This window comes from Triturus cristatus, chromosome 2_1 (genome assembly GCF_964204655.1).
Source record: "Triturus cristatus chromosome 2_1, aTriCri1.1, whole genome shotgun sequence".
In the NCBI taxonomy this organism is placed as follows: domain Eukaryota; kingdom Metazoa; phylum Chordata; class Amphibia; order Caudata; family Salamandridae; genus Triturus; species Triturus cristatus.
In genome coordinates this window covers 732,432,859-732,577,037 of record NC_140581.1, presented here as the reverse complement: position 1 = coordinate 732,577,037, position 144,179 = coordinate 732,432,859, and positions in this window count along the sequence as shown.

Genomic DNA, 144,179 nt, shown 5'->3' with positions numbered 1-144,179 from the left:
GGTTGAAACTACTTTCAGTTCCAGATTCTTCCCACACCACACCCATTCCCCTCATTTCTGCTTGTGATTCTCTAGGAGCAGGAGCTGGATTGACATTGGGATACAATGGCAGAACAGCAGGGCTCTTCTGAGAGTGAGGCCAGCAGCACCACCATGATCCAGAGAAGGAGGAAACAAAAGACTTCTTTTGTATGGGAGTATTTCACTTTTCCAGAGGGGGAGAAAAAGGTGAATGCTCAATTGGTCACTTGCATACTTTGTGATCGTGTTTTATCAAGAGGAAATCCAAGGAAGAAATATTCCTTTGGAAATCACTCTATGACGAGACACCTTCAGGACAAACACCCAAGGACCTTTGCTCGACATACTGGAGAAAACTCTTCAGTAAGTCACCAGAGCCCAGCCTCAGATGCTCAGCCGAGTACATCATCGGCAGCTCAGCTGAGCCCTTCCTCTGTTGTTGGAGCATCACCTTCTTCTTTTCCTTTGGACATCAACCCTCGATTTGCGAGTGTTGAAATGAGGTGTACAAAATGTGGTGGTCTTATTGTTTTTGGGGAGGTCAGTCTTCCCCTTATTAACAATAAGATAGACCAGCATGTTTGTAGACGCTTATAATACTCCCATTCTTTCTTTCCTCCATCCCTGTATGAACCCAACGGCTCTTATAAGAGCCAACCTTACCTCACAATTTTTTTTATTATTTTTTAAGCTTTCCTTTTTGCAAATTTTTTTTTGCCGTGCGCGCACGGTACGCGTAATTCCGCGAATTTCGCGGAATTCCGCAGGTCACCGTGCGCGTACGCTACGCGCATACGGCGATTTTTCGGAATTTTTTATTTTTTTATTTTTGCCCTTCAGGGTCCTTCTGGGACCCCCTGACCAAGGCTAGGGGGTCAGGAACTGTCGAGCCTGCCCCCTTTTCACATTATCCACCTTTTTTATTCACCCCCCTGACAGTTCGAGAGAGAAAATGGCGGCCGCCGCTTCCTGGTTTCGACCGATTCGAATGTTTACTATGATCTAACAGCCAATCAGAATCGCGCTCGCGCACGGCACCGTACGCGTACCGTAAGCTTACCGTAAGCGCACCGTAAGCGCACCGTAAGCTGCCACAGATATATATATTGATTTAAAGGCTATTTTCTCAGGATCTACTGAACAGATTTACACCAAACCTACAAAAGGCACTTCCTTGACCTGAGGACTACCTCTCTGCCAAATTTCTAGTAATTCTGTTCAGCCGTTCGGGCTGTAGCCCTGTCTAAAGGTCCTATGGAAAAATGCATGGAAAAAACGCGTTTTGGGACCCCCCTTTTATCTCAGCCCCCGCTTGACGTATCCCCCCGAGACTTTCAGGGTAGGAGCGGAGCGTAGCGTCCCACCTATTTTGAGAAATTCGCGAGGATTCGTCGACCGGCGCCAAAGTTATTCAAAATAGAATGTTGAGGTTTTCCTATGGAAAAGGGGTCCTAACTATAACTACCTACTGGCGACCGCCAGTAGGTAATATATATATATATATATATATATATATCCAATAAACAAGTTGCTGCAATGAGAAGCCCACACAGGTAATTTTCAGTAACCACTTCTTTAATGGAAAAAAGGCATCACAAGCCGCCAGAGTGCCTCAACATCATAATAGTCCTTCCCAGCGCGTTTCGTGAATAAACACTTCCTCAAGGGCTGTGGGCTTTAAGAAGGGTGTAGAACACAGCAGTTTGAATAGCACTCGTTTCAGGTGATAAGTCCCCGCCCTTGTGGGCGTGGCCACCCGTGCAGCCTGATTGATCTTGTAGTGCTGTCAGTCTTCCTACAGTGAGTCGTAGTGTAAAAACACCCCAATAATCTCTGTTAAATCACAAGTGGGTTGCGAGAAACAACTTCTGCCGCTTGAGGTGCAAACCTGTCCCTGGCACTGTCACGCCGCTTGGCGTAGCACCAGGACTGTACCAGGGTACAGCGGGGCTTCACTCGCGGCTCAGGCTGCACTGCTTACTCATCCAACAAACAAGTTGCCTGCAATGAGGAGCCCACACAGGTAAGTTGCAGTAACCGCTTCTTTAATGGAAAAAAGGCATCAGAAGCCGCCAGTGTGCCTCGAATTCATAATAGTCCTACCCAACACGTTTCATGAATAAAGACTTCCCCAAGGGCTGTGGGCTTTAAGAAGGGTGTAGAACACAGCAGTATGAACAGCAATCGTTTCAGGTGATAAGACCCCGCCCTTGTGGGTGTGGCCACCCGTGTGGTCTGATGGATCTTGTAGTGCTGTCAGTTTTCCTACAGTGAGTCGTCGTGTAAAATCACCCCAATAATCTCTGTTAAATCCTAAGTGGGTTGCGAGTAACAACTTCTGCCGCTTGAGGTGCTCCATAATTCATTCCATTCGGTAAACCTGTCCCTGGCGAGACACGTCGCTTGGCGTAGCAGCAGGACTGTACCAGGGTACAGCGGGGCTCCACCCGGGGCTCAGGCTGCGCCGCTTACTCATCCAACAAACAAGTTGCCTGCAATGAGGGGCCCACAGAGGTAAGTTGCAGTAACCGCTTGTTTCATGGAAAAAAGGCATCACAAGCCGCCAGAGTGCCTCAACATCATAATAGTCCTCCCCAACGCGTTTCGTGAATAAACACATCCTCAAGGGCTGTGAGCTTTAAGAAGGGTGTAGAACACAGCAGTATGAACAGCAATCATTTCAGGTGATAAGACCCCACCCTTGTGGGTGTGGCCACCCGTGTGGCCTGATGGATCTTGTAGTGCTGTCAGTCTTCATACAGTGAGTTGTCGTGTAAAAACACTCCAATAATCTCTGTTAAATCCCAAGTAGGTTGCGAGAAACAACTTCGGTCGCTTGAGGTGCTCCGTGATTCTTTCCATTCGGCAAACCTGTCCCTGGTGCTGTCACGTCGCTTGGCATAGCAGCAGGACTGTACCAGGATACAGCGGGGCTTCACTCACGGCTCAGGCTGCGCCGCTTACCGCTTACTCATCCAACAAACAAGTTGCCTGCAATGAGGAGCCCACACAGGTAAGTTGCAGTAACCGCTTCTTTAATGGAAAAAAGGCATCACAAGCCGGCAGAGTGCCTCGACATCATAATAGTCCTGCCCAACGCGTTTCATAAATAAACACTACCTCAAGGGCTGTGGACTTTAAGAAGGGGGTAGAACACAGCAGTTTGAACAGCACTCGTTTCAGGTGATAAGTCCCCGTCCTTATGGGCGTGGCCACCGTGTGGCCTGATGGATCTTGTAGTGCTGTCAGTCTTCCTACAGTGAGTCATCGTGTAAAAACACCCCAATAATCTCTGTTAAATCCTAAGTGGGTTGCGAGTAACAACTTCTGCCGCTTGAGGTGCTCCATAGCTCTTTCCATTTGGCAAACCTGTCCCTGGCGAGACACGCCGCTTGGCGTAGCAGCAGGACTGTACCAGGGTTCAGCGGGGCATCACCCGCGGCTCAGGCTGTGCCACTTACTCATCCAACAAACAAGTTGCCTGCAATGAGGGGCCCACAGAGGTAAGCTGCAGTAACCGCTTCTTTAATGGAAAAAAGGCATCACAAGCCGCCAGAGTGCCTCAACATCATAATAGTCCTGCCCAAGGCGTTTCGTGAATAAACACTTCCTCAAGGGCTGTGGACTTTGAGAAGGGTGTAGAACACAGCAGTTTGAACAGCACTCGTTTCAGGTGATAAGTCCCCGTCCTTATGGGCGTGGCCACCGTGTGGCCTGATGGATCTTGTAGTGCTGCCAGTCTTCCTACAGTGAGTCGTCGTGTAAAAACACCCCAATAATCTCTGTTAAATCCCAAGTGGGATGCGAGTAACAACTTCTGCCACTTGAGGTGCTCCATAATTCTTTCCATTCGTCAAACCTGTCCATGGCGACACACGTCGCTTGGTGTAGCAGCAGGACTGTAACAGGGTTTAGCGGGGCTTCACCCGCGGCTCAGGCTGCGCCGCTTTCTCATCCAACAAACAAGTTGCATGCAATGAGGGGCCCACAGAGGTAAGTGGCAGTAACCGCTTCTTTAATGGAAAAAAGGCATCACAAGCCGCCAGAGTGCCTCAACATCATAATAGTCCTGCCCAACGCGTTTCGTGAATAAACACTTCCTCAAGGGCTGTGGGCTTTAAGAAGGGTGTAGAGCACAGCAGTATGAACAGCAATCGTTTCAGGTGATATGTCCCCGCCCTTGTGGGTGTGGCGACCCGTGTGGCCTGATGGATCTTGTAGGGCTGTCAGTCTTCCTACAGTGAGTCGTCGTGTAAAAACACCCCAATAATCTCTGTTAAATCCCAAGTGGGTTTCGAGAAACAACTTCGGCCACTTCAGGTGCTCCGTGATTCTTTCCATTCAGCAAACCTGTCCCTGGCGCTGTCACGTCGCTTGGCGTAGCAGCAGGACTGTACCAGGGTACAGCGGGGCTACACTCGCCGGCTCAGACAGCGCTGCTTACTCATCCAACAAACAAGTTGCCTGCAATGAGGAGCCCACACCGGTAAGTTGCAGTAACCACTTCTTTAATGGAAAAAAGGCATCACAAGCGGCAGAGTGCCTCGACATCATAATAGTTCTGCCCAACGTGTTTCGTGAATAAACACTTCCTCAAGGGCTGTGGGCTTTAAGAAGGGTGTAGAACACAGCAGTTTGAACAGCACTCATTTCAGTTGATAAGTCCCCGCCCTTGTGGGCGTGGCCATTCGTGTACCCTGATGGATCTTGTAGTGCTGTCAGTCTTCCTTCAGTGAGTCGTCGTGTAAAAACACCCCAATAATCTCTGTTAAATTTGCAAGAAACAACTTCGGCCACTTGAGGTGCTCCGTGATTCTTTCCATTTGTCAAACCTGTCCCTGGCGCTGTCACGTCGCTTGGCGGAGCAGCAGGGCTTTACCAGGGTACAGCGGGGCTTCACTCGCGGCTCAGGCTGCGCCGCATACTCATCCAACAAACAAGTTGTCTGCAATGAGGAGCCCACACAGGTAAGTTGCAGTAACCACTTCTTTAATGGAAAAAAGGATTCACAAGTTGCCAGATTGCCTCAACATCAGAATAGTCCTACCCAACACGTTTTGTGAATAAACACTTCCTCAAGGGCTTTGGGCTTTAAGAAGGGTGTAGAACACAGCAGTTTGAACAGCACTCGTTTCAGGTGATATGTCCCCGACCTTGTGGGCGTGGCCACGCATGTGGCCTGATGAATCTTGTAGTGCTGTAGATCTGGGAGCCTGTCTGAGTCTCTACCTTATACACTGAGGCTTAAATACAGATGTTAACATCTAACAATTCCACCTGCGTCAGTGCACAGCAACCCGACATTGCCCTTTATGCACATCATAGGCCTTTAAAGGTACACATATTCTCCAGCTCTGTCTTGTCACCTTCGTGGTTAATTACTTTCTCCTACAACCCAAGTAAACTACTAATCAGGGCACATCATAGTCTTAAAACCCCATTAATGTTTCTTCAGACTCTAGCTTCATCATGGCAGTCTCCCACTTCACAAAATACAGTTACAGTAAAAGAAAGCACCCCAATATGAAGTCCTCACCAATATTGCAAAAATACCTTGAAAACATTATTAAAATCAATAATCTACGCCAAGGCACGCCTAAGTGATATACAATGACAAACAAAGGTACTTGTACTCAGGACAAGTGCTGGACTGAAATTGTTCAATAAGTGACCTCCAACAATATGAAACAATTCATTACAAGATGCAAATCCCTTTTCCTAATCAGACTTGACTCTTTTATGGTTTTTGTTGATAGAGAACAGCCTCCTCCACTGTGCTTCCTTCTTTTGTATTATTATACCAAAGTAATCGTTGATAGGATGGAGGGATAAATGTAGCTTTGATCTTCAGATCTTTGTCTATCTTACCTGCCTCTCTAAAGCCCTTCTGTTGCCATCACCTCTTTTCGGATGAACCTGAAATACAAAGATGATTTACCTTTCCACACATTTTACTTGCTTTTGGCATCTTGTCAGTGATAACACTTTCTGCAAATGCCCAAAAACGAATAATGATCTATTAAAATTGGGCGGTGCCTTTTTAGTTTGCACACTCTGCATGCATTTTGAAACATTATAGTACATCTGTGTCCAAGTCAATCAGGTCATCAATAAGGGAGTTCATAAAAGCAAGCAGGGACGTGCAACTATCTATACCCTTGCCACTCAAGGATGCCTTTGAAGTTTAAGTTATTGGCTTTTTGGTAAATCTTTACCAAGTTTAACTAAGTCATAAAGCGTGAAACTGTCCTTAAATCAATTTGCACAAGATATTTAGGTAAATAATAGATCTCACTGTATCCAGGGTCTTCAGGGCATCTAGTGTCCATTTTCTGACTCTCTGTTTTGTTCTGTTCTTCTGATGGGGCGGAAGAAACATTCTCTCTGCCTCTTTGCAGGAGACAGTTTCCTAAATTCAAAAGTGATAATTCCAGTTCTGAGCTTTGTTGGTAAAAAATAATTATTGATAGGCTGCTGTGATTGCAGGAAGTTCTGGAATAGATCAACTTCTATTACTCTTATGATCGAATTACTGTTTTTGCAAATAACGATATCACCTCTATAATACAGTAATCCAAGTTCAGGATTTCATAAATGAGCACCACCATGATTATGCACTGAATACGTGCAATAAGTGCCAGAGAATTGCAGGACAGCCAGTGCTACCTTATTAGGTATGGTGCACACTCGATGAGTAAACATGCACACACGTTTGGAAGGAGCTTCTGCAAGGATGATGCAGTCACATGCCACTCTTATGGGATATTCTTCAGAATTCTCCAGTCTTCCCTGAGAGTGGTATAACTACTAAGCAAGAGTCCCACAGCTCACAGAAACACCTGGTAGAATAGTGCCCTCATTCTAAGCATTCAAGCAGGGCAGGGCCTTGGACACTCTGGATGTCATTGCCATTGCACATTCTTGAACTAACTTGGACTAGTGGCAATCCTCCCCCCTTCTTGGTTAACCCAAAAGGGTCCATGAGACCCAACTTGCCCCTCCGATGTGCCATGATGGAATGCAGGGTGCTAAATGCAAATCTCCTCAAGAGTGCTTTGTACTTGTACTTGCACTCTCCAATTTTGGATGTGCTTCTGAAAATGTTTCACTGCTGCACTGGGTATGACAGTTGAGGCAACCGGGGTCTATTTTGATACCAAACTTCATGGACCACCTTAAAACATTCCTCTGGTAGATTTGTGGCACCCGTTTGGGCCGATAAAATTCTGTAATCTGATCTTTAATCTATGAGAGTCTCACAAATGTATATTTATTTTTAAAGGAACCATAAATAATTTGAAAACATCTTGCTTTTTCATGCGTCCTTGGTAACCTGAACATCTGGTTTGACCGCTCATCATCGCTTAACCTAAGAACAATTGTGACTAATTTAGAAGTTCATAACCAATCTCAGATTGTCAAAGGGATCACATGAAAATATCGGGGACCAGGTTAGTCCCACAAATAATTTTTTCTTACATCCTGGATACGGAGCATTCGGTTGCACTGTGTTGCAGTGCGTCGATTCTGATAAGGAGCTGTAAGGGCTGCAATGCAAGGTCCTGTGGCGTGTTGTGGCGCGTTGCATTGGTTCCAATGAGGAGCTGTGAGGGCTGCGATACAAGGGGCTGCATTGAGTTGTGTCACTCTGTGTCAGCTCCCAAGAGGAGCTGCGAGGACTGCAATGTGAGGTCCTGCATCATGCTGCATTGAATTGTGTTGAGATGTGTTGGTTCCGAGGGAATTCACAGTTGGGTTAGGAGGGGTACACTCTGATGCCAGCCAAGGGGCTAGGATTTGGGGAGTGCCTCTTGGGGATCAGGACTCACTCCAGCAGAGGCCAGCAGCAGGGCACATGCAGGTCTAGTTGAGTCTGGGCAGCTGGGTAGATGCAGGAGAGGTCTCTTAAACATGTTATATCCCTGTATCTCAGAATAGGAGGCCGTCAGCTAGCCCTTGGAGTCACTTTGGTGGTTCTGGGTTCCAGGAGCAAGTCCAGTCTTCCTTCGTCAGTCAGCAGAGAAGTGATTCTTGCAGCATGGCAGCAGGGCAGCAGAACAGTTCTTCTTCTGAGTCTTCCACAGATCCAGAAGTGATCTGAAGAGTGAGTCTGAGGGTCCTCCTTTTATACCTGTGCCCACTTTGAAGTGGAAGAAACATCTGGTGTCTTCCCCCTACAGAAGTGTCTGGAATTACCTGCCTGCCTGTTGTGGTCTTTTTCTGTCCACAGGCACAATAGGCAAGTATGAAATCCTTTGTGTATGAGTGGAGGCAGTGTCTTTGAAATACAAGTGTGTCAAGTGACAGCTTCCATTTGGCAACATAGTCATGTCACCCAGGAACAGACTGCAGGCACCATATGGTTAGTACAAGAAAATGCCAACTTTTTAAAAGTACTCACAAACAAATGTGCCACTAGTCAGCAGTTGTAAAGTGTGCAGAGCCCTAAGAGCTAACAACAATGGGATAAATAGTACAGGAGGGGTGATGGTAAAATGTTTGGGAGTGACCCGGGAAAAAAGAGAACCAGGTCCAGCCTAAAGCCAGGGTAGACTAATCAATACCTTGATGTGTTTACGTTTCTTAAGCTGCAAAATGTGGACAATGGTTGTCTACTGCAGAAGTCTTTGACATTTCTATACCCCTCTGAACTCAGTTGGATCTCTCTATCTACACTCTCCTGAACCACTGGACTGACCCAAGGGGAACCCTTCTCCTCATTTGTGGACCCCCATCAGGGCAGTTTGTAACCTTACTTTGCTCACAGATGCATGTAAGTAGGCAGACAGTACCAACATAAGAACAAAGTGATGTGACCCATTCCTCCCCTTGGATTGAACTTCTGTTTCCAACTCAAGGAAACCTCTACCCATAAGGACAGCAACTAACAGAGGCCACTGACAGTGGTCAGTGTCAAGAACCAGGCCCAGAGCCATCCAGGGTTCCTGACCTCTGAAGTGTCCCAGAGTGGGGGGAACAGACCCAGTGTTAGGCAACCTACTTTCACTCCCTTTCCCACCAGTGCAGGGGTGGTACCCTGAGACTAGTTCTCCAGCCTAGTGTCTGCACCTTAAGGCTGACCGGTAGTCAGGGGTGAGCCTTCCCTCACCCTACCCCTCCATCTGAGAACCTGTATTCTACTGGTGGGAGTAGTAGCCCTGGAAATCTGGGCCTTCAGGGCGCACTTGGCAGCCTCCCCTTCCAGCTTAGCTAACACTGGTGGTAAATCATCAAACAGAAGGCAGTCATTGAGCATCTGGGGACCACTTACCACAATGGAGGTACCACCAGTGGGTTGTTTCTTAGGACAGAAATCCCCTGCTGGTATCCTAAGTGGGAACACTCAAAGAAGCCAGGTTGGAAATGGGGTGCCCTGGGCGACTGCCCACCAGAACTCTACTTTTAGAAGGGGCAAGGAAACTATTTCCCCCACACTATTCTGGGACCTATCTGGGTTGCTGTGGACCTTCGCCTCACTTTGTAGGGGTGAACTTGAACCATCCCCATTGAGGTAAGCCCAATGTACCTTCTCAGACACTCTGGTACTAGTTCAGAGGTCTACCTCCTTTGCAAGCTCCTTGGGGTCAGTGAGCTTGCGGTCAATCTGGTGTTTTGTAGTATGTTTGGAAACCAATGGCTGAACATGTGCACTCTGGAAACAAAATTTTACAGCAGTATTTACCTCACTACCCTTCACCCAACCATCCAGTGCCTCATAAAAGAAGTTCACAAAACCCACCCGGGAAGGCTGACACTCAAGAGTGGATACCTCACCCTGTCTCCTTTCCCTACGGCTAACAATGCATCACTCCCTTCACTGGGAATGTGCTCCAGAGATTGTCTCTACTCAGGGACTCTGTGAGTCTCGAGGTCAACCTCATAGGCTTCAAACCATAAATCCATATCATCTCCACAACAAAGTTAAGCACAAGGTCCTGGGGTATGTAGACCCTCCTATCTCCATTGGACACGGTGTGATTACGGCCACCATTGTTGCTGGACTCGAAGACAGGTCTGCTTGGATTTAAAACATTCCGCTAAGGGAATTGGAGAGATTTGGTGACTCTGCATTACTCTTTTAATACAGAGTTCCAGCAAAATTCTGCAAATTGCTGTGTGGCAGAATTGTTTTCCCATTCCATCAACATGATGACAATGGGAACAACAATTGTCTCCAAAAAGCAAGCTGGCAAGCACATGTGAGATCTGGTATTCCCTAGCACGACTTCTGGTCGCTAGGGAGCCTTTTGGCGTGCTTTTCTAATGTGAGCGGTCACGGTCAAAACAATTTTCAACTTGAGGAGCAGCAAAATCAACCTGAGATAGTTTAATGAGTAGGTATTCTGCCCAAATGGACAGTTCAGGTATCCTTTCTGGTGCAAAACACATTTTTTTAATTGCACTTTTATTTTCAACAGAAAGGAAGTGCCACAGAGACTCTAACTTCCTCTTTCTGTCCAGAAGGCTACTGTCATTGCTTTTTCCATCCCTTGGACACTTTTCATTTGGATTTGTAGGGAAAAGTATCCCTCTCTTTGTTGAGTGATGTCCATAAACCATTAGATTTTAAGGATGTTTTGTGAGAAATCAAGCAAGTTACAAAACTTTTGGAAACGTTTGTTGTTTGATCGAGAGCATGCACTAGCATTTTTTTTTTACCATTACTTATATTTTTAACGTGTGTGTGGGATGCCTGGAGTTGCAGTAGAGGCCTATTTTGCATTCAAATGTTTTCATTTTTTTTAAAGGGAAAACTGCACATTTTTGCAAGGGCCTGGAGCCAGGTTTAAAGTACCTTTTCCATCTTTTCCTGGGTGTTGCTTGTACATTTTGCACTATTTTGCTCATTTTACTGTCCGGGGCCTAGTCTCTCCATGGACCATGTCCAGCCAGCACTAGGTATTGGGTGTAATTTAAAAACATTTTTCTGCACTATATGTTTTTTTAAAACATCTATGGGACAAGACGAGCAACGGCGGACCGGGATATCCGCACTTCCCTGCTGTATTCCCTGTGTGGTAGATCAAAAGGTATTTCGGGTTGGTGTGCACATGCACAGGCAACTCCAGCACCTGCCGTTCTTGGGTGCCAACTGCAAAGCAGAGAGAGAAGTACACCATAATTTGGAGTGGTGCACTACCCAGATGGTCTGTTCAATAAGTATGTTCACTTGTGAAGTTGTGTCAAAAATCAGTTCTTTATTTTCAAAGTCATCCGACAAAACTGTGCTCCAGCCAACGCGTTTCGTTCATTACACAATGAACTACTTCAGGCCGATCGTAGTTCGGTGGGATGGCGGGAGAGAAAAGTGCTTTCTACAGCCGTGTCCTGTGGTCGCTTGGTGCGATTCCGCTCCATTGAGCCCGTCTGGAATTGTTAAAACCAAGCATCAGTACCGCCTGTTATCGGTGGTCGTGGATGGGTTATGGCCTCCTTGTTAAGGGCCAAGGTCCATGGGATCTGTGAGGGCAGTACGCCTGGGTGTGTCCCTATCCGGTCTTTTTTTTTTTTAAAACATCTATTGAATTTTGGATGACCTTGGAATAAATGCAAAATGTGTTTTTTTGTATATTAAGTTTTTCAACAGTGTTAAAATGTATTTTGGTGGGGCAATTTTTGATGCCTTGGGATGTTTGTGGTTGGGGAATTTTTAGAGTTGACTTTATTTTTGTTTTTTGCATTGCTGAATTAATGGTTGTGTTTTCTTCTTTGTTTACCATGCCACCACTCTTTGCTGGCCAAAAGGCCCTTTTGTGTGGCCAGTGTGCACGTGTTTGCCATAGGCCACCATTTTGTCTTTTCTCTAGGCCTACTTTGTTCTCCATGCCATGTGGCAGGGTAGCCATTCAGTGTAGCTAGTATGCTTTTGCCATAGGCCTCCACATGTTCTTTCTTGGCCATGCCTTCTTACTTATTGTTGTGAACATGTGGTGGGCAGAAAGTTTGTGTAGTTACTGTGCTTCCGCCCTAGGCCTGCATGTGTCCTTTTGTTGTCCATGCCTTCACCCTTGGTGGCCATGTGGCAGAGTGGCCATTTTGTGTAGCCAGTGTGCTTTCCTTTTGCTATAGGCCTGTGTGAGTTATTTGTTGCCCATGCCTTCGTCCTTGGTGGCCATTTGGCATGGTGGCCATTTTGTGTAGCCATTGTGCTTTGCTTTTGCCATAGACCTGCATGTGTTCTTTGTTGTCCATGCCTTCGCCCTTCGTGGCCATGTGACAGGGCAGCCATTATGTGCAGCTAGTGTGCTCTTCTTTTGCCATAGGCCTGCATGTGTTCCTTCTTGTTAATGCCAACTTGCTTGTTTTTCTGAACATATGGCCGGTGGACATTTTGTGTAGCCAGTGTGTAGATTAATTTCTTCCACTATCAAAGGTATTTTCTAAGGATATTGATAGAAGAGACCAATGCCTTATTGTCCTTAGTTTATTTTTCAAAACAAATTCCTGACATGAATTTGATGTGCTTGAGGATTATTGTAGTACATTGTTTTTATGCATTTTTGCCATATTCCCCTGTGCCAGCATTTTTTTTCTTCAATTCTATGATTTTCCCCTGCATCTTCTGACTGCCATAAGCACACATCAGCAATAATTTTGTAAGAATCGTTCAATATTCTCCTGCATTCCCTGCCTACCATAAGTGTCTCATAAGCCAAAGGTGCACACAAGCAATACTTTGTTTAAAATGATTATTCCATTTTCCCCTGCACCCTCTGCCTGCCATAGGTGTCTCATAGGTGCACACCAGCAATATTTTCTTAAGGAATACTCTTTTTTCTCCTGCACCCCCTGCCTTCCACAAGTGTATCATAGGCGAAGGTGCACACCAGCAATATTTGTTTAAAGAATTACTCAATTTTCCCCTTCATGCTCTGAGTGCCACAGGCATCTCATAGGCCTTAGAGACACATAAAGTAACCTTTTCAATGGGTATGATATTGAAATATTATTTTTAAGCAATGTTTTGAATGGATACACTATTCATAATTATTTGTGATGACCTCCCTAAATTATATGCTCTGCAGAGTCAAACTGAAAATGGCACGTTTCACTGAGTTTTGTACTTATTTGTTTGCTTTTAGGTGCACAGCAAGAGACATCATGGATAGTACTGTCAGAAAGAGAAGACTGGAAGAGACTCCACCTGAGTACTCCTCTGCTTCAGCAGCTAAGTGTCAAATGCCAGAGCTAAGAAAGAACTTCAAGATGACCCCAAAGAAGGGTGTCCCTCCCAAGAAAGTGGCCAGTGAGGGGGAACAGAAGGAGATAGCCACCACTGGTGTGCCACTCTCCACCTTTTTCAGGAAATCTAGTGTACATGCCGCACCCTTCCCTGGCAACAAAAGTTTGGTAGTAGCACTCCCACATCAATGGCACCACCCCAACCTAAGGCTAAGCCTAAGCCCATGTCCCTCAGTGATGAAGCCTCTGCAGTCATGGTGATGAGCAGTGAGTCTAAATTGGGTTTGTCTTGGCCACAAAGTGACCAATTGTCATAGGAACACGGACAACAGAAATAACATCCAGCAACAGTTCTTCCTGAAGTAGAAGATTTCTAGCAAGAAAACAAAGGGTACTCCACCATCTTCTCCAAGCCCCTGTTCTGATGATCTGGACATTATTGGACCCCAGTCGTGTCTGATACCCACCCAGAGTGAAAAGGGAAAAGGAAAGTTCCTGAAAGCCTTAGAATTATGGAAAATTACAGTGATGACAATGAGCCAGTGATTAACAGGATGGAGGGTAGTTCAGAATACAGTGAGATTACCCCTACTATTCAACCTTCTCAGAGGAATATGGTTCCACCACCATTAACACTGCCAGCTTCCATACTTGAAAGACCCCAGCTGAGACCTGCATCCACCACTACCACAGTCGAAGTATGCCCTACAGAGAGGCAAACAACACAGCCACCTACTTCCAGTTTCTCAGACATTGGAAGTGACACGCTAAAAAAGTTATCCTCCCCAGTTTGGGACTGCTTTACAATTAGCAAGCAGGAGTATAAAATTGCAGTATGCTCGGTTTGCCACTCGAGTGTTCATTGAGTAAAGCCAGGTTTGCACTACGGTACTACAGGCCAATCATCCCATCTGAAAAAACATCACACAATCTGGTGGGAGGAGGTGGTGGTTGTGATGAGAGAGGGGAATCAGCTCAATTCACAATAATGGAAGGAGAAAGTGATCATGAGGAAGAAGAGAATGACAGCATTGTACAAAGCAGACCTGTGCCCTGAAGTGTGCCAGCATCACCCGAAACAGCAATCTTAAAATGGCACAAGATGCAGATACAGTCACTGCCACGTACAGTGATTCATGCAAGGCCCACATTGAGGCTACCACTTCCTGGTCCTCTCTGAAAGTTGCCTGTGTCAGTGGCACAACAAAAGAAAAAATTCGATCTACTGTTATTGGCATATTTAGGTAGGAGGGGCCCCATGAACCCAAGCACCGAGCGGCATGTTTGTACAAGGGGAAGCTGGCTAAAATGTTAACACTGGACCTCCTCCATTTTTCTTTGGAAGGAGTGGGATTTATACAGTATGTGGCAGCCATCCGCCTGAAATAGTTGGTTCTCGGCCTGACCTATTTTTCCAGAGTTGCAGTTCCAGCGCTCCTTCATGATATGCCGAAATTGGTTGCCAAGTTACACAGCAGAGTGCTGTTCAGACTATCCGACTGACAACAGACATGTGGACCAGCCGTCAAGCAACTGATTACATTTGTATTAATGCAGACTGGATCTCTTTGGTGGGGGTTAGGCAACAGCTATCTGGAGGTCTCAGCATTTAAGAAAGTTTTAAGGGCATTTGGCAGCATGCAACAGTAGTGATTTTCGCTATAGACAAATCCCTTACAGCTGTAAACATCTCAGAAGTGATATTTTGAACGGCTTTGACCCAGAGGTCTCTGAATTGGATATGTTGCCACAGACAATGCTGATAATATAGTCAAGGCCAAGGCAGTTAGTTAATATTCCAGGGTTCTGTGTTTGGGCCATTGCACCAACCTGATTGAGCAGGACTTTCTCAAAAAAGAAGACATAGTCAGCAACATACTTGCCACTTGCAGATGAATCTGCACTCATTTCAGACATTCTTTTAAAGCCCGGAAGCAGTGAGGATCATTCAGCGTGCTGATGGAGTACCAGTTAAAGCCCTCATACAGGAGGTGCCAACATGTTGGACTCTGAACTACTAAATGCGACAACATCTGTTTGAGCAGTATAGACTACTCACCAACTATGTCCTTCAAACTGGTGGGATGCAATTGGGAAAAGCATTGACAATTTAGGTGGACAAATAGTGGCAAGTCAAGTTACTGACACAAATGCTACTTCCTTTTGAGGTTTTCATATGGGAAGTCAGCATAGAGGACTATACGAAGAGCCAAGTAATCCAGTTGTTGCATCTGCTACCAAACCAGTTGAAAAAGGTGCCACAAAGGTTCACTGGTGTGAACAAAGAAGCATATGAGTTGGTTGAGAGCGTAGCTGTTAATCCAAGGCTGCAAAGAGAGATTGTGTCCTCCAAAGATACACATGTGCCACAATACTTGATCCACTGTACAAAAAAATACTTGCCGCTTTCATTCCTTTTTCAGAAGTGGATGGTGCGCTTCATAAGTCTTGGATTGTCCATCAAGCAAGAGATCAGGAAGAAGAATGTGTTACAATTTAAAGGCCCAGTCCGACGTTCTAACATGCAGCCTTCAATGTCCAGAGAGGGCAATGCTGTTGTCTTACAGCCAACATCATCATGGCCAGCAACACAAGCAACAGAAGAAGCCAACCTAACCTTCGCAATGGCTTGGCTTCAAGTGGCAGGGCTTAAGTGAAGTGCACGGGCACAGGCAACTGATGTCGAGCAAGTGGCAGCACCAATAACCATTCGTCCTCCACCACTCTGCAAACTTGCCTCCTGGCACACTACTAATTGAGCGATAAAGTCCCCTTGGCTTAAGAGGGACCTTGGGGGCCAAGAAGTCCTCCTGGTACTTCCTGTAAATCCTATGCAGCAGAATTCCCGAGAGCTGGTCGGAGACCATGTCATGAGTGATGTAATATGTGCGGTAATAAGCAGTGCATTGGAGGGGCATGAGTTATAGTTAACTTAGGTAACTATAACAGCTGAATTTCTCTGGTTTTGTATGAGTAAAATCTGACCCTAACTATAAAGTCCCTGTAACCTTTGTTTTTTTTAGTGAATATATATATGAACATTCATATATTTAGTGCCTGGCTCACACTGCCCCATTTAGTGACATGTATGGAGTGGAGCAGTGTGCACACAAGAAGCCTTCATTTGCTTAAAGGGCATGATGACAATGCCTCCCATCCCTATCATTCTTTTTTCATTCACAAGCTGGGCTGCCAGTAAAAATCATCATTAATTTTACAAAACTGCCTTTGCGTATCGCTCACTTTGGGCAAGAGATACAATGAATAAACAAATGTGCCACATGCTTGGAATAGGTAACTATTGCACCAATGAGTGATATATTGAGTGACTGATTATTCATGTGGTGGCAGGTACGGTGTTGTAACACATTTGAACCTAATTTTTAATGTTTGGGGCCCAGGGGGAGGTTTCTGCCTGAATGCTTGACTTGCTTTTCCATTTCACTATAGTTACGTACATGGTCCTTACTTATTCTTTTTTTTCCAGGTTTTTCCGAGACCAATCAGTTTAGTTACCAAAACTTAACAAAATGCTCAAATTAATTTGTTTTTCTTATTCATCAGCGTTACAGGCCCATCTCATTCGGGTTGGACTCGGGACGGGAGTCGAGATGGGACTACCACAACAGCCAGTAGAAGGAAGTTAGGAGCAATGCCTATCTATTTCAGTGGGAAACAACATGACTCAAAAACTAAGAGGCCTACTCCTTTGGACTGGAGAGAGGTGCTTTGATTAGGAAAATGCAGAGTAGTGGCTCCAGTGTCAAACTCAAAATAAGTGGTTGTGGTCTGGGGTAACTGTCACTGGACACAGGTCACATGATGGACGCACACATCTAAATGGTATTGGCATTTGTGGGCTTGATCAGCCAGGTACCCGTAGCTGATTTTCTGAGATTAGTGGTAAGCAATTGTTCTCACTTCTCGCACACGACTGCACTGGCCTTTGCTCTGCCCTCTTCATTCTCATCCACCATGAAGCTTACCTGTCCTTGACTCCATAATATTCACATTTACCTTTTTTAATTCAACAGGCCTTCTCTTCTTCTGCACGGAAGCTTCATAACACTCCTGCTTGGACAAGTTCAGCCCTGCACTCAAGATGAACATTCCGCGAAGCAGAATGCAGATGCATTATCCATTTTGGCATGTTCATATGCAATATCATTTTTCTTTTCTTAATAGTAACAATTTTTTAAACTGTGTAGTTCCTCCCTATTTTGCACTATTTTGCACTTTTCAACCAATAGGTAACATAATTAGATAGCTAGGTAATCTGGGGCTGAAGGACTGTGTGCATTTGGTAACAGAAGAACTGTCTTCTTCCTTCCACAACAGATCTGATGATGATGTGCTGCTCATCTACTTGAAGATTGTTGTGTTTGTTTTTGACTCACAGTTTCCCTACACTCCCTTTCCCATCCATTTATGAAAACCCCTAACCCTCTTCCCCAGATGTTGTGTGATCTATTGAGTTGTGACTTCATAATTTATAACATAAATGGATCACACACATTGCGGGCTGATGAATTTAAAGTGAGGCCAATTGTTACAGGATCGTCTTAACTAAACAATAGCCCATGCCAGCCTTACTACCCACCAGGCATGAAAGAGACATCACCATAGTGCAGAGACCTCTAAAAATGTCTGTCCAAGGATAGGTGGTAATAGTGTGCACTATTGGCTGATTCGTGAAGGTAAAGTAACCCTTTTGCGGTAAATTTACTCTTGCAGTGTAACTGTACTACTAGTAACATTACAAGTAGTAAGTAACTAACTTTACGAGTAGTAACTAACTAGCAGTAACTCAATATCTAAGAATGGTTATAAGGTGTGACACCACACTCAAAATAGTTCAAAAGAATGGGTTGTCTGCTCTTTGTTTTAACCGTTCAAGGAAGAACCAATAACATAATTTCAAAACACATTCATAGACAAGAATGAACCATAGTAATCAAAATTATCTTCCAAAATAAAATATAAGAATTCTTGTTTGCAGTCAAAGCATTATCTTTATTTTTCTCTTGTAGATATTACTGTGAGCACAGCCAAATTGTTTCATCCAGTGAACACTAGGACTTCTTCAGGGTTTCTATAAATATGTTTGCTTCTTTCAATCTGCCCAGTCTTCGCAACTGCAGGCAATCCAAGGAATATATCTTTTAGAGGAGCTAATCTTGTTCAGCGTCATCTAGTACTTCATCTCAAGCCAGTGGGTGTCAACCTCGAGTAAAGACTATTCAGTCTGTGTAAACTGGAACACAGTCACAAGCAGGTTAGAGTCAACCTCCAGTAAAGAACATTCAGTCTGTCTCTTTGGTTTGTATATAACATTTAGCAATGAATGGAAAGAAACACGACTATCCTTTGTTGAGAGTGTCACCACTTCTTCACCGTCATTGATGGCTGTCATCAACGAAGATGGCTGCCATCAACAAAGACGCTCTGTTTTGGTTGCGGTAATGGAAACATATTGGACACCATGTATGTGATGCCTCTGTTAGCATTACCACCAGCATTAAGAAGGCCCTTTGGGAAACCCTACAATAAGGTTTGTGAAGATCGAGAGAGGTAGAAGACATTGCTTAATTTACTCAGGTAAAAACTAGTTAATAACTTTGTATTGAAGTTGTTCTCATGAAGGAGAGATTGGGATTTGTTTTTATGTTGTTGGCACTTGGCAGACCCTATTAGTGGTCAATAGTTACAGAGGGGAGGACAGGGGGCAGTAATTAACTAGCATACAAGTACCACTGGTAGATGGGTGGGTGCTGCAAAACCTCATTAAGCAATAAAGCCAAACATATATTATAGTCAGTTTTCTGTTCCCAGTCTGATTGCAGGGTATACTGGACTGCAGGAAGAGGTAAGTATAACAGTGTCCACCTGACAAGGAGCTAGCCCAATGATAAAGCATGACACCCTTTTGGGTGTGTGAGGGTCTGTACTCCTATTAGAGCACATTCCAGTTCCTGGAACTGTAACCTTGTCTGTCATATCTTTAGGAACTGCACATCCTTATATCGGTAATGTATAAAAATAAGCCACGTTAGATCAAGGGGTGGACACACACTCACATGCCAGACATTAGACTATGCTTTTATGCAATTTTCATAACAAGTACAATCAAAAAAGACATCAACAGTCTTGTAGGCACATATATCTGAAGCATCTAGCTCAGCACATTACATTTATCACCAATGAGCAATGTTACAGTTGCGAACAATATTATTACAGCAGTAAAAGATATATTAGCAAAATGTTACAATGCATGAATAGATATCAGTCAACATTCATGGTGAGCAAATAAGATGTTAATGGGCCCCATATATCACGAGGTTTAGAAGCACTGGGTAATTCTTCAGCATAGCAGGTGAGCTGATCCCGGCAGTATACCATGTCCTGCAATCATTGCGTATGCTTCGGAGCTGGTCTACCTCCCCAGTGGAGAAAGACTCTGCGCTTGGCTATCAGTAGCGCCACAGCCACCAATTTCCTAGAGACTATTTGAACATCAGCCACATATTCCAACAAACAAATTTGCAGAGTGCATACTATCAGTATCCCCACCATTGCCGTCAGACTACGTGTGACTTGCTTCCAAAATTCACTAACCTTCAGACATCACCATGCCAAGTGCTAAAAATCTGCAGTTGGTGCTCGACATCGTACACAACTAGGAGATTAATATACTTGATGTAAATATTTAAAATGAATCAATCTAAGATTACCATTTGCAGTTAGCTGACCTGTCAATTTCCAACATTCCCTCCAGTCATCTTCAGACAATGGTTCAGGGAGAATCACATTCCATTTGTCCAGTGGCCCACCCCCCATGGCCATCCCATCCTTCTGTGAGGCATGATATAATCGTGTGATAAGCTGGGATCTTGTTTAAGTTGTTTAGATAAGCTGTAATGCCCCTAGGGTCTGTGGCCCCGCAGGGAATTGTGGGTATAGTGCACGTGAAGCCGCACGCAACCTGGTGTATATGAATATCCACATTGCTACATTCTTCCCATCCACTAGGAATGCTGATACTTCTACAAATTTCCCACCTGGAAACACATCTCCCATTGTTTACACTCCTGCCTCATTGAGGACTTGAAGGGCCCTGGTTTCACCGGATACGACACTGAGATTGCTGTATGGTGCAAGAGTGGCATATCTGGTGCGTATAGTGGCAATTTCTGTGCACGCTTCCCAAGCTCATGCCATGCATTAACTGTGCATTGCACCGTATCTCTCTCCCCCTTTTTGAAGATGGAGTGCGTGTTTACAAGCATAGCTTTAAGTGGTATTGGATGTACTGCACCCGCCTCCACTGCAACATGTGGATTGTAAGTAGGAGCTTGCTGCCCGCAGTAGGCATAATGCGCCTGCACATATAGATAGTACAGTTGTAAATCTGGAGGTGTGACTCCACCCATGTCATATGGGAGTGTTAACATTTCCCACTTCACTCTTGGTTTTTTCCCTCCCCATGCAAGCATGATCAGTAAGGAACGAACCGTATCAAAAAAGTTTTGCATTAGACGAATGGGGATAATCATAAATAAATATAAAAATGTAGGGAGCGCTATCATTTTTATCAATGCCCTCCTGTCAGCAAGTGATAGTGGTAGTTTTATCCCTCTAGCCACTTGTTCTTCAAGGCGCGTAATTGCTCTCCCATGATTAGTTTGGACAACCACCTGCGAGTCCCTGTGAATCCATATCCCCAGGTACTTAACCGGGCCTGTGCTCCATTCCAGCGGATAACCAAGTTCTATCAGATGCGTACAATTAGTCAGGGGTAGGACAATTGATTTGGCCCAGTTTATTCCTAGCCCAGAATGCAATTCAAATCGTATATATTCCCTGATAAGCTGCTCTAAATGTGTTTCAGGGTCACAAACGTAGCGCACCACGTTGTCTACATAACTGGATACTTTTAGAAGTCTTTGGTAAAATCGCAGCACTGCTTGTGCATACCATTGCCTTAAAATGCATGCTAATGGTTCTAACACCACTGGGAATAATAGGGTCGACAACGGGCACCTTGTCGCGTACCACGCTGTATCTTAAATGTATCAATGTCTGTCTGTTGACCCTCACACGAGCTGTGGGGTCCGTGTATAATAGTTTAATCCAGTTTGTATAAATAAAGGGCACTCCTATTCAATGCAAGACTGTAAAAATGTAGGTCTAGGATTTAGAGTTGAAAGCCTTAGCGGCGTCAAGTAGGATCACCACCACAGGCAAGGTCGGCTCCAACACATGTAGCACCGCAAACAGCGTACGCAAGTTATGCAATGTAGATCTGGTAGGTACAAATCCTGATTGATCAGGAAGAACCATTACAGGGAGTAGACACAGTCGATTAGCAAGTACTTTAGCCAAGATTTTAACATCTGTATTAATCAATGATAGGGGCCTGTATGATTCACAAGTGTCTGGTGCCTTTCCAGGCTTCAGCAGTGTTATTATCAATGCTTCCCATAAAGTGGTCGCAAGACATTGCTCCTCATATGCATCCATATATATCTCATGAAGACAGGGAGCCAGTAAGTCAATGTACTCCTTATAAAACTCTGCCGGCAGGCCACACGTGCCTGTGGTCTTCCCATTAGGCAGCGCAGTGATGGCATTCCGGATTCCATCTATCGTTACTTGACCCTTTTTGGCTAAAGTCCCTAAACTTTTTGCTTTCCCCCTAGGCCTTTTTCTGACATGGTGTTGCCAACTTAGATGCTTTGGACACTTTGCCACTGCTGATCAGTGTCAAAGTGCAAGTGCTCCCCGTGTAACGTGTATTGGTAATTGGTTGTCCATGATTGGTATGTTTGCCTCACTAATAAAGCCCCTAGTAAATTGCACTATGTGTGCCAGGGCTGGTAATGCATATGCTACTAGTGGGCCTGCAGCACTAAGTGTGCCACCCACATAAGAAGCCTTAAAAAGGGAACTCAGGCCTGCCATTGCAGTGCCTGCACGCAGTATGTTAAACTGCCATGTTGTTCTGACAAGTGCACTCACTTGCCAGACCTTACCCTTCCCTTTTTATGCACATTAGACATCCCTATGGTAGGCCCAAGGTACCCCCTGGGCAAGGTGCAATGCATGTGAAAGGTAGGACATGTACTAAGGTGTGTGCTGTGTCCTGACAGTGAAATAATATCCATTTAGTTTTTCACTGTGGAAAGGCCATCTTGCCCATAGGACAGAATGGGGAGGCTGTGTAATATGTTTTCCAGCCTATCTTCCCAAAGGCTTAAAATAGAAAAGTGAAGTTGCGTATGCCTGAACTTACAATGGAATAACACATCTTTTTATGAAGGTGGTATTTGCATTGTGTGTTTAGAAACTACTATTTTAGAAGTGGCTGAGTGTTTGTGCTCTAACATTTCTGTGTGTCTCTGCCTGGCTGTGGATTGACTGTCTGGATTTGAAAGCGATAGGATCTGTGGAATGTCTTGACCCAGGGGAGGAGGTGAGACAGCAACAAGCTGACCTGCATCTGGAGTGTAGAGGGAGGAGAAGCCCCTAGCGGTGAAGAGGCCTGGGTTGCTGCTATAAAACAATTGTCCCATCTCCTGCTGAGTTATTGAGAATCCAGACCCCCACTATTCAAAGGAAGAAGGTGTCACTGGCAGGGTGGCACCCAGAACTGGTTTGAATAGGGGTCAGTGCCCCCAGAACACAAAGACTTCAAAGCCATTGAGGGGTATAACTATGAGAGCTGACGCCCCTGAACTATGGAGCATGGCTTGATCAAGTGTGAACAAGACTGGAGCTACTTCGTGGCCAAGATGACCTTTGCCAAGAAAGAAACAACTGAAGAGCCTGAAAGATAGAACAGACCCTTGCTGTGTGTTCTAGGGCTGGCCTGCAGTTTGCTGCTTTAACCAAGGAAAGGCTAAAAGGACTTTGCTGTGTGCTGTGTCCCCCCGCTTGTAAGGACTTTGCTGTGTGCTGTGTCCTGAAGTAACTTATCCCCAAGGGCCCAAGGTGAGCTGGCTCCCTGTTGCGGAAACACAGGAGCACAAAAGTTTCCATGAGAGTCTCAGCTGCGCTGTGTGCGCGTGCTTTTGCAGCCTGAGACCCTCGTAAGGCATGCCCTGTGATCGTGGGCACCTGGAGTCCAAGCAAGGATCAGCGACATGGTGGGTGTCTGCTTTTTGCAACCTGAAACCCTTTGTGAGGATTGTCCAGTTATCGTGTGCAACGGAATCCGAGTGAGTCTCATCGACGCTGTGTGCGTTGTGCACCGTGAGACCTTCGGGATGATTTGCCTTGTTATCGTGTGCATCGGAATCCAAGTGAGTCTCATCAACGCTGTGTGCATGTGCATTGTGCACTGTGAGACCTTCGTGAGGATTTGCCATGTTATCGTGTGTACCGGAGTTAAAGTGAGTCTCAGCGACGCTGTGCTCGTGATCTTCGTGCAGCTTGAGACTTTCGTGTGGAATGCCCAGTGATCATGCACCTGAAGCTCAAGGAAGTCTCAGCGACGCTGTGTGTGTGTGCCCTGTGGCAGCCTGAGATCTTCGTAACTGTAGCGTCCCAGACCGGCAGTTCTGGAGGACCTCAGCTGCCGGTCCGAGCCCGCCGTTGCCAATTCAAAAAGATTGCATTGGAGGCCCAGCCACTGGACGAGGAGAGGAGAGTGAGTTTGCACCCCCAAGGTAGCGTGTGTCGACTCCTGGGGCGGGTTGCGGGCTCAGAGGGAGATGCTCTCGGCCTCTCTCTTGTTCCAGTAGCACGAGCCTCTGCTTCGGCTCATATCTCGGCCCGCATTGTCAAGGGAGTGGCAGTACAGGGGCCGTAGTGCGGAGCTGCACTTTTTGATTACACCGTACCCATGTTGGGGGCAACTGTTGAGAGGCTGACTGAAAGTCAGAAGGAGAGGCGGAGAGACCGCCTAAGGCACGGTGAGCGGTGTCTGAGTGTATTACGCATTATTCCATTTCTGCATAACGGAGTACCTGATTAGAGTATTACACAATGCATTATTCCTGCATAACGAACTACCTGATTAGTGTATGACGCATGGCATTATTTCTGCATAAGGAACTACCTGATTGTCGTATGACGCATTGCATTGTTTCTGCATAACGAACTACCTGATTAGCATATTGCGCATTGCATTATTCCTGCATAACAAATTACCTGATTAGTGTATTACGCATTGCCTTATTTCTGCATAACGACGTACCTGGTGGTTGTATTACGCATTGCATTATTTTTACCTTGCAAAGTGCCTGATTGTTGCGTTACGCATTACATTCTTTTTGCATTGCAAAGTGTCTGATTGCTGCGTTACGCCTAACAGTATTTTTATATTGCAAAAGTTCCTGATTCTAGCAATACGAACTGTATAACATGATATTGGGATTACAGGTGATGTTTAGAAGTGCTCATTAATACCGCCAGAACTTACAAGGGCTGACTGGCCTAACAACCTGCCAGGACAAATAGTACAAAAACTCATATATTTGATTTATATTGTGTGGTCTTATCGTATATCTTTTTATATAAAGTTTATACTTGTTTTTTATAAAACTCATGTGGAGTCTATTTGTGGTGTCATCATTGGATTGTTGTGAGCATGGTTGCAAATACTTTACACATTTGCCTTGAAGATAAGCCTGGCTGCTCGTGCCAAGCTAGTAAGGTGGTGAGCGGGGCTATCTCAGAAGGCGACGTTCCTTTCCCTGACGTTGAAACGCAGGTCCCTACTTGGCCTAAAGTACCTTCCTCAGCCAACCAGGGATCCAAGTGCAATACCATCCAGGTACCTCGTTATTTCTGTCTCTGCCGCTGAAATTCTATTGGCATACATTGTCTGGTAATACTGCACAAACGCGCTAAGGATTCCTGCAGTGTCATAGTGCACATTGTCATCCACTGCAATGGTCTTAACTACATGATTTTTGCACCAGGGCTCTGCAATTCTGTTGTCTAGTGCCCTCCCAGGTCTACCTCCTTTCCCATAGTATCTGGCTTTCCAACTGCGTGACATATGACCCACTTCCTGATCAGCCATTTCATTAGACTCTGTGACCTTTAGTCTAATAGTTGCTAGGGTAGTGGCTTCCGCTGTTCTTTCATATTCACGCTCCAGGCTCTCTAATTCCTGTTCCAGCTTTTTCATAGTATCACGCAGTGACTTGAGAACCCCTGCCTGTAGCCCTATGCATGTGCCCTGAATGGTTATTTTGAAGGCTTCCCAGATCGTCCCCATACTCTGCACTGACCCGGTATTGTGTAGAAAATAGTCAGTGATAGCTTCTCTCACCCCTTCTCGGAATACTTGTTCTAATAATGAGGACGATTGTAGACGCCATTGAAACTGCGTGGGTGCGTGTGTGGGTAAGGTCATGATGAGCAAAACTGGGGAGTGGTCCGACAATGTTTTTGGTAGATGCCAGACAGTAGTGGTCCATGCATGTACATCACTCGTAGCCAGCCAAAAATCTAGGCGCGACCACGACCGATGCACATAAAAATGACATGTACCCTCTCTCAAGCCGGGGTGTCACAACCTCCAAATGTCAAGCAATCCCAAGTCCCTCATACCATTAGTTACAGAGAGCATCGCTTTTTTAATCGCGATATCCCCTGAGGTCAGGCGATCTTCTTCAGGCACCAATACAACATTAAAGTACCCCCACAGATAATCGATGACGGTGACACTTTGTGTATTTTACCCCATAGTGTTTTGTAAAAAACAGGGTTTTCTGCGTTAGGACCATAGATGTTTACAATTATCACCCGCGTGCCACATAATATGCCCTGTACCAGTATGTATCGACCTATATCATCTTCCTCCACATTTATCACTTCAAAAGGGACGCCTTTCTGAATCAATATCATTACCCCTCTTGCATAGGAGGAGTAAGATGAAGCACAACGCACCCCCGCCCAGCTAGTGGCCACAGCTGTAGCAGCGTGCATAGTGAGATGAGTTTCTTTCAGCAGTGCCACTTGAATGTTATGGCAGTCTAATTATGCTATTACTTGCCATGTTTTTTGGGGGATTATTGAGGCCTCTAATGTTCCATGTTAACCATGATATTGTGTTATTCATAGCCTCTACTTGTCCGCTCATTGACTAATGCACGAGAGTGTCGCCTTGTGTTGTCCGATTGTATACGTGCCATTTGTAACCATAGTGGTGTGCAGGTCAGTTTCATATGCACGTAGTTCCCCAACTGCCCCTCCCACCCAATTATGCTACGGATCCCCTCTGTAACAACAAAATCATAGTCATGCAACAACATCTCTCTTATCTGCGAACAGCACCTCAAGTGGCGCTTAAACTTAATCTCATACAGATTTGGGGTATACCCTCATGGGGGGTCACCAGGAGCCGCCTGTGCCCCGTGAGTTATCAAGGGGGGGTCAAGGCATGTATAGAAACCACCCCCAATCAGCTAATACTGCATCTGTCAGCATAGAGCCCAACATGAGAACTCTGCATTCCGAAATACATCAGGGGAACAATAACATAAGTGCATCATCAGTATAACTCTTGGACCACAGTTGTGATACATTTAGTATAAAGCACAGGAGTGTATACTTAACAGTACATTAAGCATTCAATCTATAGCAATGCTAGACAGTTAGCCACCCATGTGTCACAGTTCATGCAATGGACAATATCACCAATCTCCTATCACAACACCGCTGACGTGCTTAGTCCTCATCGTCTGCATCCCCAATGGTTGTTCTGGCCGCTTCTTGCCACTCTATCTGACGCACATACTGCATGGCTTCTTTTGGCATGGTGAAAATCCTGGCCATGCCCTTATTTTGTATTCGCAGCCGTGCTGGATACAGCATTCCATATTGAAGCTTTAAAGCCTGCAACAACCTCTTCAGTGGATGGAATTCTCGTTGCGATTGTTGGACAGCCACCGTGAAATCAGGGAACAGCGCAATTTGCATGCCTTGATAAGTGGTAACTCCTTTCTCCCTGGCCAAATGAAGCGCCGTATCACGGTCGTGATAGTTGAGTAGCCTGGCAATGATAGGGCGCGGTGTAGCACCAGGTACAGGTTTTGGCGCTAAGGATCTATGTGCTCACTCCACAATCAGCATGGCTGAAAAGTGTTCCGCCCCTAGCATGTCTTTTAGCATGTTTTCCACGTACAGCTCCATTGTACCTGTATTAATGGACTCCGGCACTCATGTTATCCTCAAATTGTTACGACGTGATCTAGCTTCAAGATCTTTGTTCTTAGCCTTTATCACCTCAAAGAGTTTTTCCATACTAGAGCACGACGCTCTCCCAACCTCCATCTGGTCTTCGGTAGTCGAGATCCGTTGTTCCGCCTCAGATAGTCGTGAGCCATGCTTGTCAAGTTTTGCCGCCATGTTATTCATTCGCAGATTAAGAGTGTCTATCTTATCTATTGTTTCCAAGCTTTGTTTCATAGGGAGCATCATACGTTCTAGCCTGCTATTGGCGCTTGCCTCCAGTTCCACCTCAGTGACTGAGTCAGCTGATGCTTGAGATTTTGTGAGCCGCCGGGATTCAAAGATAAGCTTTCGTTGCTGCTTATCTGTTTTGCCCGTAGTGCCTGTGCCGATTCGCAGACTGACCCTCGTGTGCGTACATTAGATTAGCATTGTCTGGGCTGCAGAGTACTCCTGTTAGTGCAACACACAGTCAGGAAAGTTCGCCAGGCGATAAACACTATTACATAAGACTGTGTTGCAGCCGGGTAGACAGTTCTGACCACTGGGCAGTGGTCTTTCACCTTGGTCACGTGGTATAGCCCACCATTAACTGGTGTCCTAGCTACTGTACAATATCAAGCGTTGCATCCCAGGTATATTGGGCCCCCCTCATAATTGAATAAATAGTGGCAATTAGTTTCTCCTTCACAGCGGAGTGATAGTGGAACCCTACAGGTGGCTCTGGTCAATCCATATCATGTGCTCTCACCTTCTGTATCTTCATTTCATGTTAAATTGAATGTGTGCCACTGCTGAACACAACAAGCCACAATGTGAGTTCACACGGTATACTGCAGCTGGGGGCAATTGAGGAACAGCACTGTAGAAATCACCTTACTGCTCCCAGCAGGTATCAACTTGAGCTACCACCCAGAATCGCTCCAGAGGCAGTCAGCTGCACATAGCTGCCCAGTTCAGTAGGCGGAATCACAAAAACTGCCATCTGGCAGCCTCAATCACAATTGTGGCCAGTGAGTAATGTTAACATCATTCAGCAGTGTTAAAAATCACAGCAGGAAGTCCACTTCCAAGATCAATTCTGGGCACCTGAATCAGTATTGTGTGTGATTGTCAAAGCGGCCGCTCCCCTCGGCCCCCTTTTGCGTTGCAGGAAGGCATCATGCACTTGAATCAGGAGGCCTCAAGACCGCCACGCGCCGCGCCGGCACCCGCAGCAGCAGCAATTCACTTTCTCCTTTGTCTCTGCCTGATGTGACAGTAAATCCATAGCGGGACCACACAGCGCATACTTGCCAGTGGCCTCGATATATTCCCCAGCTGTTAGAGCTGCCGACGGCCGTTTCCCCCAGGCAACCCAGGGTGAATTTCTCCTCCTCAACGGTCACGTTGCTACCATTTTGTCGCTATGATGCCCACAATAGCAAGCAATTCGCTCTGTCGCTCTCACCAGTCCCTCTCTGCTATCTGAGAGGTGGCAGTATCGTCCAGTTAAGTCGAGCACTTCACAGCACAGTGCTCGTACCTGAAGGGTGTAAGCGGCCGTGTCTCTCCTATCTCCCCCCGCTGCCAGGCCGGGCTGCTTGTGTGCACGTAGCCTTACTGCATCTCTTTGGGTGGAGGGGAGTTCAGGTCCGTCACTGCTTTCCGCTATCGGATCGCCAGCCACATGCGCTCTCAAACCCTCAGCAGCACCTACAGCTCCGTGAGACGACCGGGCTAGAAAGACCTCGCAGGAGCCACCATGTTGCACACTATGTACTTGTGCCGGAACAGACCGCAAATCTCTCAGAGATTGATCCAACGCCCAGCAATATGTTCCTCTCATGCAGGGCAGTCAGTATATAGTCGATTTACCGCTGAATGGGGGTGATTATGCAGGATATTTGCCGGATTAATACCTTGACCAGCAGAGCAGCACTAAAGTGCGGCCATTTTGCTTCTGGCTCTCTAGCACCCCCCGACATTAGAATATGCTTAATCTAGGTGTAGCCATTCATAATCTATGGCAAGGGCTATATGTGAAACACAATATTTCAACCTATTCCTACATTTTTGTTATAAATTATAAAATATTGTTTTTAAATACAGCGACACACTACCATTCTGTATTTTACTAACTCCAGGCCCCCCGAACAACATTACCACTGTCTTTAACATGTGAGAAAGAGACTGAACTACATCTCCCACAATGCAACACATGATAAATCATATGACATGGAAATGGAAGCAAATGGTTAACTAATCCAACATTGAAATTGCAGTCATATTTGGTAAATTTCTAGACATTTTTATAACACAATATTTCTTTAGGTAAAGAACAGACCCAAATTTTACCATTTAAGATATTTTTAAAATAATAAAATAAAAAAGAGACAACAAACATCTTCCTCCTTTGGATATGTGCAAATATATGTACGAAAAATTATACAAAATGAAAGTCTGGGGGATGTGGTGGTAGGTGCAGTGGAAATAAAAAGTCTCCTTTCACAATCAGTATTTTGCCAAATGCTTCCAGATACAGGCAGAGCTTTCCAAACATGTGTAACTACCTCAACAAGGTGCTCTCCAGCCTCCTGGAGTTGATGTCATTCTGGGTGCCTAATTCTTGAGATGGATTGGGTTGTTTGGCATATTCTTAGGGGGGACATGGCTGGGTGGTTCTGAGAAGGGGAATGGCAAGGTTTGGGGGTAGGAGCGAAGGGGCAGTTGGAACAGTGGATGGAGGTGGAGGGTTGAGGTATGTAAGGATGAAGGGAAATTGGGTTGGGATGTTGAATGGAGCTAAGGATAGAAATGGTAGCAGGGGATGGAATGTGGTATGAGCTTTGTGGGAGGAAGGTCGACAGGAATGGTGAGGTTTGGGGATATGGGAAGTTTTAGGGAGTTTGGGCGTGGTTGGGACAGTTGAAATGGTGAGGCGTCTGAAGGAGAAATTGGGGTGGGATGTCGAATGGCTTTTAACACCACTCAGAAACTCAATAATGCAAAAGAAAGTCTGCTTCAGTGAGGTCCATGTGTGAACAAGGGTATGTGGGAGCAGACGTTTGCCTCCTGATGGATTGGGTCTGGTGTCTGGACAGGCCCTACTCTACTCTCCTCGAAAAGTCTGCAAGATAGTTATATTATTTTTATGTTCCACAACATTGCCCTTGGAGACACATTCCCTTCATCCCTGATGACTACCAGTGGGAAGCTCAGGGTTATGTTGGTGGAATGCTTTAGCAAGATGACACTGAGGAGAATGAAGGCAGTTCTCTGTTGTGAACTTATTGAACTTAGAATTGCCTGATGGTAAGTGATCTAAATAAAAATAAAAATGTATGAAAGTAAATATGAACATATTCTATTCTAGAATGTATGCTTTTAAACCAATAATTGCTTTTCAAGTTACATAAGGACATTATATGAAAAAGGTATTCTTTGGGGGAAAGTTTTAATGACAGTCAAAAACTATATATTCTTAATGTGACATATAAAAATGTGCATGCTGTGTGGGATTTTATTAGTTACAGCTCTTCATGTTTTTCATAGAAAAGAAAACTCATTTTATTTGAAAACGAATATGTCTGCTTAATCATCTCTAGGTCATGTCATCCTGTCATGTGTTGGAGCACTAGCAAGTAATTGATGGGTATTTTCTAATCTTCTATGGAAACTGATGATGGAGAGATCTGCAGTGGAAGTTACCTGAACATTGATATAATGTATTTGCAAATAATATCCATACATTTCCTCTCAGTCATGGAATGATGCCAGTAATAATGAATTTCATCTAAGGTAACTGACACATTGTGTGTGTCTCCAAGTTTAGAACAGGTTCTTTATTAGGTCATTTGCAGCATATCTGTCCAAGGTGGGTGTATTTTATCACTACATCTGAGCATAACATCTGTGTTTGAAACATGATGACAGGCCCAATATTTGGCTGCAGGCTCCCATTTATGTTGTTACAGTCTTTGAAGGAGTAATTCATAACGAAATGTAATACTGATATTTATATCTTCACAATATTTAGATTTCTTGCACACTTCCCACTGTCCAAGCCATTTGTAATTTTTCATTATGCCTCCCAATCATTTTTGTTGGAAATGACCAGATTTGCAGTTTCACTACCCGATTTTGTGCTGGCTTTATTACTTGAACTTTTAAAATGAATACCTCTAGTTCTACTGATTGGGTTTTTGTGACTTTGGTGTCATTTTATTTATTAAGTTATTCTCTATTTTATGGTTTGGACTTTTTGTGTGTTTTGTTTTCACATAATTAATATTTGTGTGTTGCATAAACACTTTACAAATTGTCTTTCTAAGCTAAGCCTGGCTACTTTGTGCCAAGCTATGAAAGGGTTGAGCACAGGTTTATTTAGTGACATTTGTGGTTCACACTGACAAGGATTGCAATTGTTATTTGAAGTGAGCACTATCGCCTTCAACCAATAATCCAGTTCTTACAACTAATAATCCAGTTTCTTACATTGGGGTTCAGCCATGGGATACGGTAGTTGTGTTTGTGGAGTGCCATTCAGTGAGCTGAGCACAACTAAAATGCCTTGTTTTCATCTAACATCAAAGTCAACTTTTGATTTTTAAATTCTATTAATTTTTAATTGACCATTTTTTTAGCGTTTCCAAATTCAGTTCCTACCTTATACTTTGCCCCAGTGATTTTCTGAAAGAATGGAAGGAGATCTCAGCAAAATTGAAGAGCTTACTGTTGCAGAGATTAAATAGTTGTGCACGGAGAGGGGGCTAAAGCTAGCAAAAGGTCCATGAAACCTGGTCTCAGAGCAAGGAACAGGATGATGATGATGATGCAGAAGTCGAGGATAAGATTGAGGAGTGAGAGAATATCCTGGACATGGCCCTAGAGCCAGAGGAAAAAGGTCCCCTGCCAGATCCTAAGCTGCGAGCAGTGTGCCCTCCCACAGTCTGACCCCCAAAAAAGTTGAAGGACAGGAGGGATGAGAGAGAACTGAAACTGCAGCTGGTCAAGCTGCTATTGGCTGCAGGAGAGAAAAAGGCTAAAGCAAAACAATCTTTGGGAGAAAAAAGGCTGCAGCAAAAAGAGCCTTGCAGAGAAAAAGGCTGAGGCTGAGAGGGCCTTAAAGTAGAAGAGGCAGGCTGCTGAGGAAAAGAAGACAGCAGCAGAATTGAACTTGGAAGAGAAAAGATTGGCTTTAGAGGACAAAAGGGCCTTGTTGGCTCATGATGTGAGTCAGAAAGAACTTGACTTAAAGGCAAGACAGGCCACAGAGTCCAGGGATGATGGTGCCAGCATCAATGGAGTGCCTAAGGAAGGAAAACGGGTTCACATTCTCAAAGACCTGATGCCCAGCTTTGTGGTGGGTCATGATATTGATAAATGGTTTGAAGCCTATGCGGTGACCTCAGAGATGCCCAGAGTCCTTAAAGAGGATTGCGGGTAGTCTGTGGAAACATATGCCAAATTCAGGGAGGGATACCCTATGGGCCCTGGGAAGCATGTCCTGATTAAAGAAGGCTTTGTCGTGAAATATGGGCTTACTCCAGAAAAGTACAGGTTAAGTTTTAGAGACAGTCAGAAGCTGTCTATCCAGCCTTGGGTGGATTTCAAGTGCAGCAGTGCCTTCCTACTGGAGTTGGCAGATGATATACCCATGGCAGCACATCTACAGTTAAAAACATCGACCAGCTAGTCAACCACTTTTATTAGACCCCAGATAAGGATGCAATCAGATGCATTCTGCAGATCCTGTGTAACTTGTCAGGCCAGTGGAAAGTAAGGGATAAAGCAAAAGGGACCCCTGATTTCATTCCCTCTTTAAAAAGGATGGGTATTGACATTGTTGGGCCTCAGGGCCCCTAGACTGCCCTAGGCAATAGGTTCATCCTGGTCTTGGTACCCAGGGGCCATACCCCTGAGGTCTTTGACTGCACCTACAGTAGCAAGGGCACTGAAGGGACATTTACCCCTGTGGGTTTCTCTAATCAGGTTGTGTCTGACAGGGGTACTAATATTGTGTCTGCTTATTTGAATTACATGTAGTATGAGTGTGGGGTAACCTACAAGTCCTGTACACCACACCACCCACAGACCAATGGGCTTGTTGAAAGGTTCAACAAGATTCTGAAAGGCATGGTGATGGGCCTATCAGAGCCCTTGAGGGATAAGTGGGACGTACTCTCGCCATGCCTTCTTTTTGCAAATAGGGATGTGTCTCAGAAGGGAGTGGGATTCAGTCCCCTTGAGTTCCCGTTTGGTCACCCTGTCCATGGACCTCTCAGTCTTATGAAGGAGGAATGGGAGTAAGGTCCCAATAAGCTCCCTCAAGACACAGAGAGCTATATATTGGCCCTCAGGTCTCAGGTGAAAAGCTTCTGGAAGGAGGCCCCAGAGAGTCTGAAGGCCAGCCAGAAAGTCATGCAGCACTGTTAGGCCAGAAGGCTACTCAGGCGGAGTATGTGGCTGGCCAAAAGGTTTGAGTGAATGAGCCTGTGGATCCCTGGGCCTTGAAGGACCAGTGAGCCAGCCCCTATTGGGTGAACGAGGGGAAAGGGGAGGTTACCCACCTGGTGGACCTCAAGGCATGTAGGTTCCCCGTAAGGATCTTCCCCATGAATTGCCACAAACACCATTTGAGAGATCTGTAGCTACCATGCTCTTGGTGACAGATGATGGTGAGTCGCTCCCAGACCTCATGTCCGTCAAGTAGCAAGATGTGTCAATTGAAGGAGTTGTCTTTGCCCCTACACTGACCGTATCTATCAACTGGATATTTGTAGTAAACCATGTCAATAATTATTTTATCAGATGTAAATTACATTTTATTGATCCATTGGTTTGAGTATTTTACCTGAGCACTGTTATATGTTTTAAACGTTTACTGTTATATTTTGCACTGTTTTAATACTTGATTTTGTCAGTCGATATTTGTATCTGATCAGGCTAGGAATAAATAAAGATTCAAAGACTCCTTGTGATAGGAATTTAAAATCCAACCTAATGGTCAGGTTGGATTTTAAATTACTATTTTGACAGTGCTACTTTTAGAAAGTTGCCCTTTTTTCTGCCTAAGCCAAATATACCTTTCTGCCAGTATCCATGGTCACCTGACTGATAATGGCTCTCCTGTGGTATGATGTGTATTGCTCTGAGGCAGTGGACGCAATACCTCAGTTTGGAGAGGTCGGGACCTTCCTGATAGGATGGCTGGGAAGAGCTGTGCCCCTTTCCTGATTGCACTTCAAAGGGTAGCATGGGGCTGTCCCCAGTTCAGCCTGACTTCATTAGAAACTCTCTCTGTCACTGGCAGATGCAACTCACACTCGGCCATGCCTTCCTTTTTTTTCTCTAGCCTACCTGGAGCCAAAATCAGAGGTTAGATATTAACTTATCAGAATCAGTTTTAGATTTAGACAAAGGGGTGTTCTTCACCCACATGCTGGCACTGGGCATAAAAGTGGCATTCCCAGAACCTAATATTGGAACACTTGGCCTAAGAAGATTCAGAAGAAAATGTGCCCAGCTGTCTGAAGAAATGTGAATGGACCTGCTCGCCTTGAACCAAGGAGCCCTGAAGTGACTCCAAGCGTCAGTTGGCTTACCTCCTATTTGAGCTAGGGACAGAACAAGCTTCCAGACGCCTTTCCTGCTTTCAAGCTGATTAGACACAACTCGACCCCTCTGCTGAGAGTGAGCCCTGATCCCCAAGTGCTGGATTCAAAGTATGTACCCTTGGATGGAGTCAGAGTGCACTTTTATCTGCTTAACTGAAGGTTTCACTGGATCTGATGCAGAGCAGTGGAGGGGCCCTCATCACAGAACGATGTGGCTCCTGATCAGCAGCTTCAGTTGATCTGACACTGAGCAATGCAGAGCCCTGCTTCATAGCACTGCACAGCTCCTGCTTCCTGGCTTCAACAGACCCGATCCAGAGTGATGCAGAGTTTTGGTGTGCAACTCTGCGCAGCCCCTGCACCAAAGACAGAGCTCCCAGCGAGCTGAACCTGGTCCTGTACCTGGCCCGCGCTCCATTGCAGTTGGCATGAATTTGAGACTTTGCATGATCTGGCACGATCAGATACCTGCAGTTGGGGCTTTCCACCTTTTGGCATTTGCTTTAACGTTAAACTTAAAACAATTATAACTCTGGTTCTATTGATTGGATGTTTGTAGATTTGCTGCCATTGTATTTATTAAAAAAATCTCTATTTTTCCAAATTCATTTGGGGATTTTCTTCAGTTGTGTTTTGCCTTTATTACTGTTTGTGGGCTGCATAAATACTTTGCAAATTGCCACTAAGTTAAGCCATAACTGTTTAATGCCACACTACAAGAGAATTTAACTTTTGTGGTTCACCCTCACAACGACTGCATTGTTATTGGAAGTGGGCTCTCAATGCCTTCAACCAATAATTACATTTCTTACAATTTACATTTTGACTGTTTCCTAATGTTGTGTGTTCTCTGCATGTTTTCTTTTTTGACAAGTGTTTGTAGACTTTGTTGATGCACAGTTCTCCCTTGTTAATCTACAAAACAGTATTACACAAATAATTGAATAATTTACTATAGCTGAACTTCTATACCAGTGGTTCTAAGCCTTTTGACTTCTGAGAACCCCCACTGGATCATTACTGGAATCAGGGGACCCCCATTGAGTCATTATTGGTAGCTGGGGAGACACCCAGCCCAAGCAATTTCTATGATTTGAACTGAAAACTAATACACAAATATAAAACGAGTATACACCAAACAGATGCTCAAATATTCAAATATTTTGTTTAATTCTCAATCAAATATGAAAAAAGTTTCCACATTTTCAATTTTGCTGCTGTATTTGCATATACTTTATTAATTTTAATGTATTACTTTCAATATTATTTAATTTGGGAACTCAGTTGTGGACCCCCCTGAGTAGGCCTCACAGCCCCCCTGGGTCCTCAGATGATTAGTTAGGAACCACTATTCTAAACAATGAAATGCTAGTCATATACCTTTAGGTTTTTGATGAAATGTGTGTTGTGGGTAGCCAATACAAATGTGTTTAATTTGTTTACTTTATTACATAGGGCTTTATTACGAGTATGGCAGGCCTCAGGACTGCCATACTCATGGTGGCAGTCCGACCACTGCCACACTGCAGGTCCACCTGCAATATTCTGAGTGTGGCAGTTGGACAGTCATGAGACCACCGGCTCTGCCAGGATCAAGGATCCTGCTGGGACGGCGGTCTGACACCAGTCTGAATATGCTGGTGGTGCAGCTGCTGGCCCTGCCAAGCATATTATGGGTTGCCTTTTCACTGCCCTATTCATGGTGGTGAGTCTGCCATGAAAAGGGTGTTGGAGAGGCAACTAAGGGCCCCCTGCCCGAAGTGGACCTGGGGGTGCATGTGGGGGAGGCGCATGTTAGGCCCCCTGTAATTGACTCCCTGTTCCTGCATGGTGTGGCATGCATGCCACACCGTGGAAGAATGTGCTGCAGGCGCTCCTATGAGTCTAACAACCCACCGCTGTGAGACCGCCTCAGCACCGCCCGCCCATCATGGATAATACTCATAATGTGGCACGCAGGCGCACTACTGGCTTGGAGGTCCTCCTGCCAGAGCGCTGACAGAAGGATCACCAAACTCGTAATAAGGCCCACAGTATGTATGGTTCAACAATATTCAATGTATCATTTGTTTTTATGTGAATAATGTCATAACACATTTTTTATTTTTTTATTATTATGACAAAAATATAATAAAATACAATTTTACATTCTTGGACAAGTTATGTTGGATGCAGAATTAAAGATGAGCCACAAAATGCTTAGAGCAGTGCTTCCCAAATGTTTTAGACCCACAACCAAATTTTCAGAACAACAAACGATTGCAATCCACCTAGCTTGATCGGACATGAGGATGCGGTGATTTTTTTTAAGTAATAGTAGACAGGCTCTCAAAATGCTGTGAATTTCCAAAATAGCATATTCTTTACAAATATTTGCATCCCTCTCTAACAGCAATTTTTTGTAAATGTTATGACCATGACCAAGCCCTTTCATATGTCTGTATCAGAATGTGGCAAAGGTATTGATTTGCCTATGAAAGTGGCAGATGGAAACTGCACACTGGAACACTTTCCAGAGTCGGGTGCTGGCCTGAGGCATCTCTTCACTGAAATCATAAGGCTTCTGAAAAATCTTAGTGTTGATACCAGTGAGTTTAGCAAATTTGAAAATTCTCTTCTACAGCAGAGTATGAGGTAAGGCCTGATGGCACAAGGATTTTTAAATCTCAGTCTTCGAGTGGGCACATGGACATTTGCTTCTCGACAAGGAGAATTGAAAAGGAGCAATCATTTCCATCAAATCTTCATAAACAACAAAGTTAATTTATGACTCTATAATAGTCAATAAAGAGTTTTTGAGTGAGTTAAAGAGTTTTATTATAAATCCAATCAGTTTTGATCAGTGAATATTAATCTTGCAGTCATCATTATTATAAATTCAAATAATCCATTAGACGGTATTTCAAAACAAGGTAAAATACCAAGTTAGTGAATATTACAAATACAATAGCGATAATACAGCAAGCATGTTCCATAAAGGAATTTCCCTAATAAAATTAAGCATAAGAAGGCCAATTTCTTAACTAAGCCAAGGGAAAGGTGTCAGTACAGAAACTCAATAAAGAGTTCTGATGAGAGAATAAAATGCATAAGCATGAAGCCTATTCACTAACTAACAGAAGGTTTCTGAAAAGTTACAGCATCTGCTTTGGAAGAGAAAAACAGCTCATGCAAAACAACTGTTCATTGTGAAAAACAGGCGTTTCAGTACAACTCAATGTTAATATGGAATCAGCAGGTAGGCTACCTTAATTCAGTACATTATTATTTATTTTGTGTGCGTATAATACCTAAGTACGGTTACCTACAACAAAAATTGCATTTTTATTATGTATGTTATTTTGCATCGACTGTTGCACTTTCTATTTAAATACGTTTGTGTTTAAAAAATGAGGAGATTCGCTCCATCAGGCCTCATATCCATTTTGTGTTAAAATGAGGTCCAGTGGTGCATTTTGGACTCTATATATGTGTATGTATATAGATTCATTTTATTTTAAGCTAAGGGAATTAGGTGATGTTCTCTGAGCAAACACCTGGTGTAGGAGAATAGGATCTGCACCTTATGTTGCCTCCACTTATTTTCTGATGTTTACAATGGTTTCTGGCTATAGTCTGGCTGGGACCCTGCTAATCAGGACCCCCGCCTCTCTGTTCTCTCTAAACAACTTGGAGTGCATATTAGGTACACTAGTGATTTGATACTGTGGTACCTTATGAGCCCCTAGTATATGGTACCTTAGGTACCAAGGGCATAGGTACTTCACAGGCCTACCGGGGCTGAAGCATGTATTATGCCACCCCTGGGAAGCAGACTAAATCTGACACCACAGGCCTGCTACTGCAGCCTGGGTGAGGTAGTGCTAGCACTCCTCACTGAGATATAGGTTCACTATATCTCTCCCTGCACATACATTTAAGCCTATCAGTCACCCCTAAGGCAGGCCCTATCAATCCTGAGGGCAGGGTACTTGGTTTCCATGTGAGGGGGTGCCTCTGCCTGAGCAGGGCCCCTCTGCAGCTCTCAGAGTCTATTCTCTGGGGCTGTTTGTGAATGCGGTCAAACCATATACTCTTAAGTGCATCAAAACATGTTGTGTTTGGTGTCAAACGCTTTGGAATCATACCCCTACACCAGTAACTGGTGTGAGAGTATGATCCCACCCTTCTAGAGGGATAGACATGTACCTACTGTGGAAACACGGTAGAATCCTGAAAGAGCCCTGGCATCACAAAATGGATGCCACCAGCACAGACACTGGGCTGCCCTCCTGCTGCTGACCAAAACTCGCAGTGGAGGAGGCCCAACAATAGACATCCTGTCACAGGGAGGTGTCACCACCTTCCAGACAGGATTTAGTGTATTGGGGCTGGGTGGGTACACTCCTAGAGTGCTTTGAAGTCCTGCACTGGGGGAGCTGTAGGCTCCTCTGTGCATATGCCAGCTCAAACCGGTTCAGGGGCTACCTGCCCCTGCTCTGGCATGAAACTGGACAAAGGGAAGTGGGTGTAACCACCCACTCCCCTGACCCTCCCATAGGAGTGGTCATAGAGCTAGACCCTCCCTTTCTTTTAGTATAAGATAGGGAGCCATTGCAAACTCGATATCCCTGGATGATGCTCTGAAGAGGAATCCTGGACCTTCGATGTTCTACTACCTTTGGAAGACTGAAGAATCTCACTTGGAATCAAGGAGTGACGCCCCTGCTTGGCGGGCACTAAAACTTTGCATCAACGGTTGCAAACTTTACCACTCCCGCTGGAGTCCGAAGTTCCTGCAGCCCCAGAAGTAGATTTCCTGACTTCTCAACAGCCATCGTGAGTCCCCAGCAAAGCTGAGGCAAGTGGACCCCACGAGTGACGAGGAACAGCAATACCCAGGTACCGTGCACTATTGTCAAGTACAACCCCTTCAAGATATTCTACGAACTTTTGCATTGGACCACATGTAGTCCGTGCCTCCAGCAGGATTTCCTCCAAAAATCAGAGGCCTACCTCATCCCGAGTGACCGTGGGCTCCTGTGAAGTGAATCCTCCTGAGGCGTCTTTTCGATCCCTTGCAGGCTGTCCCCTGAATACTTTTCTACAGAACCAAAGGGCTCCCCTAGTTGCTCCAGGCCTGCCTTGACTTACCCTTGCTGGGTGAGTCCCTCAGACCTTGCTGGTCTGCACAGCTGACTTTCTTCACTTTCCACGAGACTTGCTGTTGCCAAGGCTTGTTGGCTCCAATCCGGTTGCTGACACATGAGTAAGCTGCAGACTTTGTGGGACATGCCAAATCCAGCTCCTGGTTGTCGTTGATACCTCCTGGACCTCGTGGCTGAAGAGTCAAGACACCCGTGATCACCTGAAATCACCCGACGACTGTGGGCATCTATCTTCCTGGGCCCGGGTCACTGGCAAGTGACTTTGAACACTGTCTCCTCTGCTTTCAGGTCTTCCTTCTTCTGAATCCAGCCTTGGATTCCACCGGATACTTCTTCTGTCTTCACAAGCAGCAAGTCTTCTTTGGCTCCCATTGAAAACGACGCCGCAACCCGACACCAAAAGACACCTATGCACCCGGCTTCCCTGGGTGAGGCAACTCGTGCACTTCGGTGCTCCTGTGTGTGTTGGCTCTAGAACTACTTACCCTGTAAGTGACTTGCTTGTAGACTCTCCCGAAGTATCCTAAAACTTTAAAATTCCAACCGCGACTTGCTCCATTGAAGTCTATTGGGATCTATGGCTGTGTTCTCACACTGCATGTGTCTCCCGTGGGTCCTTTACTTACCTGCCTTGGGTGGATTAGTGAGGCCCCAGCGCTTCTGGAGGCTCTAGGCCTTCTCCCTTCGCAAGTCGATATTCCTATACCTCTTTTTTAGTATATGGTCTGGTACACCCCTAGGACCCCAGCCATATAAGTGCTTAATTTGTTGTGAAACTTTGATTTGTGCATATGTTCCTGACTTCTGATCTCATAAAGAGATTAGTAGAGTGTGTCTAGAAATAAATACATATATATTTTATATATATATACCTGTGTGGTGTCTTTTCATTTGGTAATTCAAGAGATTATAAGGTAAAACAAGCTGCTTTACATTTCTCTAAAGACTTAGCCTGAAGGCTACTCTCCACGGCTACCACTAGGATAGCTTTCTTTAAAAGGTTGTCTTAAACCTATCTACCATAAGAGTCGAATTGTACTGGTGCAAGGTGGCCACTTTAACTAGTGACCAGCATATACCAGGCCAACTTCTCACAGTATACTCCATGCCAACAGTGGGCACCCTCTACCTTTGAAATGGAGTGTCCCATATGGGGAGTTTTTGAGAGTCAGACGGTGCTGTTCGAAGGAGGAGGATTTTAAACATCAAGCAAGGGAAATGTACATGAGATTTTTGAACAGAGGATACCCAGATGTAGTTCTGAAAGATGCTCTGAGGAGAGCTAGTGCAAAGAAAAGAGAAATGGTAAGAACACCTAACACAGATTGGAATCAAACTAAAAGAAAAAGTGAACAAGAAGTCAGATTTATAACTAATTTTAACACATCAAGTACCAAAATTAGAGATATACTCAGGAACAACTGGAAGGTTCTACTCATGGACAAAGATCTAAAGAAAGTACTCTCAGAGAAACCAAACATTAGATACAGTAAATCACCCTCATTGGGGGAACTTCTGTCAAGCTCCTCTATGAGACCAGTGGACGCCCAGATCAATGTAGCAACATGGCTACCAGCCACTACACAAGGTTTTTTCAAGTGTACAAGATGCAAAGGCTGCAGGTATGGCAAGAATAAGATCGAACATAAAACCATTTATGGCTCGAACAGTAAAATACCGGAGAAAATTACCTGTAAAACACAATCGGTAGTGCATTTCTTGGTATGTCAATGTGGGATCCAATATGTGGGCAGTACCATCAACAATCTCAAGCTACGTATATTGCAACATCTAAGAGCAATTACAAATAAGGACTACCAATATGCCATAGCAAAGCATATATGGGTGGGAGAAACATGATGGAAAAACAGAAAACATGACATACTATGGTATCAAACATGTACAGAAAAAACCAAGGGGAGGCAACACAGAATTGGAACTAGGGCGTGAAGAGTCTAAGAAGATCCGCCTCCGGGGTACAGAGACCCCCATTGGGTTAAATGCCAATGCTGAATTATACATCCATATTTAAACTGATACTTAAGATTTTTGGGAATCTCAATGATTTGCAAGAAAAAGGACTTACTCCTTGGGTAGCTCCTCCCTGATACGATCTGGAGATAGAAGCATTCATGTTAAGAACACTACAATGATATAACAATGAACATTTAAAGTAATTTGCTTTTAAGATTTAAACCCATGAACTTGATTCTTGATGTGTTAATATGATGATTTTTAACATCGATTATATCGCACAAAATTACTGATGAATTAGTTTTAGAATTATATTAATTGACATGGGAGAGTGGATATACTCTTGGGATTTGAAGGATTATAACCCGGAAACAATACTACACCACCATTCTTAGCGAATACAAACAAGCTATTCTGGCAGCTAAGACAGAATACTTTTCGGAGCGTATTTTAGCTGCAGAAAGCCAGCCACGGGAGATCTTTGCCACCGTCCACGAGCTGGCATCTTCGGACAGAACTCTGCCCAAGATCCTCCCTTCTCAGGTGCTATGCGACTCGCTTAACGAATTTTTCATTGATAAAATAGCTTGTATCAAAGCAAATATTCCCTCCCCTTCGCTCACTTTTTCCCACTCCCTCCCTCCAGGCAATACCTTGTCCCTTACTTCCATCCCCGCACTCACTAGAGAATCCCTGCTTCCCTTGCTTAGATGTCAAGTCAGGTACTCCAGTTGACATCTGCCCGGCACGTATTCTTCGTCAGATCTTTGCCGAATGTCCTTCCCCTGTCCTTACCCTCCTCAACGACTGCTTCATGCATGGCCTCGTCCCTGCCCCTTTTAAGACTGCTATAAAAAAACCGGGGGCAGATCCTTCCTCCACGACAAACTACCGCCCGATATCCCTTCTCCCCTACTTGGGCAAGATAGCTGAGTCCCACGCCACCCAGACACTTAGCACCTTTATTGAGGACAGTAACTATCTTGCACCCTGCCAGGCGGGCTTCCGTCCCCGCCATTCCACCGAGAAGGTGGTTATTTCAGTCATGGATCAACTCAGGGAGGGTCTCGATACCAACACTCCTCAGGCCTTGGTCCTCCTGGATTTGTCCGCCGCTTTTGACACGGTGGACCATTCTATTCTCTTGTCCCGTGTCGAGGCGGCGGGCATAGAAGGACAAGCACTGGCCTGGATAGGCTCCTTCCTGGCTGACCGCACTCAGGCCGTCCATCTGGCCGAATTTTCCGCTCCACCCCGCAGGGTGCAATGCGGCGTCCCTCAGGGCTCCTCTCTCTCCCCCTTATTATTTAACCTTTATATCTTCCCCCTTATTTTCGCGCTGCAACAAATGGAGGTCACAGTCTACAATTATGCTGATGACCTCCAACTCATTTTTAATTTCTCCTCCCTCTCACTAGCTGTTACTGCCTTCCAGTCCGTCATGCTGTTTATGCGGGATTGGATGAATGCGAACCATCTCAAACTCAACCCGGACAAAACAGAGTTGATTCTGACGGGTGGCAGTGGCAACTCTTGGTCTTCTTCCTTTTGGCCCCCCTCCCTTGGCTTACCCCCCACACCCTCCTATTCAGTCAAGACCCTTGGTATCACACTTAATCATCATTTGACACTCCACTCCCACATTAGTTCGGTTGTTTCTTCCTGTTTCTTTACCCTGCATAGCATTAGGAAAGTATCCCGGTTTTTCTCTCCCTCTGCACTCAAATTGATTGTAATGGCCATGGTTTTCACCAAGATCAATTATGGGAACATTATTTATAATGGTGCCCCCGGTTACGCACTTCAACGTCTTCAGTTGGTGCAGAACCAGGCAGCTTGCCTGGTACATGGCCTATCTAAATTTCACCATTCGTCACCCCTTCTCATCGCCCTTCATTGGCTCCCCATTAAGCAACGGGCCCTGTTCAAACTTGGCTGTCTTACCTTCCAAGCCCGGATGGGCACGGCCCCTGCCTTTATAAATTCCGCTATTATCAACTATTGCCCTTCCAGAGTTCTTCGTTCATCCCCCAAATCCCAATTAGTCATTCCTCACTTCAAGAAGCAAAGATCAGGAGGCCAGAAATTTGCGTGCTTGCGCCCACTTTCTGGAACACCCTCCCTTTTTATATCAGACTTTCCCCCTCCTACATGGAGTTTCGCAAGGCCCTCAAGACTTTCCTGTTCAAGCAGGCCTTCAGCATATAGTCCTCCGCACTCTTCTTGCCCAGGAATCCCTCTAGTGCCATGAAACTGCATTGTGAACGTGCGCTTTATAAATTTTTCAAAATTCAAATATGGAATGATATTATGAAACATTATGAAAACAGAAACTCCTCTGCAGAGATTGTTGACTTGCATGAAATATTTTACTAATTGGGCTTATCCCTTTCATCAATTAGATTGTATATCACTGTTGCCATTGGTAATGCTTACAGCACTTTTACACTTTAGAAAAAAGATGCTATGTTTCCAAGGATTGAAATGCCATCGAGGGCTTATTATAAATATGACTCCTCTTATCCTTAACTATGGATGAGACCAGTTTTAAGCATAGGAATATGGTCCGGTTATTTGCTTACAGCACAATGGCACTTTAACTAACAAGGTACTGTTTATTAGAACAGCAGCAGTTTAAACATCAGTATACTGTTTATGAACATTGTAGCACTTTACATAATAAATACTAAATATCAAGGTACTGTTTGGTATATCCGGTTACATTTTATCTATTTACCTATTTGTTTATTAATTGCAAGTTATATTGAATAAATAGATAACAGGATATTGCCCTTTCTCATGTATTAACAAACCTTAATAGACAGCAACCCAGCAATGACGGAGGAGTTTCCGTTATTCAAATCTCTAATTTCTAATGTACTTTCTGTATCTATCATTATCTCCTTAGACATTCTCTCATATCTTATTACACTCTCATGCACTATATTGATCAGAAGTGTATTTTTACTCTTGCACCCCTACTCATCCCTTAACCCTGACTAAAATGAAGTATGGAGAATCTGTTTTTCATTTCATTAGGTACTAAATCTAAATCTTTATCTTCTCTCCTCTTGGAAATATTTCACCAATTGTTATTGGAGATATTTATTGAGTATTATTGACCCACATAGTGAGGTGATTGGTAAAATTGTGAACATACGGGTACTTTACCATGACTGGAAAACAATCACAATTTAAACAAAATAAATGACGTGATGAGTAAAATTGTGAACAAACGAGTACTTAACCATGAATGGAAAACTATAACAACATAAACAAAATAAATGACATGTAACAACTAAACACCACAAGAGTGAAGAGTTAGAATAACAATATGTGGGTCTATTAATAATTTACTGCTTATCTATTACATTGAATGAAAAGTGCAGCTAGTGTGAAAAAATGAAAAAAAAGTAAAGAATGTGAAAATATATTTTACAAAATGTGTATGTGTATCTTTAAACTGTGGAAGTCAATCAATCAATCAAACATTTGTAGAGCGTATTACTCACCCATGAGGGTCTCAAGGTGCTGCAGGGGGGGAGCAGATACTGATCGAACAGCCAGGTCTTGAGGAGTCTTCTGAAGGTCAGTAGGTCCTGGGTCTGTCGTAGGTGGATGGGGAGTGTGTTCCATGTCTTGGTGGCAAGGTGGGAGAAGCATCTGCCACCTGTGGTAGCTCGGTGGATGCGTGGATCGGTGGCGAGGGCAAGGTCAGCGGAGCAGAGCTGGCGGTTGGGGCTGTAGAAGGTGAGTTGCTTGTTGAGGTATGCTTTGTGAGAGTGGGTGAGGAGTTTGAAGGTGATCCTTTTGTTGACGGGGAGCCAGTGCAGGTTCTTCAGGTGGGCGATGATGTGGCTGTGGTGGGGGCTGTCGACGATGAGGCATGCTGAGGCATTTTGTATGTGTTGGAGTCTCTTCTGGAGTTTGGCTGTGGTTCCCACGTAGAGGGCGTTGCCGTAGTCCAGCCTGCTGGAGACGAGGGCCTGGGTGACTGTCCTTCTGGTTTCGGTGGGGATCCATCTGTAGATCTTGCGAAGCATACAGAGGGTGTTGAAGCAGGAGGAGGAGACGGCATTGACTTGTTGGGTCATTGACAGAGAAGAGTTCAGGATGAATCCCAGGTTGCGTGCGTGGTCGGTGGGTGTCGGTGCAGTTCCCAGCGAAGTAATTTTGAAGGAAATTTTCCCTTTAAAAGGCTTGTGTATACACACATACTCTATGACCCTGTCGAATGCTCAGGCCGCGTAGGTCTCTTTCTGCATTGTTGGTGGCTTGTATTCAATGAACTTCTAAGGATTTTTAAATGCTAATTTCTAACTATAACGTCCCTGAAACCTATGTATTTTTTTTGTGAAATTCAAAGGTTTTTTAAATGCTAATTTCTAATTATAATGTTCATTAAACCTATGGTTTTTTCAGTAATTTTGAAAAAACAACTGTGATATTTTGTAACTTTAATATCCTAAAAATAGTTTCTGTAATTATTTTTGTTTGTTATTACAAATATATATAATGTCTTCTTTTTTATTAAATACTAAAATATATATATTTTTTTAAAAAGCGGAGTGGCTCACCCATCATGTACCTATCTCGGTGGGTGCGTGGATTCAAACCGCCATATTGGTAAAGTCGTGAAGGATGCGTGTTTAAGCCAGCCCGCTATGCATATGCGTACAGGGAAGGAACGACAACACTACATGTCCCAGATCTGCCCTGTAGTGATTTGCTGATCACAGGTCTAGTTTTCAACATGCCACAGCCACTCCCTCATGGCTGGTTTACACCCACACCACACCCATACAGCACAGGCATCACAGGACATGTCACCCTTCCAATAAAAAGGGCCGGGCGCATGTGCTGGAGGCCATTTCCATTCTCTCCCATGACTTGAGTTCCACTGAGTTAGTGCCACCAGAGCTGAGCGGGTGTGCAGCCTGCGATGATGCGTAGGCCTCGATACACCATCCTTGCAATCAAGATCCGATTTAATTGTGAGGTCAGCTCGACCGCGTGTATGCCACACAGACATGACTCCTTGGGGTGGTGCAGCAGGATGAACTGGGGGCCTGTGCCGCAGAATCCAGAGACATCTGAGGAGGTTGTTCCAGCACGTGGTGGGCCCTCTTGGAAACATGCCGGTGGCAGCAGGTGAGCATTGAGGTCTGGGTGCGCAGGGTTGGGCAGTCATTGCTGGGCAGTGGACTGATCTGGGGACTAGGGCTAGGATGCTTGCGAAAGATGTAGGAATCATGCACACTTCCTGAGAAGTTTGTGACAACATTAGTGTACAGGCCCCGGTGGTCCAGTTTTGCCTGCACATAGTTAGAATGCGTGTGGTTTCTGTTGCAGTGATTGTGTACAGTGTCGACAGCGGGCACAAGTAGTACATGTGCGCAGTAAATTGCCCCCAACACGTGCAGGAAGCTTGCTATGGTGTGGTTACCTTGCTTGATCTCCAGCTGTTCCTGGGCAGTGTGCATGAAATGAAGATGCAGGTGTATCAAGCTGAAATGAACCGTGATACTTACAGGTATGATAAATCCTGCATAATGAGACCGTAACAGAAGTTCGTGTGGTTGTAACATTCCTTTCCTTTCCGAAGAAGGTTACGACCACATGAACTTCTGTTATGGTCCTTTTGAGCAGGATTGATCATACCTGTAAGCATTCCGGTTTGTCCAAGTGTAATACATTGTGCCATATTACGTTTGTGACCATACTAACGCTTGACCATTCTCACCATTTATCCAACAGGTTTCTGAATGTGGAGTATGGGAATTTCCAGGACGATCTGCAGTTATTTGGATCCACAAGTTGCCCTGTTGTTATTCCCCGTTGGGAAGGTCACTCGTTGTTTGATGTTTTTGTGTTGTTAATTTATGTTTTTGTAATAAAGTTCTGTTTTTCCACTACTGTTGACTACTGGACTTCATGGTCTGGCGCACCCCCATTTCAGTGACTAACAATCTTGGATCTGGAGCACGGAGGCATCAAGCAATGGCTGGGGTTGGGGTTAGTTGTGCTGGAATACTATGAATTGGGACAAGCGGGTGGTGCGGATACAGGGGCCCTACGTTGCTTTTGTGGACATGCATCCAAGACGTGTGAGGCTGGCTGGCTGTGAGACTCCTCCGACTCTGGCAGTTGTTAGTTAGAAGGTACCAGAGAGCAACAGGTACAGCACAGCCAGCAGCTTTGTCTGCAAAAGTATGTTGATTGTCAGCTGTGTTAGTACCGTTAGCCTGTGGGAAATGTGGCAGTGTGCATCAACTTGAGAATGAGTCGATAATTCTTTCACCACTTTTGCTGCGCTAAAGTGCCAATAACTCGGTGATAAGTCCCCACTGTTGAGTTATAGGGTGACTCATCATCATCATTTACTTTATTTCGACCACAAGATCATAAAAGTGCACACAGCATGATAAAAGTACACTTAAAAATGGTCAATGCCAGATAATCCTTAGGAAAGATACAGTTAAAATACAAAAATAAAAATGATAATCAATATAATCAAGAAGAGACGAGCGGGCCATCAAATAGTCCACATTGGGTGATCATATGCGGCTTCCGTACTCTAAAGTGCATGTTAATTTACCCACCACTTTACAGTGTCATTCAGGGCAGATATTTGGACCTTTTCAGCCACAGCACATATCAATATCTTGATTAACCAAAAACCACAACCCTGCTTGTATCTGTGCTCAAAAGTCTAAGCACCTCCAAATAATGTCCGGTACCAACAATTTTACAGAGTGGAAAAATCCACTTGGCCCTCAGTGATTTATACATTGGACAGAAAAATAGGAGGTGGGTAATGGACTCAGCGCTTTCATTGCAAGCGGGGTCATTGATCATTGTTTTCTATATCCTTCCTCCATTTTTTACAAACTGTTTTAAGCGAGAGTGTTTTATAGCGAACTGAAAAAACAGCTTCCGAGCCAAAGGAGGGACAATTTCATCCAGTGTATCCTCAAAACGAGGTACACATTTGAAATTTAGAAAACAAGTAGTCAAACTACCCTCAGCATCAAGTGCAGTTTGTAAGAGCGATGTTTCCCAAAACCTTTCCTTTAGCACGGATCTCAAAGGAGTCTAAAAATGTGCACCAGTCTAGGTCTGCCATTAGCTTATTAATCCCAGCCACGTTCCAAACCACGACCCTGAGGGGAAGTGACTGCAACAGAACCCCTTCTAGAGCCTTTGTGTTTCTTAGGACTTTGTTGTAGATAAATGCGAATCACAAGAAAAAAGATGGAAAAACAAGAAAAGTGGGCAGGGTACCATCACCCTGACCCCCTAGGCCTGCTCAGGGGATCCCACAAAAACCCCCAAGGCCCAAAAATATATATATTTTTCTTTTTTTTTTTAAAGCGGCTGGGTGTACGAATCCGGATGAAAAAATAAAAAAAATATATATAATATATATATATAATATATAAAAATATTTAGCACAGGAAAAGTGGCGAAAGAATTATCATCCCATTGCCAACCTGGTGCAAACTGCCGATATTGCCAGTTTTTCTGCGATAGCTTCCACAAAAAGATATTGCCACGGATGGGAGTGACAACTAACGCTAATGATATGCAGAGTTGGCGTTCCCGTACAAAATTAAACCACGAAAACAACACTTCCCGATATTTTCAACAACCAGCCAAATCTGCGATGCGATCCAAAAGCAGGTGATAAGCCGCTCTAGCAGTAGGAATTTAACATCTGCCTTTTACTGGTGTAAAGCAGGACGACTACCTACAGTATAAAAGGGAGCCCAGCCCAGAGCCACATCTGAAGACCAACACATGTCATGGATATACTGATCATGCAGCTCCGACACCCAAGAAGGCCAAAACACCCACCTCTACCACCCCCTGGCCCCCCCGGACCACACCCCCTACTACCACCGAGGCAGCGCAGAACAGGACAGCAGACCTTCCGAAAATGGTATAGCCCCTCAGCCACACAATAGCTGAATGTTGGGAGAGGTGGTAACCAAGTATGTGTGAAGGAGGCAAGTCACCCATGAAGAGGAATGCACACAATGGCAAGTGTAGTGGTGATGTGCTGGACAGACCTCACTATGCAGAGCAAAGACGTCTCCATGTTTACATATACTGCTGGTGATTGTAGTGTTGTGGACAGTGCACACAACCATGTTACTTCAGGCAGTGGAAGATCTCGGCCATGTAGCTGTGTCGTCCCCCCCTGTAAGCGGAAGTGGAGTGGGCTGGTCCAACGTGACTGCCGGCATCCTCAACACAGGCGCCCTGCGAACACAGCAGCACAGTACCACAGAGTTATACCTGTACAGACTACTGTCTTCGATGTACACTATGGACAGCAGGGCTCACAATTCAGATCGATTCGCGATTGCAGATGACGCAGTCCAGAAGGCAACAGACATTGCTACCAGTGCGGCCCGCCCGCACCACACATCATCCCTGGCTGAGCACATGCTGAATGCTTCTGATGCCACTAACTCAGTGCACCATAAGTCACCTTCATGTGGCCTTATTAAGGCAGAATTCATTAGATAAAAGACATTGCTCCCAGTGCGGCCCGCCCGGAATACGCATCATCGCTGGCTGCGCACACGCTGAGTGCTTAAGGTACCACTAACTCTGTGCAGCTAAAGTCAATGCCACGTGGCTGTGGGCCCTTCGTGTCTGCTGCCTCCGGCCTACACTGCGGTCAGGGCACAATTCAAAATCAATATTGATTCCTCGATGTCTGTGCTGACTACTGCCTACGATCTACACTGCGGACAACAGGGCTCACAATTCAGATCAAGTTGTGATTGCAGATGACGCAGACCATGAGGCAATAGACATTGCTCCCAGTGCGGCCCGCCTGCACCACGCATCATCGCTGGCTGCGCACACGCTGAATACTTCTGATGCCCCTACCTCAGTGCACCACAACTTATGGACCCTTTATGATAGAATCTTTTGTGTGTTATTTCACATCTGGTGCGCCTACCGTTGTACAGCACAAGTCATGGACCCTTTATGATTGAATCTCTGTGTGTGATCCGATGATTACTGTTGTACTTGTTGCCAGCACCAACCATTCCCTGAGGGCTGGCTTACACTCACCGCATTTTCATCCAGCACAGACATCACTGGACATGTGACCCTGGAAATAAAAAGGGGACGAGCGTGCCCGTACCCAGTTCCACTATCTATCTAACTGTGTCCGTGTGTTCATTATGTATGCATGATGCCCCTGGGCCCTACCATTACATTGTGCTGTGGACAGCGCACGCAACCATGTTACCTCTGGCAGTGGTGAAGACTTTGGTTATGTAACTTTGTCTGGGTCATTGTATAAGTACATGGGTAGAGACTGGACCATTAGAGTACTGCAAGGAGAGTCTATAGTGAATTTATAAGTGCTTGGGGATTGGCTGAGTGATTGGAGAAGTCCATATGTCGGCGGAGCCTAACCCCCGAGCACGAGCTTGGCTCTAATTGGCTGCCCTCCATGTGCCAAAAATGGACATTTGGGGTTTTCATGGCCCTGTATTGCTACAGCTGCAACCCTTCACTGAATGTGCAATAAACATTTATATCCACACAGATGTGTCATGTCCACGATCTTTCATGTGTGGAAGTATGGATGAATGTGGGGTCAGTGATTCCCCCTTCCTTCCATGTTGGCCATGTTGTGGGACTTGGGTCACAGGGTGACACATTGGCATTTGCGGCCCGGGTGGCGGCAGCACTACAACAGGGACACCCGCATCAGTTGATTCCTCATACAGCCCAGGAAGGAACCACGCCCAGAGTTCCGGAGTCATTGTTCACAGCCTCACGCAGGACTGGCATACGCCAGGCCAGTCCACTCCACTTATGCTTACAGGAAGGGATGACAATGCTACATGGCCCAGGTTTTCATTGTAGTGATCTGCTGGTCACTGGTCTAGTTGTCAGTACGCCATAGCCACTCCCTCACAGCTTGTTTACACCCACACCGCACCCATCAAGCACAGGCGTCACCCTGCCAATAAAAAGGGCTGGGCACACGTGCTTGACGCCATTTCCACTCTCTGTCTGGGTGTGTCCCTGTGCATCATATATATGCATTTGGGCCTAGGGCACTACCACCTCACAGTCCCCAGGACCGGAGCTTACATGATGGCTGCCGCACCACGACAGACAATCAAAGATGCACCATGATTGGCGGGTGTAAGACTTGGTGGCACCGGGCACACTGCATCAAGCACAGGCACACCATCATGGGTAGGTGACTTTTGGTGCACTGAGTTAGGGGCACAATCAGTGCTGAGCGGGTGTGCAATCTGCGATGATGCCCCGTCGTGGCGGTCCGGACTGGTAAGGCTTTGTGTGAGCCCTGCCGGACCACAGTGTGGTGGGCAGCGTGGGCCTACCGCCACGTGGAATTGGCTTGCGGGTCACAGGATTAGCGCCACCTTAAGGGCTGATCGGGTGTGCAGCTTGCGATGATGCCCTGTGCATTGATATTTTCTCGGCCATTGCGATATCAAGACCCAGAATCAAATGCGCAACCTTCTGGCTGCCAAGGACGCAGACCCCGGCCTTGGAGCTCACTTCAGCCGGTGGTGGACCCTCTTGGACACACGCCGGTGGCAGAAGGTGAGCAGGGGGGCTTGTCTGCGCAGCGGCAGGCAGTCACCTCTGGGTGGTGGGAGTGGATGATGTGCAGCAGCCTGGGTGCGCAGGGACAGGCAGACACCTCTGGGCAGCGGGACTGGATGGGGTGCAGCAGCCTGGGTGCACAAGGGCAAGCAGACACCTTTGGGCAGTGGCAGTGGATGGTGTGCAGCAGGCTTGGTGGGCAGGGGTGGGCCGACACTTCTGGTCGGTGGGAGTGGATGGTGTGCAGCAGCCTGGGTGCGCAGGGGTGGGCAGTCACCTCTGGGCGGTGGGAGTGGATGGTGTGCAGCAGCCTAGGTGCACAGGGGCAGGCAGACACCTCTGGGAGGTAGGAGTGGATGGTGTGCAGCAGCCTGGGTGCGCAGGGGCAGGCAGACATCTCTGGACGGCGGGAGTGGATTGGGTGCAGCAGCCTGGGTGTGCATGGGCGGACAGACACCTCTGGGCGGCAGGAATGGATGTGGTGTAGCAGCCTGGGTGTGCAAGGGCGGGACAGCGATGACGGCGTGTGCAGTTGTATGTACTCTGCCATTACTGATTCTATACTATGTTTCAGATGAGTGAGCTTGAGGGCTGCAGTATGTTCCGGCACGTGGTTGGAGACACACCAGTGGTGGAAAGGTGAGCAGTGAGGCCTGTGTGCTGAGGGACTGACAGTCACCTCTGGGCGGTGGGAGTGGATGGTGTGCAGCAGCCTGGGTGCGCAGGGGTGGGCAGACACCTCTTGGCGGTGGGAGTGGATGGTGTGCAGCAGCCTGGGTGCGCAGGGATAGGCAGTCACCTCTGGGCAGTGGGAGTGGATGGTGTGCAGCAGCCTGGGTGTACAGGGGCGGGCAGAGACCTGTGGGCGGTGGGAGTGGATGGTGTGCAGCAGCCTGGGTGTGCAGGGGCCGGCAGACAACTCTGGGCAGCAGGAGTGGAGAGGGTGCAGCAGCCTGGCCGCGCAGGGGCGGGACAACGATGAAGGCGTGTGCAGTTATATGTACTCTGCCATTGCTGATTCTATGCTATGTTTCAGATGAGTGAACTTGAGGGCTGCAGTATGTCCCGGCATGTGGTTGTAGACACACTGGTGGCGGAAAGGTGAGCTGTGAGGGTTTTGTCCGCAGTGTCGGCACTCACTCTCTGTTGGACCTAAAGACCTTTGGTAGCTTGGCTCAGGTGATGAGGCTTCATTCGGGAGTATTATGTCGTGTTGCATTCCACTCACCTCAGCACTCCAGCGTACCACCACTAAAAGAAACACTACACCAAGGAATTTAGAGAAATTAGAAAAGCTTTATCTTCTCTTTTATCATTCTTTTCCATTCCTTTCAATTGGCTATAATTAGCTTTTATCCGCTTCACATTAGAGTCTAAACATTTCTTCGTGACCAGATTGGCATTGCATAAACATTTTAAATCTGTTATGAAATCAAGCACGCCACCTGATGATCAATCACAGTACCTCCAATTCAATAGTGCTTTGGATAGAGACATTAAATATAGCACTACCTATAGCGAATTCATAGCGCCTTAAATAGAGTGTCTAAACACAGCACTTCACATAGCGATTTCCTACCACTTTAAATAGAGTCTTTAGACATAGCGCTTTACTTGGTGATCTCATAGTACTTTGAGTAGACTCATTAACTATAGCGCTTCACTTATGGATCACATAGCACTTCAAGTAGAGACATTAAATACAGCGCTTCACTTAGCAATCACATAGTACTTTGAGTAGAGTCATTAACTATAGCGCTTCACTTATGGATCACATAGCACTTCAAGTAGAGACATTAAATATAGCGCTTCACTTAGCAATCACATAGTACTTTGAGTAGAGTCATTAACTATAGTGCTTCACTTATGGATCACATAGCACTTCAAGTAGAGACATTAAATATAGCGCTTCACTTAGCAATCACATAGTACTTTGGTACTGTATCAGAGAAAATAAATGAAAACAAAAATTCCCCTGAAGAAGGGATTGCGAATAATCCCGAAATGCATTGGGCGTTAACTACAACATCAACTCTGATTTTGTCATCAATTATTTTTGCAAAAGTGATCGTTACAATAAAATATTGAGTATTGATTGTTTTTTATAGATTTGATCACCATTGATTATGTTCAAAACAAATGTGTAGTGTTTTCTATTATTAGTTTCATGAATATGACAGTTCAATACTTAAATAAGCATTTCGCTCGATTCAATTTGTGATGATTAATTTTCTAATGTAAATAAGTCATTCAGGTGAACGACAAAAACTAGTTAAGTGTTTTCTTCAATTCCCTAAGCTGTGCATCCGGTATTCAGATGCTGTTGCATCTGCTGCTTTAGATTATGACAGAGGTTGGCTGCCTTTTCCGGTATGCATGCATAAATGTAATCTTTAGTTGAGATTTGTGAAATTTACAGAAGAAAAGATTTTTTCATGTTTTACCTTCTTGTTGTGCGCTGACTTACTTCAATTCTGTGCTAAATTTATCACCATATTGGCTGCGATAAAGTGCCGTTAACTCGGCAATGTGTCCTTGAGAATATGCCCCATGGTGTTTTAAAGACCTGAGAAGTACTCGAGTGCCACGCTGAGAGCCACGCGCACAGCGAGTTCACACTAGAGGGGCCGCGCTGAGAGCTGCGCACCCTTCGTATTCACACTAGGAAGCCACGCTGAGAGCCACACTTCAGTGATGTCATTTGAGATGTCATCAGTGATGTCACTGACCATTTCATGAATGATGCAATATGTGACATCATCAGCAGTGCATTGCGGGCGCGCGTGTTATAGTTAGCAGAACTAACTATAAAGGAGGAATTTCTATGGTTTTGTACGAGTGAAATGGCCAGCTAACTATAACACCCCTGAAACCTATGTTTTTTTCTGTGAATGTCTAAGGTTTTTTAAATGCTAATTTCTAACTATAACGTCTCTGAAACCTATGGTTTTTTCAGTGAATTTCAAAGCTTTGTTAAATGCTAATTTCTAACTATAACGTCTCTGAAACCTATGGTTTTTTTCAGTGAATTTCAAAGGTTTTTTAAATGCTAATATTTAAGTGTGATAGTAGTTATACCTATTTTTTTGTACTGATTTTCTACAGTTTTTTAACTGTTTATTTATAAATATTTTATTCATTAAATAACTTTATATATTTTTCAGAAAATTGCAAAAAAAAAATTGTTTTAAACATTCAAATTGAAATATTGATTCATTTTTTTGTTTTCATTTTTTATTTTAATATATTTATATTATTTTCTTTAATAAAAACAACATTTCCTAAAAAATTTCAGAGTCGCACACTCAAAGTGTACACATCACGGTGGGTGCGCGGATTCTAGCCACCATTTTAGAAAAGTTGTGAAGGATCTGCGTACGGTGTGCGACGGCTGCGGGTTTTTCAGTTACATCATATACATTTAATATTACGTGATGTGCGCGATTGGTATGTGACCACTCCACGACTCCTGCTCCCGTGCATTCGCGACACATTCGCATAACGGTACGAGATGCTTGCGCGGTGGCGGGTCCCATGTGACATCATATACATGCTGGGGCGCGCTTGGTGCGTGACTCCCGCAAAAAAAATGTATGTTCCTAAATGATATGTATGTGTCTTTAATATACATATTAGGGCAAGAGATTATCTAAGATATTCATAAAAATAATATATTTGTACTTATATTTTTACAAAGTCGGCTGCGTGCATCGTGAGAGCAGAGAACCAGGTCAGCCGAGCTTCTGTAGAGCCAGCAAAACCAGGTCAGCAGAGCCGTTGTGGAACCAGAGAACCAGGTCAGCAAAGCTGCTCTAGAGCCTAAGAAGCAGGTCAGCAGAGCTGCTCTAGAACCAGAGATCCAGGTCAGCAGAGCTGCTCTAGAGCCAGAGACCCAGGTCAGCAGAGCTGCTCTAGAGGCCGAGAACAAGGTCAGCAGAGCTGCTGTAGAGCCAGAGAAACCCGGTCAGCAGAGCTGCTTTAGAGGGAGAGAACCAGGTCAGCAGAACTGCTTTAGAGCCAGAGAACCAGGTCAGCAGAGCTGCTCTAGGGCCTAAGAAGCAGGTCAGCAGAGCTGCTCTAGAACCAGAGACCCAGGTCAGCAGAGCTGCTCTAGAGCCAGAGACCCAGGTCAGCAGAGCTGCTCTAGAGGCCGAGAACCAGGTCAGCAGAGCTGCTGTAGAGCCAGAGAAACCAGGTCAGCAGAGCTTCTTTAGAGGGAGAGAACCAGGTCAGCAGAACTGCTTTAGAGCCAGAGAACCAGGTCAGCAGAGCTGCTCTAGAGCCTAAGAAGCAGGTCAGCAGAGCTGCTCTAGAACCAGAGACCCAGGTCAGCAGAGCTGCTCTAGAGCCAGAGACCCAGGTCAGCAGAGCTGCTCTAGAGCCTAAGAACCAGGTCAGCAGACCTGCTGTAGAGCCAGAGAAACCAGGTCAGCAGAGCTGCTTTAGAGCCAGAGAACCAGGTCAGCAGAGCTGCTTTAGAGCCAGAGAACCAGGTCAGCAGAGCTGCTCTAGCTGACTGACTGACATTGATTGACTGAGACTGACTGACACTGACTTGAGGAAATATGAATTTTATGATCAGATTATGTCCCCTATCTTAGACCCCAACGGCTCCATGTACATGCTACAAGTACATGTATGCTCCCTCCAGTTCCAGTTATGAAGACGCAAATACATGTGCGTCCACCGTCAACATGTCCTCTTTCAGATCCGCCATGAATGAGTTGGATATTCCGTTCCTAAGTATGAAAGGCCACCGACTTTATGTGGTTCACTTTCCATGTTTTACAGTTCAGGCGAGTAGGCCCTGAATTCTGCCATCAAGCCTTTTCCTGCCTTCTACCTCTGAAAGCTTCAGTCCGAGCCCGCATCTGTATCCATGAACTTTGTCCTACTCCCTGCGCGGCTAACGATGCCTGATCCGGCCCGTTGCCTGCCAAAAAACTGTATTTCACCTTCAAGATTATCTGCTCCGCTCCTCATCCGATGCATTCCTGTCTAGTAGTTTAGGTAAACATTCTTCCAGCTACCGAGCAAAGGGCCAGGCCTCACTGTCCTCACACAAGTAATTCATAGCCACTGTTACTATGGAAGATTCCTGCCCCCTCGCATCTCATGTAGACACTTAGACGCTTAACACGCACTAACAGTCAGTATAGAATAGATTTCGTCTGAGAGACCTTTCCTTTTGGATAATACAGTTCTTTAAACATAAGATATTAGATATGATTTGGGATTAGGTTGACATGACCCCCCAGACTTCTGTCTCCACATGTAGAGCTAAATGTCAAGTCCCCTTCACCCTCTAGTTGCACGTCAATCACACGTCATGCGGCTGCGCACGCATCTCTGTCAAGTATTTCTGCTGACATTGCAGGATTCTCTTATGGATCCACCCACTTGTGACATCATGTTTAATGACGTTTCTAGTTACGCCTATGTTTACGCCTATTTTCATTACGTATGTGTAGTATTATCTGTATTATCAGCTGTTACGCCTCCTGCATCTGTCTTAATGTAATGCTTTTCATATAAATATCTTTACTTGTCAATAATGTATTGCCTTCCCTTCCTGAACCCTCGTGGTGATGGAATTTGATGCCTATGGTTCGAACCATAATTCCTTTGTAGAGGAATAAAGCCTTTCAGAACCTCTAATACCACGGATTCTGCCTCTTATTTATACTGAGTTATTCTTACTAGACTTTACCGCATAAAAAATAGTACCGGTAATAAAATATTTACCACATAAATTGGCGCCCGAATAGGGACACTTTCTCATCTCACGCGCCGGAGGTGCGTTGCAGGCCCGGTCTCCTGCCACAGCTGGACGGACAAAAAACGCGTACCCGCAGGATTTCCTGTATCTCCCTCCGGCCAAGCGGGGGTGACTGAGGCTGCGATCAACACCCAGATGAGGCGGTGAGAAGTGCGAAGTATCCCGACCAGAGCCTAGCTGAGAGAGCAAGATCCGAGGTATACAGAGGCCCACCAGGTTCCGAAGTTCCGTGTCGAGTCGAGTCCAGTCCGGTCCAGTTCAGTTCAGTTCCGAGGCCTTCCGTTCCGTGTTACCCGGTGAGTACCGTTGCCGGGGAGGCATTCAGACGTGCACATAGGTTGTGCCGGTCAAGACGGGTTTGGGTACACAGATCCGGTCTGCACTGTTTCAGCAGTGTATCTGTACTGTTTAGCAGTATATCTAGTATGTCTTGCATATAATTCAGTATTATCTAGTGTTAGTATTATGTCAGTAACTAGTTTCCTATTAGTTATCATCGTTCGTTAACTGTTAAATGTTAAATGTTTTAATACGTTCTACATAGTGTGGTGTGAATGATTGTTCATTATTGTGTTTATTGTATTAAGTGTGTTCCAGATTAAGTAATAAGGTCTAAAAATGCCGCTCTTCTCAAAATTAAGACAGATCAAAACCAGAAAAGGGGTACTCGAAGAAGCTGTTCCCATTCCGCCTAGGTACACTCCAGGGTACTTTATGTATCATAAACATGGCCTAGATGCCGTATTGTTTCTTGATTTATGGGTGGACTACACCAAAGATTTACCAGAAAGTCAGAGATGGCCAGCAGCTGGGACCTGGGATGCAGATTGCATCATGAGAGTAGAAGAAGTGTTATGGAAAAATAAAGCCAGACAGTCACAGAAAGATGCCATTGAATTATGGCGTAAAGAATCCTATAGACGTACAGAAAAAGCGCTCAGACAGGAAGAGAAAAGTAGGGAGAATTCAAATAAAGCCCGAGAAAATATATTAGTTGAGGAAGGTACCCGAGTAAAAGCAGAACAAGTAGATAGACAACGAAACACCCTTATGAATGGTATGTATCCTCTTCTGGCCGAAGGGTTACCTCAGGCCACCCCGGAAATACCGAAAGACTTGACACCTCCATTACTCCCGATAAAAGCACATCCCAAAACAGCAAAAGACGTTTTCCTTTCTTCCTATTTAGATGATGTAGCTCCTGAATATGCTAATGCTCCGCCACACACGCCGCCCACCGATGGTGCTCAACGCCAAGATCATCCGTCTGTATCCCCGCAACAACAAACTCCTACGCACATTCCCACAGGTCCCTCTGTTTCTACCGCTTTTCCTACATCTACAGTTTCTATCTTACATCCAACAAATCCTTTCGTGCCTAGCACCTCAGACGGTGCGACAGGAGGTACGACAGAAATTTTTGCCACGCCACCCCGAGGAAATAAATTATCCCTTAGAGATTTAGCGTATGAACGTACACCCCAACTAGCAACTTCCGACATGTTTAAAGAGCATCTAGTGGATTGTAGATATGATCCTGTGCCCGGTAGACGGGACGGTATGCTGCTGTCATCACTACGTATACGACGAGCTTCAAGGTATTTAGCGACGCTACCAGGAATGGTGGCACATTTAGACAATATATATCACTTTGTCCAATCAGGGCGAGGCCCTGAAAGTATTGACGAAGCCATGGAATACCAGAAAGTGGATGTACAGAGACAACTGTTACGCTTCTTCATAAACTGTGTGACCAGAAACCAAGACAGGCCTGAGGTAGAGCAGAAGGAAATACAAGTACTTACCAAATGGGGTCAGAATATATCAGAAGGGAAACACGATAAACAGACATGTATAGTAGTTATGTGCCGAAAGATCCGCAAAGAAGTAGAACGAATACATAAAGAAAGATTAGAGACAGACCAACATAAATCAGAGGGAGAGGAGGACGAAGAATCAGAAATGCCCACTGGACACTTAGAGACAATGGCTTATGTAGGTAAAGGAAGATCTTTTAATAATACCAGATGCTTTAATGATCCGATACATCCGATACGTCCAGAATGTAACAGAAATTTTCAAGCCCCTATGTTAAATACAAGGTCTCCTGAACACCTATTCCAGGCTGCTGATAAACTACTCCGAGACCGAAGGGGGTACCATATGCTCGATTCCATGGATGAACAAGAATTGGCCAGGTCAGCAGTACAATGGGCTGACAGTCCCGGCAAATATAGTGAAGATGCACTAGCACACACGTTTCTGAACCTTACCCCATACGAACAGCGTTTAGCTGGTATATACATGATTCAACACCTCCTCATATTATATAAAAGCCAACACTCCGATCCTGGACCCCTACCTGACCTATTGACAGAATTACTCACGAATAAATGGAGAGGTTCAGGTACTGATTTAATTAAAGGAATTCTAGAATTTCGAAACCAGTATATAGTTTTCGTATGCCCAGAACATGTTCCAGTTCACACTATGGGAAGAAAAATGTATCACATAGATAGACAGAATCCCTTACGCGAAGTAACCCAATCAGAGGTGAAGATAATACCTTTAAACGCGTGTTTGTGTACACGCCTATAACTAAAATTGAATTATTAGAAATGAAGAAAGTAGTACCCAGCCATGACAAGGATCCAGCAGGTTTCCACCGTGAGATAAAAGACATGTTACTCATGGGAGAGTATACCTACCCCGACATTATGAAAATATTAAAAGTATTAATGCCTGCCGGTATTTACGAGAAACTCAAGGAAAAGGAATGGGAGGTAGGTGACCAAAAGATAGATTGGACAGCATTAGAAAACGAAGAAAAGGCCCGAGGTGCAGGATCAGGGCTTGGGGAAAAGACTACAGCACTACCAGGATTACTAGTGCAGGTATTGCCACGTTTATTAACTACGAAAAAGGAGGACTGGGGTGCAATCTCAGCCTGTAAACAAAAGCAAGATGAAGACACTAGTGATTTCTATTCCCGATTTGAAAAATGTTTTGGTATAAATAGTGGCATAAAAGCAAGTAGCGAGTCATATCCACATCTGTTTGTGACAAAATTAGTTGAAAATTCCCTACCGCAAGTTAAGAATAGAGTATTGAAATTTGAGAGTACCTGGCAAGGTAACACCCCGTCACAGATGTTACAGATGTTACAATATCACCACAATAGAATTAGAGAAGAACAAGAACATGAACAAAGACGTATGAAAGACACGAAAATGAAAATGCTTGTGGCTCAGTCAGTTCCAGCTGATGGTCATAAAAAGGGTGATTCCGCAGGTCCGGCGAAAGGGACATGCAATTATTGTAAACAACAAGGTCATTATATACACGATTGTGCAGTTCTGAAACATAATATTGCCACGGGTAAAACACAGGAAAGACCACGTCCACCTAGACAGAATCAGAACCAACAACAAATCCCTCAGCATGCACAATCTAGGCCAGCTCCGCAACAGGCAGCTCCACAACAGACCGTAGCAACATCACAGCAGCAGCCTATCGCTGCAACACAGGCAACGACACAACAGATGTACCAGTATGCACAAACTGATTATCCCGATTATCAGCGATACACATGAAATAGCCTAGAGAGGGAAGTTGGCTTACCCCTTATTGAGGTTCCAGTAGATCAAGAGGGACCTTATGTACATAGTGAACTATTAGGGGAAGACAGAAAGTTTTTACTTGATACAGGGGCAAGCAGAACAACTATACGACGCAGTGAAGTTCCAGGGGCACCCCTCTCAGGCTCACAGAATATTTCCCTTGGATTCTCAGGAAAGCCTATCATTAATGAAGTATCGCAACCCCTACCACTTACGGTTGGTCCATTGACACGAACTACAGATTTATTGCTTACTAAATCATGTCCAGAAAACTTGTTAGGTATAAAAACATTGAAAGCTCTAGGAGCTATAATATGTTGTTCTCCGGACGGAGTACGATTATTTTTACGTGACTTCAAAGGTCACTACGTGTCCAGAGACATGGATCACCGGCTGCAGAATTTACCTACACATTTATGGGCACAAGGCCCCACTGATGTTGGTTGCATGAACATTACACCATATCGAGTCACACTAAAAACAGGAGTGGTATTACCACGAATGCGACAATACAAGTTACCACCAGATGCTGTTGTGGCTTTACTGCAAATCATTGACGAGCTCATTGGACAAGGAGTGGTTGTGGAAACCGACTCCAATGTATGTAATTCACCGATAATTCCGATTCTTAAAAGAACGGATCCAAAAGCACCACCAGTATATCGATTAGTTATTGATCTGCGCGAATTAAATAAATGTATTGTACCACAATACCCTGTGGTCCCAGATATCTCTTCATTATTAACAGCTATTGATTCAGAAGCAACGTTCTTTACTGTAATTGATCTCAAAAATGCTTTCTTTAGCGTCCCAATAGATTCGGAAAGTCAATATTTGTTCGGATTCAGTTTAAATGGACGGAGTTTTAAATTCACACGCGCTCCTCAAGGATTCACAGAAAGCCCCAGCATCTATAGCCAAGCACTGAAACGAGAACTTGACAGTATCCACATGCCAGTTAACACTGCCCTGCTTCAATATGTCGATGATCTGCTGATCACCGCCCGAAGCGAACCTGAATGTGAAAAAGCGTCACTGACGGTTTTACAATTTCTGGCCGACAAGGGGCACAAGGTGTCCCCTTCTAAGCTGCAATTCTGTGTCCCGCAAGTTGTTTACCTTGGGCACTTGCTGTCCAAGGAGGGAAGACAGCTTACACCCGACCGCATCCAGTTAATTGCTAACATGCCACCACCTAAGACACAAAAGGAGGTGCGGGCTTTTATAGGTCTCACTTCATACTGTAGGCAGTGGATCCCTCAATATGCATTTCTAGCAAAACCACTCATTCAGTTGACAACACAGGAGGCAGCCACATCGACTGTCCTCCCTTGGACTCAAGAACATACGCAAACCTTTGAAAGCTTAAAGAAAGCTTTATGCCAAGCACCTGTTTTAGCAACACCATGTTACAGTAAGCCTTTTACACTCTTTGTTACAGAACGCGAAGGTACTGCCTTGTCAGTACTCACTCAGGAACAAGCAGGATCACACAAACCATGTGCTTATTTTTCTAGTACATTAGATCCCGTAGCTCAAGCTCTTCCTGCGTGCCTGAAATCAGTGGCAGCAACAGCTTTAGCAATCAGACAAAGCGATGCCATAGTGTTAGGACATCAATTGGCAGTACAAGTACCACACGCAGTAGAGGTTCTCTTGAACCGCACACAAACACAACACTTGACTATAGCAAGACTCACCGGTTATGAATTAACATTGTTTCAGCCACACATAGAAATCAGACGTTGTAATACATTAAATCCTGCCACACTTTTGCCAGTAAACGGAACAGATCCTTTAGCACATGATTGTATTGAAGTCATTACTATCACGACGAAACCCAGACAAGACTTGAGAGACATCCCCTTATCAGATCCGGACCTAACATTGTATGTAGATGGTTCATGTATGAGAACAAGTACAGGAGAGTTAGTGGCCGCTTATGCAGTCACAACAGACACTGAAGTCATTGAAACCAATTGTATTAACACTTTGTCAGCTCAAGCAGTAGAGCTCATCGCTCTGACACAAGCCTGTATTCAAGCAAAAAATAAGAAAGTCAACATATACACAGATTCACGTTATGCATTCGGAGTCGTCCATGACTTCGGCGTACTGTGGCGAGAGAGAGGTTATTTAACTTCTCACGGTACCCACATCCAACACGGACCCCTCATTCAAGCTCTATTAGACGCAATTCATCTACCTACTGCAATATCGATTATGAAATGCAAAGCCCATACAAAAGTTACCGACATCATTTCTCAGGGTAACGACCTAGCTGACAGAACAGCTAAACAGACTGCTCAGAGTCAGACTCATACAACTGACACGGCAAAGACAATAGTCCCGACACCAACACATTGCATGACAGTTAAGGATCCCGCCCTTGATGTAATTGACATACAGACACATGCTACACCAGAAGAAATAAAGAAATGGACTGAATTAGGAGGGATCCAAACGGATCAAGGATGGATGACGAAGGGAAAATCTATATGGTTTCTTCCCGATTCCATGGTTCAAGTCATCATTAACACAATACATAGTCCAGCACACCTAGGAGAAAAAGCTATGCTAGACAGCATTCAACACATTTGGTTCAACAAACACTTGCGAGCAGCAGCCAAACAGAAAGTACGTACCTGTATGATATGTTGTCAGTTTAATCCAGGTAAAAGCATTCCCGTAGAGCAGGGTGGATTTCAACCTCCCGATCACCCTTTTGAAGTCCTCCAGATGGATTATATCCAGATGGAACGATGTCGAGGATTCAAATATGTTCTCGTAGTTGTTTGTGCTCTTTCCTGTTGGACAGAAGCCTACCCGGTTTCAGATTACACTGCCCCGACTACTGCCAAACAGTTAGTTCGAGAATTCTTCCCACGATACGGTTTACCACGTGTTGTATACTCAGATAACGGCCAGCCCTTCTCATCCGAACTGATGAAACACGTTTCACTTCTGTTAGGTTACCAATGGAAATTTCACTGTGTCCGACATCCCGAGGCAGCAGGTCTCGTGGAACGTCATAATCAAACTCTGAAAATTAGATTGTCTAAAATATGTAGAGAAAAAGGTGTCGATTGGATAGTAGCCTTACCAGTTGCGCTCTTTTACATGAGGATGGTAGCACATTCTCGAACAGGGCTATCCCCTTATGAGGTGATCTTCGGTAGACCACCAAATATGTGGGGGACGCCTATACCTCGTAAAATCACTGATGTTGACTGTAATATGCTGACAGATTACCTGGCTTCCTTGATGTCTGCACTACAATCTTGTCGTTCACAGGTAGCTGCAGCTTTTCCCGATAACACTGAGGTGAAGCCCCATGACGGGGTTCCAGGTGACCTGGTTCTTGTGAGGAATTTTGACCGGAAGACCCAGCTGGAGCCTAGGTGGCAGTCGCCCAAGCTCGTCTTGCTGACTACAAGGACAGCCGTGAAGATTGAGGGATGTAAAGGGTGGTTGCACTCGAGCCATATCAAGAAATTTTATGGACTACCGTCCGATGTGAACACTCAGCCCTGCATTCCCTCACAGACAGACTCAAAGCTCCCCTTGGTTGAAAGGTCGGAGAACGAACTCTATAAACTGAAACTAAGGTCTAGCAAGTCAGACAATTTGATTGTTTAAGTCCTCTCCAAGGTGAATCGGTTGAATTTGTCTCTGACATGTATCCTCTGGACCGACATAGAGAGAAAAATAGACAGATACAGCTTAAAAAACATGCGTACTGTAAATCGCTTCGTAGTCACTGCATAATGACATTATTAATTTTGTTTTTTCTAAGTCTTCCGATCATCATTTCTAGTGTATTGCTACATATGTATTACCCTATTTCTAAGCGTGCTTACAATGCTACTGCTGAACATTCTTTTAGCGAACTACCTCCGCATGAGTTGTCTTATAGATTTGCGCTGCGCAACAACACTTTTATTAGTATGTTACATCATTCCCATCAGACCAGCAATGCTACCAATTGTTGGATATGTGGCCGACTCCCTCCCTATCAGAACTATAAGGGAGTTTTGCCTCTCTTTCCGTATCCGTTCACACACAATGGCTCCTGTGGAGCATGGTTTAGTTTGATTAATTCCCTAGATTCAAATTCCGTAGTTTATCAAGACAACTGGGTATGGGGAAACCTGAACCTAGTTTTGCCTAAAGTCTGCTACCCTAACAAGGAGGGACTTCCCAAAAGAACAGGAACTGATCTAGAAAATGAAGTATATGGATTAGGTAACTTTACACTTAACCTCATGATTCTGAATGTTGAATCCGAAGCTACACCAATCTTGCCCGCTATGTCAGTATTTCCAGTTAAAGGTGAATTATGTGTAAGAAAGAATGGTTCCATACACATGGGCCATAGTAAATGTACCACTGTGATAAAATTCAGTGATCAAGGCAAGTCTACATTTAGAGCTTCTCGTCATTCCTACTTCATATGTGGCCAGACTGCATATATACGTTTACCTCTAGATTGGGATGGTACCTGTTACATAGCATTCCTTCTGCCACCTGTTTTCCTAGCCCCTCCTGACTATCACAGAAATACCCATTTAGTACACAATAGACAGCAGAGAGATCTCCCGATTGTCGATTACACTGAAACGGCATGGGAGCAATACACAGATTTCAATAAAGGTTTCTTTCCCTATATAGGTACAGTCACTAATAGTAAACTGATACGTAGATTAACTAGAACCCTTGAAGCAGTAGTGTATGAGACTACTTCCGCCCTAGGCAATTTAACAGAGGAGCAGTCTGCGATGCGGATTGTTGTTCTTCAAAATCGTCTTGTCCTTGACGTCATTCTGGCCGATAGGGGCGGAGCTTGTAGGGTCATCGGATCAAGTTGCTGTGTTTTCATACCAGAAAACTCGCCGTCAGTATATAAAGCCATAACTCGCCTTCATAAGATTATAAGCCAGATACACCAGAGTCCAGGCACCTGGACTTGGTCCGGTTGGTTCTGGAGCGTGTTGTCAGCCTGGGGATGGAGGATTCTATCCTTCCTAGGTATTGGCTTTCTCATACTATTCAGTTGCTGCTTATGTCTACAATGGGGGCCAGCGATTTGTGGTCTGTGTGCCACATCGTGTATCCCGCCTTCAAGTTTTCGTTCAAGATCCCGGAAGAAGAAAGAAGAACAAATGATGCTATATGAACAGATTGATGGATTGATGAAGATCGATATCTCCTGAGGGTCCGTAGGGGACAAGGAGGGAATGAGGAAATATGAATTTTATGATCAGATTATGTCCCCTATCTTAGACCCCAACGGCTCCATGTACATGCTACAAGTACATGTATGCTCCCTCCAGTTCCAGTTATGAAGACGCAAATACATGTGCGTCCACCATCAACATGTCCTCTTTCAGATCCGCCATGAATGAGTTGGATATTCCGTTCCTAAGTATGAAAGGCCACCGACTTTATGTGGTTCACTTTCCATGTTTTACAGTTCAGGCGAGTAGGCCCTGAATTCTGCCATCAAGCCTTTTCCTGCCTTCTACCTCTGAAAGCTCCAGTCCGAGCCCGCATCTGTATCCATGAACTTTGTCCTACTCCCTGCGCGGCTAACGATGCCTGATCCGGCCCGTTGCCTGCCAAAAAACTGTATTTCACCTTCAAGATTATCTGCTCCGCTCTTCATCCGATGCATTCCTGTCTAGTAGTTTAGGTAAACATTCTTCCAGCTACCGAGCAAAGGGCCAGGCCTCACTGTCCTCACACAAGTAATTCATAGCCCCTGTTACTATGGAAGATTCCTGCCCCCTCGCATCTCATGTAGACACTTAGACGCTTGTACACGCACTAACAGTCAGTATAGAATAGATTTCGTCCGAGAGACCTTTCCTTTTGGATAATACAGTTCTTTAAACATAAGATATTAGATATGATTTGGGATTAGGTTGACATGACCCCCCAGACTTCTGTCTCCACATGTAGAGCTAAATGTCAAGTCCCCTTCACCCTCTAGTTGCACGTCAATCACACGTCATGCGGCTGCGCACGCATCTCTGTCAAGTATTTCTGCTGACATTGCAGGATTCTCTTATGGATCCACCCACTTGTGACATCATGTTTAATGACGTTTCTAGTTACGCCTATGTTTACGCCTATTTTCATTACGTATGTGTAGTATTATCTGTATTATCAGCTGTTACGCCTCCTGCATCTGTCTTAATGTAATGCTTTTCATATAAATATCTTTACTTGTCAATAATGTATTGCCTTCCCTTCCTGAACCCTCGTGGTGATGGAATTTGATGCCTATGGTTCGAACCATAATTCCTTTGTAGAGGAATAAAGCCTTTCAGAACCTCTTATACCACGGATTCTGCCTCTTATTTATACTGAGTTATTCTTACTAGACTTTACCGCATAAAAAATAGTACCGGTAATAAAATATTTACCACAGACTGACACTGATTGACTGACACTGACTGACCGACACTGACTGACACTGACTGACTGACACTGACTATTCTACTACTCACTCTCTACTACTCTCTACTACTCTCTCTCTACTACTCACTCTCTACTACTCACTCTCTACTATGCTCTACTACCCTCTACTACTACTCTCTACTACTCACTCTCTACTACTCACTCTCTACTACTCACTCTACTACTCTCTAGTACTCTCTACCACTCACTCTCTACTACTCTACTACTCACTCTCTACTTCTCTCTACTACTCTCTCTCTACTACTCACTCTCTACTACTCACTCTGTACTACTCACTCTCTAATACTCTCTCTCTACTATTCACTCTCTACTACTCACTCTCTACTACTCGCTCTCTACTACTCTCCACTACTCACTCTCCACTACTCACTCTCTACTACTCACTCTCTACTACTCTCTACTACTCACTCTCTACTATTCACTCTCTACTACTCTACTACTCTCTACTACTCTCTCTACTACTCACTCTCTACTACTCACTCTCTACTACTCTACTACTCTCTACTACTCTCTCTACTACTCAACTCTCTACTACTCTCTACTACTCACTCTACTACTGTCTACTTCTCTCTACTACTCAGTCTACTACTCTCTACTACTCACTCTCTACTACTCTCTCTCTACTACTCACTCTCACTCTCTACTACTCGCTCTCTACTACTCTCTACTACTCACTCTCCACTACTCACTCTCTACTACTCGTTCTCAACTACTCTCTACTATTCACTCTACTACTCACTCTCTACTACTCTACTACTCTCTACTACTCTCTCTACTACTCACTCTCTACTACTCTCTACTACTCACTCTCTACTACACACTCTCTACTACTTGCTCTCTACTACTCACTCTCCACTACTCACTCTCTACTACTCGCTCTCTACTACTCTCTACTTTTCTCTACTACTCAGTCTACTACTCTCTACTACTCACTCTCTACTACTCTCTCTCTACTACTCACTCTCATTCTCTACTACTCGCTCTCTACTACTCTCTACTACTCACTCACCACTACTCACTCTGTACTACTCGCTCTCAACTACTCTCTACTATTCACTCTACTACTCACTCTCTACTACTCTACTACTCTCTACTACTATCTCTACTTCTCAGTCTCTACTACTCTCTCTACTACTCACTCTCTACTACTCTCTACTACTCACTCTCTACTACACACTCTCTACTACTTGCTCTCTACTACTCGCTCTCTACTACTCACTCTACTACTCACTTTCTACTACTCTCTACTACTCACTCTCTACTACTCTCTACTACTCACTCTCTACTACTCCACTACTCTCTACTACTCACTCTCTACTACTCCATTATTCTCTACTACTCTCTCTCTACTACTCACTCTCTACTACTCACTCTCTATTACTCTCTACTACTCACTACTACTCTCTCTCTACTACTCACTCTCTACAACTCACTCTCTACAACTCTCTACTACTCACTCTCTACTACTCTCTACTACTCACTCTCTACTACTCACTCTACTACTCATTCTCTACTACTCACTCTCTACTACTCTCTCTCTCTACTACTCACTCTCTACTACTCTCTACTACTCTCTCTCAGCTACTCACTCTCTACTACTCACTCTCTAATACTCTCTACTACTCACTCTCTACTACTCTCTACTACTCACTCTACTACTCACTCTCTACTACTCTACTACTCACTCTACTACTATCTACTACTCACTCTCTGCTACTCTCTCTACTACTCTCTACTACTCTCTACTACTCTCTAACTCTCTACACTTCTACCTCTCTACCTCTACCTCTACACCTCTACCTCTACACCTCTACCTCTCTCTACACGCACACATATGCACATATATATATATGCATATATATATGCATATGCATTTATATATATGTATGTGTATATATATATATATACATACATATACAAACATAAATATAATCTGCATATCTATATAAATACACATGTAAATGCATACATACTGATACATATACATATATGGATACATATGCATGTTATTTACATGAAAGTTTGAAAAACACTAATACAAGCAAAGCTAAAAAGCCAACTAATTACAAACAGAATTGCTTTAACTTAAACGAGGGCGAGACCTATTGCATTTTCAGTGCTTGTTTACTTTGGTTCCATCAAGAAGGCATTCAGATGTGTCACACATTTGCCATAAATTCTGAATGTTAGCACTCTAGTTGGTCATTAGATCACTGTAGTAAAGCTACTGCTCACCAGGGAAGTCTGCTGCTGGTATTCAAAGTGCATGTTTGAGTCTGCATGTCAGAATTTTTTAATGAAATAGAAGATTTGAGAAGTCAAAATGTGCCCTAATATTTCTTTCTGCAGCACTAATCATAATTATTTCTATGGCAAAATGAACCCCCTCATTTTGTTCCTTTGCAAATTAAATGTTTTAAGTGTTACCACTTTATTCCAATCAAGATGGCTTCAGGTGTGCCATACTTTTGTCATAAGTAAGACTGTTAGCGCACTAGTTGTTCTTTAGAACACTCTGGGAAGCTGCAGTAGAACACAAAGGAATCAACTGACAGTCTCAGCCCTTGTTGGATGTACATGTTTTACTGAGAATGTCAGACTTCATTCTCACATGACTGAGAAAGATAATGTGAATTTACAGAAAATATGCTCTCAGTTTAGCTTATAGATCACCTTCCAAACCTCCGTGGGAAAAGCATGAGAAAATAGATTTCTCTCAAACATGATTCATGATATCCCAGCAGAAGGCTTTTTCACATGGTAAAATCACCTTAGAACACACCACAATTCCTAAAATGAGTATGGTACCAGCAACAAATGATTTATAATGTAACTAAAGTATTAAAACCTTCTATTAACTGCAATGCTTTTTAATGAGGTGCTATCATGTACATTGGTCCCAAAATGGCTGCCAACACTTCTTGGATGAAGTGCTGACAGCCAATCAGATCTCATGATGAGATGTGTGGTTAGGCTCCGCCCAGATATATCTATGATTTTATTTTTGATTTTCTCAGCAACTACTGAACGGATTTACACCATTTAACCAAAAGGCTTGAGTGTGAACCAGTAGGTAATGTATATATATATCTAGATCTATATCTATCTATATATCTATATATATATATATATATATATATATATATATATATATATATATATATATATATATATATATATATATATATATATATATATATATTTTCAACAACAATGTGGTCAAATCAGCAGCGGGTGCAGACTACGGGCCAGACCCAGGGCCAAAAATCAATTTTTCAACAAAGTTTAGTCGCACACACCAATCCTTCCTTTTTACACGCTTTTTATTCCAAGAAGAGAGCGAGTCTGTCAACCGATGCGTTTCGGCTTTGCAGCCTTTGTCACGGTCAGACAAAGGCGGCAAAGCCGAAATGCGTCGGTTGACAGACTGGCTCTGTTCTTGGAATAAAAAGCGTGTGAAAAAAAAAAAAAATATATATATATATATATGTATATATATCAAAACCAAGGCCCCTCACGACAAGAAGAACCGGGCACACACTCAGGATCGTTAGCTAACCAGCAGATTTATTGGAAATGGCACGATGCATTTCGGAGTCATTCCTTCGTCAGATGCCTTTTCCCGACTAACAAGTGCTGCCGGAAACCAATTTAAAAAGATGCCTGCTTTGCTCTGATAGGCTCAGCGACCAGGTGCATGTGGTGGGGATTTGAGCACTCACGGTAAGTACACTCCCCCATGTGGGTGGCGCTCTCCTTTCCACCTCCTCCACCCATGTCTCAGGCAACTCTTTGCCGGCCCCACAATCCATCACCCTGCCGCTTCAAAACTCCTAGGGAAGTCCCGGAATGGAGTCCAGGTAAAGAAGCGGCGGCGAAGCAGCGTTTTAAGTTCATTAAACCAATCCAAAAAGTTGCCACTTTTGCTGCCTCGCTGCTTGTAGGGTAGGGCGCCCAAGTGCATAGTGGCCACGCACCTAAACATCAAAACCAAGGCCCCTTATGACAAGAAGAACCGGGCACACACTCAGGATCGTTAGCTAACCAGCAGATTTATTGGAAATGGCACGATGCATTTCGGAGTCATTCCTTCGTCAGATGCCTTTTCCCGACTAACAAGTGCTGCCGGAAACCAATTTATATGTATATATATATATTACACCAACGATCACTCCATCAAAGCAACCAGAGGACACAGCGGGGAGCAGGAAATCCATTTAATGAACACCACCGGCATAATGCATTTCGGCACATTTGCCTTCCTCAGATGCCGCTGATAACACAAAGGTAACACCCACACTACCTTTGAAACTCTTACGGCTCTCCCATTGGTGGGAGTTCAGCTGTCCCCACTTAGATTGTTAAAGTCTCTGCTGCAATCTCGAGTCCTGGACTACAGCTCCCAGCATGCCACTGGCCGGGTGAGTACTTGCTGTGGGAACCAATGTTCTTAATTTGGCGCTGATAATCCGTACAAAGGGGTGCTTTGTTGTTTAATGGTGAACCTGGGTCAAGGGGTGTCCTAGATCTCCTTGGGTCCCCTACATCCGGCCCCAATTACGAGAGTCAGCCGGGCCGCGGAATGCTAATACAATGACTGCCTTCCCCCGTGAAGTCACGGACTGCTCCTGGCAGAGGCCACTTGCTTGGCCCGATCTCGAGGCGGTCCTAGGCTGCTCAATCGCTTGAGAGAAAAATTGCCACATTGCCAGAAAAGCCCAGGACACTTCAGGACGGGTCCTCTAAACGCACTCCTGGCAGGCGCGTAAAACATTACACCAACGATCACTCCATCAAAGCAACCAGAGGACACAGCGGGGAGCAGGAAATCCATTTAATGAACACCACCGGCGTAATGCATTTCAGCACATTTGCCTTCCTCAGATGCCGCTGATAACACAAAGGTAACACTCACACTACCTTTGAAACTCTTACGGCTCTCCCATTGGTGGGAGTTCAGCTGTCCCCACTTAGATTGTTAATGTCTTCTGCAATCTCGAGTCCTGGACTACAGCTCCCAGCATGCCACTGGCCGGGTGAGTACTTGCTGTGGGAACCAATGTTCTTAATTTGGCGCTGATAATCTGTACAAAGGGGTGCTTTGTTGTTTAATGGTGAACCTGGGTCAAGGGGTGTCCTAGATCTCCTTGGGTCCCCTATGTCCGGCCCCAATTACGAGAGTCAGCCGGGCCGCGGAATGCTAATACAATGACTGCCTTCCCCCATGAAGTCACGGACTGCTCCTGGCAGAGGCCACTTGCTTGGCCCGATCTCGAGGCGGTCCTAGGCTGCTCAATCGCTTGAGAGAAAATTTGCCACATTGCCAGAAAAGCCCAGGACACTTCAGGACGGGTCCTCTAAACGCACTCCTGGCAGGCGCGTAAAACATTACACCAACGATCACTCCATCAAAGCAACCAGAGGACACAGCGGGGAGCAGGAAATCCATTTAATGAACACCACCGGCGTAATGCATTTCAGCACATTTGCCTTCCTCAGATGCCGCTGATAACACAAAGGTAACACTCACACTACCTTTGAAACTCTTACGGCTCTCCCATTGGTGGGAGTTCAGCTGTCCCCACTTAGATTGTTAATGTCTTCTGCAATCTCGAGTCCTGGACTACAGCTCCCAGCATGCCACTGGCCGGGTGAGTACTTGCTGTGGGAACCAATGTTCTTAATTTGGCGCTGATAATCTGTACAAAGGGGTGCTTTGTTGTTTAATGGTGATCCTGGGTCAAGGGGTGTCCTAGATCTCCTTGGGTCCCCTATGTCCGGCCCCAATTACGAGAGTCAGCCGGGCCGCGGAATGCTAATACAATGACTGCCTTCCCCCATGAAGTCACGGACTGCTCCTGGCAGAGGCCACTTGCTTGGCCCGATCTCGAGGCGGTCCTAGGCTGCTCAATCGCTTGAGAGAAAAATTGCCACAATGCAAGAAAAGCCCAGGACACTTCAGGACGGGTCCTCTAAACGCGCTCCTGGCAGGCACGTAAATCATTACACCAACGATCACTCCATCAAAGCAACCAGAGGACACAGCGGGGAGCAGGAAATCCATTTAATGAACACCACCGGCATAATGTATTTCGGCACATTTGCCTTCCTCAGATGCCGCTGATAACACAAAGGTAACACCCACACTACCTTTGAAACTCTTACGGCTCTCCCATTGGTGGGAGTTCAGCTGTCCCCACTTAGATTGTTAAAGTCTCTGCTGCAATCTCGAGTCCTGGACTACAGCTCCCAGCATGCCACTGGCCGTGTGAGTACTTGCTGTGGGAACCAATGTTCTTAATTATATATATATATATATAATGGCTCCAACTGCACCTCAGACCAGCGCACTCATGGACGGGTGCTTCGTAACGCCGAGGTGCATCCGCGTCTAATGTACGTGCTCACTCCCTTCTCCTTTACGGTGTAAAGAAAGCACTTGCAGGGGTTTTTTCCTTACAAAGTTACTTTTAATTCATCCGCTTCCCTGTTAACATGACGCGTTTCGGCTAACCCCTTAATCTAATGTTTCCAGATTACGTGCCGAAATGCGTCAAACTTTAAAATATACGTAAAAGGTCACATCATGCATTTCTAATTAGAAGTAAGAGAAGGACCACTCGAATTTCACATTCAAGCGCCATATTGGGGTGTATAACCTCAAAGCAAATCCCTATGTCAAAAAGCAAAAGTTTTAAACATTGCTAAGTTATTTAAACCATATAATATGTAATTTTATCAAAAGGCATGTCAATTTCATTATTTGGAATCAAAATTGAAATCCATAACACACAATTTTCAATTTTCACGGGATCAAACAAATTAATCACGCCGTATATCGGCTGCGATTCCTGAAATGAAGTCCTTCATATTATGCCGTGTATCGGCTTAAACTTCTAAATAATACATTTCCTGTGGACCATAACATACAAAAGGCCATAAAAAGGTAAATAAATCTGACTCCATGGTTATATTGGGTAATCATAGAATCACTTATTCCAAATGAATTTAATCACCTAGATGAACTGCTAATTCTTCTCCTACATTCATTCCTTTAGGTATCTTAGTTCCCAGATCAATGATGTATCTCAATTCCAATCTACGCAACTCTGGGACCCACGAAGGGTGGCGTACACGCCTGCAGAGCGTGCCGGTACTTCAATTATCCAAATTCCAAAAATCAGATCACGTACGCTCTCAGGAAGACAAGGCAGAACACCAAATGTGGAGGTCCAAGTACTGCATTTCGGCAGAAGCCTTGATCACGTGATATATATATATATATATATATATATATATATATATATATATATATATATATATATTACCTACTGGCGGTCGCCAGTAGGTAGTTATAGTTAGGACCACGTTTCCATAGGAAATCCGCAACATTCTATTTTGAATAACTTTGGCGCCGGTCGACGAATCCTCGCGAATTTTTCAAAATAGGTGGGGCGCTACGCTCCGCTCCTACCCTGAAAGTCTCGGGGGGATTCGTCAAGCGGGGGCTGAGATAAAAGGGGGGTCCCAAAACGCGTTTTTCCCATGCATTTTTCCATAGGACCTTTAGACAGGGCTATAGCCCGAACGGCTGAACAGAATTATTAGAAATTTGGCAGAGAGGTAGTCCTCAGGTCAAGGAAGTGCCTTTTGTAGGTTTGGTGTAAATCTGTTCAGTAGATTCTGAGAAAATAGCCTTTAAATCAATATATATATCTGAGCCAGCTTACGGTGCGCTTACGGTACGCTTACCGTACGCGTACGGTGGCGTGCGCGAGCGCGATTCTGATTGGCTCTTAGATCTTAGTAAACATTCGAATCGGCCGAAACCAGGAAGCGGCGGCCGCCATTTTCTCTCTCGCACTGAGAGTGATTTTTAAAATATAAAGCCCAAAAACATGTAAAGGGGCTGTTTAGACAGCTCCCACACACATAGCCATGTTGAGGGAGTCCCCAAAGATCCCCCAAGGCCAAAAACGGAGTTTTTATTTTTTCGGTAATTTCGCCCATTACGCTTACCGTACGCGTACGGTAAAAAATTAAAAAAAAAAAAACATTATCCACACTCTCTCCACCCCGTGTGCAAACGGTGCCCGAAGGGCACCAATTGCGCATGGCTTATTACACCCGAGATAAACTAAAATATTTTTTAAAAAAATATTAAAAAAAAAAATTATCAACACTCTCTCCACCCCGTGTGCAAATGGTGCCCGAAGGGCACCATTTGTGCATGGCTTCTAAAATATACGAAAAATTAAAATATTACCTTTCAAAACGAAGTGCATCATATGTCCTCCATGTCCGAACGGCTGAACAGAATTACTAGAAATTTGGCAGAGAGGTAGTCCTCAGGTCAAGGAAGTGCCTTTTGTAGGTTTGGTGTAAATCTGTTCAGTAGATTCTGAGAAAATAGCATTTAAATCAATATATATATCTGTGACAGCTTACGGTGCGCTTACCGTGCGCTTACCGTACGCGTACGGTGGCGTGCGCGAGCGCGATTCTGATTGGCTATTAGATCTTAGTAAACATTCGAATCGGTCGAAACCAGGAAGCGGCGGCCGCCATTTTGTGTGTTTCACACAGAAAAAAAAGGGTGATAATTTGAAAAGGGGGCAAGGAGGAGAGTTACAGACCCCCTAACATTTGAAAGGGGGTCAAAGAAGGACAGAAAAGTACAAAAAAAACATTTATTGATTTTAAAAAAAAATTGCGGGGTACGCGTACGGTAAGCTTACGGTAAGCTTACCGTACGCGTACGGTAGAAAAAAAAAATAAAAAAAGAAATAAAATTCAGATTTAAGTGTTTAGATATTAGGGGGCTCTAAAAAGAGCCGTTGTGTTTATGAAGTGATTTTTTAGTGGTACCTACAAGTAAGTACCGATGCAGAGTCTAAGGTTCAAGAGGAAGACTCTGTTCCCTTCATCATTGAAGTGCACACCATCTCCTCTATAAATGTCTTGCATGTCGTAACGCAAGTTGTTGTGGTAAATGGATCCCATACCATAGTCTCGGAGGAAAGCAGAAACAGATTTGTTGACGTGTTTTCTTGCTTTGTCAATCTGTGGACAGAAATGATTGGACCAGTTCCATTTTTGCCTTTGGCATATGTTAGAAAACACAAAGGCAGTTTTAGGGAAAAGTGAAAACAGTTGTGCAAAGGTCTCCTTCATAAGCATTTCCAGACCTACCCCAGTCAAAGTGCCTAGGTCATTGCCACCACAGTGCACTATTATGAGGTCAGGGTGTTGGTTTTGCATGAAGGATTTCACCAATGGCATCAATTGGTGCCACTTTAACCCTCTCTGACCAATCCATTTAATGTCTACATTTGGCAAAGCAAGGTCTCTCACCATATCTGTTTTCTCTGCATACTTTTCACTCCAGAAGACATAGCTGTGCCCTACAATCCACACTGTGAACATCTTCAAAGGAGAACTGGATGCACTCAGGAGGTGTAATTCAGTAGAATGGAAAAAAGAAATGAAAGACAGTTTGGAAATGGAGGCAAACATATTTAAAAAAAAAAAAAAACTGATTGGCTGTTTCATAGCATTCTAGAATAAAAACTAGGCTGTATGTGTAAATTTATAGAAGCATGTTTTGTATTGGTACAGAAAAATGTGTTACCAAAGAACAGTACTATGGATTTGCTGTTCGGTTTGAAAAGTCAAGCACTCCTGCTCTTTGGAAATGAAACATTGTTTGGTGAACTTCTGAACTGACTCTACACAGCAGTGTTCCATGAGCTGTTGCTATGGTAGCAGGCAGAAGTCAAGTTGGGGGAAGGGTACTAGGCAGAAGTCAAGTTGGGGGAAGGGTACCTTTGGAAAAGGGTTGGTTTTTAACCAATAGAAATGTGTGATTACATTTGAAAAAAAGGGGGAAGCACTGAGATTTGAAACTTACATGTATATGTGTGGAAAAATAGAGGGAAACTTTGCCATTATCTGGTTCTGCTGAGAGGAGAGAGGTGTAGAGAAAAGAGATCCTGGCTCTGATAATCTGCTGTTTGAGTGCCACATTTCTTTCACAACTAACTAATTTTAAAGGTGAGTTTAGAGTTTGAGAGGGGATGTATATGGTAAATTAAGAAATGAATAATAGAATTGGAATTCCTTTTGTTGAAGTTGTGTTTATTATTTTCTGTTTTGGGAGAAATTTAAATGTGAGGAACATGTAAAATAATATGGACTATGTTTTCACGAAAATTTAAGGTGTACTGGTAAAAATAAGGAATACTTTAAGGGTTTGAGGTTGCACTCAGTAATGCAAATACATTCAGCATCAGTGAGGCTGGTTGCCCTTGCTGGAGTGTAGTGAGTCACCCAGGTTACACATGTTGCTGGTCTAAGAAAGCTGTTTGGTATTGCTCTGGTGATTTTACATTTGCATTAGATGGAAAGGGGGAGCCATTTTTTTGTATGCAGAAGCAGACTCTTAGCACACAGCCAGCTGGTTATCCTGTGGAATCATGCACAGTATTCACAACCGAGTGGGGTTTGAGGTTTCAGTCAGTAATGCAAATACATTCAGCATTACTAAGGCTGGTTGCCCTTGGTGGAGTGTAGTCAGTCACCCAGGTTACACTTGGTGCTGGTCTGAAAAAGCAGTTTGGACATGTGCTTTTATCAGAATCTGAAAAGTGGATTCATAATGTGTCAGTCTGTAAAAGTGTTTATCACTTGCCAAAAAAAAGAGTAGTAAGTGTGCTTTCAAATTGGCAAAGAAATTTCGTTTTGTGACTAATGTGGAAACATGACTCTGTGTGTAAATAGGAATTACAGGCAGAGATTTATTGCGTATTGCTCTGGTGATTTTACATTTGCATTAGATGTAAAGGGGGAGCCATTTTTTTGTATGCAGAAGCAGACTCTTAGCACACAGCCAGCTGGTTATCCTGTGGAATCATGCACAGTATTCACAACCGAGTGGGGTTTGAGGTTTCAGTCAGTAATGCAAATACATTGAGCATCACTAAGGCTGGTTGCCCTTGCTGGAGTGTAGTCAGTCACCCAGGTTACACATGGTGCTGGTCTGAAAAAGCAGTTTGGACATGTGCTTTTATCAGAATCTGAAAAGTGGATTCATAATGTGTCAGTCTGTAAAAGTGTTTATCACTTGCCAAAAAAAAGAGTAGTAAGTGTGCTTTCAAATTGGCAAAGAAATTTCGTTTTGTGGCTAATATGAAAACATGACTCTGTGTGTAAATAGGAATTACAGGCAGAGATTTATTGCGTATTGCTCTGGTGATTTTACATTTGCATTAGATGTAAAGGGGGAGCCATTTTTTTGTATGCAGAAGCAGACTCTTAGCACACAGCCAGCTGCTTATCCTGTGGAATCATGCACAGTATTCACAACCGAGTGGGGTTTGAGGTTTCAGTCAGTAATGCAAATACATTCAGCATTACTAAGGCTGGTTGCCCTTGGTGGAGTGTAGTCAGTCACCCAGGTTACACATGGTGCTGGTCTGAAAAAGCAGTTTGGACATGTGCTTTTATCAGAATCTGAAAAGTGGATTCATAATGTGTCAGTCTGTAAAAGTGTTTATCACTTGCCAAAAAAAAGAGCAGTAAGTGTGCTTTCAAATTGGCAAAGAAATTTCGTTTTGTGACTAATGTGAAAACATAACTCTGTGTGTAAATAGGAATTACAGACAGAGATTTATTGCGTATTGCTCTGGTGATTTTACATTTGCATTAGATGGAAAGGGGGAGCCATTTTTTTGTATGCAGAAGCAGACTCTTAGCACACAGCCAGCTGGTTATCCTGTGGAATCATGCACAGTATTCACAACCGAGTGGGGTTTGAGGTTTCAGTCAGTAATGCAAATACATTCAGCATTACTAAGGCTGGTTGCCCTTGGTGGAGTGTAGTCAGTCACCCAGGTTACACTTGGTGCTGGTCTGAAAAAGCAGTTTGGACATGTGCTTTTATCAGAATCTGAAAAGTGGATTCATAATGTGTCAGTCTGTAAAAGTGTTTATCACTTGCCAAAAAAAAGAGTAGTAAGTGTGCTTTCAAATTGGCAAAGAAATTTCGTTTTGTGACTAATGTGGAAACATGACTCTGTGTGTAAATAGGAATTACAGGCAGAGATTTATTGCGTATTGCTCTGGTGATTTTACATTTGCATTAGATGTAAAGGGGGAGCCATTTTTTTGTATGCAGAAGCAGACTCTTAGCACACAGCCAGCTGGTTATCCTGTGGAATCATGCACAGTATTCACAACCGAGTGGGGTTTGAGGTTTCAGTCAGTAATGCAAATACATTGAGCATCACTAAGGCTGGTTGCCCTTGCTGGAGTGTAGTCAGTCACCCAGGTTACACATGGTGCTGGTCTGAAAAAGCAGTTTGGACATGTGCTTTTATCAGAATCTGAAAAGTGGATTCATAATGTGTCAGTCTGTAAAAGTGTTTATCACTTGCCAAAAAAAAGAGTAGTAAGTGTGCTTTCAAATTGGCAAAGAAATTTCGTTTTGTGGCTAATATGAAAACATGACTCTGTGTGTAAATAGGAATTACAGGCAGAGATTTATTGCGTATTGCTCTGGTGATTTTACATTTGCATTAGATGTAAAGGGGGAGCCATTTTTTTGTATGCAGAAGCAGACTCTTAGCACACAGCCAGCTGCTTATCCTGTGGAATCATGCACAGTATTCACAACCGAGTGGGGTTTGAGGTTTCAGTCAGTAATGCAAATACATTCAGCATTACTAAGGCTGGTTGCCCTTGGTGGAGTGTAGTCAGTCACCCAGGTTACACATGGTGCTGGTCTGAAAAAGCAGTTTGGACATGTGCTTTTATCAGAATCTGAAAAGTGGATTCATAATGTGTCAGTCTGTAAAAGTGTTTATCACTTGCCAAAAAAAAGAGCAGTAAGTGTGCTTTCAAATTGGCAAAGAAATTTCGTTTTGTGACTAATGTGAAAACATAACTCTGTGTGTAAATAGGAATTACAGACAGAGATTTATTGCGTATTGCTCTGGTGATTTTACATTTGCATTAGATGGAAAGGGGGAGCCATTTTTTTGTATGCAGAAGCAGACTCTTAGCACACAGCCAGCTGGTTATCCTGTGGAATCATGCACAGTATTCACAACCGAGTGGGGTTTGAGGTTTCAGTCAGTAATGCAAATACATTCAGCATCACTAAGGCTGGTTGCCCTTGGTGGAGTGTAGTCAGTCACCCAGGTTACACATGGTGCTGGTCTGAAAAAGCAGTTTGGACATGTGCTTTTATCAGAATCTGAAAAGTGGATTCATAATGTGTCAGTCTGTAAAAGTGTTTATCACTTGACAAAAAAAAGAGTAGTAAGTGTGCTTTCAAATTGGCAAAGAAATTTCGTTTTGTGACTAATGTGGAAACATGACTCTGTGTGTAAATAGGAATTACAGGCAGAGATTTATTGCGTATTGCTCTGGTGATTTTACATTTGCATTGGATGGAAAGGGGGAGCCATTTTTTTGTATGCAGTAGCAGACTCTTAGCACACAGCCAGCTGGTTATCCTGTGGAATCATGCATAGTATTTACAACCGAGTGGGGTTTGAGGTTTCAGTCAGTAATGCAAATACATTCAGCATCACTAAGGCTGGTTGCCCTTGCTGGAGTGTAGTCAGTCACCCAGGTTACACATGGTGCTGGTCTGAAAAAGCAGTTTGGACATGTGCTTTTATCAGAATCTGAAAAGTGGATTCATAATGTGTCAGTCTGTAAAAGTGTTTATCACTTGCCAAAAAAAAGAGTAGTAAGTGTGCTTTCAAATTGGCAAAGAAATTTCGTTTTGTGACTAATGTGGAAACATGACTCTGTGTGTAAATAGGAATTACAGGCAGAGATTTATTGCGTATTGCTCTGGTGATTTTACATTTGCATTAGATGTAAAGGGGGAGCCATTGTTTTGTATGCAGAAGCAGACTCTTAGCACACAGCCAGCTGGTTATCCTGTGGAATCATGCACAGTATTCACAACCGAGTGGGGTTTGAGGTTTCAGTCAGTAATGCAAATACATTCAGCATCACTAAGGCTGGTTGCCCTTGCTGGAGTGTAGTCAGTCACCCAGGTTACACATGGTGCTGGTCTGAAAAAGCAGTTTGGACATGTGCTTTTATCAGAATCTGAAAAGTGGATTCATAATGTGTCAGTCTGTAAAAGTGTTTATCACTTGCCAAAAGAAAGAGTAGTAAGTGTGCTTTCAAATTGGCAACGAAATTTTGTTTTGTGGCTAATATGAAAACATGACTCTGTGTGTAAATAGGAATTACAGGCAGAGATTTATTGCGTATTGCTCTGGTGATTTTACATTGGCATTAGATGTAAAGGGGGAGCCATTTTTTTGTATGCAGAAGCAGACTCTTAGCACACAGCCAGCTGCTTATCCTGTGGAATCATGCACAGTATTCACAACCGAGTGGGGTTTGAGGTTTCAGTCAGTAATGCAAATACATTCAGCATCACTAAGGCTGGTTGCCCTTGCTGGAGTGTAGTCAGTCACCCAGGTTACACATGGTGCTGGTCTGAAAAAGCAGTTTGGACATGTGCTTTTATCAGAATCTGAAAAGTGGATTCATAATGTGTCAGTCTGTAAAAGTGTTTATCACTTGCCAAAAAAAAGAGTAGTAAGTGTGCTTTCAAATTGGCAAAGAAATTTCGTTTTGTGACTAATGTGAAAACATGACTCTGTGTGTAAATAGGAATTACAGGCAGCAATTTATTGCGTATTGCTCTGGTGATTTTACATTTGCATTGGATGGAAAGGGGGAGCCATTTTTTTGTATGCAGTAGCAGACTCTTAGCACACAGCCAGCTGGTTATCCTGTGGAATCATGCATAGTATTTACAACCGAGTGGGGTTTGAGGTTTCAGTCAGTAATGCAAATACATTCAGCATTACTAAGGCTGGTTGCCCTTGCTGGAGTGTAGTCAGTCACCCAGGTTACACATGGTGCTGGTCTGAAAAAGCAGTTTGGACATGTGCTTTTAACAGAATCTTAAAAGTGGATTCTTAATGTGTCAGTCTGTAAAAGTGTTTATCACTTGCCAAAAAAAAGAGTAGTAAGTGTGCTTTCAAATTGGCAAAGAAATTTCGTTTTGTGACTAATGTGGAAACATGACTCTGTGTGTAAATAGGAATTACAGGCAGAGATTTATTGCGTATTGCTCTGGTGATTTTACATTTGCATTAGATGTAAAGGGGGAGCCATTTTTTTGTATGCAGAAGCAGACTCTTAGCACACAGCCAGCTGGTTATCCTGTGGAATCATGCACAGTATTCACAACCGAGTGGGGTTTGAGGTTTCAGTCAGTAATGCAAATACATTCAGCATCACAAAGGCTGGTTGCCCTTGCTGGAGTGTAGTCAGTCACCCAGGTTACACATGGTGCTGGTCTGAAAAAGCAGTTTGGACATGTGCTTTTATCAGAATCTGAAAAGTGGATTCCTAATGTGTCAGTCTGTAAAAGTGTGTATCACTTGCCAAAAAAAAGAGTAGTAAGTGTGCTTTCAAATTGGCAAAGAAATTTCGTTTTCTGGCTAATGTGAAAACATGACTCTGTGTGTAAATAGGAATTACAGGCAGAGATTTATTGCGTATTGCTCTGGTGATTTTACATTTGCATTGGATGGAAAGGGGGAGCCATTTTTTTGTATGCAGTAGCAGACTCTTAGCACACAGCCAGCTGGTTATCCTGTGGAATCATGCATAGTATTTACAACCGAGTGGGGTTTGAGGTTTCAGTCAGTAATGCAAATACATTCAGCATCACTAAGGCTGGTTGCCCTTGCTGGAGTGTAGTCAGTCACCCAGGTTACACATGGTGCTGGTCTGAAAAAGCAGTTTGGACATGTGCTTTTATCAGAATCTGAAAAGTGGATTCATAATGTGTCAGTCTGTAAAAGTGTTTATCACTTGCCAAAAAAAAGAGTAGTAAGTGTGCTTTCAAATTGGCAAAGAAATTTCGTTTTGTGACTAATGTGGAAACATGACTCTGTGTGTAAATAGGAATTACAGGCAGAGATTTATTGCGTATTGCTCTGGTGATTTTCCATTTGCATTGGATGGAAAGGGGGAGACATTTTTTTGTATGCAGTAGCAGACTCTTAGCACACAGCCAGCTGGTTATCCTGTGGAATCATGCATAGTATTTACAACCGAGTGGGGTTTGAGGTTTCAGTCAGTAATGCAAATACATTCAGCATCACTAAGGCTGGTTGCCCTTGCTGGAGTGTAGTCAGTCACCCAGGTTACACATGGTGCTGGTCTGAAAAAGCAGTTTGGACATGTGCTTTTATCAGAATCTGAAAAGTGGATTCATAATGTGTCAGTCTGTAAAAGTGTTTATCACTTGCCAAAAAAAAGAGTAGTAAGTGTGCTTTCAAATTGGCAAAGAAATTTTGTTTTGTGACTAATGTGAAAACATGACTCTGTGTGTAAATAGGAATTACAGGCAGAGATTTATTGCGTATTGCTCTGGTGATTTTACATTTGCATTGGATGTAAAGGGGGAGCCATTTTTTTGTATGCAGTAGCAGATTCTTAGCACACAGCCAGCTGCTTATCCTGTGGAATCATGCACAGTATTCACAACCGAGTGGGGTTTGAGGTTTCAGTCAGTAATGCAAATACATTCAGCTTCACTAAGGCTGGTTGCCCTTGCTGGAGTGTAGTCAGTCACCCAGGTTACACATGGTGCTGGTCTGAAAAAGCAGTTTGGACATGTGCTTTTATCAGAATCTGAAAAGTGGATTCATAATGTGTCAGTCTGTAAAAGTGTTTATCACTTGCCAAAAAAAAGAGTAGTAAGTGTGCTTTCAAATTGGCAAAGAAATTTCGTTTTGTGGCTAATATGAAAACATGACTCTGTGTGTAAATAGGAATTACAGGCAGAGATTTATCGCGTATTGCTCTGGTGATTTTACATTTGCATTAGATGTAAAGGGGGAGCCATTTTTTTGTATGCAGAAGCAGACTCTTAGCACACAGCCAGCTGCTTATCCTGTGGAATCATGCACAGTATTCACAACCGAGTGGGGTTTGAGGTTTCAGTCAGTAATGCAAATACATTCAGCATTACTAAGGCTGGTTGCCCTTGGTGGAGTGTAGTCAGTCACCCAGGTTACACATGGTGCTGGTCTGAAAAAGCAGTTTGGACATGTGCTTTTATCAGAATCTGAAAAGTGGATTCATAATGTGTCAGTCTGTAAAAGTGTTTATCACTTGCCAAAAAAAAGAGTAGTAAGTGTGCTTTCAAATTGGCAAAGAAATTTCGTTTTGTGACTAATGTGGAAACATGACTCTGTGTGTAAATAGGAATTACAGGCAGAGATTTATTGCGTATTGCTCTGGTGATTTTACATTTGCATTAGATGTAAAGGGGGAGCCATTTTTTTGTATGCAGAAGCAGACTCTTAGCACACAGCCAGCTGGTTATCCTGTGGAATCATGCACAGTATTCACAACCGAGTGGGGTTTGAGGTTTCAGTCAGTAATGCAAATACATTCAGCATCACTAAGGCTGGTTGCCCTTGCTGGAGTGTAGTCAGTCACCCAGGTTACACATGGTGCTGGTCTGAAAAAGCAGTTTGGACATGTGCTTTTATCAGAATCTGAAAAGTGGATTCATAATGTGTCAGTCTGTAAAAGTGTTTATCACTTGCCAAAAAAAAGAGTAGTAAGTGTGCTTTCAAATTGGCAAAGAAATTTCGTTTTGTGGCTAATATGAAAACATGACTCTGTGTGTAAATAGGAATTACAGGCAGAGATTTATTGCGTATTGCTCTGGTGATTTTACATTTGCATTAGATGTAAAGGGGGAGCCATTTTTTTGTATGCAGAAGCAGACTCTTAGCACACAGCCAGCTGCTTATCCTGTGGAATCATGCACAGTATTCACAACCGAGTGGGGTTTGAGGTTTCAGTCAGTAATGCAAATACATTCAGCATCACTAAGGCTGGTTGCCCTTGCTGGAGTGTAGTCAGTCACCCAGGTTACACATGGTGCTGGTCTGAAAAAGCAGTTTAGACATGTGCTTTTATCAGAATCTGAAAAGTGGATTCATAATGTGTCAGTCTGTAAAAGTGTTTATCACTTGCCAAAAAAAAGAGTAGTAAGTGTGCTTTCAAATTGGCAAAGAAATTTCGTTTTGTGACTAATGTGAAAACATGACTCTGTGTGTAAATAGGAATTACAGACAGAGATTTATTGCGTATTGCTCTGGTGATTTTACATTTGCATTAGATGGAAAGGGGGAGCCATTTTTTTGTATGCAGAAGCAGACTCTTAGCACACAGCCAGCTGGTTATCCTGTGGAATCATGCACAGTATTCACAACCGAGTGGGGTTTGAGGTTTCAGTCAGTAATGCAAATACATTCAGCATTACTAAGGCTGGTTGCCCTTGGTGGAGTGTAGTCAGTCACCCAGGTTACACATGGTGCTGGTCTGAAAAAGCAGTTTGGACATGTGCTTTTATCAGAATCTGAAAAGTGGATTCATAATGTGTCAGTCTGTAAAAGTGTTTATCACTTGACAAAAAAAAGAGTAGTAAGTGTGCTTTCAAATTGGCAAAGAAATTTCGTTTTGTGACTAATGTGGAAACATGACTCTGTGTGTAAATAGGAATTACAGGCAGAGATTTATTGCGTATTGCTCTGGTGATTTTACATTTGCATTAGATGTAAAGGGGGAGCCATTTTTTTGTATGCAGAAGCAGACTCTTAGCACACAGCCAGCTGGTTATCCTGTGGAATCATGCACAGTATTCACAACCGAGTGGGGTTTGAGGTTTCAGTCAGTAATGCAAATACATTCAGCATCACTAAGGCTGGTTGCCCTTGCTGGAGTGTAGTCAGTCACCCAGGTTACACATGGTGCTGGTCTGAAAAAGCAGTTTGGACATGTGCTTTTATCAGAATCTGAAAAGTGGATTCATAATGTGTCAGTCTGTAAAAGTGTTTATCACTTGCCAAAAGAAAGAGTAGTAAGTGTGCTTTCAAATTGGCAAAGAAATTTCGTTTTGTGGCTAATATGAAAACATGACTCTGTGTGTAAATAGGAATTACAGGCAGAGATTTATTGCGTATTGCTCTGGTGATTTTACATTTGCATTAGATGTAAAGGGGGAGCCATTTTTTTGTATGCAGAAGCAGACTCTTAGCACACAGCCAGCTGCTTATCCTGTGGAATCATGCACAGTATTCACAACCGAGTGGGGTTTGAGGTTTCAGTCAGTAATGCAAATACATTCAGCATCACTAAGGCTGGTTGCCCTTGCTGGAGTGTAGTCAGTCACCCAGGTTACACATGGTGCTGGTCTGAAAAAGCAGTTTGGACATGTGCTTTTATCAGAATCTGAAAAGTGGATTCATAATGTGTCAGTCTGTAAAAGTGTTTATCACTTGCCAAAAAAAAGAGTAGTAAGTGTGCTTTCAAATTGGCAAAGAAATTTCGTTTTCTGGCTAATGTGAAAACATGACTCTGTGTGTAAATAGGAATTACAGGCAGAGATTTATTGCGTATTGCTCTGGTGATTTTACATTTGCATTGGATGGAAAGGGGAAGCCATTTTTTTGTATGCAGTAGCAGACTCTTAGCACACAGCCAGCTGGTTATCCTGTGGAATCATGCACAGTATTCACAACCGAGTGGGGTTTGAGGTTTCAGTCAGTAATGCAAATACATTCAGCATCACTAAGGCTGGTTGCCCTTGCTGGAGTGTAGTCAGTCACCCAGGTTACACATGGTGCTGGTCTGAAAAAGCAGTTTGGACATGTGCTTTTATCAGAATCTGAAAAGTGGATTCATAATGTGTCAGTCTGTAAAAGTGTTTATCACTTGACAAAAAAAAGAGTAGTAAGTGTGCTTTCAAATTGGCAAAGAAATTTCGTTTTCTGGCTAATGTGAAAACATGACTCTGTGTGTAAATAGGAATTACAGGCAGAGATTTATTGCGTATTGCTCTGGTGATTTTACATTTGCATTGGATGGAAAGGGGGAGCCATTTTTTTGTATGCAGTAGCAGACTCTTAGCACACAGCCAGCTGGTTATCCTGTGGAATCATGCATAGTATTTACAACCGAGTGGGGTTTGAGGTTTCAGTCAGTAATGCAAATACATTCAGCATCACTAAGGCTGGTTGCCCTTGCTGGAGTGTAGTCAGTCACCCAGGTTACACATGGTGCTGGTCTGAAAAAGCAGTTTGGACATGTGCTTTTTTCAGAATCTGAAAAGTGGATTCATAATGTGTCAGTCTGTAAAAGTGTTTATCACTTGCCAAAAAAAAGAGTAGTAAGTGTGCTTTCAAATTGGCAAAGAAATTTCGTTTTGTGAATAATGTGGAAACATGACTCTGTGTGTAAATAGGAATTACAGGCAGAGATTTATTGCGTATTGCTCTGGTGATTTTACATTTGCATTGGATGTAAAGGGGGAGCCATTTTTTTGTATGCAGTAGCAGATTCTTAGCACACAGCCAGCTGCTTATCCTGTGGAATCATGCACAGTATTCACAACCGAGTGGGGTTTGAGGTTTCAGTCAGTAATGCAAATACATTCAGCTTCACTAAGGCTGGTTGCCCTTGCTGGAGTGTAGTCAGTCACCCAGGTTACACATGGTGCTGGTCTGAAAAAGCAGTTTGGACATGTGCTTTTATCAGAATCTGAAAAGTGGATTCATAATGTGTTAGTCTGTAAAAGTGTTTATCACTTGCCAAAAAAAAGAGTAGTAAGTGTGCTTTCAAATTGGCAAAGAAATTTCGTTTTGTGACTAATGTGGAAACATGACTCTGTGTGTAAATAGGAATTACAGGCAGAGATTTATTGCGTATTGCTCTGGTGATTTTACATTTGCATTGGATGTAAAGGGGGAGCCATTTTTTTGTATGCAGAAGCAGACTCTTAGCACACAGCCAGCTGGTTATCCTGTGGAATCATGCACAGTATTCACAACCGAGTGGGGTTTGAGGTTTCAGTCAGTAATGCAAATACATTCAGCATCACTAAGGCTGGTTGCCCTTGCTGGAGTGTAGTCAGTCACCCAGGTTACACATGGTGCTGGTCTGAAAAAGCAGTTTGGACATGTGCTTTTATCAGAATCTGAAAAGGGGATTCATAATGTGTCAGTCTGTAAAAGTGTTTATCACTTGACAAAAAAAAGAGTAGTAAGTGTGCTTTCAAATTGGCAAAGAAATTTCGTTTTGTGACTAATGTGGAAACATGCCTCTGTGTGTAAATAGGAATTACAGGCAGAGATTTATTGCGTATTGCTCTGGTGATTTTACATTTGCATTAGATGTAAAGGGGGAGCCATTTTTTTGTATGCAGAAGCAGACTCTTAGCACACAGCCAGCTGGTTATCCTGTGGAATCATGCACAGTATTCACAACCGAGTGGGGTTTGAGGTTTCAGTCAGTAATGCAAATACATTCAGCATCACTAAGGCTGGTTGCCCTTGCTGGAGTGTAGTCAGTCACCCAGGTTACACATGGTGCTGGTCTGAAAAAGCAGTTTGGACATGTGCTTTTATCAGAATCTGAAAAGTGGATTCATAATGTGTCAGTCTGTAAAAGTGTTTATCACTTGCCAAAAGAAAGAGTAGTAAGTGTGCTTTCAAATTGGCAAAGAAATTTCGTTTTGTGGCTAATATGAAAACATGACTCTGTGTGTAAATAGGAATTACAGGCAGAGATTTATTGCGTATTGCTCTGGTGATTTTACATTTGCATTAGATGTAAAGGGGGAGCCATTTTTTTGTATGCAGAAGCAGACTCTTAGCACACAGCCAGCTGCTTATCCTGTGGAATCATGCACAGTATTCACAACCGAGTGGGGTTTGAGGTTTCAGTCAGTAATGCAAATACATTCAGCATTACTAAGGCTGGTTGCCCTTGCTGGAGTGTAGTCAGTCACCCAGGTTACACATGGTGCTGGTCTGAAAAAGCAGTTTGGACATGTGCTTTTAACAGAATCTTAAAAGTGGATTCTTAATGTGTCAGTCTGTAAAAGTGTTTATCACTTGCCAAAAAAAAGAGTAGTAACTGTGCTTTCAAATTGGCAAAGAAATTTCGTTTTGTGACTAATGTGGAAACATGACTCTGTGTGTAAATAGGAATTACAGGCAGAGATTTATTGCGTATTGCTCTGGTGATTTTACATTTGCATTAGATGTAAAGGGGGAGCCATTTTTTTGTATGCAGAAGCAGACTCTTAGCACACAGCCAGCTGGTTATCCTGTGGAATCATGCACAGTATTCACAACCGAGTGGGGTTTGAGGTTTCAGTCAGTAATGCAAATACATTCAGCATCACTAAGGCTGGTTGCCCTTGCTGGAGTGTAGTCAGTCACCCAGGTTACACATGGTGCTGGTCTGAAAAAGCAGTTTGGACATGTGCTTTTATCAGAATCTGAAAAGTGGATTCATAATGTGTCAGTCTGTAAAAGTGTTTATCACTTGCCAAAAAAAGAGTAGTAAGTGTGCTTTCAAATTGGCAAAGAAATTTCGTTTTCTGGCTAATGTGAAAACATGACTCTGTGTGTAAATAGGAATTACAGGCAGAGATTTATTGCGTATTGCTCTGGTGATTTTACATTTGCATTGGATGGAAAGGGGAAGCCATTTTTTTGTATGCAGTAGCAGACTCTTAGCACACAGCCAGCTGGTTATCCTGTGGAATCATGCACAGTATTCACAACCGAGTGGGGTTTGAGGTTTCAGTCAGTAATGCAAATACATTCAGCATCACTAAGGCTGGTTGCCCTTGCTGGAGTGTAGTCAGTCACCCAGGTTACACATGGTGCTGGTCTGAAAAAGCAGTTTGGACATGTGCTTTTATCAGAATCTGAAAAGTGGATTCATAATGTGTCAGTCTGTAAAAGTGTTTATCACTTGCCAAAAAAAAGAGTAGTAAGTGTGCTTTCAAATTGGCAAAGAAATGTCGTTTTCTGGCTAATGTGAAAACATGACTCTGTGTGTAAATAGGAATTACAGGCAGAGATTTATTGCGTATTGCTCTGGTGATTTTACATTTGCATTGGATGGAAAGGGGGAGCCATTTTTTTGTATGCAGTAGCAGACTCTTAGCACACAGCCAGCTGGTTATCCTGTGGAATCATGCATAGTATTTACAACCGAGTGGGGTTTGAGGTTTCAGTCAGTAATGCAAATACATTCAGCATCACTAAGGCTGGTTGCCCTTGCTGGAGTGTAGTCAGTCACCCAGGTTACACATGGTGCTGGTCTGAAAAAGCAGTTTGGACATGTGCTTTTATCAGAATCTGAAAAGTGGATTCATAATGTGTCAGTCTGTAAAAGTGTTTATCACTTGCCAAAAAAAAGAGTAGTAAGTGTGCTTTCAAATTGGCAAAGAAATTTCGTTTTGTGACTAATGTGAAAACATGACTCTGTGTGTAAATAGGAATTACAGGCAGAGATTTATTGCGTATTGCTCTGGTGATTTTACATTTGCATTGGATGTAAAGGGGGAGCCATTTTTTTGTATGCAGTAGCAGATTCTTAGCACACAGCCAGCTGCTTATCCTGTGGAATCATGCACAGTATTCACAACCGAGTGGGGTTTGAGGTTTCAGTCAGTAATGCAAATACATTCAGCTTCACTAAGGCTGGTTGCCCTTGCTGGAGTGTAGTCAGTCACCCAGGTTACACATGGTGCTGGTCTGAAAAAGCAGTTTGGACATGTGCTTTTATCAGAATCTGAAAAGTGGATTCATAATGTGTCAGTCTGTAAAAGTGTTTATCACTTGCCAAAAAAAAGAGTAGTAAGTGTGCTTTCAAATTGGCAAAGAAATTTCGTTTTGTGACTAATGTGGAAACATGACTCTGTGTGTAAATAGGAATTACAGGCAGAGATTTATTGCGTATTGCTCTGGTGATTTTACATTTGCATTGGATGTAAAGGGGGAGCCATTTTTTTGTATGCAGAAGCAGACTCTTAGCACACAGCCAGCTGGTTATCCTGTGGAATCATGCACAGTATTCACAACCGAGTGGGGTTTGAGGTTTCAGTCAGTAATGCAAATACATTCAGCATCACTAAGGCTGGTTGCCCTTGCTGGAGTGTAGTCAGTCACCCAGGTTACACATGGTGCTGGTCTGAAAAAGCAGTTTGGACATGTGCTTTTATCAGAATCTGAAAAGTGGATTCATAATGTGTCAGTCTGTAAAATTGTTTATCACTTGCCAAAAGAAAGAGTAGTAAGTGTGCTTTCAAATTGGCAAAGAAATTTCGTTTTGTGGCTAATATGAAAACATGACTCTGTGTGTAAATAGGAATTACAGGCAGAGATTTATTGCGTATTGCTCTTGTGATTTTACATTTGCATTAGATGTAAAGGGGGAGCCATTTTTTTGTATGCAGAGGCAGACTCTTAGCACACAGCCAGCTGCTTATCCTGTGGAATCATGCACAGTATTCACAACCGAGTGGGGTTTGAGGTTTCAGTCAGTAATGCAAATACATTCAGCATCACTAAGGCTGGTTGCCCTTGCTGGAGTGTAGTCAGTCACCCAGGTTACACATGGTGCTGGTCTGAAAAAGCAGTTTGGACATGTGCTTTTATCAGAATCTGAAAAGTGGATTCATAATGTGTCAGTCTGTAAAAGTGTTTATCACTTGCCAAAAAAAAGAGTAGTAAGTGTGCTTTCAAATTGGCAAAGAAATTTCGTTTTGTGACTAATGTGAAAACATGACTCTGTGTGTAAATAGGAATTACAGGCAGAGATTTATTGTGTATTGATCTGGTGATTTTACATTTGCATTGGATGGAAAGGGGGAGCCATTTTTTTGTATGCAGTAGCAGACTCTTAGCACACAGCCAGCTGGTTATCCTGTGGAATCATGCATAGTATTTACAACCGAGTGGGGTTTGAGGTTTCAGTCAGTAATGCAAATACATTCAGCATTACTAAGGCTGGTTGCCCTTGCTGGAGTGTAGTCAGTCACCCAGGTTACACATGGTGCTGGTCTGAAAAAGCAGTTTGGACATGTGCTTTTAACAGAATCTTAAAAGTGGATTCTTAATGTGTCAGTCTGTAAAAGTGTTTATCACTTGCCAAAAAAAAGAGTAGTAAGTGTGCTTTCAAATTGGCAAAGAAATTTCGTTTTGTGACTAATGTGGAAACATGACTCTGTGTGTAAATAGGAATTACAGGCAGAGATTTATTGCGTATTGCTCTGGTGATTTTACATTTGCATTAGATGTAAAGGGGGAGCCATTTTTTTGTATGCAGAAGCAGACTCTTAGCACACAGCCAGCTGGTTATCCTGTGGAATCATGCACAGTATTCACAACCGAGTGGGGTTTGAGGTTTCAGTCAGTAATGCAAATACATTCAGCATCACTAAGGCTGGTTGCCCTTGCTGGAGTGTAGTCAGTCACCCAGGTTACACATGGTGCTGGTCTGAAAAAGCAGTTTGGACATGTGCTTTTATCAGAATCTGAAAAGTGGATTCATAATGTGTCAGTCTGTAAAAGTGTTTATCACTTGCCAAAAAAAAGAGTAGTAAGTGTGCTTTCAAATTGGCAAAGAAATTTCGTTTTGTGGCAAATATGAAAACATGACTCTGTGTGTAAATAGGAATTACAGGTAGAGATTTATTGCGTATTGCTCTGGTGATTTTACATTTGCATTTGATGTAAAGGGGGAGCCATTTTTTTGTATGCAGAAGCAGACTCTTAGCACACAGCCAGCTGCTTATCCTGTGGAATCATGCACAGTATTCACAACCGAGTGGGGTTTGAGGTTTCAGTCAGTAATGCAAATACATTCAGCATCACTAAGGCTGGTTGCCCTTGCTGGAGTGTAGTCAGTTACCCAGGTTACACATGGTGCTGGTCTGAAAAAGCAGTTTGGACATGTGCTTTTATCAGAATCTGAAAAGTGGATTCATAATGTGTCAGTCTGTAAAAGTGTTTATCACTTGCCAAAAAAAAGAGTAGTAAGTGTGCTTTCAAATTGGCAAAGAAATTTCGTTTTGTGACTAATGTGAAAACATGACTCTGTGTGTAAATAGGAATTACAGGCAGAGATTTATTGCGTATTGCTCTGGTGATTTTACATTTGCATTGGATGGAAAGGGGGAGCCATTTTTTTGTATGCAGTAGCAGACTCTTAGCACACAGCCAGCTGGTTATCCTGTGGAATCATGCATAGTATTTACAACCGAGTGGGGTTTGAGGTTTCAGTCAGTAATGCAAATACATTCAGCATTACTAAGGCTGGTTGCCCTTGCTGGAGTGTAGTCAGTCACCCAGGTTACACATGGTGCTGGTCTGAAAAAGCAGTTTGGACATGTGTTTTTAACAGAATCTTAAAAGTGGATTCTTAATGTGTCAGTCTGTAAAAGTGTTTATCACTTGCCAAAAAAAAGAGTAGTAAGTGTGCTTTCAAATTGGCAAAGAAATTTCGTTTTGTGACTAATGTGGAAACATGACTCTGTGTGTAAATAGGAATTACAGGCAGAGATTTATTGCGTATTGCTCTGGTGATTTTACATTTGCATTAGATGTAAAGGGGGAGCCATTTTTTTGTATGCAGAAGCAGACTCTTAGCACACAGCCAGCTGGTTATCCTGTGGAATCATGCACAGTATTCACAACCGAGTGGGGTTTGAGGTTTCAGTCAGTAATGCAAATACATTCAGCATCACTAAGGCTGGTTGCCCTTGCTGGAGTGTAGTCAGTCACCCAGGTTACACATGGTGCTGGTCTGAAAAAGCAGTTTGGACATGTGCTTTTATCAGAATCTGAAAAGTGGATTCATAATGTGTCAGTCTGTAAAAGTGTTTATCACTTGCCAAAAAAAAGAGTAGTAAGTGTGCTTTCAAATTGGCAAAGAAATTTCGTTGTCTGGCTAATGTGAAAACATGACTCTGTGTGTAAATAGGAATTACAGGCCGAGATTTATTGCGTATTGCTCTGGTGATTTTACATTTGCATTGGATGGAAAGGGGGAGCCATTTTTTTGTATGCAGTAGCAGACTCTTAGCACACAGCCAGCTGGTTATCCTGTGGAATCATGCATAGTATTTACAACCAAGTGGGGTTTGAGGTTTCAGTCAGTAATGCAAATACATTCAGCATCACTAAGGCTGGTTGCCCTTGCTGGAGTGTAGTCAGTCACCCAGGTTACACATGGTGCTGGTCTGAAAAAGCAGTTTGGACATGTGCTTTTATCAGAATCTGAAAAGTGGATTCATAATGTGTCAGTCTGTAAAAGTGTTTATCACTTGCCAAAAAAAAGAGTGGTAAGTGTGCTTTCAAATTGGCAAAGAAATTTCGTTATGTGACTAATGTGGAAACATGACTCTGTGTGTAAATAGGAATTACAGGCAGAGATTTATTGCGTATTGCTCTTGTGATTTTACATTTGCATTGGATGGAAAGGGGGAGCCATTTTTTTGTATGCAGTAGCAGACTCTTAGCACACAGCCAGCTGGTTATCCTGTGGAATCATGCATAGTATTTACAACTGAGTGGGGTTTGAGGTTTCAGTCAGTAATGCAAATACATTCAGCATCACTAAGGCTGGTTGCCCTTGCTGGAGTGTAGTCAGTCACCCAGGTTACACATGGTGCTGGTCTGAAAAAGCAGTTTGGACATGTGCTTTTATCAGAATCTGAAAAGTGGATTTATAATGTGTCAATCTGTAAAAGTGTTTATCACTTGCCAAAAAAAAGAGTAGTGAGTGTGCTTTCGAATTGGCAAAGAAATGTCGTTTTGTGACTAATGTGAAAACATGACTCTGTGTGTAAATAGGAATTACAGGCAGAGATTTATTGCGTATTGCTCTGGTGATTTTACATTTGCATTGGATGTAAAGGGGGAGCCATTTTTTTGTATGCAGTAGCAGACTCTTAGCACACAGCCAGCTGCTTATCCTGTGGAATCATGCACAGTATTCACAACCGAGTGGGGTTTGAGGTTTCAGTCAGTAATGCAAATACATTCAGCTTCACTAAGGCTGGTTGCCCTTGCTGGAGTGTACTCAGTCACCCAGGTTACACATGTTGCTGGTCTGAAAAAGCTGTTTGGACATGTGCTGTTTTCATAATCTGAAAAGTGGATTCAAAATGTGTCAGACTGTAAAAGTACTTATCACTTGCCAAAAAAGTAGTAGAAAGTATGCTTTGCAATTGGCAAAGAAATTTCGTTTTCTGCCTAATTTCAAACCATGACTCTGTGTGCACACAGGAATTGTTTTTAGATATTTAATTTGTGATGGTGTTATTGTGATTTTCACTTGTAGGAAAGGGGTACATAGTATTTTAAGATTTGAAAAGATCATAAAAAATGTAGTAATATATTTAAATAAAATAAAGGATTTTTTTTTTAGTTTTTTTCAGGTATTGCTGAAGAGCAGTGAACAAAATTTAAGATGCCTACAAAATCCAGACTAAGAAAAGACCACAAAAAAAATCTATATTTGAAGACAACTGGAGGACCTAAGTTAGTTGGAGATGCTCATGTTGGGAAAAAGAACAAATCTTCTGGTAAGCAGACAAAAGATTTTTTAAAGAACATCTTCAAAAAAAGGAAAAATGTACAAAATGTCTGTACTGGAAAGAATGTTTTCAATAGAAAAAAACAGGAAAAAATTGAGAATTTAGTTAATGCAAATATACCTTCTGCAATAACAAAGATTAACTTAAACAGAAAAACAGCGTTTAAAGAGATACGTAGAAAAATGTTTCAGAGAAGAGTTATGTTCAATTTGATAAAGGATGTGAAGAAATATAAGCAAAAGGCAAAATATTACAAGAGAAAAAAAGAAATTGAAGCCAATGCAGCAAAGGCATTAGAATTAAAAAGGAAACTATTCATTTTAATTTTGAATAGGATGCGTACATTAGATAAAATGGTTAATGTACTGAAATCACAAAGCAAAAGGAAAAGAGTAGTGAACAGAACAAACTTTTGTAAAGTGTTTTTAGGAAAGTGGATGCATAGTTCAAGTAGTGAACCTTTTTTTAATGAAGAGAGTTATTTTCAAAGTAATAGTTTGCTGCATGCAGTTGACACCAGAGGTCGTGCTTATGAAGTGAAAAATGGTTGCATAATGGAGAAGGAGATAATGGTTCCAAGAGATGAGGTACAAGTGATGGCGGATGAGGCTATGGGGAGACGTCCTAAAGCCCCAGTGTACACTTGGAATTGTAGTAGTATTTGCACTGTGCGTCAGGAATCTATTGATAAATTTCGTGAGTTTCTAAGAGAATATAGTAAAAAAAGTGTAAAACAGAAGATTAAGGTGCTTCAAAGTCTAGATCCATGCAGAGTGAGAGAGAATACTGGTTTGCAGGGTCATTCTCTGGCTTGTCTATCTAGAAAAGTGTGTAATAGTGTTTTCCATCATTTTAGGATGCTGGCTGTTCATCATACTGAAATGAGAAAGTTTGTGAGACGGTTGTATTTTGCTAAAAGTCCAGCAATAAAGTTAGATGAATTGAATAGGGCTCTGTTCCGTGGATCGGTATCAGATGTAGAGAAGGTTGTTGATGAAATTCAGTTTTGTTACTTTGGTCCTGAACAAAACAGTGCAGAAAAGGACACAGTAAATGAGGAAGAAGTGGAAGAGAATGTAGATCCCTCTGTAAGTAAGACATTTAATGATCACATAACAAAATTTGAAAAAATCTCTAATGAAAGACCAAATATTATTTGTATTTGTTGCCACAGAACTCATTATAGAAAACAAACTAGGAATGTTGATCTCTACAGAAAGAGTGAAAATGAAGATAATTATAAGTGGAAAGATTTTGCCACATATATATTTCTAGAAAATTGTTTTGAATTGGGTGAAGATCAGTGTATTTGTAAATACTGTTACAACAAGTTAGAGGAAAATAGAATGCCGACCAGAGCTGTACATAATAATTTAGAATTGGATGCTATTCCTGCTGAACTTTCTGAGTTAAATACATATGAGTCTATACTTATTCAATGTGTTCCAGACCATAGTACGTATGGAGCCTAAAACTGGTAAATTACCTCCTTCAGATTTACTGAGAGGTTTAAAAGGTAGAGTGGTGTATTTGCCCTTGGATTTGAAAAAAAATATGGAAACTATTGATGCGGATACTTTGGAAACTGAACCATTAGTTATTCTGGTTAATGGTGTACCTACAAAGAATAAGAAGATTTGGCAGGAGCTGGTAGATGTACGGAAAGTACAAAGAGCAAATTTGTATTTGAAAAGGAATAACAAATGGTATGAATCAATTTATATAGAAGAAGAAGAAGAAGATTTACAAGAAGACACAGAAACACCAACTGGACAAATTGAAAAAGTGGACAAGTCAAAGGAAGAAGAAATTTATGAACATTTTAGCATACATCCTCTTCATTCAAAAGAAGTTATGGGAGACAATATTGATCTGTTTCAGATGAAGAAAGCAAAAGGAACTCCCGTGAGTGTATGGGAGGAGAGCTTGGAAGCTCGATGTTTTCCCCAGCTGTTTCCTACAGGAAAAGGAGGACGATACGATGAACGTCCAGAACAGATTCCAGCTTCTGAGTATCGGACTACAAGACTATATGCTGAAGATCCCAGATTTCGACAAAGTATTCCTTATTTGTTCCATCTTTTATTTGAAAGCGACTTGTCTGCACTGTCTTATGCAGTAAATCACATTTTAAAAAGTGGAGTACATTTACAAAATGTGTCTGCTAAGGATTTTATGGAGAAAGTGCAGCACCGAGATGATCATTTGGAAACACAACTGATCAATCTGATGGCTTGTCAGCGTGGGACAAATGAATATTGGTACCGACGCCATGGTGAATTAAAATGCATGTTACGGAATTTAGGAACACCAACATGGTTCGTTACCCTAAGCTGTGCTGAGTACGCTTGGGATGATTTACTGGATTTTCTACGAGAGGCAAATTCAAACATTAAAAACATCGAATACAAGACAGCAGGAGAACTGTGCTCATTGGATCCGGTTAATGTTTGCAGATATTTCAATCATAGATTTGAGGCTATGATGTCCTTCATCTGCAATAAAAAAAATCCACCTCTTGGAGAAGTAGTGGATTTCTTTTGGAGAAAAGAGTACCAGGCAAGAGGTGCTCCTCATATTCATATGCTGTTGTGGATCAAGGATGCCCCAAAGTTTGGAACAGATACTGATGAAGCAGTGTTATCTTACATTGAAGAATATGCAACATGTGCTATACCAAAAAGCACAGAAGAGAAAAAGTTAAAGGAGCAAGTTTTACGTTTCCAAAGTCATCGGTGTGGAAAATACTGTCGACGGAAATACAAGAGCAAAGAAAAATACTACACTAAATGTCGATTTGGATTTCCTAGACCTGTTCTTTCAAATGGAAGAGTAAACAGTTTTATGTCATCTGTGAGACATACTATCACAAGAAAATCACCTAAGAATACCTACAACCTAAAAAGAAAAGAAGAATCAAAAAATATAAATGACTACAACCCAGTCATTTTATCCATGTGGAATGCTAACATGGATATACAGTATGTAGCTGACAATTCCATTGCTGTTGCTCGATATGTAACGTCTTACATTACTAAATCTGAAAAAACTGAATTGAAAGAAATGTGGGAAGAGATTTCTCACGAGAAGACTGTCAGTAAGAAGCTGTACAGTTTCAGTTTAAAGATGTTATCGCATCGAGAAATTGGATCCTACGAATGTTCAGATAGGTTATCTTCTGCAAGTCTCTACTCGAAATCAAGAAGAATAATTTGGGCAAGTTTAGGCCTTGCAGCAATGAGAAATCGGGTACTGAAATCTGTTGGAGAAATTGAATATTTGGCCGAGAATGACCCAGAAAGTACAGATATTTTGAAATCAAACATGTTGGACACATATTATCCCAAGAGAAGTCAACATCTGGAGAACATGTGTCTCTATGAAGTGCTGCAGAACTACATTTATTCACGGAAAGCCGCAGAAGACATCAACAATGGAAAATATAAAGTCATTGGTGAGGAAGGATGTTTGGTGAAGCAAACAAAAGGAAGTTTGATAAATCACAGGAAGCTGAGTTGCGACACTACTGACAAAAAGGAATTTTACTACTTGGCTCTTTTACAGCTATTTAAACCCTGGCGTACAGAGGATGAACTACTGGGAGAATTTCAAAGCTATGAAGATTCATTTAATGCTTGCAAAGACAGCATACAATGCAATACATTCACAACTTATCTGCAAATGTTAAATGAAGAAATTGAACAGGAAACTACAATTGCAGCAGAAGTAACTAGAGACAGTTCTCAGGACAGCCAAAGTTCAGGAACACTCAGTCAAGATCCCCTAGGACAACCAATCGTTGAAAATGAAGCATCAATAGCCATGAATGAAGTGGAAACGGCTATGAATCAAGCTCAAGAAGAATTTATAGACTTACAAAATTTGGAAAGACAACTGAACGAAGAGCAGCAACAAATTTATGAAGAGATCAGAAACAAAATTGATCACGGATTTCTACATGAAAAAAATGAGTGTTCATGCACATCATTTCATCCAATCAGGATGTATATAAGCGGACAAGCTGGAACTGGAAAAAGTTTCCTTATAAAAGTCATCAGAAGCTACCTACAGCAAAAAACGGATTCTACTTTGTCTTGTGTGGTTACTGCTCCAACTGGGTTAGCAGCATATAACATAAAAGGAATCACTTTACATCGTTTGCTAATGTTACCAGTGGAGCATGAGAACAAAATACAATACAACAAGCTAACTGGAGAAGCATGCTTGGAAGTTTCAAGAGTATTGAAGAAGATGCAAGTTCTCATTATTGATGAGGTGAGCATGGTATCAAACGTAATGCTTGCCTTTGTGCATTTAAGAATGCAGCAAATTCTAAGGACAGACTATGACGTGTTATTTGGTGGAAAACATGTAATAGTTTTTGGGGATCTTCTACAGCTTACTCCAGTTAAAGGACAACCAGTGTTTAATACTGTGACACATGAAGACACGAAGAAGTCATTGGGAAGCATCGGTAATGCAAATATTTGGTCCTTCTTTGAGTACAAGGAACTTACTACTAATATGAGGCAAGCAAACGATGAAGAATATGGAAGTATTCTGAAAGATATCAGGATTGGACTACTCACAGAAGTTGGCAAAAAAGCATTACAGAGTCGGCTGCTACATAATTTATTTCCAAAGGAAGAAATAGTTGCAGAGAAGATATACAAGAACATTGCAGAAAAGAAAAGTGTCATTTGCTTAATGCCAACTCTACGTGAATGCTCAATATTCAATGAGGAGCTTTTAAAATTGGAAAAGGAAGATATCAGGAAATTGGAAGCAGTGGACAAAATTGAGGATGGAAGAATTACTATCACATTAACAGGCACACTGAAAAATAAATTGGATTCACTAGAGAAGAACATTTCCAAAACAGCTGGATTAGAAAAAAATCTGTATGTTTGCATGAACTGTAGAGTATTTTTAAGGAGAAATTTGGATGTTGAAAAAGGTTTAGTTAATGGAGCTATGGGAAGAGTTGTGGGTTTTATTAATTATCAGAAAAAAGATGGAATTGAATGTTTAAAAATAAAATTTGATCAGATAGAAGAAGTTAAAGACATTTGTCGTTGTTCAGTTCGTTTCATGCTTGTGAAAGACTTATATGTACGTAGGAAGCAGTTTCCTTTTTCGCTAGCATATGCTGTAACTATTCACAAGTCTCAAGGATTGACTGTAGATTGTGCTTTTGTGAACATTGGTTCAACTGTGTTCAAAGAAGGTATGGCTTATGTAGCTTTGTCACGAGTGAAAACATTATCTGGTTTATTCATGATAGACTTTGATGACTCAAAAGTTAGTGCTGATACAAATTGTGTAAAGGAGTATAATAGATTAAGAAGAACCTATGCTCCTCATTTAGGTCAGTATCCTGTGTTGGAGAAACGTGTAGTTTCTCGTAAAAGGAGAAATGAGAATATCTGTAATGAAGATGTAGAGAGGAGGAAAAAAAAGAGGAGTGATGTAATTGCAAGCAAAAAGAAAAAGGAAAATGAAGAAGAGGTTGTAGGATGTCATTTTGAAAATAGCTCTGGTGTCAACTGCTACGCTAATGTAGTGCTGAATGTTGCATTCTATCTGGAAAGTGTGCAAGAGCAGATAATAGTAAATCAGAGAAAAAGATTCTGTTCTGAGTTGAGTCTCCTTTTTCAAAAGCTGAGTAATGATAAAACTCAAATAGAAAGTGCTACTGAAATTAGAAAACTTTTAGATGTATGTTCAGGACGAACACAGTTTTCTCAAAATGTACAGCAAGACGCACAGGAATTCTTGATGTTTTTTCTTCAGGTACTGGAAGAAGAAGGGGTTCCCATTGAAAATGTATTTGGTCTCTCTTATAAATGGGAACATAGTTGTGAAAACTGTTATAATACATGTGGCTCTTATGTTGATTCTGAAAGGTTTATTTATTTAACATTGCCAGAAAGTAAAACAGTCACTTTTGCTAAATTAGTTAAAGATGCTAATCATAACATGGAATGCAGTGAGTGTCAATCTGAAATGTTTTCAACGTTACTTTTAAAGGAATACGGACAATATGTAATTTTAATGATGCAACGATGTAAAGCTGATGGTTCAAAATTGGATACTTTAATAAAGAAGTTTACAGGACAGCAATTATCAATTTCAGGAAAAACTTTTGTAACTGTTGCAATAATTTTCCATGAAGGACCTACTGTTACTTCTGGACATTACACAGTTTATCTTAAATGTGAAAAAGGCTGGACACTGTGTAATGATTCCCAATTGATTTTCAAGCAACGTTTGCCTTTTGATTTAGCAAATTCCTATCTAATCTTCCTGAAACCTAAATTTTAGAGAGACTTGGCAAGATGTGTACAAAACAATTTTACCATTTTATTGGATTACCATTGGAATTTTCAAAAAAAATTATTTTTCAAATTATCATTTGGCCTAATGGAAAGATAACCCAATTGTAATGTGGACTTTTTAAATTTTTAATGAAACTTTGGAAAACCAAAAATTTAGACAAAATCGGTAACATCTGCACAATTTAAATTTTGGAATGTTATTGGATTGCCATTGGAAATTTATTCAAAAAAGATTTTTAAAATTACTATTTGGCCATGAGGAAAGGTAACCAATTGTATTGTGGACTTATTTAATTATTAATTAATCTTTCGGAAACCAAAATGTTACAGAGAATCGGTGAGATCTGTACAATTTAAACTTTAGAATTTTATTGGATTACCATTGGAAATTTAAACAAAAAAGAATTTTAAAATTACTATTTGACCTAAAGGAAATGGAACCAGATGTATTGTTGAGTTATTTGAGATATATTTTTGTGATTATACTTCTGAAACAAAAATGTCAGACGGTATTTTAAAGAAATACGTTTTGATATTAGTTGATATTTTTTTTAGAATATTATGCATTTCTATAATGTTATGTTTAAGTTAAAAGAGATTCTGGGCTTTTTTTATACAATCTTTGAGATTGTTATTTTTTTTTTGCCCGCTGTTAAATGATGAATGCAATTGCTTTCACAATTTATAGTGAAATGCAATATATTCTGAAAACAGCAAAAAAAAGGCAAAAAATTTTTGGGGAAAAACATGTAAATACGTGTACTGTGTAATATATTGATTTATTAAATATTAATACTTTTTTCTTTTTTTTCAGATTGTGAAAGAAAATTTTCAAAAAAAACCAACCATTTTTTCAAGTAATTTCAATTACATTTTAATTAAAAATTAAATTGTTGGGTGGGTCAGGTAAGTGAGAAATTAGATGGTCCTTTTCTTCCTCTTTATCTCAAAAAGATTTTTAGTATTTAGTTATTAATTCCTCAAGGATCTTGAGATGTGGTAATTGATTTTTAGTGTTTTTAAAAAAAAAAATAATAATAATACGCTTACCGTACGCGTACGGTAAAAAAAAAAAAAAAAGTTTTAAAGAAAAAATAAAAAAAAGTTGAGAGGTAAGGTTGGCTCTTAAAAGAGCCGTTGTGTTCATGCAGGGACAGAGGAAAGGAAGTATGGGAACATTAGCTGGTTGGACATTTGTGCTGATCTATTCTGTTGTTAATGAGGGAAACACTGGTCTCCCTATGAACAATTAGATCATGGCAAAATGAACACCGCATAGTAACCCTACCAAACCGAGGGTTAATTTCCAGAGGTTCAGAAAAAGGTGAATGTGCCCCCACAGATGAAGGGCTCTGCTGAGCTTCCAAAGAAGGACTCGGCTGAGCTGCTGTGGATGTGCTTGGTTGACTTACTGAAGGGTTGCCCCTAGTATGTCTAGCATGTGTCCTGGGATGTACATCCTCAAGGTGTCTCAACATAGTGTGATTCCCGAAGGAATACTTCTTGTTGGGATTACCTCGCGAAAGTACACGCTGGCACAGCTTGCAAGTCACCAAGGCAGCATTGACTTTTTTCTCACCCTCAGGAAAAGTAAAATACTCCCATATGAAAGAGCCCTTCTGTTTCCTCCTTCTCTGCCTGATGGTGGTGCTGCTAGCCTCACTCTCAGCAGAAGAGTGCTGTTCTGCCATCGTATCACAAAGACAAGTCAGCTCCTTCTCCTAAGGGATCACAAGCAGAAATGAGGGGAATGGGTGTGGTGTAGGAGAGTTCTAGAACTGAAAGTAGTTTCAACCAATCAAAAGTTGTGTTTCATGATCACATGACCCACCGTGCGCGTACGTTACGCTTACGTTACGCTTACGGTGCGCTTACGGTGCGCTTACGGTAAAAGTGCGCATGCGCGTAAAAAAGACACGCGCTCGCGCGCATGCGCAAAACAGTCACTCTACAACACTTCCGCGTAACGTGCGCGTGTAGCGTACACGCCTACGCATCCCACGCACAGTACGCGCGGCTACGCAAATTGCGTAACTATACGCAAACAGAGTAGATAAATTACAAACATTGCGTAAACCGTACGCTTACCGTACGCTTACCGTACGAGAAAACTTGATATATTGCATATTTTTTTTTAAAAAAACATAGTTTTTTAAGAGAATAAAAAGTTACAAAAACTTGTTTTTTAAAAAAGAAACACATTTAAGATAAGAATTTATAATAAAAAAATCATACAAAATCAATAAAAAAAAATATGGGAATCACATATGTTATAGGTAAGAATTAGCATTTAAAAAACTATACAAATTCACTGAAAAAACCATGGGAATCACATATGTTATACTTAGAAATTAGCATTTAAAAAACCTTGCAAATTCACTGAAAAAACCATAGGTTTCACACATGTTATAGTTAGGGATTAGCATTAAAAAAAACCTTGCAAATTCACTGAAAAAACCATAGGTTTCACACATGTTATAGTTAGGAATTAGCATTTAAAAAACCTTGCAAATTCAGTGAAAAAACCATAGGTTTCACACATGTTATAGTTAGCTGGACATTTCACTCGTAAAAAACCAATGAAATTTTCCCGTTATAGTTAGTTCAGTGATGTCATGAGTGATGTCACTGACCATGTCACTGATGTCACTGACCATGTCATGAGTGATGTTATATGTGACGTCATCAGCAGTGCATTGCGGGGGCGCGAGTTATAGTTAGCTGAACTAACTATAACAGGGGAATTTCTAGGGTTTTGTACGAGGGAAATGTCCAGCTAACTATAACACCCCTGAAACCGATGTTTTTTTCAGTAAATTTCTAAGGTTTTTTAAATGCCAATTCCTAACTATAACGCCCCTGAAACCTTTGTAATTTTTCAGTGAATTTCAAAGGTTTTTTAAATGCCAATTCCTAACTATAACGTGCATGAAACCTATGGTTTTTTCAGTGAATTTCAAAGGTTTTTTAAATGCTAATTCCTATCTATAACTTATCTCTGAAGATATCATAAAAAGCATTCTTTTTTAAAAGTAGGGTGCACATTAGTTTTGTGGAAAAACATCTTTGTGATTGGTTAAGAAAAAGCAGTTTCAACGTGGAGTACATATCATAGGATACAATTTGCTCAGCTCAACCACACCTGCTACTTGCATTTGGAAGGCACTGTTCGAACTTAAAACAATCGTCAACTTTTAACCTGCACGTGTCGTTAAATGTTAAAGAAAATGTTACAAAAACATTTCGTAAAGTTTAAAAAACTTGATGAATTTTTAACCTGCACGTATTGTAGAATGTTCTAGAAAGTGTGTTGATAGAATACGTTGCACTTCTGACTTCTATGTGTTGTTGAATATTAAAAAAAATGGTTCATATGGAAAATTAAAAAGAAACGAATAGAGAAGTTTTGAAACCTAAAAGAATCAAGGAACTATTCTAATTTATTCTTTACATGTATTTATGTGTGCAGCAACAAAATTATAGACACAACAGCACTAGGAAAAGGAAGAAGCAGGGAGTGGGGGGAGGTGGGAAGATGGGCAGAATGGCACACATGCACAATTAAGTACAACACACATATAGACTAACAATGGCCAAAATGAAACACACCAACAAGGAGCACAAGTCACACAACCTGCCAAGATCGCACCACTGAACAAGCATAGAAGTGAAAACCACGCTGCATTCATACAGGATGTGTACAAAGGCCAGTCGTTGGTGTTGTGGGATGTCTGCGACTGTGGTCATCATGGATGAGATGCCCAGCATGTGGCACATGGTCGAGTTCACTGTGTGTTATGTTGCCAAACGGCTACTCCTCCCTCCCACAAGCCCACACACTTTTGTACGGTGAGCTGTTGTATCTCGTGCACTGGTACGGCACACCATTGTAATGCCTATTTGCGCATGTCCTGCTACATTCCAACTACAACATCACAGTGCCGTTGGAGGTGGTGCATGCCACTTTACAACATCGACTGCTTGTTACAGGCCACACCAGAACACAGAGACACACTTACCGCACTTCCTGTATGCGGACATGTCCGAGACACCCCGTTCCCCTTGCCGGATAGGCACACCCCAGCACTGACCTGTGAACGACAGACCAGCACACGGCAGTTGTGCATGCAGGAGGATGCGCACGTAGCTACACATCCAGGCTCACTGCCAACGCTGAGGTGACAGCACACTGTGATGTTGCAGGGCTCGTGCCTATCATGCTAAAACAATGACCACAGGGACACACTTACTAAGATGTGGGTTTAGGGGGCATTGGAGGTCCTGGAGTTGTTGAGATGAGTCTTCTGGCCCTCATGGGTATCCCTGCATCATGCTCATTGACTCTATGGCACCTGTGGGTGTTGTGGTGTGGCTCTTGGCTGTGTTCCCTTTCATGGTGCTGGTAGTTGTCCTGCTTAACACCAGCAGAAAGCAGGTGTAAAATCCCTGGTGCTAACGTGTCTTATAGCCGGAATTTGTTTCGCATTGCAATTGGTGTGAAAGTTGTGATGTGATTTTTTTCATGTGCACAACAATATACGAACTGAGCAGTGTATCTCGTCAAGATCCAGCACCTGACGCACTATTCCCAATCAATATAAATACAATGAGATTTCTTAATAGATTTTGTGTGTACACTGTAAGTGCAGCCAATACCTCAGTGCAATACAATACAGGATTTTAGTATTTAGAATAAATCGCAAAGGTGCACCTCGTGCCTTTTTGCACGGGAACGGCTACTCTCCATTTCATTATCAGCACTTTAACGGAAGTAAAGTTGAGATAAATCTAACACACTATTCAGAAGTTGGTGCAAACTGCAGATATCACCAGTATTCCAGCGATAAGTACCCCAAAATTTAACACCATGGTGGACTCCATCAAATAACAGTAATAAGAACAAGAAAGAGTCACTATTATAAAAAAAAATTCCAAACTTTATTTTTTATAATAATAAATATATAAACGATAAACTATTTTCAAACTTTATTTTTTTATTAACATAAATATAAACAATAAACTAATAAACAAAATGTAACAACAATAATACAAAACAACAAGGTGGAACACTCCTGTGGGAACCACGGATGTCGACGACAGACCTGGAAAATCAGAAAGATTGTTAAAAAAAAACCAACATGGTATTCTCAACAAAATACCACAAGAAACAAATCACAGATATATCAAATGTATACAGCTAACACAATTTTATAAGTTTAACTTACAAAAACTGTAAATGTTGCTGCTTTAAAATATTTACCGAATCTGAGGAAATTTTTTTGCAGAAGGCACCACACCCACAACGTTTTTCTTCAGTGGTGAAGAAATGTTTAACTTTTTCCAAGGGGCAAACAAAGACCAATGCCACCTTCTTCATTCGCAAGATTTGCCAAAGAGTTCTATTACGAGGGGATCCTAACAAAAAATACTCGTGCGGCACAGCAAGTATGATGAAACACCTAAGGACCCTTCATCCAAACAATCTTGCACGAGAAGAGTGCAAACAAATGAGAAACACTCCTGTTCTGTATCTGTAAAAAAGAATCACAAATAAATGTATACTAATAACATTCAAATTTATACTATTCCATTACGGTGCAAACACATGTTATATAAAAACTGACTAAGAAACTATAGCCCTGAACCACAAGTGTGACGATCGTTAAAACACTACATGCATAGTGCATACTACTTTGATGCAGTTCATGCCCTAAAGCCTACCTCACTAAAAGACTACATGCTAACTGACTAAATGATTACAGTACTATAAAGAGACACACTGGGTGAGTGACAGGGTGTTTGCTAGAAGAGTATGAATACTAACTAGGGAATTGAAGGTGTGAAACACAACTGTGTAGGTGATTAGAGGACTGCATCCATACTGCATAGGCATTTAAAGCAGTCCATGTGCTAAGGCCTGGCTCACTGCATGACAACTTGGGTACTGACTGAATGATTAGAGTACAGCAAGGAGAGTGCCTAGGTGAATTTATAAGTGCTAGGCTTTTCGCACAGGGAATGGATTAGTACTTGGTACTGAATGGGTCACTATAGGAGTGCAAAGGCAGTCACAAGTGCTGGACTGTATGGATACTGACTAGGAAATTGAAAGTGTGAAAGACAAGTGTCTAGGTAGTTAGAAGACTGCATGCATAGTGCATAGGGGTTTGAAGCAGTCCATGTGCTAAGGCCTGGCTCAGTGTATCAATACTTAGGCACTGACTGAATGATTAGAGTACTGCAAAGATAGTATATTGGTGAATTTATAAGTGTTTGGGTTTTAGCACAGTGAATGGATTAGTACATGGTGCTGAATGGGTGACTAGAGGACTGCAAAGGGAGTGACAGGGTATTTCCTGGAAGTGTATGGATACTGACTAGGGAATTGAAGGTGAGAAAGACAATTATGTAGGTGGTTAGAGGACTGCATGCATAGTGGATAAGGGTTTGAAGCAGTCCATATACTAAGGCCTGGGTCACTGGATGAGTACTTGGGTACTGACTGAATGATTAGAGTACTGCAAGGAGAGTGCCTGGGTGAATTTATTAGGGTTTGGCGCAGTGAATGGATTAGTACATGATGCTGAATGGGTCACTAGAGGAGTGCAAATGGAGTGACAGGGTGTTTGCTGGAAGGGAACGGATACTGACTGGGGAATTGAAGGTGTGAAAGACAAGTGTGTAGGTGCTTAGAGGACTGCATGCATAGTGGATAGGGGTTTGAAGAAGTCCGTGTGCTAAGACCTGGCTCAGTGCATGAATACTTAGGCAGTGACTGAATCATTAGAGTACTGGAAAGAGAGTGTCTTGGTGAATTTATAAGTGTTTGGGTTTTGGCACAGTGAATGGATTAGTACATGCTGTTGAATGGGTCTCTAGAGGACTGCAAAGGAAGTGACAGGATGTTTCCTGGAAGTGTATGGATACTGACTAGGGAATTGAAGGTGTAAAAGACAAGTGTATAGTATGTTAGAACACTACATGCATACTGCATAGACATTTGAAGCAGTCTATTTGATACTTAGAAACTGACTAAATAATTAGACTACTTCTAGGACAGTGCTTAGGTAAAACTTTTAAATTTTCAGTTCTGCCACAGTGAACAGAATAGTACATGGTACTGCACCTTAGTGTCAAACCCTGACTCATTTTATCAATGCATAAGCAAAGACTTGCTTCTACTGCTACTAAAACTTGACAACATGACAGGTTTTAAAACAGTTATCTGTCAGTAAATACACGATGTTACCAAATGCTTCTCTCACAATCCTTACCCAAATACACACAGACTCACAGTGTGATTTTAGACAATCAACACTATCCTAGGACTTTACCAAAACTCATTCACTACTGTGGAAGGGGTAAGGGGACTGCACACAATCTACATATTTAAGTTCAGCACATCAGTGTCAAAGCATGACTCATTTAATCAACATATAAGCAAAGACTGGATTCTAATGCTACTAAAACTTCACAACATGACTGATTTAAAAACAGTTATCTGTCAGCAAATACATGATGTTACCAAATGATTCTCTCACACTGATCCCAAATACACACTAACTCACAGTGTGATTCTAGACAAGCACCACTATCCCTATGAGTTTACCAAAGCTCATTCACTACAGTGCAAGTGGTAAGGGAACTGCACACAATCTACATATTTCACGACTGCAATTTACTGTCAATGCCTGACTCATTTAATGAAAGCATAAGCCATAACTGTCTTCTAATGCTACTACAACTTGACAACCTGACTGGTTTTAAAACAGTTATCTGTCAGAAAATACACGATGTTACCAAATGCTTCTCTCACAATCCTTACCCAAATGCACACAGACTCACAGTGTGATTTTGGACAATCAACACTATCCTAGGAGTTTACCAAAACTCATTCACGAGTCTGGAAGAGTTAATGGTACTGAACACAATCTACATATTTAAGTATAGCACATCAGTGTCAAAGCATGACTCATTTAATCAACGCATAAGCAAAGACTGGATTCTAATGCTACTGAAACTTCACAACATGACAGGTTTAAAAAAAGTTATCTGTAAGCAAATACATGATATTACCAAATGCTTCTCTCACACTGATCCCAAATACACACTAACTCACACTGTGATTCTAGACATGCACCACTATCCCTAAGAGTTTACCACAACTCATTCACTACAGTGCAACTGGTAAGGGAACTGCACACAATCTACATATTTCAGGACTGCACTTTTCTGTCAAAGCCTGACTCATTTAATCAAATCATAAGCCATAACTGTCTTCTAATTCAAATAAAACTTCACAACATGACAAGTTAAAACAGTTATTTGTCAGCAAATACACAATGTTACCAAATGCTTCTCTCACAGTGGTTCCCAAATGCACACAGACTCACTGTGTGATTCTAGACAAACAACACTATCCCTTGCACTATACCAAAACACATTTCTTCATCTAGAAGTAGTACTACATTTTAGTATAGAAACATAACATAACTCATTTCACAAATTCATAAACAATGACTGGTTTCTAATTCTACCAAAATATAAAAACTGCACAGTTATCTGTTTACAAACACATGAAAAACACAAATGCTTATCACAGAATGGTTTCTACATGCACACACATTGTAGAGAAAAAAAGTACTCCCTACACTTTAGCAGGAAAAATACATTAGTCTGATTAAAATCAAAATAGTCTATATATATATATGATACACAATGTAATCCAATCATTAAAATAATGCTGTAAACAACTTTAACCAATAAAGTCAAATAAACAATTAAGCCAACAATATAAAAGGCACACTAATTAAAACAACTAAATACTCTAAAAATGATAAATGCAGCAAGAGGAGGAAACTCTGCCAGATTCTGGCAAGAAACAATTAAAACAGAAAAAAATCATCTCAATAAGTACACATTCATAGAAGTAATACATATATTTAAACAAAAATTACTGTCATTAAACGAAAAAACATAATTTGCCAAATACATTGTAACGCACTCTGTAACTTTTAGCTTTTTACATAGGCTACCTAAAGGAAAATTAAACCAACTTCCAAACCAGCAAACTGCCAGAAAATATCAACTATAAAAAATCTACGAGAATATATAGTAAAGTTTGCATATATATTAATTTAAAAACTCTCCCAACCAACAACTAAAAATAAACCCAACTCCCTAAACTTTGAGAAACTTGCAACAAAATACTATATTTACTTAAGATATATTTTTACTCTTTCAACAGAAAATTCAGCACCTGCTCCAGTTAAAATGAGGTTAATAAAAAGCTTCAAATCCATGCAAAACATCTAAAAAAACATACAAGTAAGTAATTAAATAACAAGTAACTGCATTTTAAAAAATATTAATAACAAAGAATGCAAAATTCAATTTATAACATATTTAAACTGCTAAACTATTTACATATACTTTGAAAGGAGTGGATAAATATATAACTACACAGAAAGGAACTCAATAATTAAACCATCTTGGCTACACCTACAGTTAAGAAAGCACATTAACAGAAACCATAAACTAAACTGGAAATGTACTAAATATTACTCATAACAAATCAAATCAAAAAATGCTTTGTTCGATTTAGAATATAAATCATAAAAGCACATTTTATCAGATATTATTACAATCAGCGAATCACATAGATATAAATTAATTTAGAAATAATATAAGTTGCATGCATTAGAAGCCAGGTTCATATTCAACATTGCTTTCCTAAATTTGATCACGCATTTCAAGTACATTGCTAAAGGGCTAATAAACATTTCGTACTGTAAGAGTTGTAACATTAAAAAGACTGGACGACATTGTTTCAAGCCTAAGGTCTTTAAAATGGGAACAATCCATCTTTTTCTAGGAACAGTATAACATTTACATAATAAAAGAATGTGCATTGAAGACTGTTGGGACAAATCCTTTCATGGACATGTGCCCAGGGTTCTAGACCAGTCAATCATGACTGGGAAAATTGTAAGTCTATGGCTGATCCCCAGGCGAAAATGAGTCAGCAACATCCTATCATAACCCCCATTACATAACGAGATATGGCTGAATGCCACGACAACATGACATTAACAACTGATTTTCCAGGAACTTGTGCTTGACAATTTCTTTTGAAAGTCTAATTGTCTCTAGGTGCATTAGGCAGTCTGCTTTCAGGGCTTTTCTTGGGATAATATGATACTACCCGAATTAACAAAATATTCTGGATGCCCGATTATGACATCAATTTTTTTATATAGTTTAGCCAGGGAAGAGTTGTAACATTAAAAAGACTGGACGACATTGTTTCAAGCCTAAGGTCTTTAAAATGGGAACAATCCATCTTTTTCTAGGAACAGTATAACATTTACATAATAAAAGAATGTGCATTGAAGACTGTTGGGACAAATCCTTTCATGGACATGTGCCCAGGGTTCTAGACCAGTCAATCATGACTGGGAAAATTGTAAGTCTATGGCTGATCCCCAGGCGAAAATGAGTCAGCAACATCCTATCATAACCCCCATTACATAACGAGATATGGCTGAATGCCACGACAACATGACATTAACAACTGATTTTCCAGGAACTTGTGCTTGACAATTTCTTTTGAAAGTCTAATTGTCTCTAGGTGCATTAGGCAGTCTGCTTTCAGGGCTTTTCTTGGGATAATATGATACTACCCGAATTAACAAAATATTCTGGATGCCCGATTATGACATCAATTTTTTTATATAGTTTAGCCAGGGAATACAGGACACAAAATGAAGCTTTAAACAGTCATTTATAATACCCCGATTGAGACTTGTATGTGTTGAAGCCCACATTTTGTGCCATAATAGAATTGGTTGAATCTTAATTAAGTCAGATATGTATGGGATTCCAAGCCGTGTGTGGCAAATGTAAGTAGCAGTGCTATTGGGGACTGCCAATAGATATCTAACAAAGGCATTCTCGATTAATTGCAGGGGCTGGGAGTCAGCATAGCCCCAGATGCCTTCACCGCATTTGGCAGATGTGACACACTTAGATTTGTAAATATGCATTAGTTCCACAACCGGCCTTCTGCCCAATTTTATAGTGAAATTGGCGAGGGCGGCAGTGGCTTTAGAAAATAACATTTTCCTAGTTAAAACCACATGTGACCAGTTCCCTCTTTGATCAAAATGAATTGCCAAGTAGGAAAATCTGTTGATAAACTCGACCTTAATATTACTAATAAAAAATGTCTCGGCAAATTCAGCACTATTCATTCCACATTTCATGATGAACGTTTTTGAAGTTACTTGCAGACCCAGATTTTGCATAAATGTTGAGTGGCAGATCCTGGCTAAAACGTGGCCGAGGCCGTTGATATCTTAGGTAAAAGGAAGGGGGCAAGGTCACATCCTTTTCTCACCCCTTTTCCTTTTGGAAATTTGGCAGTGCACTCTCCCATATTTCCTTAACAGACCCTAGCACAGTCGTCTCAGTATAGCTGCCTCATGAAGTTTGTGAGTGGTATTTCCACTCCCATTTCCTCAAGAACGCTCCAGAGTTTGTTGTGTCTAACATAATCAAACACTAGGCTTAGGTCCACGAAGGCAACAAATAGCTGTCCCTGCTTGGCCCACGTGTATTTTCCCAACAGAAGGTTTAGGTTTAGTCCCTGTTCTATCATGCCTAAACCCTGGAAGAAGCCATATTGGAGCTCAGAGATCACGCCAGCATCGTTGGTCCATGACTGCAGTCTGTTTAATAAAATACGGCCCGTCACTTCAAGGAAGGAGTCAAAAAGAGAAATTAGTCAATAGCATCTAGGGATGTTGCGATCGCCCTTTTTGAAATTTGGGATCAAGATTGATTCTGACCAGGATGGAATAATGCTGTGGCTGCAACATGCTGTCAAAACCAAGGTTAATAATGGGCCCCAGGGAGATAGATTTGATTTATACAGGTTGACAGGGACTCCATCCGGAACAGGAGCTTTGCCTTCCACACTGGCATTTATAGCACAGATCACTGCATCTATTGTAAAATTAACATCTAGTGGAAAAAGGTTGGATATTTCTAGCTCTTGGGGAGGTCTGGATGCAGCCAGTGATACTGCCTGCTCTTCGTCATTGTACAATGTGGTGAAATGATCCACCAATTGGTTCTCACTGATAGTTAACTCTATTGATGGTAAATCTCTGGGTGCTAAGAAAGGCATGTTGACTGCCTTCAAGAAGCATTTTTTATCTCTAAGTATAGAGGCTTCATGCAGGGCTCGCCGAGATTCAGCTCTCAGGGCATCCTTGTGCACGTCCATATGCCCTTCTGGCCATCTTAATTTCTGACTGATTTCTGTCAGGTCTATGCAGGGCTTTTTTCAGGTCTGTATCGGCTTTTGTGCATTTTAAGTCGAACCATCCCTGCTTCTTGATGTGGTATTTTTTGTTTTCCACAAAAAGACTCCTCTTAACCTCTAGGGTGATTAATCCAAAGGAATTCAGAACTTCTACATGACTAACTAAAAAGTCTGATTTACTATCGGCTAAAAGTGACTTTGTAAACTCAATTGGTTCCACTTTGGGCCATCGCAGTGAGTAGTCGTGGGTCTCGTATTCACTACGCCACTGGAGTCAAGCTATCCTGGCTGATGAGGGCTGAAAGCCCGAAACCGGTCCTAAGATGCTTGACTCCGGTCCAGGGAAGACATGGCCTGGCAGTTCGGTCTGGACTGTTCCCATGAGGCACAGGGTCAAGACTGATTTGCATATGGCTATGTCTGAACTGGGGTGGCGTGGTGAGCAAAATAACGATGGATTAAACCCAGATCTGGGACTGGGGGTGAATGTTTGACATTTTTCAACATTCCGTCCATCATCTTTTTGTGTTGCATCGCAGTGAGTATCCATAATTTCTATTTAGGGCAATGTTCTGTGCAAGGTGTTCTGATGTGCCCTTTTTATTTAAAACGCTGCTTGGAAATTGAAAAATAATATTTATAGGAAAGTGGTTGCTCATTACATTAGTATGTGTCACAAAGTTATTCAACCTACTTGAGTGTTGATTTGAGATCAGTATATAATCAATGATTGAACCAAGCCCTCTGCCATTAAAGGTACATCTAAAGGGAACTGTAGGGGTACACAATGTGTTTGAAAAGTGAACAAGATCGGCACCCTCGTCGTAAGTTAGGCCACAATTATCCCCCTTAGTGTAAGAACGCAAAGCGAAATTAAAGTTCCCTTCCCAGATAACACACGTCTTTGGCCATAACATTCTGTATGTTGGACAAATCGTTCTGTAATTTGTTAAGCACACTCACAGACTGTTCTTTGGGGATATTGTAATAAAAGTTTACCAACGAAATACTGTGCTTTTTGTCAACATGAAACAAAACAATCTGATAATAAATGTCCGATATCGTAAGTTCGGTCTTTTTGACATTGACTCGATTGGACACATATGTGCACAGGCCTCCCTTATTTCTCCTTTGTACTGATGCTATCGCTGGTGTATGACATGTTTTAAAACCATTGATATGCAAAGGGTTCTCCAGCCAGGATTCTTGCAAGCACAGTATGGTGAAATCCTCTGCAAAATGTACCCATAGGGGATCGCTAGCTTTAGTTCGCAGACCCGCCACGTTCCAAAATAATATATTGCAGGTCGGTGTCCTACTATTGCCACTTCACACTGTGCTATAACATTACCGTGGCATACAGTATTATGATGTTGTTCTATCTGTGCCAATATGTCCTGGATACCGGCAGAAGGATTAGCATAGGGGGAGAAATTAGAGGCTTTGTCCGTAAGAACTGTTGTGTTAACAGGAGAGGCAGATTTTGCGGGAGTTGTACACACATCAAGTACCGTTGTTTGGACAACACATTTATCTGGGGCATTTGGTCAATCTATGTCCTCTAGTGTAGGTACGATATCATAGCGGTTGAATGCAGGGACATTATAAGAATGTGGTGGAATAGCATGAGGACCCCTACTTTGTGTACTCGTGTAGGTTATATGATGTGGCTGGTAAAAATACCCCAAAGGCAGAATATTAATGCCAGTGGTCGCAATGTGTTGATTTCCAGCTTGCTCTGGTGAGAATCACCTTTATTAATTGTGGGGATTCAAATCAGTACTACGCAGTCACCACTTAACATTTTATGGTCTCTGCCGACCCAGCTAACCCTTCTGGCCATTTTAAATTCAGCAAATAAAGCCTCTGTTAATCCTGTTTTTTTTTACTCAGCCAGAATAGAGCTTTATTTCTCAAGACATCCCATGGTTCTTTTACCTGGTTCGAGAGGACTGGGACATTTGCCAATCCTATTGTGTTGGGGGGTTGCTGCCGGTGGTAAATCCAGCATGCGACTTTCCATATGTGGGTGAGATGGAAGTATAGGAAGGAGCTGCTGATTCATTCTTAAATTTGGTTTGCCAGGTAGCCTTGAGATGTTATGTGTGGTATAATTAGCAGTATTAATATTTATAGTAGGGGGGATTTAGCCCGTGACTGGATAATCAAAATCCAATGGTATCATTGGACCTGTCCTTTCATGGGGCTCTTTGCATAACACTCCCCCCATATTTTTCACCACAGGCTGTGTTGTTATTGAGCTGTTTGGGCAGGTAGCAGTGTTGACCTTTAAGGGGCAGTGTTGCATACCTACTTGGCTCTTTAATATGTCCTCAATTACTTCCACCCTGGCTGATAGCTTAGTTAGTGCTTCGCTTAGAGTTTTGTATAAATCATCTATTTTATCTGCTATCTTACTAAGATCAGCTGATTGGTTGGTAATTAAGGTGTTGACAGAGGGAAGACCCTTCCTACCAACCTCAGGCTTGCTAGATGTATACATTTTTTTACTTTTCTTTATAGTATCTGGCCTAGTTGCTGGTTGTATTATATCCATGTGTGTAGAGGGGGAACAACCTTTACAACGCAACTTTTACAACACACTACCTTTACAACGCATTTTTTACAACGCATAATCCATTACAACGCATGACATTACAACGCATGACACTACAACGCATTTTTAAAAACTACCTTTACAACGCATTCCATTACAACGCATACTACCATTACAACGCATACCATTACAACGCATAATATTACACTACACTATCCAACACTTACCCTACTGTTGCACCCCCTGGAGTTAGAATAGTAATTTTTACCCCTATACTATCCAACACTTACCCTACTGTTGCACCCCCTGGAGTTAGAATAGTAATTTTTACCCCTATTCTATCCAACACTTACCCTACTGTTGCACCCCCTGGAGTTAGAATAGTAATTTTTAACCCTATACTATCCAACACTTACCCTACTGTTGCACCCCCTGGAGTTAGAATAGTAATTTTTACCCCTATACTATCCAACACTTACCCTACTGTTGCACCCCCTGGAGTTAGAATAGTAATTTTTACCCCTATACTATCCAACACTTACCCTACTGTTGCACCCCCTGGAGTTAGAATAGTAATTTTTACCCCTATACTATCCAACACTTACCCTACTGTTGCACCCCCTGGAGTTAGAATAGTAATTGTTACCCCTATACTATCCAACACTTACCCTACTGATGCACCCCCTGGAGTTAGAATAGTAATTTTTACCCCTATACTATCCAACACTTACCCCACTGTTGCACCCCCTGGAGTTAGAATAGTAATTTTTACCCCTATACTATCCAACACTTACCCTACTGTTGCACCCCCTGGAGTTAGAATAGTAATTTTTACCCCTATACTATCCAACACTTACCCTACTGTTGCACCCCCTGGAGTTAGAAAAGTAACTTTTACCCCTATACTATCTAATACTTACCTTAAATGCAATTTAATATTATGCGTTGTAATGGTATGCGTTGTAAAGGTAGTATGCGTTGTAATGGAAATGCGTTGTAAAGGTAGTTTTTAAAAATGCGTTGTAGTGTCATGCGTTGTAATGTCATGCGTTGTAATGGATTATGCGTTGTAAAAAATGCGTTGTAAGTGCATGCGTTGTAAAAGTGTGCGTTGTAACGTCATACATCCGTGTAGAGACTACCTCAGGATTTGATGGAGGCTGTGGGTCACATTCCAGGTTGCTCACGTATACGTGCCCTGAAATATTTTGAACGCATCCATTCCAGGGTGATTGACCAGAAGAGACCTCATGTTGGCTAGATGAGAAAGCAATGCGTACAGTTATCTGAGGGCTCTTAACCACCCCTCCTCCTACCTTCCCTTGTATTAGAGACTCTTCCACTGAGTTAATCTATTTTTCAATGACCTCCATTGAACCAGTTAGGTAAGTTCATTAAAGATTGCTGTGAACCCCCTGCCGTGCCGATTTAGGTATACTCCCTTCCTTTCTCTAACCCATCCCGCGGCCCTCTCTTGCAAGAACACATATGATACAACAAGTTAATATCTGTACAAAAAGAAGGAGGGAGAGGGGGACCGGGAGCTAGTTATGGTCCAGTGTCTGTGCTCCGAGTTATGTCTATAGTATTCAAATGGAGACACTGTTCCTAGAGAGATAAAGAGAGATATGAAGCGAAAAAGTCTAGGCTAATATTAGGCCCAACTGCCTAAGGATAGGGGAGGGCATTCCTTAGTTTCTCATGTTGCCCTCACACACCCCGAAGGATGTCATGCTTCATCATTGGGCGTTTGCTCCTCGTCGGGCCGGCGCTGCAATGCCCTACGGGTCCCCCGAAGGGTCACTTTAGCGGAGATCTTTTTGAGAAAACGCCGTTTGGTGCATGCGGGTGTGTGGTTTGGGTCCTAATAACAAAAGAGCTGTGTGGTGGTGGAGTGTGTTAGTGAAGTGGTATCCTAAAAATGTCTAAGGGTTACTGGAATAAAGTTTAATGTGAATAGCACCCTTGACATAATAAAAGACCCGTAGGTCAGGTGTTACCTTATTGAAATTAATGTATCAATGGGTAACTTGTGTGTGGTCAAGCGGTCGACATGTTTCGCGCCCCAATGGTCCAAGAAAAGGATCCCTGGCGCTTCTTCAGGACCAAAAACGAAAAGGTGAAGGTGAATGTGCCCTAAGGGATACTACCCTCAGTTTACTATCCGGGCGAACACTATGAAGTAGCACTGCTCTCTGTATGAGAGTCAGGTCGCACCAGGATAGACAGCCTAGGAGAAAGTGGAAACAAAGAGAGAGGAGAACATCCTACCTATTAAAGAATGTTCATCTTTTCGAGATATTCAAAAACGAGTGCATCATCAAAGTATATACAAATTTATATACAACAGGGATATCACCTCCACCCACGGGTGGTGGCGTAATGGGGTCTCGACGGTAAGCTAACAGGTGCCTATGCCGGGAGAAAGACAGCCCGTCGCCGACCGGAGTCACCCATATATGCATGCACTAACCGTGGTAGAGGTTGAACCAAACGTCCACAGACTGAAGTGGCATATACTCTGTAGGTCTTTCATTACAATTCTTACTTTGATATGTTCCAAGCACTCACCTAAAGGCACGGAGAATAATGCTCCATAGGTTAGGGGACGAGCGTACACACCTTCTAGTACTGTGAACAAAGGAATAAATGACAAGCAACTGCCAGTCAATCCAACTTCTATAGATACCAAACTGGTCTGAGCTGTCTCGTACACTATGTTATAATGAATAGCCAGTTTCCTAAGTACTCATAAGAGCGTTATTACTCACAGTTTTGCTCCGGCGTGGCCTCTGTACCACCTACCCCAGTCGTCCTCCTACCTGGAATGGAGACGAAGACTACTCCGCGTTTCTTAAGTACTGCCCGTGTTAGCTTAATTAGGGCGCTGTTGGAACCACTGAGCAAATTCAGTGATTTTTTCCTCCGACCTATGGTACAAGCAACTCCGGCATACCTAAAAGACACCAGGGACGTCTTGAACCTGATACAAGAGATCAACGAGAACAATACCGAGCCCATTGACCTCCTCTTAACTCTAGACGTAGAGGCATTATACACAAACATCCCACAAGATGCAACAATCGAAGTAGTGGAACAACTCTTACACGAAACAGACTTACCTACCAACACCCCTGCGAGCTTCATCACGGAACTGATCATGCTGGCCCTGAAGAACAACTTCTTTATGTATAAGACCACCATTTACCATCAGATACAAGGGACCAGCATGGGGAGCACATTCGCGCCGAGCTTAGCAGGGCTGTACATGGCGCATTTTGAGGCTATCAACATCTTCACTGAGAATAACCCCTACAGAGAGAACATGATCACGTGGAAACGATACATCGATGACGTGCTCATCCTATGGAAGGGGGGTACGGAGACCTGCCAAGAATTCTACACATGGATTAACAACTTGAACCCTCACCTACGTTTTACCAAAACGGAGAGTGTAAAGGAGATCCCTTTCCTGGATCTTCTAATCACCCTTGAGAGGGGTAAACTCAACACTACCATCTACAAAAAAATGACTGATTGCAACAGCCTTCTTGATTTTCACAGTCATCACCCCAAAGCACTCAGGGAAAATCTGCCCTTTGGACAGTTCCTGCGGATCCGCAGGAATTGCAGCGACACCCAGGAATACGACATTCAAGCTAACTCCCTCACATCAAACCTGAAAGAGAGACACTACCCTAACAGGGTCATACAACGTGCATACAAACGAGCCAGGAACAACAACCGCCAGGCACTCCTAGAAGGTAAGACCAAGGAAGCCGACAATACCATCACCTGTGTCACAACCTTCACACCTCTATCAAACCAAATTAAGAACATCGTGAACCATAACTGAAGAATTCTGAATACAGGTAATCTCATGCTGGAGCGCCCCAGATTTGCGTTCAAGAGGACCACCAACCTACGGGACCAACTGATCAACACGAGACCACGCGTGAAGACCATACGGCAGGAATCCACCCTGTGGTCCCTCCCTGCTGTTAGAGGCCACTACCCATGCGGCAATTGTAGCGCATGTCCCTTCACCAAACATACTACACAGTTGGAGCTGGACAAAATCAGGTGGGACCAACGGGGCCACACGAATTGCAACACAAAAAACTGTGTGTACCTCATCACCTGCCCCTGTACACTGCACTACGTGGGGATGACCACGAGACAGGTGAAACTGAGGATAAGCGAACATAGAAGCACGATCCGACGGGGGAGAACAGCAACCAGACTTACGAATCACTACTTGGAAAAAGGACATACATGTGACGACATCAAGTGGACAATATTGGAAAACAACCAACATTGGAACAATAACACCCTTCTACGTAGAGAACAACGCTGGGTACATCGCCTCCGGACCAATGAGGTGGGCCTGAACGACGATATACCATGGACTGAACTATAACCTAACATAAGGGTTTGGCAACGAAATCAGTAGTATACACTCATGACTACCTGACTATGAGGTTCCACGGCACAACATCCATGTCCTTGGTCCCCCTATCCTCACGAGACCTCTCCTCTTTAAGCATCTTTATGAAATTAGAGGGTTATGAGTAGGCTTCCCGGGGTCACTTGCCACACAATGAAACCCCCCTCTGACCCCCATTCTTTCCCCCCATCCCCCCGAGACTCACGTAATCAATCATGACTCTCACTCGAGTTCACCACTGACTGCACGTCGATGGCACCATGAGGCGCTTACTATTATACGAGTCACTCACACTATTACCGCTCGTTTACCACACCTGATGGGTCTTTTCGAAGCGTTATTTGATAGTTTACGAGCACTATTCAGCTGATTATACATAACATTCAGTGCTTCACAGACACATAACCATGGCAACAACAAGACGTGAGCCGGCACCACGTTCTCTAGATACACGCATGCGCCTAGCTCAGCTGTCTACCCTCTGCGCATGCGCAGCTAACAGACACCAGCGAGAACACAGCTGCCCCTCGTTTGAAGACCGGACACAGAGCCCGCCCTAATTAAGCTAACACGGGCAGTACTTAAGAAACGCGGAGTAGTCTTCGTCTCCATTCCAGGTAGGAGGACGACTGGGGTAGGTGGTACAGAGGCCACGCCGGAGCAAAACTGTGAGTAATAACGCTCTTATGAGTACTTAGGAAACTGGCTATTCATTATAACATAGTGTACGAGACAGCTCAGACCAGTTTGGTATCTATAGAAGTTGGATTGACTGGCAGTTGCTTGTCATTTATTCCTTTGTTCACAGTACTAGAAGGTGTGTACGCTCGTCCCCTAACCTATGGAGCATTATTCTCCGTGCCTTTAGGTGAGTGCTTGGAACATATCAAAGTAAGAATTGTAATGAAAGACCTACAGAGTATATGCCACTTCAGTCTGTGGACGTTTGGTTCAACCTCTACCACGGTTAGTGCATGCATATATGGGTGACTCCGGTCGGCGACGGGCTGTCTTTCTCCCGGCATAGGCACCTGTTAGCTTACCGTCGAGACCCCATTACGCCACCACCCGTGGGTGGAGGTGATATCCCTGTTGTATATAAATTTGTATATACTTTGATGATGCACTTGTTTTTGAATATCTCGAAAAGATGAACATTCTTTAATAGGTAGGATGTTCTCCTCTCTCTTTGTTTCCACTTTCTCCTAGGCTGTCTATCCTGGTGCGACCTGACTCTCATACAGAGAGCAGTGCTACTTCATAGTGTTCGCCCGGATAGTAAACTGAGGGTAGTATCCCTTAGGGCACATTCACCTTCACCTTTTCGTTTTTGGTCCTGAAGAAGCGCCAGGGATCCTTTTCTTGGACCATTGGGGCGCGAAACATGTCGACCGCTTGACCACACACAAGTTACCCATTGATACATTAATTTCAATAAGGTAACACCTGACCTACGGGTCTTTTATTATGTCAAGGGTGCTATTCACATTAAACTTTATTCCAGTAACCCTTAGACATTTTTAGGATACCACTTCACTAACACACTCCACCACCACACAGCTCTTTTGTTATTAGGACCCAAACCACACACCCGCATGCACCAAACGGCGTTTTCTCAAAAAGATCTCCGCTAAAGTGACCCTTCGGGGGACCCGTAGGGCATTGCAGCGCCGGCCCGACGAGGAGCAAACGCCCAATGATGAAGCATGACATCCTTCGGGGTGTGTGAGGGCAACATGAGAAACTAAGGAATGCCCTCCCCTATCCTTAGGCAGTTGGGCCTAATATTAGCCTAGACTTTTTCGCTTCATATCTCTCTTTATCTCTCTAGGAACAGTGTCTCCATTTGAATAATACAACAAGTTAATAATCTTATCAGTCCCGGAATATAAGAAATAAAGAGCTTAACCTCATGAAACCATCAAGCTAAGTTTCCCGGTTACCAGTAATGCAGAACAATAAGCCACCAGTACATTCTATTACCTGCAACAATGGGACTGTTAACATGCAAGTTCCTGTAAGATACTCTGTTTCCAGCTTGAGCCAAATGTATTGCGTGTATGTCCCAAAATAGCGATGGCTTGCTCTGCAAATTATCCATTTGAATTTAGTCTTGTGACAGATTGTCCTTACTTACATAGGTCCTTGAACAGGTGTCTAGCCATTTTAATTAACAGCCCCAGGGGTGATTGAACAAAGAGACTCACCCCGTAAGCTCGGGAACCCATTGTGAGGAGATCGAGGGGGCCTAGCCAGACGGGCCCGTCTTGGCCTGGTGGGCATGCCCCACGCGCGTCCCATGCAGCGGGATCTCCGCAATGCTTTTGAGGCATTCCATGCCCCTCCTCCAGGCCAAGCAAGGGATCAGGCCAAAAGTGCAGCGTGCTTGATGCAGGGTCTAGACCAAAAGTGCTGAGTGCTTGCATCCCACACAGTGGGACCTCCACAGTGCTTTTGAGGCGTTCCACACCCCTCTTCCAGGCCAAGCAAGGGATCAGGCCAAAAGTGCAGCCTGCTTGATGCAGGGTCCGGGCCAAAAGTGCTGAATGCTTCCTTCCTGCACAGCGGGACCTCCGCAGTGCTTTTGAGGCATTCCACGCCCCTCCTCCAGGCCAAGCGAGGGATCAGGCCAAAAGTGCAGCGTGCTTGATGCAGGGTCTGGGCCAAAATTGCTGAGTGCTTGCTTCCACAATATTACTCAAATGCATACAATGGGAGGGCAACTACAAAAGATAATTTAGTAATAGATGTAAAAGAGCACAACCCCCCCCCAAATGTTACAGAAATAGAAGTCTGAAAAATCTTACAAGATATAGGAGAGGTAAGCAGCAGCTCCCCGAAACTACAAGGAAAATCCTGGAAGACATTCTACCCAAAGTCCCTATACATGTAACTGGCCAACTGCCACCTATCCCCACTTTGAAATGCTACATTGCACACACTAAAAAAGCCACCAGTGATATCCCACCTGTCACTAGAACATACAAAGACATAGATATACGAATGATAATGCACCTGCCCTTTTTTCCATATTATTCCTTTGTGCTTGTTGGTTAAATCTATTATTTAGGTTGACTCCTAGATATGTGTAGTTTAGGACTTCCTCCAACTTCTTGCTGTTCAGCCAGATATTGAGTAAGCATGGTTTTCATCTTGGTTGTGTTGATTTCTAATTTGTGTACTGCATTTCTATCAGCGCCCTCAGGAGACCTACTTGCGTGAGACTCATTAAAACCACATCATCAGCATAGGATAAGTGTGACCCTAAACGTGGGGGGTGGGTGTCGGTTTGGTCCAACCTCTGTGCTAGGTTGCTCATCAACAGGTTAAATAGGTGGGGGGCACTGATTCAGACCCCTGTTTGTTAAAATTTTACTCGAGACCCTTGACCTGTCGCCCTATTTTGACCCTTACCCAGGTGTTGGTATGTAGCTGGATTACTCCTCGGGTATATTTCCTCGGATTTTCCAGTCTTTTAGCTTTTTCCATAATCTGGCAAGGTCTACACAGTCAAAGGCTGCCTTTAGATCGACGAAACAGAGATGTAGTCTTTTCCTGTCCCATTTACATTTATCGCAATCTGAGATACCGCTAGTATATTCAGGATGGCTCCAGTTCCTTTCTTGGATCTATTTTGATGAACTGGGCCAGGTTCTACTTCTCCGACCACTCTGTAAATGTCCAGAATCATGGAGGCAGAATATTTTGCTTCAACATCAAGTAGTGCGTTGAGTCATGCAATGTCACGCAACTCTTTAGGCGCGTCCCGCGCTGTGGAGGCACCCGGCGGCTTTAGTGAAGCTCCGGCGCGCCTGGATGACGTCAGGCGCTGCGCCGGTGCCAGGAGATGCTGGGCAATGGAGTTCAGAACAGCCGTTCCCCTCACGGCGACAGAGAAAGATGCAGGGAGCAGGATTCCCCCGCTAGCAGAGCCGTTCTCCTCACGGCAGGTGCGTTGAGTCAATAGTTTGCTGGGTTTGTTCAGTCTCCCCCCTTGTGAATTGGATTTAATATGGAACCGTTCCAGTTTGGAGGAAGGCTGCCCAGTATTTCTATTTCGTTAAACAACATTGAAAGATGTGTTCCCGGAATTTTATCTCTCCCTTAAATATGGCTTGTGGAATACCATTTTGGCCTGGAGCCCCGTTCCTTCTTCCTCTCTTTATTATGTCCATGGTGTCTTCTATTGAAAATTTCTGAATGGGTTGGTGTCTTTTTGATTGTACTGCTGAGACTGACACTATCTTGCCTGTTTTATGTTCGATGATTAATTGATGTTCCTGTGTGGTTATTTGGGGTGTGTCTCAAATGATTCTCCTTTCGAATCTTTTTACCAGGAAGTCTGCCCGGTGCTCCTACTGCACATTGGAATTCTGCAGAATTTTAGTTGGCAGTGCAGGTTATTTATTTGGTCTCAGAAGGCCCTGGAGTTTGTTTGCTTTGGGGTAAATACTAATTTGGCCAGTTTGCCTCACGGAAGGACTTTTTCATTTCCCAAAGAAGCCTTTTCTACTCCTTTCTCAGATTGCACATTTTTACCCATCCTTGGTGGTCTCTATCTGTGGATTTGTTGTTCCTCATGGCATTACGCATTTCTTGCTTTAGTGTTTTCAGTTTGTGTGAGGTGACTTTGTTGACATTCCCTGATTTGCTCCTGTAACTGTTCATCATTATTAGTGACAAGTTGGATGTAAAGTCTATCCAGACGTTTTTTAGATTGATATTTTTGTTATTGCGGCTGGTCTGTGCTAGGTTCATTGTTGTAAGATTCAGTTCATGTAATCATATGTTTGACCACCTTGAATGTTTTAGGTTTATTGTGTTTATCGTGCCGTTCAGTGCCGATTTGTTTGGGTTCCTACCAGGGTGTACACCAAATGAAATGTGTTGTTGGCTATGGTCGCTTAGCATTGAGAAATTGATTGAAAAATGAGCTCGGTGTAGCATTAGGGGTATGGTAATATTTGTATAGTCCAGTATTGATTGGGCTTTTTTCTAGTGCAATGTTTCGGCAGAGTATCCTCCGTCGTTCTCTCGTTTACTACTGGCAGTCCTAGGTACTCTTACGTTGTCACGAGGTCCCTACCTGTGTTATCTGGTCGATATGCTGAAACTGCGATGGGACTTACCAGTGTATCTTCTCGAATGTTAATTTGTCATCTTCATCTGGTGTATGGATCAGATTTGAATTAAAGTCACCTGTTATAATTATATCCCAGAGAGGCTGCGTGTTCCTTATTTCTGCGACCGTTGATACCAGTGACGAGTTTAATGCTTATTTTTTCTTGGTGCCTGGGTGTATGTATATGTTTATCAATAATACTGTTCTAAATCCTGAATTACCGCCATGAGAAAATTTGATTAGTTGCAGGCAGGGGGCTCGTGATGGCATTTGTTCAGAGTTGATGTCAAGTTATATAGACTGTGATTCTCACTTTTTCTTGCTTCTATAAAATAATGTGTGAAGCCTTCTAGGGGAATGTTATCCAAGGCCCACGTCTCTTGAAGTGCTATTATGTCTACTTCTTCCTAATTGTGCTGGGGAGTACCCTCCTCAAGCTGCTTCTTGGCTCCCGCTATGTTCCATGATAGGAGGAGTAGTTTGTCTTTCTTCGTTTTTGTTAATAGGAACTTCCTGGGTCATACTGTCTTGTGTGCATTCAGTGCGGCGGCTAGCCAGTGCCACAGATGGGCTGAATGGTCTGGTTGTCAGTTCGAAGAGTTGGTCTTTGACGTGTGACTGGGCTGCTTCTTTGCGCATTCTGCAGTACCGAGTAGACATGGGTTGTCCTTGATGTTTTTTTTATGACGGCAGATGTTCTTTAATGGTGTGTTTCACCATTAAGGGTTGAGTATATTATTTCACATGTTGCCTTGACAATTTTTTACCCCACCTATCAAAATGATGTGTGCGGTTTAAAATCAGTTTAGCTATGTCTTTCGACTGCCAAGTGGTTAGTGTGAGTTCCAGTCGAGTGCGGTCCTCGTTGGGCAAGAATTACACACTAAGAAGCTATGTTGTTTTATGTGTTTCAGTTCTGGTATTTCGGCTGTCAGCTTCAATAAGTTCCCTCTGTTTAATATGTTGTGTCGACCTTGTGATTTGAACAGTGGTGTGAAAATTTGCTGTGCGCTCTAGTTGGGTTGGAGATGGATATTTTCAGTCCAACGATTTAGGTGGACTGAATCTGTTATGGTTTGTCATTCAGCTGTTTGTGTTACTTCTTTAGTGGTTGTGTTTGATTCTTGGTCGCATGGATCGATTGCACTTATTGTGGGCGTTGCGGGATTACTCGCTCCGGCACACTGGGGGGCATATTCACAAGGAGCTATCGCCAAATTAATGGCACTTTATCGCAGCCAAAGTCATGATAAATATACCTCCCCATTCACAAGCTTGTGTTAACAGCCCACAGCACCAGTTTACCTGCGATAGCTGCTGAAAAAACACCACCACAGAGGACTCCCGCAACTATCGCTAATGAGATGCAGAGTAGGCGTTCCCGTTCCAAAAGCCACGACAACATCACACCACAACTTTCTCAATGACCAGCCAGATCGGCGATAAGAACAAAAAACTGGTGATAAGGTGCGTTAGCAGCAGGAATTTTACACCTGCTTTGACCTGGTGTAAAGTCAGACGGCAGCCTGCACCACAAAATGGAGCCCAGCCCAGGGCTACATCGGAAGTGCAACAGATGCCATGGAGCCACTCATCATGCGGCCCGGACACCCAAGAGGGCCACAACACCCACCGCCACCACCCCCCGGACCACCCCTCCCTGGCACCCCCCCCCGAACAAAGACATGCCACATCAGCAACACCTAAACTTGTTCAAAATAATTCGCTTGATGTTGCACAATCACAACTGGTGACATGCATGTGTCGTCACAAAAATGAGCATCACACATTCACTTTGGAAGTAACAAATGAAACTTTATTAAAATGAACACTGAAATCAAATGAAGACACATGGCGGCTCTCCTCGGGGCACTCCGTAGGTCACAGCCTGCAAGACAAAAAACAATGATGAGAAGGTGTGTCCTGCACACATCAAAGGACAGAGAGTGAGCGAAGGAGAGAGCGAGATGAAGAGAGCGAGAGACAGAAAGAGAAGAAGTGAGGGAGAGACAGAGAGAGAAGAAGAGAGGGAGAGAGAGGGAGAGAGAGAGAATAAGAGAGGGAGAGACAGAGAGAGAAGAAGAGAGGGAGAGACAGAGAGAGAGTGCCACCCATGCGCACCCAGGCCACACTGCTCACCTGCTGCCACCGGTGTGTCTCCAACCACATGCCGGTATGTATAGCAGTACACCAGGTCACACATCTGAGTCAGAGCCGTCATCTGAAACAGAGTCCAGATATATGACTGGCACAGTACACACACTTGCACAAGATAATATCGCCTGCCCGCCCATGCACTCCCAGTCAGAGGCATCCCAAAGCCTCACGCCGTCCATCGGCGCATGCCCGTTGAGGAACTTCGATTTTCGATCGTGATCAAATCGACCCGGCATTTTGTGCTCCACCGCCATTTTGTGTTGCCCTCACTCAGGCAGCACGGCGAACGAAGTCTATTCTGCTTTTCCTGCAGCCTAGTGTCGAAATACGCCTTCTGCCTCTGTTTGCAAAGCTGATGTTAGCACCGGCCGAGTACACTAATCCCCGTCTGGTTTTTCTAATCCCGTCTCAACTATCTGTTGGTTCACACTATTCTCTTCTGACTTTATCTTATCGTCTGGCCTTCACTGTCCTCTGCTACCATTCTCTTGTTTCACAACTGTCCTTCAACACACACAAACGTATCTCGCCACCTGCAAGTTAGTTACAAATCTGTTAATGAATTAGTTTGAGGGAGGGGTGACAAACACGGTTGCTTCGAGTCATCTGCCACTTTGTTTTCAAACCTTTTCTATTGATTCTGTCCTGTTTTCCAACTTTTCCTATTGGCTCTTTCTTATATGTTCTGGGTGTGTATTTGGTTAATGTATATGTCACTTATGTGGTATAAAAGATTGTGCGCCACGGAGTGAAGTGGCAGTCTCCTAAGAACCTACCTTGTGTACTTCTGGGATAACTGTACTAGCTGCAGCTAATAAATCTGATCTTCTAACGCCTAACACAGTGTCCCGTGTCTCTGTGTAGCTGAGCAGGAGAACCCAGGAGATTAAGGCGTACCCTGCGCCGCCAGGCCCAAAAGGTTCTGGTTCTTCACTGTCCATGCGCATCGCCACTGGTGTGTAGACAGGATGTCTCACCATGTGCCGCTGCAAGCCACAAGGCCGGGGTCCACGGACAAGGCACCCTCCACACCATGCCGCCACGCTCCGCAGGCTGCCAGGTCTCACGTCTGGTGCTGGGTCTTGATTACTCCATGGCATAGGACATACCAGTGCACCCGGCACCACCACAGGCTGCACACCCACTCAGTCTTGATTTGTTCAGCATTACGTACATCAATTGTGTGTCTTTTGCACACCCGATTAGCCCAATGGGTGCCACAACTCTGTGAGCCCCGGAAGTGATGCCACATGGTGGTAGGCCCGCGCTGCCCGCTGGATCTGGCCTACACTGTGCTCTAGCAGGGCACACAAAATCTGAGTTGTCCAGACTGCCGGGATGGGGCATCATCGCAGGCTGCACACCCGCTCAGCAGCTTAAGGTGCCACTGACTCAGTGCACCCAAAGTCACCGTCCCGTGGCGGGGTGCCTGTGCCGGCCGAAATGCTCCGGGTGCGACTAACCCTGTGCAACCCCAGTCTGCGCCATGTGGTGGTAGGCCCATGCCGTATGCAGGCCTCGGTTGCCACTAACCCTGTGTAACCCCAGTCAGTGCCACGTGGTGGTAGGCCCCTGCCGTACGCAGGCCTCGGTTGCCACTAACCCTGTGTGCAACAACTCTTGGGCCTTTTATGATTGAGAACCGTGGTGTCCGTCATTCAGTCACCACCGGCACAGGCCAATGTGACATCGTCGGCCCCTTATGTTGGCGGAGTCACATGGCCTGTGATGCCTGTGCCAGATAGGTGTGGTGTGCGTGCAAACCTGCTCTCAGGGAGTGACTGTGACATGCTGACAACTAGACCAGTGACCTGCACACCATCAGGGAGTTCGCCTGCGACGGGTAGCAATGAGGGCCCCCCTCAGAGTGTAAGCGGAGTGGTCTAGCCTGCCGTTAGCGGACCAGTGCAGGGCTTGCAATAATGACTCGTGGGCTCTGGGCGTCGTTCAGTCCATGTCCGGACAAGGAAGTGAGTGATGCGTGTGTCCCTGTTGTAGTGTCCACGGGACCCGGTACACAAAATGCAATGTAGCACCCTCTGACAGGCATCCCACAGGATGAGCAACATTGATGCAAGGGAAATCACTGTCCCTACATTCATCCACACATGCATACATGAATGATGAAAGACATGACACAGCAGGGACGCAGGTGATTGCTGCTAGCTGTGTGAATCGCGCCTTAAGTACTGTTCCAAATTGCATTTTGCACATGGTTTTACTGGTTTTTATTGATTTTAACACTGTTTTACTGTGGCAATCTAAAAACTCTGGATATTCTTACCTGTTGTAAGCTGGAGCTGCCCTGCACCCCGGTCCGTTGTGGCAAGTGCCGATTACACGGAGGGTGGTCCTTGGGCTCGACTCCTCTCCCTCCCCCCACCACTTCCGGGGCATTGGGGTTAAATTCAAAGTCTGGGCGAACGCGCGGCGGACGCAGGTGATTGCTGCTAGCTGTGTGAATCGCGCCTTAAGTACTGTTCCAAATTGCATTTTGCACATGGTTTTACTGGTTTTTATTGATTTTAACACTGTTTTACTGTGGCAAACTAAAAACTCCGGATATTCTTACCTGTTGTAAGCTGGAGCTGCCCTGCACCCCGGTCCGTTGCGGCAAGTGCCGATTACACGGAGGGTGGTCCTTGGGCTCGACTCCTCCCCCTCCCCCCACCACTTCCGGGGCATTGGGGTTAAATTCAAAGTCTGGGCGAACGCGCGGCGGACGCAGGTGATTGCTGCTAGCTGTGTGAATCGCACCTTAAGTACTGTTCCAAATTGCATTTTGCACATGGTTTTACTGGTTTTTATTGATTTTAACACTGTTTTACTGTGGCAAACTAAAAACTCCGGATATTCTTACCTGTTGTAAGCTGGAGCTGCCCTGCACCCCGGTCCGTTGCGGCAAGTGCCGATTACAAGGAGGGTGGTCCTTGGGCTCGACTCCTCCCCCTCCCCCCACCACTTCCGGGGCATTGGGGTTAAATTCAAAGTCTGGGCGAACACGCGGCGGACGCAGGTGATTGCTGCTAGCTGTGTGAACCGCGCCTTAAGTACTGTTCCAAATTGCATTTTGCACATGGTTTTACTGGTTTTTATTGATTTTAACACTGTTTTACTGTGGCAAACTAAAAACTCAGGATATTCTTACCTGTTGTAAGCTGGAGCTGCCCTGCACCCCGGTCCGTTGCGGCAAGTGCCGATTACACGGAGGGTGGTCCTTGGGCTCAACTCCTCCCCCTCCCCCCACCACTTTGGGCATTGGGGTTAAATTCAATGTCTGCGCGAACGCGCCGGCGGCGCGCCTAAGGCGCGCCAAAGGAAAGCCCGTCTGCGCCCGTCCGCGACCGGCCGGGGCTAGGGGCCATATTTCTGTCCGGAAACAAGCAAATCCTTCCCCCACTGATTCATTATTCAAGCCAGGACTTACTGGCATATGCAGGCAAAGTGGGTAATATTGGAGAGCCTTGTTGTAGAGCAGAACCAGGCCTATTCCACGGGCCTTTCTCCTGCCTCGCTTGCCATTGGTCTAGCATGGGTATCTCTCAACTGGGCAATCATTCAACCCACGTTACTAGCAACATGACTCTTAGCTGCCTATATCTTAACGCCAGATCTCTACCCAAACACGCTTTAGATGTTTGGGACCTGCTTACTTCCAAAACTCCAGATCTACTCTTTATTACTGAAACTTGGCTGTCTGACCATAATGCTCCGGACTTAGCCAATGCTCTCCCCGTCAATTACAAAATTATCACACAAGATAGATCCGGGAAGAGAGGTGGAGGAGTGGCAGTGATATTTAAAGAGCAGCTAACGTGTTTAGTGGAACCAATAGTCCCCCACTGTGAACATCAGACTCTATCTTTCAGAGTCCTCCATGAAGGCATTAACATACTGGCTGGAGCTGTAATATACAATCCCCCAGGACAACAAACTAATCTTGGAGCTAAACTACTCAATCAACTCCGGCCACTCTGCTTAAAATTTAAGAACTACCTCATTGTTGGTGATTTCAACATTCACTATGAAATAGCGGAGGCATTGGGAACCTCCCAACTAAAACAGGACATGGAAATACTAAATCTGAAGCAATGGATTGTAGGCCCCACTCATACTGCTGGCCACACATTGGATATATTGTTTACCAATATTGAATCTACTCATGTAACCGAAGTTCAGCCCCTATCTTGGTCAGATCATTCTCTTATATCTTTTTTACTTGACGTCCCTTGCAAACCCCAGAAACCTAACAATGCTCAAAAAATCTCCAAACGAGCATGGAGACTAGTCGAGGAATTGAACTTCGACACACATTTTCAGGAAGTTGATTTCGAATTTTCAACCAGCGCTCCCGTATGTATGGACGTTGCTTCCCTCGATGCTGGTATTCTACAAACCTTAGATAAAATAGCCCCCACACGGACAACTAAGAAAAAGGCTCCAACAGAAAAATGGTATACTCCTTATCTTAAAAGTCTTAAAAGAGAATGCCAAAAGCTTGAACATCTTTGGAGGCAATCCAAGGACGGGATAGCCAAACTCAAACTTAAACTTAATTACATCCACAATCGGAAAAAGTATACCCTAGCCATCGAGCATGCTAAGAAAAATCATTTTACTCAGCGTATAGAGAAGAATAGTAACTCCACGAAAGAACTATACAAGATAGTGAAAGAATTGAGTAAACCTGCTAGCATCTCTCAAACACTTACTCCCTCGGCTGAGGCCTGTAACCGCATTAGTACCTTTTTCTCAGAAAAAATTAAGAAAATGTATTCAAACTTCTCTCCCCGAACTGTTGACGCCAATACAGAAAACTCCTTTAACACCGCACTAGATTCACATACCCCAGATATGGGAACTATCCCTTGTCTAGCGGACTTCGAACCACTCTTAGCAGATGGTGTTTTAACAGCAATGCAATCAGTCAAATCGGGCTCTCCTCTGGACCCCTGCCCTCACTTTGTGTTCTCCAAGATTGCACCTACAATTTGCCCTCTGGTTACTCAAATTTTTAATAAATCTCTTAAAACTGCTACATTCCCTAATGCCTGGAAACATGCAGCAGTCATTCCTCTCCTGAAGAAAATGGGCTCCGATATTGCCAACCCTGAGAACTATAGACCCATTTCTCAGCTCCCATATCTTTCTAAGGTTTTAGAAAAATTGGTCAATGTCCAACTGACCAAATACCTAGAAACTAACCTTCTCTTGGATCCCACCCAGACAGGCTTTAGAGCCAATAACAGTACTGAGGCCACGCTGCTGGCAGTCTCGGACAGTGTTAGGTCCCACACTGATCAAGGAGGATCGGTGGCACTAATACTGCTCGACTTGTCAGCGGCATTTGATACGGTCTCCCATCAATGTCTGTTGAATATACTTCAGCACAAGGGAGTGCAGTCCAATGCCCTGAACTGGTTGCACTCCTTTTTGAGTACCCGCACCCAGACTGTACATATGGGCCAATTTCAGTCCAGCCCTACTCCCATTGACTGCGGGGTCCCCCAGGGCGCATCGCTGAGCCCCACCCTTTTTAACGTTTATATGTCATCCCTAGCTGACATTGGAAGGAAATGGGGCATCGGCATGTGCTCATATGCAGATGACACGCAGCTAGTGGTGGCCTTAAATGAAAAACCTGAAATTATTAAATCTAAATTACAAGGCTGTCTTGCGGAAATGGCTCTATGGATGCACTCCCATTGCCTGAAGCTAAATGCTGGGAAGTCAGAGATCCTCCTATTTGGGGGAGCCAAGCGGATCTGGGATGCTACGTGGTGGCCTCCTATGCTGGGTTTGGCCCCCACCCCCAAACAACACGCCAGGAATCTGGGAATTATTATGGATGATGAGCTATCCATGAAAGACCATGTGCGATCCCTCTGTGGCAAGGGCTTCGCCATCTTGAAACTCCTAGCGAGGCTATTCCCATGGATTCCGCTGAATTGCAGACGCTCAGTTACCCAAGCTTTATTGATCAGTCGGCTCGACTACGGGAATGCTTTATTTGTAGGGATGAATAAACATCTCTTTTCTCGCCTACAGGTACTGCAAAATGCAGCTGCCAAATTGATTTGCGACAAAGGCAAGTTAGACTCAGCATCGGAATGCCTGAGGACCCTCCACTGGCTCCCTGTGCGCCAGAGGGCCGCATTTAAGCTTCTTTGTCACGCCCATAAAGCCCTACACAGGACGGGCCCTATTATGCTCCAGGATAAAATGGATTTTTATGTTCCCACCAGGAACCTACGCTCCACTCATTCAGCATTAGCAAGGACAAAACGCATATATAAAGCCAGAACTGGCGGCCGCTCTTTTTCCTATCCAGTGGCCAAGAGATGGAACGAGCTTCCTGATGATCTCAGACATACCACCAATTATCTTCTGTTCCGAAAAAAGCTTTTTCCCTCATATCACTAAAACCGTTCTGTTTAGCCATCAGCTGTGTTCATCTGGTCCTAGCGCCGTGATATCCCTTGGGATGAGTGTTGCGCTTTATAAATACCATAAATAAATAAATAAATAAACAGCAATGCATCACTGGATGTTTATTGCACATCCTGTGCAGTTCTGCAGCTGGAGCGGTACAGGGCAATGCCTAGCACACTACACAATATGGGCCCGTGGAGGGCCAGCCAGAGTTCATCCGGGAATTACTAGTCCTGCGTAAGGGAAGGGTACAGTCCGCAGTCTGCACGCCATGTCATTGGTTGTTGAACAGGATGTGCCAGCCCATGTCGCTGTTTAAGGTGAGTGCATCGGAGTGTATCGGGGATCAGTGGAGGGTCATGAGGCCATGTGCGGCACCAAGCAGAAACAGGCCAGGTGGCGGAAATGAATGCTTGTACCTCCTGATCACAAACCCTTCCACGTCCTCGTCCCCGGATGTGTGCTCTGCCCCAAATGTGGGTGTTGCAGTACCGGCTGCAGCACTGTGTGCCACTGACACATCAGGTGCCTGAGTGGATGCGCCTGCCGCACTGGGAGGCACTGACACACCAGGGGGCGGGGATGTGGATGGTGTTGGGGCAGCAGCATTCATCAGCGCCACGCCTTGTGGTGGCAATGCCATGATGGAGGTCTGCAGGGCATGATAGATCCCAGCTACATTTCGATGATGTGCAGCGGTGGCTGCCATCCTTTCCGCCTCCATCCGCACCATGTCCTCCATGAGCTTTCGCATGTGTGCCAGTTCATGGCTGGCATCGCTGGAGTCATTCTGTGCGGACAGCTGTTCTTCTCTCCACGTCATGACTTCAGCGATGTCAGTCAGGGCTCGTTGGAGACCATTGGGTGGACATAGACACCCAAGGATGGCATCCACTTTGGCAGCCATGATGCCGAAGCCCACCCGCACCTGCTCAGCCGTCTCCCTCTGGCACTCCAGCACACGGCGTTGGAAGGCCATGTGTTGTTCCTGGGGGTCATGGGAGAGTGCCGGGCTGTGGGTGTCTCCTTCTGGGTGGTTTGGGTGGTGGGTGGGGTCTCATCGATGTAGCAGGCCTGCCCTGATCCTGGAGGTGAGTGGCGGATGAGGTCAAAGATGTCTTGGATGGTTTGGGTGTCGATGCTGGCATTGTCCTCCTCGTCATCAGTGAGGAGTGGCTGGGACTGCTCTACAGGAGGTGTTGATGATGCCCCTGCGATGTGAAGGGGAGATGGTGTGTTACAATGTGTCCAAATGTATGTAGCCGCATGGTACATGTTGACATTTACACAGCATGGCATTGTACATTGTGACAGTCTGTAGGTCTGGTCGAGGAGCCAGGGTCATTGTGGGTGTGTACTGTGCCCTGCTTGATTGTGCATGTGTGCCATTGAGCCCATCTCCACCCATCCCCCAGTACCTGGTGGTCACTCACCCTGTTGCGGTTGTGTTGTGTCCTGTCAAGCAGTGTCCGCTCCCCCAACTCCAGCCACAGTCTCCACACTGATGACTGTCGACACCAGCTCCTCCATGTCATCTAGCTCCAGCTGTGGCGCTGGGCCCCCACCTCCGGTCTGCATTGCTGCCTTCTAGTTGGCGGAGAGTTTCTCCTTGGTCTTCCGCTTGATGTCATCATTCCATCGCCTCTTGACCTCGTCCATTGTCCGCTTGTTCTCTCTGACGGCATTCACCTTGTCGACGATGTCCCGCCATATTCCAGTTTTGGTGCCCAATGACACGTTGGAGGTGATGAACAGTTGTTGATGGTGCTCCATCACCTCCGTGACTATGATCCTGTTCGCCTGCGGACTGAACTTCATCTACCTCATCTTCTTGTCCTTGCCCTTCCCTGTCCCCGAGGTCCCAGGCTGGTTGTCCGGGGTGCTTTTGGGGCTGCGCTTGTCCTTTGCGCCTGCTCTGGCTGCCTCCATGGTGCTTGGGTGTAGGTCAGTTTGTGTTTGGGTGTTTTTTCTACTTTTATGGTGATTTTTCCTGCCTGCCAGGTGTGTTGCAGGCCTGGCGGTGCTTATCGCTGATTTCCTTATTGCGCTTTGGCCCATCTCAGGTTTTTTGGTGTTGTGGTTTGTGTTTTTATCTCCATCGAGGTGATTGTATTGCGGACATTGGCCGCGGTTTCGGCAGACTATCGCATGGTACCGCCGCGTTGTGAATTCCACGTTGTTACAGGGTTATTTTTCTGTGATAGGCTGCAATGTTGAAAGTTGCGTTATGCTACTCTTGCGGTAGTTATCACACGTTCTTGTGAATATACCCCTGGGTGTTTTGGTGCCTTGACATAGTTGTTTTTTGTCCCTTTTCCACCAGTTTTGGATTGGTTTGTATGTTTATTTTGAGAGGCGCTGAATACTGTTTGTTCCTGATTCCCTGGCTAGGACTTTGACCACCATGAGTTATGGTCTGTTTTATTGGTTTTGATATAGAATCTTTTGACTGGTTTGTGAGCCACTACTGGCTTTACTTTTATTTTTTATTGATCTTGTGTCTTCTGTTACCACTGTACAGTCATCATTGACAATGGCTGTTGGGATATCTGTGTCTGTTTCTCCAGTTGTGTGTATTTCCTCTAGGCTCTGTCTAGTGGGATTCTCTCCTTCCACTGCGCTATTGATTGACCTGGGCGGCAGGCGGACTTGAATCCTCCCTATTCCTACTGAGTTTTGTGAAGATGGGAAACGGTTTCTCTGCTGATTGGTTTGGCTCCTGACTGATTTTTTTCTTGCTTTCCTGTCTTGCTTTTTTTGCCTTGACAGTTATCTGAATTTTTTTTCATGGGCATTCCCCTCTTTTACTGTCTGCGCTTCTTTTGTTGATCCTTTGATCCTTGGTGTTTGTGGCTGTAGGCTTGTTGTTTCTTCTTTTGGTGAACCCGATGAGCTGCTTGTCCCTGCCCTTGTGGCTCTGCTCTTACTATGTTCTCATGGTTCTTCACATTGTTTTAGTTGTTTTTACTAACCCGTTGCGGGCTGAGGTTTTTGTTGGTTGCTGGCGTGTTCTTTAAGCGTGCTTTTTTGATGTTAATTATTTCTTCTAGAATTGCTGGTAAGGAACTTAGTTTGTCCACGATGGACCCACATTGGCAGGTTGCTTATTTTGAATCATGAATTGTTAGGACCAAGTTTGAGAGATGTTGTAATTTGGTGTTGATTCCTGAAGTGTACATGGCCACTATGTTTATCTATTTGTTTGTCAGATTGCATTACCATTGCCCTTGTTGTGGCTTGTAAGTTATATAGTAGCGTAGTGAAGAGGCCAGACTGGGCAATCTGATCAGCAGTTGGGTAAGTTTGTCTTCATTTTTGTTGTTTCTGGCATTTATTTCTCCCACGTATGGGCACTCTGGTGCCACCCTGATGTCAGTTGACGTTTGAGCTGCTGACCTGGAATTAAATCACTTGTTTGTTTGTTCTATGTCGGCCTTTATCAGGGCTATGTCATCTGATGAGATTGTTATTATACTTTCCTTCTGTTTTGATGGGCTTTAATTTCTAGGTTCCTGATTAATAGTTTTTTCACTCATTACTTCATGGAGTTCCCTGTTGCCCGAGAGGTAGAAGGATCTTAGCTAGGAGCTTACCCTGTCATAAATTTGTTGATTGATCTTTCTGTTTCTTTTTGCTGTCTTGAGGGCTAAATCCTTTATTGCTGTTCTTGGTGTGACTTCAATGATCCCTGTTGCAGCCTCTAGGGCGTTGGCCCTGTTGTAACGCTTTCCTCATTGTTGTTTTTCTTACACAGGGTGTCTTTTGGTGCTGTGGTCTTGATGCCTGAGTTGAGTTGTGTCTTCTGGTGATTTAGTTTCAGAGGAGCAAGGGGTGTTAGGAGCCCTGGGACGTTTCTTGTCATGGTGTAGATAGCTGCCCCAGGGTCTTTTAAAAAGGTGAACTTTGAACTTGTGTTTGGTTTCCCAAGCAAAGTGAAGATTGGTGATATAAGTGGACTGCATTGAGTGATTAATGCCTCACTTGTTTAGTTTCGTTTGTAGAGATTAATTTATTGGTTTTTAATTTTTGTATGTGCATTTTTGATTTGAGTTCTTCTTCCCTGGGGTCTGGCATATCCTACCTTATTTTACTTAATCCACTTGTGGCTCTGGTCGTACCTTTGTCGCTCCTTTTGTGGTCCCCCTGTGATATATGAATTTTTTCTGGCACTGTTCTAGTGTGACCATGATGTACCCATTTTGGGGTGGTGAGAGGGGGGGTGAAGGTGTCGACTGCGATGTTTCACCAAAGCTCCCTGGATCTAATGCTTTGCCTTTAGGAGGAGGGTGTAGGGTAAGGGATAGTAGGTCAGACGAGGGAGCTTTTGCTTTAACCTTGACCTGGGCTTACCTGATCTGGCCTGGACCAGTCCTCTGCCCACTGGCCATGCTTCTGGTTGGTAGTGTGTGGGGCGAGTTAAGGATGGGTGCGATGACCAAGGCTGTGGGCATTCTGCCAGGCTGCTGCCAAGTGAAAGACACACCGGGCCTACCCGCAAGCCTTGCCCAGACCTGTCTGGACCACTTCCGCCCCGCGCTTGATGTTGTCTGAGCTGATGGGTGGGCGGTATTCCTAGCAAACTGCCGGTTTCCAGATTTCTAGGTAACCGAGGGCTGTGTCTGCAGTTGATGTGTCACCCTTGGTGTCGCCTCACTACACCATGCTGGTGGCTGGTTGGGGTCTACACCAGTGGTGCAGTGGTGCTGCTCTGATGACTTTTGGGGTTTTTAGTATTCCTTCTGTTGGCCTGGTGGGCTATATGGGCTGTCTGAACTGTGGGCAAAATAAGCTGGTGGTGCTTGCTCAGGATGTTCAACTCTACTGCGGCTCTGGAGCTCTGAGGCTCCTCTCTGCCCCTCATGTCAGCCTTGGCCCGTCCCTTGCTTCACTAGGGTGCATGAGGGGTTGGAGGAAAACTGCAAACCGCACCAGCATAACGCTGGCTGCCTCTGCTGAGTCAGGTGGGGTCACGGCTCTAACCTCTGGCACACCCTGTCTGCCACCCCGTGTCTCTCCACATCTCACCGTCTTGCTGTCTGCCAGGCTGCAGATACAGGGCGGGATCTTCGCGGATGACGGGCTTTGGGTTACAGCTGATTTAGGGAGCCAGGGGGGGTGACAGCACATGACTACGCTCTACTACGTTCCATGCTGTGCTGTTCCACTCAGCTCAGCTGCAGTCCATCATGCTGTTCGTCTAATAAGAGCAAAACAGAAAGCCTCCTCTAAGTGCATAAAATTGTAATAAAACCAATAAGGGCTATTCATAAGATTTAAATACACATTTCTCATGGGCAGACTTTCTCTCCGGATTCTCGGGCAGCTCATTTTCACCAGTTTTTCATGGCATAGAGTACAAGTGTTTTGTAAAGTTCAACCAAGACATCCTTTGTGCCGCTGACTTTCCAGTGGTGGGTTAGTCAGGTAAGACTCACTGTAGGAGGTGGAAAAGGATTTATTTATTTATTGAGTTAGTGAGAGTTTTATATAGCCTTAACAAGACTCTTACAGGTGTCAGAGTGCGTTACAGGAATAACCAAGGAGGGTATGATACAAAAACAGTAGGCAGTGTACAAAGGCATAGTATAAGTCATGCGGACAAACTTTACATAAGCAAATGGTGAGATGCACACCTAGTAACATACTGTTAGGAGCAAAGTCCAATAGGTGTCAGGAATGGTGGAAAATGCAGGAGAAACAGGATCTCAGGGGTAGCAGCAAAGACGGGGCAAAAAGCGATGACAAATAGGTAGAAAAGAGTTGATCATTGGTTGGATAGTAATGTTTTTACTTCTTTCCTGAAGATGGATGTGGATGGGTTGCATATGATCTCAGGAGGGAAAGAGTTCCAGATTTTGGGGGCAATTCCGGAAAAGGATCGGTTGTAGGTTTTCTTTTTATTAATTTTTGTGACCTGAGTAGTAGGGAGCTTGGGCCTCAGGAAGTTCTGTTTCTACCTGATAGGGTCAGTTTCTGGGTCAAGTAAGAAGGGTATTGGGGTGCAGGGCTTTGTGGGTCATGCATGCAATTTTTAGATGGATACTAGCTTTATAGGTTAGACATGTTAGTGATTGGAGGTCAGGAGTGATATGATCAAAGTACCCTTCAGCAGTGCAAGTATGATTTTCGGGAGGCCCACAAAGGTAGCACTACGAAAATCAAATTTTGGCAATGCAAGAGCTTGTACTGCTGTTTTGACGTCTGTCAATGGGAGAAAAGGTTTCAGTTTCCTTAGTGTGTGCAGTAGAAGGTTAGTGCCTCTTGTGTCAGCACTGATGTGCTTTTGCATAGAGAGGGCTTTGTCCATGGTAATACCTAAGGATTTTGTACAGTCAATGGTGTGTGAGGTACAGTTCAAGGCAGTGAGATGTGGGAGCCAGTCTTTGATACTGAGGGCCGTGGCGGGCGGTGAGATCAATAGAAATTCTGTTTTGAGGCCACTAAGTGTGAGCTGGTTACAAGTCAACCAACGTTGTGTTTTTGTCAGGATGTTATTGAGGATATGTCATCGGGAGAGACGATTTTTAAATAGAGCTGAGTGTCATCTACATACATGTGGTAGGAGATGTGGGCAAGTTTGAGGATTTTGGTAAGGGGCTCCATGTATCGGTTAAACAAAGGTAAGGATAGAGTAGAACCTCAAGGTACACCAGATTACACTGGCAACTGATCAGAAATAGTGTGGTTGGTTTGAATGCACTGAAATCTATTGTGAAGGAAAGAGGAGACCATTTTAGCATGGTACCAGAGAGGCTCATCCTGTATTCTAATAGACTCAGAAGGGTATCATGATTGACCATGTTTAACGCATTGACAGGTCAAGTAGGATTAGTAGGCAGGAATCATTCTGATCAAGTGAGCGTAAAGCATCGTCATCAATGTGGACCACGGCGATTTTGGTGCTATGACCCAATCAGATTAGAACCAGGTACAATATGACAAACTAAACAATCAATCAATCAGCAAGATTTCCTGAAAAAGAATGACTTGAACACCTGTGGAAGCCATGATATGAGACTACACGTATTCAAGTGCTTGGAAATAAGTGCGTTCTAAGCTAGATATCTGTTCAGATGGGGATCAATATAGGTCTATAGCAGAGGATTGCAAATACATGGCCCTCTAATTCTCTTTTTTTTTCTTTTTTAGAACTCTTTTAAACAGTTGCTCAGTTTACAGCAGATAGAGTTAATGGATTCATAGTACAGTATATGCCGATGAAAGAGCAGACCAAATTACATACATACATACATACATACATATAGGAAGGCAATAATTGTCATGTGCGAAGGCTTCCCAATGTACACATATATTAGTACTCCCTCAGGTGAAATAGAAACAGCAACACGGATCCACTCCCACACTGGTTTCCTTGTGATTACTAGCCCCTAAAGATGCACAAATGAGCCCAGACCATAACCAATTTCTTGGGCAGCTCCTACTTTGCTAGTCTGTGTGCTCCACCCATTGGCATCAGTCTGTATCAGTTACCCAATCTTCAATATGGTGGGCCCTCTCTCATTTTAATCCAGTCCTCAGAGTCTTTCTAAAGTTTCCAGGAATGGGAAATGTAATTAATTGGGGTCCGGATAGTGCAACTAGGCATTATCCTTTACTATCTTCTTGCCTATCTGTTCTTGATAGCTAAGAGCATCCAGCTAAGGC